This window comes from Pinus tabuliformis, chromosome 1_2 (assembly GCF_031772625.1).
Source record: "Pinus tabuliformis cultivar Carrire ecotype Pingquan chromosome 1_2, CPIR1, whole genome shotgun sequence".
NCBI classification, from domain to species: Eukaryota; Viridiplantae; Streptophyta; class Pinopsida; order Pinales; family Pinaceae; genus Pinus; species Pinus tabuliformis.
Genome location: NC_142298.1, coordinates 214,909,958 through 215,054,136, shown reverse-complemented (window position 1 = coordinate 215,054,136; position 144,179 = coordinate 214,909,958). Strand labels below are relative to the sequence as shown.

General features: G+C 38.5%; 1 pseudogene; it reads left to right on the top strand.

Annotated features, from left to right (window-relative positions):
- Window positions 1-71,827: 71,827 nt before the first annotated feature.
- Window positions 71,828-130,133, top strand: LOC149205198 (putative beta-D-xylosidase 7; annotated as a pseudogene).
- Window positions 130,134-144,179: the final 14,046 nt, after the last annotated feature.

Below are 144,179 nucleotides of genomic sequence, written 5' to 3'. Positions count from 1 at the left end.
ATAACCCTTCCCACTTAATCAATAAATCAATCATACACAAACTCCTTATGCATTAAATTTTACTTTCAGATCTAGGAAGACTTCATTGATAGACAGTAGTGAAATAGTAGCATTGATCAAATAGATCAGTCATTTCTGAACAACAGACTTTTATTTTTCATACGCTACTTGGAAGAGTCAAACCTGCGTGTATACGCGCCTTTACCAAGGTGAACCAACGTATAGATCTGAAAATATTAACTTACAACTTCACTGCTATTCTAGACTTCAGACATACCGAGATCATGACATTTAAAGAATAAAACACGCGTAAGCAACAAGATCTAACCCAACCAATATCTGATCATACAATGATAATTCATTTCAGGTCTCATGATCTTGATCCAACATTGTATCCAAGGTACAAAAAATATTTTAGATCATATCATAATCATAGCCCATGCAACATAAAATATGCTTCAGATAGAAGTATTCCTGAGAAACCTTTTCGCTTGCACACCTGGCCCTTTGATCTTCTCCTCCTTATATAGTTTTTGGCCTTCCTCAATACGTGGGACCAAAACAACACTTAGAACCTGTGGTATTCTTGGACAGGATCAAATAACCATTACTCCACTCAATATTGTGGGCTAATACCATGGTATTACCCTAAGTATTCTTTAATCCTATATTTCCTTGATTTTCCAACCCATAAGGCTTTTCCTCTTGCGAAAGTGCGTGCATACGTATACATCCTTTTTTTCTCTGAACCAGCATGTATACACTTTTTGTATAAGGTTAACCTACATATATAGATTAGATTGACTTAAAACATCCTTTTTCTTCAACTTCTTGATTCTGATTTATAGTCCTTTGTTCCAACTTCATGTTCTTTTGTACCATTTCCCTATTACCTCTTAATTGACCTATTGCAATGTGAGTTTCCCTTTATCAAATATGAATTGTCTTGAGTGTGTTTCCATCAAGGATGCCACCTTTATCATAATGCAAACATTATCCCCCTTGGGACTTGATGGAAACCATATTGTTGTTGATTACTACAAGCTGTAGAAACTGTAAGAGATATCTTCCCCTTTGACATCAAGGGAAAAAGGCGGACCAAGATCTCCCCTTGAGTCTGCAAAGATATGTTTCAAAAGAATAACATGACTCTATAGTTCGACTATGCGATTATGACATTCCTGTTACCAATGACTCATACATACGTCAATCACCCAATCAAGTGGGGATACACAAAATTTGACTCATCCACCCAACCAAGTGGGGATATACCTATTGTTTATACATGGCTGAAATATAACAATTATTACATCACCCTTCCCATGCATATTGGGAATACAAATTACATCATATGTCCAATAGGACTCATTCAAAAATAGGCTATGAAAGAAGACGATATATTACACCCTAGATCTCTACATGACCTATGCAACAATTGATATGAACATCTGAAGCCATGGATGAAATTAGCAATCATAATGTCAACAATACAGAATGTTTGATAAAGCTAATGCTCCCCTTGAACCTGTGCTACTATTTTTCTATCAGAAAAACATATATGCTCCTGTAGCCACAGAAACTCGTGTATATACGTGACTATCCTTCATGAAACTCGCGTATAGGAACCTTCTTCTGAAAACTGTATTTAACAACATGATGATGCAAAAACTACTCCAAACTTTTGTCTGAGATATTCAAATGTTTCTCTGGGAAGTGGTTTGGGAAATATATCAACAACCTATTCTTTGGAGGGAACATACTCCAATTTAACCTTTTTTTCAAGCACTTGTTATCGTAGAAAATGGTACTTAATGGGTATGTGCTTGGTCTTGGAGTGCATGACAAGATTTTTCGAAATACTAATGTGTTGAAGCCTCGAAAATCAGATCGACAACAAGGGGGATACCCACCCGGTCGGGAGCTTGGTTGGAAGCTCCTTATCCGTTTGGTATAGTGGGTCCGACTAGGGATAATGGGACCAGTTTCCCAATCTAAGGGTGTGTGTGTGTGCAGAGTTTGATGATGCTGATCTAAGGATTTTAATCTAAGCTACTTTAATCTAATTCTATGATATTGTAATCTAATGAAAACATCACATCTAATCTATGCTAACCCGAGATGTATTTCTTCTATTATGCGATCTAAAGAGATTTCAAATAATAACTGGTAATAAAGATCATTCAGCTATCATAAGAATGGAAATCAATTAAGATGAACCACTTTGCATAAAAAGTTAGGCAAAACAGTTGTGAAAAGCATATCACATAATAAGTTATTCATATATCAAGCATAAATAAATGACTCCACCATACAAAAGTGCCAAATGGTAACTCAAACATTCATGCAATAACATATAAACAACTAAAAATTGTATATCACTTTAAGAATATAAGCAGAAATGGCCAAGAGATAAAAGTACCATTTATGACTGGTCCTACTCATAAGCTTCAAGCAACAATGATTTATCTCCACTTGTTCTAATATCTACCAAGAGTACAGAAGTGCAACATCAGTAGCAGATATCAAATGCAAACATTAATAAACCTTGATCCATTCATTCATCAGAACCTCCTCTAAGGGTGCAAAAGTGCATGTTTTGAGGACAAGTTTTTGACAAATTTCTGGACCCTTCTCTAAATGCCTGAGAAGGGTTTAAATATTGCTAACTAAATAACTTACTTACACAAATTTCGGATACGGTTTAAATGACCGCCCTTTATCTAAGCAAACTTATTTCTAAAAATTGAATCTAATTCCTAACTATTTCTGTATTTGCTCCTTAGTGTTTGCGAGCATGCAACATTTGCCTGGGAAGAGTCGGCTGGTTGTCTTTTTCTTTTGCTTGAGCTACGCAAATAGAAATGGAAAGCACTAGCACCACTTTTTAGTAAACTAGAAGATATTTTTGGGAATCATCCTCTGGCTGGGTGAATTCACTGCGTATATACTTGGTAACAACCCAGATTCTTCGTAAATTGCTTCTGCCTTTGCTATCTCGATTTCTGGACTCGTGGATGACTAAGCAAGTTAGGGACTTTGCTTTCTAGAGAATTTTCTTAGCGATGCGCGATTAGCACTAGGCACTAATCGCGCATCAAAAAATTGCCTCCGTTCTTTGATCTGGGCCTTTTTGGTGCGTTTTCTGTCTTTGGCGCTTTTTCCTTTACCGGGCATAAGCTTCAGAATTTTGTAAACATGCTGCTTTTGTGAGCTTTTGACCTTGAGTGTCGAATTGCCTATTGATATCAACATCTATTCAGTAACACCCTGAAATCTACGTTTCAGTTGCGTGCGGTATCCGTTTATGAGGGCATCTCTTCTCTGTTCTCCGAGAATTGACGTTTTCCCTTTTTCCTTAGATGTTTCCTGCACATTGCTTCACGTTGTTTCCTGTTTTTTTATTCCTGCAGTTCACGCAAAGAAAAAAGAGTAATGATAATAATTTTGACACGAAAGCTCTAAGATCTATGAATGTATAAAATCATGACACCTCATAGTGAACTGACTTTTTGAAAGACACAAAACTTGTCCTTCATGAATATCTTGGCATACATTCATTAATTTTCTTTAAGTCGCGCGCCCAATTTTTGGTTTAGGGACAGGTTTTCTTGAATGCTGAGCCGAGGAAAATTTGTGATGGGTGATTTCTGCGACTTGCATCGCAGCATCGCACTTATCGCATTATCAAGATGTGTCATCGCAGAGTTTCCTGATCAGTTTAGTGCAGAATCACGCAAATTGCAGGATCGCAGCATCACAAGATCACAGATCGCAGCATCGCAAGATCGCAGATCGCATTTATCGCAGCATCGCAAGATCACAGATCGCATTTATCGCAGATCGCAGATCGTTGCAATTTGTTAAGTTATTTGTGTGCTGTTTATGCGACGTTGCGATATGCGATGTCGCATATCGGCCATTGGAGATTTCTTAAGATTTTCATTTATGGGCGCTTCTTAATGTATGCGATGCGATGAATTTCGCGTCACTTCTTCGCACTTTTTTTATTGTGCTCATAAAGAAATGTTTCACTCTTCTCCGTGCGATGTATTTTTTGAGGAGTATAATACAAAAAATTTTATAAATTTTTTTTGGATTTTTTACTAAGGGTCCCCACTTCTTTAGTGTTATTGCTAATACTAAAGAAGGAGGGGGGTTTTTGGTGGTCACAACAATGGCGATTCACTCGGAAGAACCAGTTATCTCTACTTTTCTATTGAATTCTTTAAACTTCCAAAACAGAAAATTTTTCATAAATCTAAACTTTGTTATGGATAGATAGAGTACATTATGCCTTATTCTATCAATGATATTTTGTTTCAACCTCTTTCTATTCTAATCGTTTGCTTCCTCAGGCTTTTCCTTGTATCTACATCAGCCATTACTTGGTCTTGTAAAGATAAAATAAAGTCTTCTCTGTGTGCTAGCTTTAAAATAGGCTCGTTTAGGTAGAGCCACTGCTGCCAGCGGGGGTCCATAGCCTCGACAGGGTTACCTGTTACTCAGCAATGATCCTTTATCCTATTTAAGGTTACTACAACCTTCAAAGAAAAATCCATATTGAAACTTTTTCCTTTTTTATTCTTAAAGAACAATGTCTTGGTTTGGTAGCCAAATTATGACATAGTCATTCACTTGATTTACACTTTTGCTGAACAAGATGGCTCGTGATGAGACCCCTTGTCTTTTGATTTCAACAATCTTGAGTCATTGCCCTGTTTTGATGAACATTTTTTGGCAAAGTCAGCAAATTTATAATATCTGTGATCATGATAAGCCGGCTCGTGATGAGACCTCTTATTCTTTGAGATATAGTGTTTCTTGGATTGTCCCTCTGAATGCTGTGATTTTCTTTAACAGGGAGGATATCATTGTTTTCCTTAAGAAAGCTCTGGACGACGATAATAGATTTTGAAAATAGCAGTTTTACAGAGAATCTTTATTTTGTTATTGATACCTTTCATTGTGCTAATATAAAACAATTCCTTTGCTAAAGGTTGCTTTCATCAAATTTTTTGAAGTTAAAACAAAATATCATATCTAGGCTAAAGCTTTTAACTGTATCTGTCAATAATAAAGATCAGATTTTCAAAAAATTTCTACTTGTACAAGCGAAAAGCTCAAAATCTGAAAGAGAATTGGTGTCTTTTCGTGAATACCAATAGTAACCATTAACAACTGGTTTTATTATGAAAAAGAAAAGAAAAAAACAAAACTATTCTACAAAATAGAAGAATAATCTTCTATGGAAAATATATTTTAAGGATTTGACCATTAACAAGCAAAGAATCCCTTCTACCTGCTAGATCCTATAAGACAAACGTTGATGGACCTATGACTTCAACAATCTGAAAAGGACCAAGCCACATTTTTTGAAATTTTGTATGTTTACCCTTTTCTTCATGAGCCTTATCCCATTTTAAAACTAAATCTCCCATCTGAAAAAAATTTCTGGTCATTATGTTTGAATCAAAAGAGGATTTTATTAGCGCTTGAATGAGCATGGGTTTTCTTAGCTTGTTCTCGTTGCTCTTCTAATTTGATTATTTCCATTTGTCTTAGTTGTATGGAGGAAGTAGGTACTTCATCAATGTATTGTATTAAAGACAAAGAGGGAATGACTAAGTGAGTTGGAAGAACCACTTCTTTCCCATAAACTAAATTAAAGGGGGAAGTGCCTATCGAAGCTTTTTTTGTTATTCTATCTGCCCATAAAGCATTTACCAAAGCTTTATGCCAACTCTTTTGGTTCTGGTCAACTGTTCTTTTAATAATCCTGATTAGGTTTTTATTTTTTGACTCAACTAACCCATTACCTTGCGGATAATAATTGGTTGAATATTTTAGTTTGATCCCTCTTTTAAGTGCGAACTCAGTCATTGCATTTCTAGAAAAGTATGATGCATTATCAAACATTAAAGCCGTTGGCAATCCAAACCTAGTGATTATAAATTGATTTATGAATTCGATAATACTTTCAGAATTAGCTGTCTTGAGAGGAACTGCCTCTACCCATTTAGTAAAATAATTTGTTGCCGTGAGGATGTATCTATGCTGCTTAGAAGAGTGAGGAACGATCTCACCTATTATGTCCAAGCCCCACTGGCTGAATGGTTGCTCGATGTTTACCGGTTGTAGTGGCAGGGACGACTTCTTTTGTCTTCCAGCAGTAGTTTGGAAGACTTGACATTTCCTCACGTAACTGTGTGAATCTTTGAACAACGTAGGCCAGTAATATCCTGCACATAAAATTTTATGTGCAGTAGCATCTCCAACATAGTTTCCGCCTGCTAGTCCATCGTGGAGTTCCTGCAAAACTTTTTTAGCTTCAGTTTTTTCAAGACATCTAAGAAGAACAAAATCATAATTCTTTCTAAAGAGAATATCATTTATGAGCTGATATTGTTTAGCTTTCAATCTCAGAGCTCTTTTCTTAGTGTGATCCAGGTGTGATGGAGCATACCCGTCCTTAAGATAATAAATGATATCAGCATACAATGATTCTACATCGTTTAGGCTTACCTCATACATTTGTATCTCTTCGGATGGAATTTCAGAGATTTGCGATGCTCCAACCAACATTTTGCAGAAGCCTTGACCTCTTACAATATTTGCTGGTTTAATCTCAAGGTTGTATTCCTGTAAAGCAGTGATCCAATTTGCTCTTTTCTCGCCCATGTCCTTCTGTACTAGAAGATTTCTTACCGCTGGAAACGGTACTATGATCTTAGTATGGGTTTTGAGTAAGAAAGGTCTGAAATATTTGACCGCTTTGAAAACAGCATAGTCCTATTTTTCTACGTCTGAATAATTGAGTTCAACACCTTGTAAATTTGAGCTAAAAAACGCAATTGCAGCTTCCGCTTTTTCTTGATTTGCTTGAATTAGGATTGCAGCATATGATTTCTCTGAGGCAAATGTGTATAAAACAAAAGATTCTGAAAAATTCGGGGTTGCTAAAGATGGAGCATTAATAATAGCTTGTTTGATCAGGTTGAATGCTTCATGTTCATCTTGACCCCATTTGAAATTTGAATTCTTTTTAATCATGGTTTGCAAAGGAGACACAATTCATGAAAAATCTGGGACAAATCTCTTTACAAAATTGATTTGACCAAGGAAAGATTGCATGGCTTTTTTATTATGAGGTAGAGATATTTCAGAGATTTCTTTGATTCTGTCAGGATCAATGTGAATACCAGATTTTGACACTATGAATCCTAGAAGTTTTCCTTCACTTAATGCGAAAAAAGATTTCTTTGGGTTAAGTGAAATCCCATACCTTAAACATCGTTGAAAAATTTGTTTTAAACCTTTGAGATGGTCGCTTCGCTTCTTGGAGTACACTGTTATATCATCTAAATAAATCACTACAGATTTATTGACTAAACCCTTAAATGTGATGTCCATGGCTCTTTGAAATGTAGCGCCGACATTAATCAAACCAAATGGCATCTTCCGATATGCATATGTGCCCCATTTAGTTCTGAATGTGGTTTTCAACTGATCATTGGGATGCACCAGCACTTGATTATATCCTGAAAATCCGTCCAAGAAAGACATTAGTTCTGAGCCTGCTACTGCCTGTAATATCTGTTCCATAGGTGGAAGAGGAAAATTGTCTTTTTGACAGGCTTTGTTAAGATTCCGAAAATCGATACAGATTCTAATATCTCTGTTTTTCTTTCTAATGGGTACCATATTGGAGACCCATTTGGAATGTCTGACGGGGAAAATTATTCTGGCTTTTAATAACTTATTTAGCTCAGATTTTATCTGATTTTCTAAATTGGGGTGGATCTTTCTCAGTTTCTGTTGAACAGGTTTTTCGTTGTCAATCATAGGAATAGTATGCTGAATGATAGAAGTGTCGTACGTCTTTAGCTCATCGTAATTCCAGGCAAAAACATTTTTATATTGTCTCAAAAGACGAATATATGCTAGTTTTTCTTCAGAGACTAGGCCGATGCCTAGATTAACGTTTTGTGGTTTATCATCGGTTCCTAGGTTTACTAATTCGTAGTTTAGAGTTGGACTATAGAGCTTTGAATTGGTAGACCTTTTAAACCGTTTTTTAAAATCGTATAAGTCTTCTAACTTAACCACCGATTTAGGTATAGCATTATCAGTGCTATTTCGTTGTATCTGTCGATCGTGATGGTCTTCGTCAATTACTTGATTAGAGTAGGATCCTTCAGAAGTGAGGAAATTTACAATATCAGGATCATCATTGAATACTCTCCAATTTGTAATGTTGTCAGGGATGGACGGTCTAAAGATTAATTCTATTGAGAATCTATCTGGACTAAAGTCTTCGGAGGGAATAATCCTAGAGGCTACATTAGCCAAAAGGTCTGCGCTCGTGTTTTGGAGTCTCGGGATTGAAGAAATATTAAATGCTATGAAATGCTCAGTCAGATCTTGTACTAAAGATTGATAGTGTTTTAAATGACCTGATAGGCAATGTATAGTGTTACGTACCTGTTTGACGATAATCTCAGAGTCTCCGAAGACTTGAAGATACTTGACGTTTAACTCGATTGCTTTGTATAGGCCTTGCACCAAGGCCTCATATTCTGCTGTATTGTTTGCGCAATTGAATTCGAGCCTACACGTAAGCATGGTCTTGTTTCCTTCTGGACTAATCAGAATGCATCCTGCTCCTGCTCCTTCACTAGATTTAGAGCCATCGAAATATAATTTCCAAAACAAAGATGTATTTATAGGTTCATCTACAAAATTAACAAACTTTGAACTATCAGTTTGGGAAAAATTTTCGACTTGGGACAAAACTGAATTTTCTAAGTAAGGTGATGTGTGAGCATTGAAATTACTGAGAAATAATCTACCGAGTAATTGCCTATGATACTACTATTATACGATACCACTTCGTTTTCTCCCTCTAATTCCGTTACTATGTACTTCTGGTGTAGCTCTCGTTCAACCTTTATTTGATTCGGTTTACCATTGTAGGGTAACCACATGTGCGACCAGTCGGTTGCAAAGTATCCATGGAGTTTCTCGGACCAATCCCTGCTAAGAATTAAGCCATAGAATTCTGGGATATCAGCCACAAGAATGTCAATAACTTGACATAACTTCGGGTTGGATGACAATCTTATGGCTACTTGATTAATTTCACCAACCACTTCGACTTGAGATCGATCAAGCTTAACTATGCGTACTGCGGATTTTTGTGGTTGAACATTTAACTTAGCACATATTGACCTGGGTAAAATATTCGATGAAGCACCAGAATCTACCAAACAATTGTGCACATTTTTGTTGAAAATCTCGTAAGTGAGAAGAAATGGGGGAGTGTGAGATCTTGATCTTCCTCCAATCAAGGCGATATCATTTGGATCAATCTTATTGATCATGTTAGTTGGAGGTCTTCCCATGTTGTGGGAAGCTTGAGAGAGTACAACGGCAGGCAAAGGTACAATAGGCATGGCATGTAATTGTTTCATCATTATCTTCTATTGATGCTTCAATTTGCTCAATTCATAAAGGGTAATATTAGCCCTAGTCTTTTTCATGTCATCAATAATATTGTACTCCATTTCATCTGACACTATCAGTGTTTTTGATGGGGTTGTTTGATCTGCTCGGACTGGGCTATATTGAGTCGCTTTAGTAGTTGTTTTATTTGTTGCAACTTTATCTTTTGTTGTAGGGCTTGTGCCCTTCTGCTTAGGGGTAGTTTGGGGAGGATCAAGCTGATTTTTGCTTCGTGTGCTAACCGGAAATACTTCTTGATCTTCTTCTTGTGGGAGGATGAAATCCCACATTCCTTGTAATTCCACAACTTCTTCGTCATCGGTCTGCCCTTCAGTGGCACTTTCTTCTTCTTCCTTTTCCTCAGTTTCAGCATTGGAGATGGCATTGGGTGGTTTTGCATCCGTTGAAAGACCTCTTTTAAAAGCTCTGTAGGGCTTTTTTAAAGAAGTTTATGCTACTTGTTTTTTTATGTCAACCATCTCATTAGACATGGTCTTTAATACTTTATGCAATCCTTCCAAATCGAAATGGTCTTTTGTTTGTTTTTCTTGGAGTCTTCCTTGAAGGTTACTTTTTTAGACTTTCGTTCCTCTATCGCGGATCTCTTTTCCAGGGCTATTACGCGTTTCTCTACTCCTAACGCCTCTATCATGTTTTCAACTAAAGTTGTTTTATTTGCTCTATCCACGAAGATAGTTATGTTTGATTGTAAAGCAGTAATATACCATTCACATCGTACTTCTTCGCTGGGTTGGGAAGTAGTGGGAATTTTTTTGAGAATTTTATTGAACCGTAAATCAAAATCTTTGATAGGTTCTTTAGCTTGGGCCTTAAGATTGGATAGGTCATTGATTAACGTTGCCATTGATCTGTCATCACCAAACTTGATAAGGAATTCATTCTGGAAGATATCCCAACTTGTGATAGACTCGGAAGGTAATGAAAAATACCGTGACTCGGCTGTCCCTTTCAGTGTATAGGGAAAAAGCCGAACAACAGCATCTTCGTTAGTAACTCCGTTGACATTGATAGAAAGCATGAAATTGTTTATGTGTTCTTCTACTAGCATGCCTACTTCTGGATTGAATTTGGGCAGCCATTTCTCAAGATGGGCCGGTATTTGACTCAAGGGCGCAGGCATTAAAACTGCCCCAGGGTTGTTCCATGGAGACTGGGCCATCGTTGAGCTGTTAGTAGAGAAAAGTGGAGAAGATGATCTTTGTGGCTGGGAAGATGACGATAATATGATCGTAGATGATTGAAAAGGGGTTGTGGGAGTCCCAGTAGACGGATGGATGATGGTTTGTAATGGAGGTATGGGTGGTTGACTTCACGGTGAGGTAGTTGAAATGGGTGATGTAAACGAAAGAGTCTCACTGTCAGACTCTTGTGGTTATTTCCTCACTCTTTTCCTGGTGGGAAGAGGAAACTCAGTTGGCTGGATGCCAAATTTTTCACTCTTTAACCTGGTTAGGGGATGAGTAGGATTGTACTGTGAAGTCACACTGCTTTGAGATTTATCAGATCTCTGAGGAGAAATGGAAAATCCCTGAAGTTTGTGAATCAGAGATTCAACTCCAGGAGGTTTAATGGTAGACTGGTATGAAATATCAGGGTGTGTAGCAGCGATTGATACTCAAGCGACTTCCGACTCTGGATTTAAATATACTGGAGAAGTCGGGGGAGATGATGAGGGCAATTTACTCTCAGAATGGTATTTTGATTTTGATTTAAGTGCCATTCATAGTTCAGGCCCTCCTTCTAGCACCAAATATGTTGAAACCCCGAAAATCGGGTCGACAACAAGGGGGATACCCACTCGGTCCGGAGCTTGGTTGGTAGCTCCTTATCCGTTTGGTATAGCGGGTCCGACTAGGGATAATGGGACCAGTTTCCCAATCTAAGGGTGTGTGTGTGTGCAGAGTTGGATGATGCTAATCTAAGGGTTTTAATCTAAGCTACTTTAATCTAATTCTATGATATTGTAATCTAATGAAAATAGCACATCTAATCTATGCTAACCTGAGATGTATTTCTTCTATTATGCGATCTAAAGAGATTTCAAATAATAACTAGTAATAAAGATCATTCAGCTATCATAAGAACGGAAATCAATTAAGATGAACCACTTTGCATAAAAAGTTAGGCAAAACAGTTGTGAAAAGCATATCGCATAATAAGTTATTCATATATCAAACATAAATAAATGACTCCACCGTACAAAAGTGCCAAATGGTAACTCAAACATTCATGCAATAACATATAAACAACTAAAAACTCTATATCACTTTAAGAATATAAGCAGAAATGGCCAAGAGATAAAAGTACCATTTATGACTGGTCCTACTCATAAGCTTCAAGCAACAATGATTTATCTCCACTTGTTCTAATATCTACCAAGAGTACAGAAGTGCAACATCAATAGCAGATATCAAATGCAAACATTAATAAACCTTGATCCATTCATTCATCAAAACCTCCTCTGAGGGTGAAAAAGTGCATGTTCTGAGTACAAGTTTTTGACAAATTTCTGGACCCTTCTCTAAATTCCTGAGAAGGGTTTAAATACTGCTAACTAAATAACTTAATTACACAAATTTCGGATACAGTTTAAATGACCGCCCTTTATCTAAGCAAACTTATTTCTAAAAATTGAATCTAATTCCTAACTATTTCTGTATTTGCTCCTTAGTGTTTGCGAGCATGCAACATTTGCCTGGGAAGAGTCGGTTGGTTGTCTTCTACTTTTGCTTGAGCTACGCAAATAGAAATGGCAAGCGCTGGCACCACTTTTTAGTAAACTAGAAGATATTTTTGGGAATCATCCTCTGGCTAGGAAAATTCACTGCGTATATAATTGGTAACAACCCAGATTCTTCTTAAATTGCTTCTGCCTTTGCTATCTCAGTTTTTGGACTCGTGGATGAGTAAGAAACTTAGGGACTTTGCTTTCTGGACAATTTTCTTAGCGATGCGCGATTAGCGCTAGGCGCTAATCACGCATCAAAAAATTGCCTCCGTTCTTTGATCTGGGCCTTTCTGGTGCGTTTTCCATCTTTGGCGCTTTTTCCTTTACCGGGCATAAGCTTCAGAATTTTGTAAACATGCTGCTTTTGTGAGATTTTGACCTTGAGTGTCGAATCGCCTATTGATATCAGCATCTATTCAGTAACACTCTGAAATCTGTGTTTCAATTGCATGCGGTATCTGTTTATGAGGGCATCTCTTCTCTGTTCTCCGAGCATTGACGTTTTCCCTTTTTCCTTAGATGTTTCCTGCACATTGCTTCACGTTGTTTCCTGTTTTTTTATTCCTACAATTCACGCAAAGAAAAAAGAGTAATGATAATAATTTTGACATGAAAGCTCTAAGCTCTACAAATGTATAAAATCATGAAACCTCATAGTGAACTGACTTTTTGAAAAACACAAAACTTGTCCTTCATGAATATCTTGGCATACATTCATTAATTTTCTTTAAGGCGTGCGCCCAATTTTTGGTTTAGGGACAAATTTTCTTGAATGCTGAGCCGAGGAAAATTTGTGATGGGTGATTTTTGGCACTCGCATCGTAGCATCACGTTTATCGCATTATCAAGATGTGTCATAGCAGAGTTTCTTGATCAGTTTAGCGTAGAATCACGCAAATCACAGGATCGCAACATCGCAAGATCGCAGATCGCATCTATCGCAGCATCGCAAGATCACAGATCAAATTTATCGCAGATCGCAGATCGTTGCAATTTGTTAAGTTATTTGTGTGCTATTTATGCGACGTTGCGATATGCGATGTCGCATATCGGCCATTGAAGATTTCTTAAGATTTTCATTTATGGTCACTTCTTAATGTATGTGATGCGATGAATTTCACGTCGCTTCTTCGCAGTTTTTTTATTGTGCTCATAAAGAAACATTTCACTCTTCTCCGTGCGATGTATTTTTTGAGGAGTATAATACAAAAAATTTTATAAAATTTTTTGGATTTTTTACTAAGGGTCCCCACTTCTTTAGTGTTATTGCTAATACTAAAGAAGGAGGGGGGTTGTTGGTGGTCACAACATAATGGCACTTGTATTATCACATAAAATGGAGATGGGTGGAGAACATGTGATTTAAATATCTTGCAATGTTTGCACCATCCATAGTAGTAGTGTGCAGCAAGATGCAGCGGTCACATATTTTGCTTCAGCTGTAGATAAGGCAATCAAACTTTGTTTCTTGCTGAACCAAGATACTAACCATGATCCCATATAAAATTCACCTCCACTGGTGCTTTTTTGATCATCATCATTTCCTGCCCAATCTACATTTGTATATGCATGAAGAGTAAGATTTGTATCTTTAGTATACCATAGACCAAAGTCCATAGTTCCTTGAAGATATTTGAATATTCTCTTTATAACCTGAAGATGTGATTCCTTTGGATTTGCTTGGAATCTTCCAACAATTCCTATTGCATGTGTGATATCAGGTTTGGTACCTATTAGATAGAGCAGACTTCCAATCATAGATCTGTATGCTGGTCTATTCACTGTAGGTGATTCATTGTTAGAAATGAGACTGTATCCTATTACTGTTGGAGTACATACCGGTTTAGAATCTTCCATTCCATACTTCTTTAGAATCTACTTGAGATATTTAGTTTGTGAAAGAAAAATACTATCTTTTGTTTGTTGTACTTGTAGACCAAGAAAATAAGTAAGTTCACCAAGTAAGGACATTTCAAATTCTTGTTGCATAACCGAAGCAAAGCTTTGACTCATAGATTCTTCATTGCTGCCACAGATGATATCATCAACATAAACAACAATAATTAGTAGTTTATCATTCTCAATCTTGGTGTATAAGTTGTTTTAGATATTTGTCAAGGCGATAATACCAAACGCGTGGAGCTTGTTTTAGTCCATAAAGAGACTTTTTGAGCTTGCATAAAAGCTTTGCATCATTTCCTACAATGAATCCTCCTGGTTGTCCAATAGAGACTTCTTCTGCTAATTCTCCATTACGAAATGCAGATTTTACATCCATTTGTTACACTTTGAATTTTTGAAAACTTGAAGGAACAAGAAACATTCTTGTGGCTTCATGTCTGGAAACAGGTGAAAATGTTTCTTCAAAGTCTATACCTTCTTGTTCAGCATACCCTTTATGTAAAAGTCTTGCTTTGTTTCTAATAACCTCTCCATTTTCATTCAATTTATTATTGAATATCCATTTTGTTCCTATAACATTTTTATCAAGAGGTCTAGGAACTAGTTCGCAGGTATCATTCTTTTCAATTTGGCTAAGTTCTTCATTCATTGCCTTAACCCAACATTCATCTTTGCTATATTCACTAACATTTTGTGGTTCTATGGTGGATAGTAATTATAGATAACTGGAAGTTCCTACAAAATTTCTTCTTGTCTGTACTCTAGACCCTTTTTCCCCTAGAATTTGAGATTCTAGATGATTCTTTTGAACATACCTAGATGGAGTATTTTCCCCGTCAGTTGTATCTTCTTCTGATGTTTCATTGGTTTCTTCCACTATATCATTTTGATTTGATACAGGAAAGAGTTCACCATCTTCCTCATTGTCATCATAATTTGTCTATTCTGTATTTCTGCATGCTTCATCAATTACTACATTAATGTATTCAACAATTTCCCGAAGTCACTTGTTATAACATTTGTATCCTTTAATTATAGATGAATAACCAAGAAAAATTCCTTCTTCTACTCTAAGTTCAAACTTACAAAGTTTTTCAATAGTCTTTTTGATGAAACATTTGCTTCCAAAAAATCTAAAGTGTTTTAGAGTAGGAGGCTTACCATACCAAAGTTCATATGGATTTTGATCACTATTTACCTAAACATTAGCTTTGTTGAGAATAGTTACGACAGTAAATGCAGCTTCACCCCAGAAGGTGGCAGGAGTTCCAGGTTCATCAAGCATAGCTCAAGCCATTTGTTGAATTGTTCTATTCATTCTTTCCACTACGCCATTTTGTTGAGGAGTTCTCGCAACAAAGAACTGCCTTTTTATTCCATTTTATTCACAAAAATAAAAAAAATCATCTGATATGAATTCTCCCCGTAGAACAGATCTGAGACATTTGATTTTTCGATCTGATTCATTTTCAACCAAAGCTTTGAAGGCTTTAAACTTTTCAAAGGCATCATCTTTATGCTTTAGTAGACCTATCGAACACATTCTAGAAAAATCATCAATGAATAAAATAAAGTATTCTTCTACACGAGGTGATTTTTTCCTTGTTCGTACACCCAAATCAGTGTAGATGAGTTCAAGAGGCCTACTTGTTGATCCTTCTTTTTCACTAAAATGAACTTTGGTTTTCTTACTGACTTGACATGGTTTGCATATGGTATTTTTTGGGATGCTGATGTCTAGAAGATCATGAACCACCTTGAGCCTAGATGCTTTTCTTATTTGAGAAAATCGTAGATGCCCCAATCTTTTGTGCCATAACCAGTTTCATATGTTTTTCTTAGATAGCATTGTTTTGGTCTTCCTTTCAGTATGTATAGATTGCTTGGAGTTATTGTACCTTTGATTACAGTCTTTCCTGTTTCAAGCTCACAAACCACACATCTATTTGATCGAAACACAACTTCATTTCCTTGATCACACATTTGACTGACACTCAACAATTTATGTTTTAAACCATCAACATACATGGCATTTCTAACTTTTACCTTTTCTTTCAAATAAATAGAACCTTTACCTTTAATGACAGCTGGTGTGTCACTTCCAAATGAGACATTATTTTCCTTTTCTAAAGCATTATATGAATGAAGTTTCTCTTTATCACCTGTCATGTGTTTAGAGCATCCGATGTCAATGTACCACTGATTTTCTTGTCCTTCTACAAACAAATTTATGCCACATCTTTCTTATTGAAAATCCTTCTTTCTCCATACCCTAGAATTTGATGATGTTTTCTCCTTCTGAAGTGTTGGCCAAAATTTTCTCCTACATTCATATTCTTCATGACAAAAGTTATTACAAAACGAACATTCAATTTCATCTTCAAGAGGAGAAAAGTTATTATAAGAACTTTTCTTGATTCCTGTTACGCTCCTTTGATTTCATGATTCTTTAGTCATGATAGTTTTGTAAGGAACACATTGAGAAACCTTACGCCCAAAGTTATGGCATGAAAACATTTTCCATTAAAGAAGTTTCTGTGATCATAGAATATTTTGGTATTGTTTACCTTTTTTTTGATGCTTCTATTGATGTTCATCCTTGGAGTAAATTGAGCATGACTTACCTAAAGAGTACTTTTATGCTTTTTGATGAGCCCCAATTTTGGTACAATTTGGGCTCATTTTGGCCTATTCTACTTGCTCAAACCATTCATTTTTTATTGCTTATGCATGCATTTCTTAGTTTGTTCATGTTGTTTGTAGGAAGAAGGGTAGGCACTCTATCTACGTGACTAATGCATTATGATTCCAGGTTTTGGCATTAAAAGGGAGCAAAAGACAACGAAAAAGGAGACAAGGAGACAACGAGGTGGCACTGCTGGTTTTTAGGAGAGGATGTCCACAGTCTTGGGGACATTCCTTGTGATTCCCACCAAGAACTCTGAGCTCCAATCCATCTCCCCTCCGAGCTTAGAAGCAGCCAGCTGTTCTACAGGAACAGCAGTTACAACGGTTCTACAGGAACAACACTTATGACTGTCCTACAGGATCAGCAGTTAAACTCTAGTTGGACAGCCGAGCTCCTAAAATCAAGGACACTTGTTGGATCACTGTTTTGCATAAGTATAGAGGCCGTAGCCTTTGATAGGTTGTTGAAACTTTCGCATTACTATTGTAATTTTGGAGCACAACTCGGTGTTAGTTCTTGTTGTAAGCCAGTTTTGGCATAACATCAGATTATGAATAAAGAAGGCAGATTTTGATCTAGCTCTGAGTTTTCTTAAGGAGACTATAACTCTCAGGTTAGGGCCCAACCTGAGAGCCATAGATCCCCTCTACTGTAGTGTTGTTTGCATTTCGTTTCAGCACTCTGAGTTTTCATTTTCACATGCAATTTGAATTACAGGTTGTTGAAATAGTCTTTTTCATGAGCATAGATAGGACTAGTTTATGGTTGAATTGCTTTCGGTTGTTTAGTTAGATTAGCAGGTTGATAATACATTGGAGCTCTAGCAAAAAAGGTTGAGGAAGTCTCCACTGCCATCTCCGTTTGGAGATTGGAGTGCAGCCTATACCAGCCACAAAAACACGCAGTTCTTCACTTCATACATGCTGCAACATAGTCTCGTTATGATAGATCTTTCAACATGATTCACACCTGCACACACGCCTTCATCACATCTTCATGCACATTCTCCTTCGCGTTTTGGATTGCTGTTCATTGAATTTATACGCACAGGTAGTTTAGGTTGATGCATTTTCGGTTTGGTGACAGTCATAAGCATTTGTTTCACTTACACTGCTCTCTCTCGTTCCAGTACCTCATTCTCCATCTTGATCACGCATGCAAATACATCGTTGACCCCTGCTCCGCTCTGTTATCTCCCAAAGTCTTTCACTCCTCACATAGCTTCACTCTCTAGCCCTTTCGTTGACCTAGTCCTCTATCTTCCAACCTACTCCCTACACTCACTCCCTATCCTATTCTTCCACTTCTGAGCCATCACCAGCCTTATTCCTACCTTACCCATCTCCCCCTACCATTCCATCACTCCTCCATCACTTCAAACACTCACGGTAGGTCATCCTGTAGCAATTTGTAGACATCCTGTAGAAATCTCTGCGTATCCTGTAGGATCCCCTGCAGACATCCTGTAGGAGGCCACTCACTCGGTTGCTGAGCATCTGAATGCGAGGAACCTCTGTGGATGGATGCTAAGGATCCCTAGGGACCTCTCCTAGCCTCCCCAACCTGTCCCACACTTTCCTTCCTTCTCCATCCCATCTGCACAACCAAACCCTAGTTAGCACAAAATCACAATCATTCCATCCACCTAAGGGAAAAATACAAAAACATGTCTTTTATGATGCAAGTAGCTTAGATCCATGCATTTCCACTTATTAGAGGTAACAGCAGCATTGGTAGAGGTTTCATTCACATTCTTTGCATTATAGAGGTTAGACTAGTTAAATTAGGGTTTCCTAGGTTTACATGCTTTGATTTGCTTTCAGTCCATTTTGTCAAGTAGAGTAGTTTTCCTTTGAGAATAGCTTTCGTCCATCAATTAGCAAGCTTCTTCTGAGAGCCTATAGAAGTTGGCTTGAGCCCTAGCGGACTTGTGCCAGCTGACCAAGTGACAGCTGCGACAAGAGCTAGTACTTGTGCATATAGCACCATCGCTTCCAAGTTTGTACGAACTACCGGGTTGATAAAATGAGAGACAGGAAGCCCCAGGAGTTGTAGCATTATTGCTAAATACTGGAGCTCACCATATTTTTGGCACCGTTGCCGGGGAAGCGGCAGAGTATTGGTGATTGTTGCTATTCTTCTATTTTCTACTACAACCTTATGCTCAGTAGTTTATTTCATTTTCATTCTGCAAAAGTAGCATAAGCATTTCCTGCTTTCATAGATTAGTATTTCCTGCTTTCATAGATTAGTATTTCCTGCTTTCATAGATTAGCATTTCCTGCTTTCATAGATTAGCATTTCCTGCTTTCCTAGATTAGCCTTTCAATTCCGCAATTTCAATTTTGCAAGCGTAGACTAGCCTTTCCATTCCTGCAAGCGTAGATTAGTATTTCAATTCTGCAAGCGTAGACTAGCCTTTCCATTCCTGCAATTTCATTTGAGCAAAATAGATTAGTCCTTTCCTGCTTTCATTTCAATTCCGCATTTTCATTTTAGAAAGACAGTTAGTTGCAGTTCAATCTATTTCAGTTTTGCAAGTAGAAGTAGAAAAAAAAGAAAAAAACAACCAAAAAGATTTCATTTCATGCTTTGTAGGAGTAGAGATAAGTTAGAAAAATGATTGCACAACACCCCCACTGCTTCACACATCCAACGTTCTTCTTTGATGGCTGTGATGAAAGAACCCCTAGGTGGACATCAAGGCATATTTAAAGAACCTCTAGGGGAGAAGAAGAAGAAAACATTCCTCTGGAGCAAATGGCTACAAACAGAAATGTTGGGAGCAGTCCCTTATCCAAAGATGAATTTGCAAATCAGATCGAAGATTTCAAGAGTGACATGAGGCAGTTTCTTGCCATGCAACTGGATACCTTGCGGATCCAAAAGAAGCAAGAAGAAGCCAAGAGGGCTTTGGTCATTTTTTGTCCTAGGTGCCTTAAAAAGCATCCTAGGAACGAATGTCCAATGCACTCCCTAGAAGTGTGTTTTGTATGTGAAGAATACCATCCTACAGATCAGTGCCCTTCCTTGCCCAGAATCAAAGCTGCATATCAAAGAGCCAAGGGAGCCACTGAATCACTCTATTATATGAACCAAAGGAGGCCACATGGACCTAGATCTTACCAGCAAGAGCTGCAAGGGATACCCGAGACCTATTATGACCCTTATCAAGCCACTTTCATGCCTTCTTGGGATCCCCCTGCTCATCCTTCCTAGTCTACACCTCCTCCTTGGTCATATTCTCCTTGTTCCTTCACAGATCCATATTATGCCCAACCAGTTGCTCATTCATTTCACTCTTATGCTCAGCCACAGCCTCAGTGGAATGCACCTTATCAGGAGTGGAGGCCCCAGTACAACTCTCATCCCGCTCATTTTCCTCCACCACCTGCTCATCCACAACCATCGCCTCCTCCTCCACCAAGGTAACCCCAAATGCCTACCCAATCACAATGCCATCCATCTCCATCTCAATTTCACACCTCCACTCAGCTACCCATACCATTTCCAAAGCCATGCAATGGAGTAGCTCAACCCCATTGCAAATATGAGGCACAACATATCCAAACAACTCCTCTTGAGCCCAATGATCTTCACCAGAGATCAGGAAGAGTGTTGCAAAGCAGAGATTATATTGACAACATTGAAGGACCAAAAGCAAAAGAAGATTCCAAAGAGGAGATCAAAGAACCATGGGCTGCACTTGATGAAGAGAAGAGATCAGAATCAGAGATCGAGAGAGTTCCTTCATGGTTACCATCAAATCTTCCATGTATTCAAGAGAAAGATCAACAAAAAGAGGAAGATCAGAAGGTCATGATAGAAGGTGACATGAAGAATGATCCAGATCAGCAAAAGAACCAAGCATATCAAAGCTATATTGAGATATGGTTTCAGAAGGTCACTAAGTTGCAGCAGTACTTTCTTCCTCAGCTATGTTTTGTACTTTCAAAGTCAGATCATTTTGTCTCTGAGATCTGGATACTTGTCCAAGCATGCATTTCGAGCCTTCACATCATTTTTTCTCTAATCTCAATGTGCACATGGCTCCATTGGAAGTATTCTTATACTTGAAAATGAGTTTGTTTTTCAAGTAGGGTAGGGGTAGAAAAAAGAAAAAGAAAAAAAAGGAAAAAAAGAAAAAAGAAATAAAGATCCTTGGGTGAAAACCTCTCCGAGGCACCCAAGGCAGGTAGTAGGGGTGAAAACCTCCTTGAGGCGCTCCTATTGCTTTTGTTTAAAAAAAAAATAAATAAATAAATAAAAATAAAAAAGGGAAAAAGTTGAAAAAGATCCTTGAGCGAAAACCTCTCTGAGGCGTTCAGGGCAGATGGCACGGGTGAAAACCTCCTTGAGGCGCCCCTGCTATCTTTCAAAAAAAAAGAAGGAAAAAACAAGATCCATAAGTTATTTGCATGCAGATTGCAGGTGTTCTATGGAGGAGAAGAAGCCTCTCAACTCAAGGTCAAAGGTCCTTATCATGCAGCCAGGACACCTCACCAGCACCTCCTCCAAGAATGCTTATGTTCTTCAAGGTATATGCACTTTCATTATAGATTGAGTCTCCTACAGGAAGACACAAATTTTCTACAGGAAGGTGCGAGTTTCTACAGGAAGGTGCAAATTTCTACAGGAAGAGTTGCCTGTCTACAGGAAGCTCTGTATTTCTACAGGAAACTTCCTGTAGAAGCTCAGAACGGCCCAGAATGCGTTTCATGAGCAGATCTGATGACTACAGGTTGGTGTGGACGCATGCAAGCCTCTTTTGGGCCCATGCACGACGCTGTTACCTTGCTCCACCACCCGTGTCGACATGCGGCCAAGTCCCTGCACCCACAAAGAAAATCGATGAGTTCTCGCGGGCAAGCCATTTCCAAAGGTAACAAATGACGAGATCTCATACCATATGCATCAAGAGCGCTAGGATCGTGATCGAGAAGCCAGAACCGCCAGCGTGCAGCATGCACCCAAGGAGAAAGGACTGTGACGAGACCCCTCGCGGGGATCCTGTAACAGTTCAACCTGCTCGAGTGAATACCCTCCACAGCACCGCCATCCGAGATGAAACGCGGGCGCATGAAAGCAAAACCATCCACTCCAGCGTCGGCAACCTGTAACCATGAGCCTCCGGGTCTGTGTAAGCCGCGTGCAGCAGGTAGATCCGTCGTCCAAAAACTGAAAATCGTGTGCAGACGCGCACAGGTAAGTGTCTCAACCTTCTCTCCATCAAATCGCATGAATATTACTTTGATTTGTTTGCATGGCGTAAGAGTGAATGGTTGAGCAGTCGTATGGCCAGTTGACTAGCCACGTCGGCTAGTTATGGTATAGTCGGATGATCGGGTGGCAGCCACGACAAAGAAAACACGCAGCACGCACATGAAGATAGTCCCGTCAATCGAGAAACGAGTTTAACCGAAAAGGGCGGCGGCAGATCTGTGGGAATGAATGCGGCAACGAGTGAATATGCAGGCGAATGATGGGTGACGTCGCCCAACGGTCCGGCGGGGACAGCTCACTCCCCGCGCCACGAGCTGCGCCGATTCAAAATCTAATCGGCTAGATTATGCGCATGTATTCATCAACCTCCACTTCAAAACTTGAGTGGCTCTTCTAATTTCCTCAGCATGTTGATACACCAAGCTTTCAGCTACCAGAACACCGGTGAAGCGCACCTCAACCGCAGTCCAATTGTAGTCCTCCCCGAAGTTTGCGTACTGCTCCTACAGGAATAGTTTCTACAGGAACGCAGTCCTACAGGAAGCAGTCTCTACAGGAACGCAGTCTTCTACAGGAACGCGGGTGTTCACGTAAAAAAAGGTGGCCGAGTAATGAGGTAACCCTGGACTCCTCATGCAATTGCTCATTTAAGGTGGTAGGATTGTCAGTTACTGTCTGGGTAAATGAGAAAGTAGACAAATTGTTGTCTGTGTGCCCATACTGCAATTCTACAGGATTGTTGCGTGGTTAGACTGTGTTGTAAAATTTTTGTGGGTTATACGCATTGTTCTGCACTCTGTCACCGAAACTAAACTCTCTTCCACCATCACCACCTCCAGTTAAGAAAATTGTGCCATCATGCCGGGTGGATTTATCAGGCGAGAGCCCACTGATTCAAATACACTAAGAAGAAATCAGGCAGTGGTAGAGCTCTTCACCAGAGCACAATGGATGCCTTTTTGTGATAAGTTGCAGGGGTACGATGAGGAAGTGGCCGAGGAATTCTTGCAGGCCCTGAGGCCAAAATCCAAGGTGCTGGCCACAGTCAATTTCAGAGGCCTAAGCCTCAAGATCACCCCGCAGTCTATCAGTAGAATCACTGAGCTTCCTATGGGTCTCCCGTGGGATAAAGAAGAACGAAAGCTAAGCCAGCAAGCCAAGAAGGAGTTCTTCCCACCTGAAGAAGAATTCACAGAGGATAAAAATGGGGTGAGAAGGACAAGCCTGTTGCCACCATGGAACGAAGCCAGCTTGTACATCATGAAATATATCACCTGTGAGGGTCGTTACAGCATCGTGTATGCATATCATTTCAGACTGCTCACCGGATCAATCTTCCTGTAGAGCAGAAATTAAGCATTCCTTATTTCCTGTTACAATCCTTGATTGAGTGCGCTACAAAGCTCAAAGATGGTATACCAGATCAAGTCGCACACCATGGGCTGATCAAATTGCTTGTGGAGGATGCACTGCACTCATATAAAGTTCCCCTCTCCTGGGAGTCATTTAGGAATCTAACACGAGATGGGGACATAAAAATGCTAGTCGAAGCTAGTGGCTCCTCCAGCGGTGAAGAACGAGAAGCAGAGGCCGAGGAAAAGAAGGAAACTAGCCCAAGTACCCCGACTACCATGCAGGAGAAGCAACACGAAGAAAAAGATGCTGAAGAAAAAGCTGACTCCCCCATCCTATCAGCGAGGGAAATAAGGTCAAAGAGCAGAAGGGACAAAGTTGGGGCAGGCCACGTCAGCCCAATTACCTCTCCAGCACTCACAAGCAAACAAAAAGATAAAACCCCTGCAGCAAAGCGAGCGAAAGTGAAGACACCTGTCACTACAGGAAAGGAGAAGCAGGCTTCTACAGGAAGCCTGAAAACAGCTTCTACAGGAAGCACAAAAGCACAGAAACAGGCTTCTACAGGAAGCCATGCAAAATCAAAATCAAAGGAGCAGAGGGTGGATGTTCTGGCCAGGGAGGCAGCGGCTGTATTAGCTGGCCTCAGTACGCCACCTAAGCCAAAAGGGAAGAGGAAGAGGGACCCTCCTCTCTACTTCAAAGCCCGGAGAAGTGTTCGGATAAAAACAGGGAAACCACAGACGCAGTCCAGCAGCCCAATTGTCATCGAAGACACCCCTGCTTCTCCCAAAGAGAAATCACCCTCAAAGATTACAGTTACCTACGAAAAGGGAAGTCCAAAGAAGAGCACATGGCAAGAAAGGGTAGATCTGTTGGATGAAAAAACCCGGCTACAGGAAGCCGAAAATGTCCTACAGGATACCTTGGCTCGGCTACAGGAAACCGAACAAAGAGAAGGGGAAGGACCCTCGTCACCAAAGAAGGGTGAGCTAGCACCTCCTGGAGAGGAAGAAAGAGAACATATCCCTGAACCTAGCCCTTCACCGAATCTGAACTCCTACTACACCTTCTTGGAGGCGGGAAAGATCATACCGCAAAAATTTACTGTACCTCTATTTTTTGAACTAGAGAAAGAAAGAGTTCGTTCCCACACATGGATGTAGATCGCTAAATCAAAGGGTGTGGCAGACATAGGCCCTTTACAAGATCAACTCAGGGAGGTCAGGAGTGAATTCACCATGGCAAAACATGTGGCTAGCTGCCAACATGCACTTCTACAGGAAGAAAACCAGAAGTTGAAATTGCAGCTACAGGAGCTAAGGGCAGGGGTAGGAACCTCCTCCAAGGACACCACAAATGAGCAGCAAGGGAAACAAGAGCTGACCACCCATCTTGAGGGGCCAATTACACTTCTACAGGAAACAAGACAGCAGGGCCAAATTGAAACACAAGCTCTGAAAGAGCAGCTGAAACAAAAGGAAACACAATTGGCCTGCATGGCCAGTTGGGCCATGGAAGCCCTGCAGTGCAGACATCCTGCAAAGTCTTATGGGTTGTACTTAAAGGATCAGTGGCTACAGTTCCAGATAAACACATTAGCACAAAGAGGTATTGCACAAATCCATAACCCACAGCAATTTGCCGAATTATGCAATACTAGCTCAGCAGAAGACAAAGCCAAGCTAGCAGAATTCTACATCCACAATCTGGTTTTGCCTAATGAAGTCTCTTGGGATCCCAATATCGCCTTGGGTGATATGCAGTTGATGGCCTTCGCTTCATGGTTAAATCATGAGGATCAGAGAGCAACCGAAGAAAAATCGGTTATGAGCCGAGAAGTGAGAGAGCCACTGTACATTCGAGCAGAACCAGAGAATCCGGTTGCCCTCATCTCAGCCCGCCAACAGTTGTCTAATGATCCCACAGCTTCCTTGAGATTTATGGACCAGCAGGCCCAAGCAATAGCCCACTTTGAAGATATGGACAGATTATTGGGAGAAACTGCTGCCCACGCATGTGCACGCAGGTGGCATACCTTGGCACATAGTTTGAAGATCCGGGAGTACCATACCCCGACCCAGATGAGGGAAGCATTGGCAAGAGTGGAAATTTACAAGAAATCCATGCAAAGACTTCAGGTCAGCTGGATTGGCCTTAAACTCAGCCCCCCATTGCTGCTAGGATTGGCTGAAGGAAGTACAGAGAAAGATGACAATGCACAATGGGAAAAGGTGGACCAAACAACCGGGTTTCATATCAACAAAGAGGACATCACCACAGAAGCTTGGGATGTAAGGGGAGCAGTGCAATCCATGAAGGATGAGGATCTTGACTGAGTTGCTCAAGGATGAGCAAATGGTTCAGCTGGGGGGTGATGATGAGCCCCAATTTTGGTACAATTTGGGCTCATTTTGGCCTATTCTACTTGCTCAAACCATTCATTTTTTATTGCTTATGCATGCATTTCTTAGTTTGTTCATGTTGTTTGTAGGAAGAAGGGTAGGCACTCTATCTACGTGACTAATGCATTATGATTCCAGGTTTTGGCATTAAAAGGGAGCAAAAGACAACGAAAAAGGAGACAAGGAGACAACGAGGTGGCACTGCTGGTTTTTAGGAGAGGATGTCCACGGTCTTGGGGACATTCCTCGTGATTCCCACCAAGAACTCCGAGCTCCAATCCATCTCCCCTCCGAGCTTAGAAGCAGCCAGCTGTTCTACAGGAACAACAGTTACAACGGTTCTACAGGAACAACACTTATGACTGTCCTACAGGATCAACAGTTAAACTCTAGTTGGACAGCCGAGCTCCTAAAATCAAGGACACTTGTTGGATCACTGTTTTGCATAAGTATAGAGGCCGTAGCCTTTGATAGGTTGTTGAAACTTTCGCATTACTATTGTAATTTTGGAGCACAGCTCAGTGTTAGTTCTTGTTGTAAGCCAGTTTTGGCATAACATCAGATTATGAATAAAGAAGGCAGATTTTGATCTAGCTCTGAGTTTTCTTAAGGAGACTATAGCTCTCAGGTTAGGGCCCAACCTGAGAGCCATAGATCCCCTCTGCTGTAGTGTTGTTTGCATTTCGTTTCAGCACTCTGAGTTTTCATTTTCACATGCAATTTGAATTACAGGTTGTTGAATTAGTCTTTTTCATGAGCATAGATAGGACTAGTTTATGGTTGAATTGCTTTCGGTTGTTTAGTTAGATTAGCAAGTTGATAATACATTGGAGCTCCAGCAAAAAAGGTTGAGGAAGTCTCCACTGCCATCTCCGTTTGGAGATTGGAGTGCAGCCTATACCAGCCACAAAAACACGCAATTCTTCACTTCATACATGCTGCAACATAGTCTCGTTATGATAGATCTTTCCACATGATTCACACCTGCACACACGCCTTCATCACAGCTTCATGCACATTCTCCTTCACATTTTGGATTGCTGTTCATTGAATTTATATGCACAGGTAGTTTAGGTTGATGCATTTTCGGTTTGGTGACAGTCATAAGCATTTGTTTCACTTACACTGCTCTCTCTCGTTCCAGTACCTCATTCTCCATCTTGATCACGCATGCAAATACATCGTTGACCCCTGCTCCGCTCTATTATCTCCCAAAGTCTTTCACTCCTCACATAGCTTCACTCTCTAGCCCTTTCGTTGACCTAGTCCTCTATCTTCCAACCTACTCCCTACACTCACTCCCTATCCTATTCTTCCACTTCTGAGCCATCACCAGCCTTATTCCTACCTTACCCATCTCCCCCTACCATTCCATCACTCCTCCATCACTTCAAACACTCACGGTAGGTCATCCTGTAGCAATTTGTAGACATCCTGTGGAAATCTTTGTGTATCCTGTAGGATCCCCTGCAGACATCCTGTAGGAGGCCACTCACTCGGTTGCTGAGCATCTGAATGCGAGGAACCTCTGTGGATGGATGCTAAGGATCCCTAGGGACCTCTCCTAGCCTCCCCAACCTGTCCCATGCTTTCCTTCCTTCTCCATCCCATCTGCACAACCAAACCCTAGTTAGCACAAAATCACAATCATTCCATCCACCTAAGGGAAAAATACAAAAACATGTCTTTTATGATGCAAGTAGCTTAGATCCATGCATTTCCACTTATTAGAGGTAACAGCAGCATTGGTAGAGGTTTCATTCACATTCTTTGCATTATAGAGGTTAGACTAGTTAAATTAGGGTTTCCTAGGTTTACATGCTTTGATTTGCTTTCAGTCCATTTTGTCAAGTAGAGTAGTTTTCCTTTGAGAATAGCTTTCGTCCATCAATTAGCAAGCTTCTTCTGAGAGCCTATAGAAGTTGGCTTGAGCCCTAGCAGACTTGTGCCAGCTGACCAAGTGACAGCTGTGACAAGAGCTAGTACTTGTGCATATAGCACCGTCGCTTCCAAGTTTGTACGAACTACCGGGTTGATAAAATGAGAGACAGGAAGTCCCAGGAGTTGTAGCATTATTGCTACAATACTGGAGCTCACCACTTTTGCTAACAATTGACATATTGTTAACTAGTCTTTGTTGCATCAAGTAGATTTTGGTGGAGGCTGATGGCTTTCGTGATTGGGATGATTCTTCAATATATCCAAGACCTGTCTTTATAAGAGGAAAATGTTGAAACTTCATGATTTCATTTAAATTTTCTGATCCTTTAGCAAATCTAACATTAAGAGATTGTGTCTTCTCAAGTTATTTTCTTAGACCCGCACCTTCACATTCTAGTTTTTCATTGTGATTTTCTCTTTTAGTGAGTTGATGTGTCAACGTTTCTATGATCATATTCTTTTCTTCCAAACAGATTTTGAGTTTAGTGATTTCTTCAAGAAAGTATTCCTCTTCTAAGGCATCCAAAAAATCATCATCGTCATAAGCCATGAGTATTTTGTAATATTGTTTAGTTTCATCTTCATCACTATTGGATAATCCATCACTATCTTCATCAGTATAATAATTTCTTATATTAGCAACCTATTTTCTATTTCCTTGTGCAGGTTCATTTTATTTTTCATGATTATGTTTATGAGGACATTTTTCAGCATAATGGCCAACTCTACCATAATAAAAGCATTTGAATCGTAGCTTACCTTTGAATCTTCTGGAGCCCCGTTGAAGCTTCTTGACAAAGTTTACCTCATCTTCTTCTTTTGAAATATATACTAATTCATTGTTCTCTTCCTTTTCTTTTCCTTTAGCTAAATCTTTGAAAGTGACTTCTCTCGTATCTAATGGACCTCCTTCCTCATTTCAAAGGAAGTTAGAATTCCATGAAGTTGAACCATAATAATAGATTGAAGATCCTGCTTTTCTTCTATGGTAGATACTTTTGACTCAAATTTAGAAGACAAAAATCTCAATATTTTCTCTACTAAATTAGCCTCCTTTATCTCTTCACCCAAATTCTTCTTACAATTAACAATCTCATCTACACGCAAAAAGTAACTAGCAATACTTTCATCACTATGCATCTTAAGAGTTTCATACTGAATTCTGAGAGTTTGGAGCTTAGCGTGTTTTACCTGTGAGTCTCCTTTGTAGCTCTGAATGATTTTGTCCCATATCTCTTTGGCTTTCTTGAGTTTCATGACTTTGACGAATTCTTATTCTAACAGAATTCACAATAAAGTATTGACTTCTTTGGCATTCATTTCATATAACTCCTTACATGTTGTATCTGTAGGTATTGTTGCTAGAAATTGGTATCCTCCTTCCACAATTTCTCAAACATCGGCTCCAAGCGACTAAAGATAGGCTCTGGCTCTTAGTTTCCAATATACCAAGTTATTCCCATTGAATATTGGTGGTCTGATAGATCCTATGCCTTCATGATTATTCATCTTGAAATATCTCCCTTCAAGCGATCAAGCTTCTTCTGAAGGACTTGCTCCAATACCCATTGTTGGAAATAATACTGAGAGGGGGAATGAATCAGTATTCACAATTCAATAATATTTCATTTCCCAATCAGATTTATATACACTACTTCAGTGAAGTGAACTTGAATGTGCACGCTACTATGATTAAAGAAACCAGCGTATACTGAGAAAACCTATAATTTCATTAATTTATCGTGTGTTCATCTTTAATCAGTGCATCAATATCTTATTATATAGTAACTATGTGTAGTAATAACATAATAAACCATCACACATAAGCAACACACATGAACACCAAGATTTAAGGTGGAAACCCAATGCAGGAGAAAAACCACCTACTACTGTCATCTTTTTCTTCTTAATATAAAAAAATATGTTTACAATCTTGTACTGGTGCAGACTCATACCAGTACGCAGGCACCCACTTGTAGAAGGCTACAGCCTTCCCTTGTTTTCCAACTTCTACTGGAAGGGAGCTACAACCCCCTAGCTCTTGTACTAACTGATATGTTTACTATTACATAGGCGCCGACCTACAAAGGGCTACGACCTTCTCTCTTCGTCTAGGGACCATGTTTCATTAATTTTCAGACTAGATTCTATAGTCAATCTGAACAGTCAGAGCACTATCACCAGAACACTGTGATGAAACCAGAAACATGCATCATCATTCAGAACCAGCTGCAACCTCAAAAATCATACATCAAAATGTATACACTACTTTAATGAACCAAACTTGTGTGTATATGCTACTTCCTGTAACAAAACTTGCATATACGTCCAAACTACTGAATCATAAAAACTTCTGATTCAAATCTGTACCAACGAGTAGTACTCTGAATATATACTGTCAATTTACAAAGGTCCATACAGTATGCAACAAAGATAACCCTTCTCGCTTAATCAATAAATCAATCAGACAGAAACTCCTTATGCATTCAATTTTACTTTCAGATCTAAGAAGACTTCATTATCAAAAAATTGTGAAACAACAACACTAATTAGATAGATCAGTCATTTCTTAACAATAGTATTTTCTTTTACATATGATACTTGGAAGAGTCGAACCTGCATATATACGCACCTTTACCAAGGCGAACCGATGTATAGATATGAAAATATTAACTTACAACTTTGTTGCTATTCCAGACTTCAAACATAATGAGATCATGACATTTAAAGAATAAAACATGTTTAAGTAATCAGATCTATCCCAACCAATATCAAAACATACAATGATAAGTCATTTCAGGTCTCATGATCCTGATCCAACATTGTATCAAAAGTACACAAAATATTTCAAATCATATCATAATCATAGCCCTTGCAACATAAAATATACTTTAGATAGAATTATTCCTAAGAAAAACTTTCACTTGCACACCTGGCCCTTTGACGTTCTCCTCCTTACATAGTTTTTGGCCTTCCTCAATACCTCGGATCAAAACAACACTTAGAGCTTCTGGTATTCTTGGACAAGATCAAATAAGCATTAATCTGCTCAATATTGTGGGCTAATACCATGGTATTGACCCTTGGTATGCTCTAATCCTAAATTTCCTTGATTTTCCAACCGATACGCGCTTTTCCTATTGTGAAAGTGCATGGATACGTATACACCCTTTTTGTTCTGTGAACCAGCGTGCATACGCTTCTTAGATAAGGTTAAACTATGTATACAACTTAAACTGACTTAAAACATCCTTTTTTTTCAACTTCTTGATTCTGATCTGTAGTCCATTTTTCCAACTTCATGTTCTTCTATACCATTTCCCTATTACCTCTGAATTGACCTGTTGCAGTGTGAGTTTCCCTTTATCAAATATGAACTGTCCTGAGTGAGTTTCCATAAAGGACAACACTTGTATCATAATGCCAACATTACTACCATATGTCATTCTTACTACCACATCATTAGTGTTACTGTTTTGTATCACACTAATTGTTACAAATATTGTCACATACTAGACTCATTGTCATATGCCAGTCAGTTATACCTCATATTGCTCAGAAGTAGTAACTTTTATTACCTCAATATATCAAGGTCAAATCTCTAATTACTCAGAAATAATTTGTATCACTGCCAAAATTTGGAGGAGATATCACATGTCATTGTTGTAACTCATATCATGCATATCATTTTTATATCAAGGAAGGTAAGCCATAGAAAAAGCAACCCATATCACTGTAGAGAACTAGTATTGAAGTCATAGTATAAATGTCTTGGATCACTATCCAGAAGGAGAGGTATCATAGTCCAATAGTAATTAACTCGCATTACTATTTAGGTATAGGCATCTCACAATATTTTTCTCTCATGCCTTCATATTACTGTGGAACAAACATGCATCAAATCATAGACCACAGATTCCATCAAACTTCCCATCACTGTTATACTAGGAGGATATAACTCAAATAAGTTGTTAACCCTTCACATCACTTTCATGATTTAGATGAATCAATTCAAGATATATTCCATAGGCATCTTGTATTATTCATTCAACAAACTATCTTAGAGATATGCCAACACGAGTGATGTTCAAACTACCTTTCCATCACCTTAGCTCTGATACCATGTTGAGAAATCAATAGGTAGGTAAAAGTGACTATTTCTCTTATTTGATAATTACCCATGAAATTACTATTGGCTTATTATTATTACATTTGTATTCTTCTTTTCATCAATAAATTACCTAAATGCAATAATATGAAGATCCCAGAAAACAAGAGATACAAGATATAGGCTCCAAGCTAGGGCAACAACCCCAAAAGGGGGAAAACACAGAAAAATGTCATTTTCTTCTAGAATTATATCAAAGTGATAAATCCAAGACCCAATACCAATACCAATACCTCTACAACTACCCCAATTCATCTCCCCATTCTCTATCATATTTATCCTCAAAATGACCAATTCAATTTGTCACAAGCTTGTCTTTTTGTCCCATAAACATACTCATGATTCTTTTAGCTCATATTTCATAGACATTATAGTCCTTCAATGGCTTACATATCACATTGATTACATTCATTCTTTAGCTTGCCACTTACCACAAAAATAACCTCAGTAATTCACATATCTTCACAAAATTCTAACCTCGGGAACTCACATCTTTTCAGCCTCAAGAATTTGCATCTTTTCCCGATTATATGTTTAAGAAGAACTTGCATCTTTTCTAGATTCTATGATACAAAAAGAAAAAACAATATCTTGCTCTGGGAAACTTGCATATCCTTGCAGTAGAGAACTCACATATCTTGCCACAGAACATCAACAAATTTCTTTCCAAAATGAAGGAGAATAGGTGCCAATATATAGTTATTTGTCTATGTGAAGGGTCATGTCTTTTAGCCATGCTAACTTGTCCATCTAGAGGGCCAACTTGGTCTTGTGTAGGACACAAATTATTTTTCCCTTTTTCTATACAATAAGTCCAAATAGTACTTTGAATCGATTAGAAAAATTTGACTCAACAAATCCTAGAAGCATGAAGAACATGCTTGACCAATGAAATAATAATATAAATTTATTTTTTTTGTTTTTTCTTTAGCATGAAATACATATTGATACAAGTACAATTACGAAGTCCAGACCTAGTTACAGTTTTTAGCACAATGAAGGGTATTCTCACATTATTTTAATTTTTTCAATTCTAGCCTAATCACACAAATAATTGGTCCTTTCCTCTCTCTCAGAACTATCTAGGTCTTTTAGCCTCCCTCCTCTATATCCTATTCTATTCTCCCCTCCTCTATTTGATTTACAAAGACAAATTATATATAATAAGGATGGTTTATTGAGATCCACTAAACATGGATATAATTATCCATACATAGAAAATATCAAATCTATCCTAAAATCTCTAACTTCTCAACTAATATCCTTAAATGGTGTACTACATGTCAATGAGGAAATAATCCCTCATTTCTTAAATAAATATCTATTGTAAGTAGAAAATGAAATCTTGGTCTTTAGTTACATTAACTTAAATTAAATTAAGGGAACCCACTCCCTTTAATAAATGTAGTACGACCTCCTAGGTCTGATTGGCTTGAAGAAATGCTCCTCCATCAATAATAAAAATGGTTGTTAGTGAAATGTATTTATATAAGCACCAACATATTTTATTTTTGAGATCACTGACACTTGCTTATAGTTTAGGCACACTGATATAAAACATCTTCGCAAAATCCTCTAGCTACTCACTTCCACTAGCAACCTATGCTAATAATAGAGAATGGATCAATTTTGGGCAGAGTTTTTGTAAACCCATATATTATAAGGTGTTCTCCTTGTAATTCTACAACATAGTTGTAAATGGAGGGGATGACAAATTTTCATATCAAAGAATTAACATTTTAGGAGCACCTCTTGAGACATATTAAGGTTCACTATGAAAATGATGTAAACATGACATAAATATTGAGAGTAACAAGAAATAAATGATTGAGAGTAAATTTAATAAGGAAACAAACTTTTGATAGATAATGAAGGGGACTTGGTTTAGTTAAGCAAACCAAGCCCATGGTTTATATATTTCCATTACATTGAATATTTATCTAATAATATTGGAAGCTTCCATTAAATTGAGGAAATTTAACAATATAAGAAGTCAAAGTTCCACTTAATTCAAAACTTAGACCATGACAACAATTTGTATCATTTTAATGCCAATCTTGTCATTCAAAATAGCGATTTTATTTCAACATTAACATACTATTCACAACAATAATTATAATTGTGGTAATGCTTTATGAAATTTAAATAAGAAATTTATTTAAATACTATCATTTCACACATGAATAATGTGTGAAATAATAGTATTTAAATACATTTCTCACACATACATATAGAGAGAGAGATTTTTGTATTTTATATAATGAACATATATATTTTGGTTCTCTAGTGATATTATAGATATCAAAGCTCGGTCATTACAAAAATTGTTAATTCTCACATGTTTGAGCTTATGAATATTTTTAGAATAGCTTCTAGTTGTATTTATTTAAAAAATCCATGAAAAATTGAAACATATATATTCTTTAAATAAAATATAAAAAAACTCCTAATGAAATATATATGTGGGATTTGTTATCACTCAGATTTTCCTAGAAGTTGTAAGAAGAGGAAAGGGGTCCGAGGTAACCACAATCCAACTTTTAAGTATAGAATCTAGCCAATCTGTACTCATAGAGGGCTCTTTCTTTAAGTTTGAGCTTTGTTTTATAAGGTTTTAGGCTAGTTATGAAAGCTTTTGGATTTTGATTGTGTTTGGTGGTGAAATTCAATAGCAGATGGGTAGAACTGAATATTTCAGGCCATTGGGCTAATGGAGTCAACAAAAGATGGCTCAAATGGATTTGGTTTTTCAACAAAGGATGGCTTCAATGGGAAAGATAGCTAAACAGGGAGCAAATGATAACTTGAAAGGATGGGATGGGCTCAAAAGGGAAGAAGGGAAATTAAGAATCCTTCCACATGTTTTGAGAAGAGGGAATTTAGATGATCACCAATAAAAAGCAATTAAGGATTTTTTACTAAATGATCTAAATGATAAAATAAGAAGCAGGAGCAATTAAGAATTCTTTTCCTATGATAGTTTAGAGGAAAACATTAAGAATAAAAACGATTGAAAACAGATTGCACTTAAGCACTTTCTGAATTATACTTTTTCATTTTAATATTCAGATATGGAACATAATTGAAATATTAAACAAGAAAACAATAACACATGGGATATAAAATACTTATTTGTCTGGTGTTTTGCACATGAATCCTGTGAAAATTCCTTTGTATTAATCCTTCCTCTAGCTAGCCATACAAGATTTTGTCCAACAACACTTTATTCCAAAGTAATCAGTTTTATAGAAATGTCTAAGAATCCACCCTCAATACTCCGAATGAGGGAGTATTTATACAAAAGTTTTACAATAAAATATCTCATAACAAAGAGAGATATATTCTAGGATGACTAACTATAAGTTACATGAAAGTAGAGACAGATGGTCTCAAAGATAGAAGATAAAGTAAACTGATGGCTTGCTGTCCCTGTTTTTGTGAATGAGCTGGAGGCAGGCCCTATGATGAGGCATCTTGCTGTCTTCCTCATAAATCAGTGTTGGTTGTTCTGCTTTTCATCTTCTTACTGATACACTTTGACCTGTTCTGATACTCTTTACCTGTTTGATCCTTGTTCATCCTCTTTTACCACCATTTACTGTAGTAAATAATGAAAAATTACTTTTTTACCAAGGATAAATTACAAAATTTCTAGCATTTCTATCCATCATTTTTCCTATGGTATTCTGGTCCTTTGAAGTTTCCTGAGGATTTCATTAGTCTTAGTGTACTTGAAAAAATTAGGTTGAACTAGAAACAAATGCTTTAACTCATGTTCAACATAGAAAAGGTTCTCTAGACTATCATAGAGAACTTTGCCCATAGGCAGTGCCTTTGGTGCTGATGTACTAGTCGATGAACTGGCCTGGTTATCTGCACATTGAGCCAATTTGTCAACATAATCTATATGTCTCATCAATTTATCATTAATAACTAAAGGACTAGGGAGTCCTTTGCTCTACAAAATACCAAATTTCTCCATAAAAACGTTAATTTCCTCTTGCATGTTTTGGCATCTCCTTTTCAAATTTTGCATTAGAGACCTTTTGGTCAAGACCTTCTTGACTTCCATAATAGTCCCTGTTATGTCTTCAATGGCCAGCTCTTTAAGCTAGTACTTATTTTATTTATTCAAAAAAATTATAAGCCTGGTGGCTCCCTCAGGCATCCTTCCTAATTCTTCCTTAGTTTTCTGGATTTCTTCAAGAGCTATCTTTACCAAATCAAACTGTTCAAAAATTATTTGTATTGATGGCCAAACATCATTTATTGACTGAGTGATGTTGGTCCAAAGAATCTTCCTAATGTCTGCTAAGGGCTTTTCAAAGGTGAAGTCTTTCTCTAATGATTTCACCTGTTGTGCTAACCCTTTATTTTCCCTCACTTTTTCAGCAAAATCAATTTTGGAAAGATCATATTTCTGTTCTAAGGTAAGAAATTGTTCTTTTACCTTTTGTAATTTTGAGGCTTGGAGCTTCATATCCTCCATTGGTTTTATCAATTCATCTGTGCTTAAACCTGAAGTTTCTGTTGGTGTCATTCCTATACTTGTACCTATGATTACTTCAGCTGTGGCCAAAGGGACATTAGGTGCCAGAATTGTTGCCAGTGTTGAAGGGACTGTAGTGGAGACCACTGGTATCACATTCGGAGGCTGAGAGGTTGACTCTCCCTACTTGCTCTTGAGTAATTTTTCTAACTCTTGCTCGGTCTCCTTCAACTGTTCATTAAGCTGTAGGACTAAGTCCATAAGCTCTTCTTCAGACTTCTTTTGAACAATTTTTGCAGTTTGTGGATGTCTTGATGGTGGTAACTTAGTTGCTTTCTCAAGGCAGCTATGTCTTCATATTTTTTCTTTTTTAAGGCTTCTACAGCCTTCACATCCTTTGGATTATGACCCAATCCAATTACTAACTCTTCCAAAGATTTAATTCTGTTGTCTTTAGCCTGTGAGGAGGCTCTCTCCAGCTATAATTGGGTAGTTGTATTATTTAAAGAATTTTCTAATCTTTGGGCCATCATGGCCTTACCAGTCAATGTTGAATATATCATTTCCCCTGTTTGCCTGTGTAACTCAATCTGATCCAAGGGATGAATATCTTTTGCCATGACCTCAAAATTTGTTTGAAGGTAGTCTACAGCTGTCTGAGGTTGTTGTACTTTATGCCTGAAGAGGCTCATTTGCATTTTTCCCTCCTTGATGTCGTAGGCTGACATAAACCATTTTTCATTGGTGGGAGACATTTTTAAATATTGATTATAGACTTGGATCCTTAATGGCTCATTAATAGCTTTTATTTCTTTAAATTTCCTTTTAAAATCCCGGTTATCATTTCCTGGAGGCTTAAAGGATGATACTTCAGCACTTTGTTGTCTCTCTAGCTCCTGTCTCTGTGAGCGAGAAGGTGTCCCACCTATTCGGAAAGTCTAGTGACTGTCTACACCTTTTTTTCTTTGGCTGTCTATAGTTTCTTAAAAACATTCCTCTTCTGAATGAGGATTTAGCCGGTGCCTCTTAGCACCAAGCTGATCTGATGGGCCACTGGTAGGGGTAGCTACTTCCTTGTCTCTCCTTTTGTTCTTTTCCTCATTCAGAGGAGTTTGCAAAATTGGGGGCTCTTCTACATTAACTTGAGTTGGGTGAGCCTATGTTTGAGTCTGCTCTTGAGAAGTTTTAGGTTGTTTAGACATGACTAATTATTCTATTGCTTGGGTGCTAGTCTCTGGTTTCTTTCCCTTGGATGTCCCTGCAAGTGGTGTACTGGTGTCCTGTGAGTGCCTCTGAGAGGTTTCAGCTGTAGAGGCACTGATCCCTGGTGCTGACCTTTGAGAAGTTTCAAACTGTACCTGTCCAAAAGAATCTAGGTCAAGTGTTTTTTCAAGATCCTTCACTACATTTTCTATATTGACCCACTCAGTATCAGTTTCTACTAGGGTACCTTCCCTCCGTTCATCCATATTAGAAAATTGTTTAATCTCTAGAATTTTGTGATGTATGTATGATGATAGTCTATTTTACATCCTTCTATCATAGATGAAACTATGGGGATCATAAGGAATCCAACTAAAACTTTTGTGTAGTTTCATATGATCTTCTAGGATTTGCTCTGCTTCTTTCCATGCTTCTCTAGTGTTGCATATGAAAGGGCCTAATTCATTCTTGATTCTGAGTTGTGCTTTCTTTTTGGCTTTGGTAAAATGAACCAAATCTGAATTTATCATTTGTCTATAATATTCCAATGAAAACAGTCTCATTGGAACATATCTAGGCAGCTTGAATGGGGAAAGATCACACCCATATACTCTAATTTCTGTATGGTTCTGGTATAAATACCAGTCACCCACTCTGTATTGTTTGGAGAGCTGAAGGATCCTCTTAATGTCATCACTGATTCTGGGAGGTGGAATCCCTGTCAGCAAGGTGGTCACTGGGTGGACAAACTGATCAATGAACTCATTATAGGAATAAGGGTTGGCAAAAGATTTATGGAAGATGGAAGTCCAAAAGATGACAGACCTTGGATTACCATTAGTATCAAGTTTCATGATAGAAAATGGGAATTTTTCTGATTGGTAGTAGAGGATGAGGTGATATATAAAGGTAGAAAACTTGAAAACCCTTTGATTCTTCAGTCTCATGAACTGGTCATGTATTTTGTTAGCAATGAATGAGGCATAATCATACTTGACAGCAGGGGGCTGTCCAGGAGTAAAGATAAACAACAACACTAGGGTTAGTTTATCAACAAACTCACTAGCGTTGAATCCCATGACTGCAGATATCATATCGACTATGATTTTACCCATATCTGTGAAGAAAACTTGCAAATAAGGAGGTGGGTACTTAGTTTGATATTGTTTTAATACGAAGGTCTGACGAAGGCGATCAAGTTTAGATTGGGACATTTTGGTTGATTTCTCAAGTAAATGTCCAATGGAAATGGGGGTGAGGGCTTGGCTAGAGTGAAATTGCAGCATCTCATTGATTGATTCAACACTTATTGTGAAAATTATTGTTTGGTTGGGAGACATGATTGCTCTATGGTTGGGGTCATAATTGGCATGGTACTGATGGATTATGTCCTGGAAAACATGAACAGAGAGGAGAAAGTATATCGAGATATTGGATTCCCACAGTCCTATGGAATCATATCCATTCAAGTAGTTATCTCTACATTGGCAAAAGACCTTGGGGTGATTTTTGTAAGTGGTTAAGTCTTTTATTTGGAATTCCTTATCTGCCAGAGGTAGATAGTCTAAATCTCGATGAGGAGTGTTAATGGGTGCAATGTTCAAAGCCACCGAGGTTTCTATTCTGGTTCTTGTGGATTCAGGAAGGAAACTGAGGTTTTCTTTACAAAAATGGGCAAGACAGAGGGTCTGGTGGACTTGAATGACGAAAATAATAACATAATTATGGTGAATTTGGGCTCTTTTAGTAAATTTACCGTGGAAAAGAAGTAGTTGCAGGGTTTTTTATTGGGAATTTGATAAATACCTGTTTTTGGGGGACGAGTGATGAAAGGCAGGTACTGGGTGTGGCTGGAGGGTTCTGGGTGGTGTCGGCTGCAAGGTTTGGAGCAAGTTGGTGACTAAAAGCTCGAGCTAGTTGACCTCAACGTTTGTCTGCATGAGCGTACAGGGTTACAGAATAAAAAAATGAAAATGACTTGTTTTGTTTTATGTACAAAGTCAAGAGCTGGTGGGTTTTGGGATTTGGGCAGGTGACGATAGGATGTTTTTTCATTTTGTTGGAAGGCGATAAGTGTTTATATCGCACTTCTTATGGGGAGGGGCGGTATTTATCCTTGAGCCAACGATTCCCTAGAAAGGTCGACATGTTGTAGGGGTACTGTATATGAAACCGCTTTGTGATCGCACGCTAACGTGCGGTCACAAAGGGTCGTGCGATATGCATAATAGCTGCTGGATCTCGGGGGCTTGATTGGACAACTGTCAGGAGATACGAAGTGACAGGGGTTGCGGGGCCGATATATTTAAGAATTATTTAATCATATTGGAGGTGACAGGATTGATCGAGGAGGCTGTTAATTAACCGTGAGGGTTAATTAATCCCTTTTTAGTGTGGCAGGGGTTAGGTCTGTTAATTAGTTATGGATTAACTAATTAATCCCTTATTTACAATGGATTATGGTTATATTTTAACCAAAGGGGCGGGATATTAATATTTTAGGGTTTTTTTAACATAGTTACAATAATACAAGAATGGGTAGATTTTATAAGGGATTTATAAATTAATACAAATTAGTAGTTAATATGACATAATGAACGGAAAAGCGTTAAGTATAAAAACATTTGATGTGTGTATTCAAACTTAATCTTAAAGTGAAAAAGGGTTTTTATAGAAAACATTGTAATTTTAATAAGTAAAATAGAATTTTACTTATGAAAAACTTATCAAAGGAATAAATGATTTATGAATGGGTATGATGATTTAACGAATGGTTTTAAGTACTTAGGCTTTATAAATTATTCCCAGGCTGAGGGTCTGGTCCCTCTAGAAGTCAGAGAAATGCTCCGAGCCCCTTTAATTTAATAAATACCTTGGTACTTAGGAGAAATTAGTAAAAATTTAGGGAAAATGAGTAGGCGAGTTAATTATTCTGACTTTTCTTGCTTGATATGTCTTTTATGTATTGCATGCCTTTGCCTTATGATGCAGATAAAATATTTTCATATTTGAACATCATTATTCACCACATGTTATTCTGCAACCATCAACTACCTACCCTACCTACTTTAACCTAGCATTTTTACTACTTTATTAGGGTGCACTTAGACTGGAAAACCCTTATCAATTTTTTTTTTTTACATGGCAATGCCTATCTAAGTCTACAATTATTACATCCAAGGGCTCATATTAAACTGTTGAGCTCCTTTTTCACTCTACCTGTCTACTTATCTGCCAAGATTACACTGTTTGGTCAGATCTTTATTCTCTATTTCTACAACATGAAATTGAAATATGAAGCAGTCAAGCTTAAATTGTTTCATTATTCATGAATTATGGCATAAGTGACAAGATGCACACAATTGTTTATACACAAAAGAGAAAAGTAGTTGCATTTAGACTTGCAGACTTTCCTAGTCTTTTTTTTGTTTGGGGTTCATTTTCTTTCATTTTTTGACCATCTTTTATTCTTTTTACCCTTTGATTTTTCTTTTAGGGCATACCCTCTTTACATTTTTTAAATTTTTTTTAATTTTTACAAATATGGAAAACCTTTGCAACAAGTAAAGGAATGAACATATTAAATACCTCATCAAGTCAATCATGATATATGACACTTATTGGTATAGGGGCATAGCAGTGGCTCCACTTGGGGATGACTTTTCCTGGTGGAAAGTCAAGAACAGTAGATTAGATGGCCTCTGAATGACTTTGATTATGTTCTGCAATCTTCTTCTACTTGCTGCTTTATTGCATATATGACAGTGATACATTTGGAGCTTAGGGCCTTCTCTTTTGGCTTCAACTTTGAAAGTTGTTGTCCAATCAAAACTATGACATTACAAAGGATATAGTATATACATGTTAAAATTCATGGTAGCATTAATAAGTAGGATCAAAGTAATTTTTTAACACCTGACTATTGACTGATCCCTATTTTACTTATGTGCCATCCATGTTTTTGAGAAAATATGTATTGTTTCCTTGTAGGGCATAGATAATGTATGGTCCTTTCCGTAGCAAGTCAAACTTCCCATGTTTCCCCTTATCTTCTCCTCTAGAATCCCATCTTAATACTTTATCTCCAAGGTGGAAATCTTCTGCCTTAGTTCTTTTATCAAAAATCTTCTTAAGCTTCTCCTGCAACACTTGGGATCTTTGGTACACCTCCTCTCTGGTCTGCTATAAATTGATGGTCTGGTTTATCCTTCTTTGAATATCATTAGGTTCCACTTGAGCTTCATGGAGTAGTTACATAACAATAACTCCTAATGATGAAGGAAATACAACCTCCATGCCATATACTAACTCATAAGGACTAGTGCCAATGGATTTTTTGGTTGTAAGCTTGTCTACCCATAGTGCATTTATCAGTTTCTTATGCCAAGTCTTCTTGTTTTCTTCCAACAGTTTTTTGATGATATTAATGAGACTCTTGTTGGAAGATTCAGCTATTCCATTCCCTTGTGGATAATAGGCTGTGGAATGGCCCAGGGTAATGTGGTACTTGTTGTAGAAACTGATCATCTTCTTCGATTTAAAAGCTGCAGCATTATCAGTAATGATTTTAGTAGGGCAGCCAAACCTATAGAATATATTGGTTTCTAGGAAACCTATGATCATTGTATCATTGGCTTGTCTGGAGGGGATGACCTCTATCCATTTAGTAAAATAGTTAGTGGCAGTGAGTATCCATTTATGTTGGCCAGAGGAGGAAGGACAGATTTCACCAATGAAGTCAAGACCCCATTGTTTGAAAGGTTTCTTGGTGGAAATGGGTTTCAGGGGTAAAGGTAACAATCTTATTTTGCCCTCAAAAATTTGACATTTATGGCAAGAACTGACAAATTTCTTCACATCAACAAACAAGGTTGGCCAGTAAAAACCAGCCCTTAATATTTTATCTGTAATTGATTTCCAATATAGGTGTCCACCACAGTCTCTTGCATGAAATTCTTAGAGAGCCTTGTTAGCTTCATTATTTAACAAACAATTCCACAAAATTCCTTCATGATTTTTCCAAAAAAGAGCATTATCTAGAATACAAAAATTTGAAGCTTTCATTTTTAAAAACCTATTTTTTGTTTTGGATAACCTTGGAGGAGCTTGCAAGTTTTGAAAAACATAAATTACATCAGCATACCAAGGTGAGTCTAAAAAGGCTTGGCTGATTTGTGGAGTCGTCATCTCTTGTTTGTCATCCAGTTCATTTATGTCCAGGGCTTAACAATTGGTTTCTTCCATGAGTTTGGCCAACCCCCGTCCTTTTATCAATTTTGTAGGTTTTATCTCTATATCATACTCTAAGATGGTAGCAATCCATTTACCCCTTTTTCCCTCAATTCCATCATGAGTCAGGATGTCCTTGACAATTGCATTTGGTACATAGGGTATCACATGAGAGTATAATATGTAGACTTTGAAGTCTTTAATGGCTTTAACAAGTGCAAAAGCTTGTTTTTCCATGATCTTGTATTTCAATGATGCATCTTTGAGTGCTTTACTTAAAAAGGCTATAGGTTTTTCACATCCTTGGTCATCCTTTTGTAATAAAACAACTGTTATAGTGTGCTCTAAGGCAAAAGAAAAAATTATGAAGTCTCTATCAAATTGAGGACTTGTAAGGATCAGTGTTCTAGTTAAATCCATTTTGATTTCTTCAAATGATTTTTTGGCTTCTACTGTCCATTTTATACTTGAATCCTTTTTTAACATATCATTAAGTAATCTAATGAGTTCTGCTAAGTTAGATATGAATCTTTTCAAAAAAATTATCTTCCCTAAGAAATCTTGAAGTTCTTTGATACTTCTTAGATGAGGTATCTATAGTATAGCTTCAATTCTGGCAGGATCAATTTGAAGGCCATCCTTGGATATGATGTGACCCCAGAGTTTATCTTCCTCCAGGCCAAACAAGGACTTCTTTGGATTTAAATAAATACCATATTTTCTACATTTTAGAAATACGTGTCTGAGATGGTCCAAATGCTGCTGATCTTATTTAGAAAAAGCAGTTAGATCATCTAGATATATAAGCAAGAAAATCATGAATCTCTTTAGCAAATGCAATGTCCATTGCCCTTTGGAAAGTAGCTCTTGCATTTTTAAGTCCAAATAGAATTTTGGTATACATAAATGTGCCCCATGATGTTGTAAAGGAAGTTTTTTCTTGGTCATCAGGATGAACTAGAATCTGGTTATATCTTGAAAACCCATCTAAAAGAGAAATTCTAGAAGAACCTACTACCCTTTGCAAAATATGGTCCATCTTACGTAAGGGATAGTTATCTTTAAGGGAGACCTTATTCACATTTCTCAGATCAACACATAATCTTATTTCCCCAGTTTTCTTCCTATTAGGTACTAAGTTAGATACCCACTCTAAAAATCTTATAGGTGCAATAATCCCTGCTTCATACATACGTTTAATTTCTTTTTCAATCAGCGGTAGTAATATGGGGTTGATTCTCCTGAGTTTTTGTTTGAAGGGCTTTTGATTTTCTTTCAGAGGTATAATATGCTGAATTATTGAGGTGTCATATGATTTCAAATCCTCATAACTCCAGGCAAAGACATCCTAGAATTCTCTCATAAGTTCAATGTATTTTATTTTCTGATCAGGAGGTAAAGACTTTGATAGTTTTATCATCTTTCGATTGTCTTCCGTTCCTAAATTATATTATTCAATGTCTACCTTTAATGGTTCCATCTTTGGTTTCTTAGGTATATCATTGGAATCAAAGAGGTCTTCTAGAGGAGTTAATCCTTTAGGCAGATGATTGTATTTTAGGTCAATAACCTTTGTTACTTCTTCAATTATCTCATCAAGGTCCATTTGTTTTAGGTCTTGAGCTTCTTTTTTAGTTAATTTTGTGGGATGAAGCATTTGAATTGAACTTGATTCTAAAATGTTAGTTTCTACCTCATCTATCTGATTTGAATTAATGACTATATCAACGTCTATGTAACTGTTAGAAAATTCTTTATCTAAATTTAAAAAGTTGTTAATCTGCTCGTCACTTTCAAAGACCTGCTAGTTCTTCAGATTGTCAGGGATGGCTGGTATATGCCTAATTTCAATAGTAAACTAATGATTAGGTTCGAAAGGTAATTTGCAGGTGCTGGCAAACATGGCCAGACTGTGAGCATGTAAGTTGTGTTTTCTAGGCACTACGACAAGCTTAGTTTCCAGAAAAGTATTAAGAATCTCTATGACTATTCCTCTATAATATCCTAATCTAGGATCCCTATTTAAATACTTCCCTTTGATTTGTTTAATGATTAATTTTGAATCTCCTATGACAGATACTCTAATTGCTCCTAATCTTTTGACAAGTTTAAGTCCTAGCAAAAGAGCTTCATACTCTGCCATATTATTGGTGCACTTAAAATTTAATCTGTAGGCATGGCCTTCAGCATGGTCATTTTCTAAATTGTACACCCAAACTCCTGCCCCTGCCCCTAATTTATTGACTGAGCCATCAAATTCTAAATGCCAAAGAATTTCATGCACATAATCAGTGTCAGGGGTGGTGGGAATTTGTTTAACAAGGGGATTTAGTTTTTCATTCTCATCTGGTTTTTCTTGTTGTCTAAATTATCATTGGTATCTGAGATTTCCTGAATCTGAACACTTGATTTTTCTTTTTTAATTTCTTTTGGTTCTACTACTAAAACTTCTATAGTGTTAACAGGATTGGTTTCAGCATTATAAAGAATGAATGAGTCCATATCGAAGTGTACTAAGTAGATGGGGAAATTTTGTGGTTTCTCCTGTCTACTTACTATGCATTTCATTAACGTTTCTTTGTATAGTTTCTTTGGTTAGCTGAAAATCGAGATAGTAGCATAAGACATGTCCAATTGAAGTGATCCCTGAAGCTTAGCACCCCAGGACCTAGATAATAACATGCCATATTTTGGTGGTATATCTGCTACTACTATATCCATTAGGATTGTTTTTGTAGGGTATTGAACTAAAGAAACACACAAGTCTTTTATCAATCCTAAACATCTCACTTGACTAGAATCAAAAGAAAAGAGGTCTTTGTATGGTCTAGTGATGTCTAGGTCTAGCTTTTCCATTATAGACTTGGGCATAAGGTTATGAGATTCCCTAGAGTTGAGGTGCCCCAGAGTCAAACATGGCATCGTGAAGGATTTTATCATGTATGTTTAAGCTCACATAGAAGGGAAGAATACTTCCTTCTAAATGTTTCCCATTTACTTCAGGGCCAAAGATTAATTCTAGCTAGTCATAAAAAACATTAACAGAGTCTTCAGTTCCAGTGATTTTAAGTGATCTGTTGATTTGACATCAGTAGACATCATGTTTAGTTAATTCAAACAATGGAATAAAAATCCTTAGTTTGCCTACTTCAGTTTCTAGATTAAAGGGTTTTTCTGTTTGGGCCTTTATGTTTCGAACAGTGGGATTTTCTCTGTTTTCTGTGTTTTCTATGTTTTTCTCCTTTTCAAGATTGGGGTTAAGATTTATAGTTTCTCATAAATCGACTTCTGGAAGTTCTTCCATGGTTCCCTTACAAAGAAAGGGGGTGTAATATTGTTTGTTGCTTGGTTTATTATTGGAGACATCTTCAATTATAGGGTTAGAGGGGTTATTGTTTGATCTAGACAAAATATGTATATGTGTAGTGACTGCTTTACCTTTGATGGGATATTTTGGAGCTTTCTGTTTGTTGGCTTCAAGAACATCAGTTCTTCTTCTCCTTAAGTTATACTGCTTATGCCCTTCGTAGATGGCTGTGTCATATCCCTCCCTAAAGTCAAATGATTCACCTGACTAAGTTTGAAATTGTTTAAGAATGTGGGCCTCTTAATCATCTTGAGTCAAGAAAATTTCTCCTTCATTGTTGAGTCCCATCATATTTGTTTGAGTATCTTCTTGTGGACCTTCAGAGCTGGAAGCTTCTACATAATTTTCCTTGAAAGGGGGTCTGATGATCTGGTCTGGACCAGTCTTGCCAGTATTTTGGTTTTGACTTTTTCAGAAATTAGGATTTCTTCCTGTGTTGGTTGGCTGACCATCCCAAGGGGCTTTTCTTTCAATTGTTTCCACTCTGTCTCCTAGTCTTTCCATCCCTTTAATTAGAGCATCCAGTTTCAAAAGGTGAGGCTTCTTCTTTCACTGGTATCCTTCTTTCACTCCTAACCTTGGCTCTTTTAGACATCGGTTGGCTTCAACACTGACAGCTATACTTTACATATCTTCCAAAGTTCTAGGGGCTCGTTCCCTTAGCTGAAAAGCCATATCCGAATCAAATCCATCTGGGAATTTGATTAAGGCCAAATCAGGTGGGGGTCTGAGGTTTTGAGGGATGGCATTGTAGACATTGTTGAATCTAGTGTAGTAATCCTGCACAGTTTCTTGTGTTCCTCTCTTGAGATTTTCATACTCAGATAGGATTTGAAGAGGATCTTTCTTTTTCTCCCAACGATTCAGGAATTTTCTATAAAGGGTTTCTAGGTTGTCTATGTTGTTTGCTGCTAGAGCCCTAAACCAGGTTCTGACTTCTCCAGTTAGACTCTGAAAAAATATTCTCATTCTTACATCATCAGCATCTATCTCATATATTTCAAAGTAGTCAGTCATTTTTTTGGTGTGTTGTTGGGCTGTATAGGTACCAGTACCATCAAATGGAGCGATTTTACTTTGGTAGTCCTGAGGCATGGCACCTAAGTTTGCTGGTAAAACTAGGGAGGTATACTTGTTTGCCATGGCTATAGGTAATGATGAAACAACAACTGAGATAGGGATAACAATGGGCGTTTGGGTTGTGGATGGTGAAGTAGAAGAGGTGGTCTGATGTGGAGTGGTTTGAGGTTGAGATGTATGAGGAAACGGTGAGGAACTTGCAGAAGAAGTAGTGGTTACAGACGGAGTGGGTGTCCCTTCAGAGGTAAGCTCAGATTGTATTGAATTCTGCAAATGTCTATCGATTGAGGAACTGATAGCTTCAAATTGTAAGTCTTCGATGAATACTGGGTCTGCGACCAAATCAATTAATTCAGAATCAGAAGATGTTCTAAACAAAGAGGTTTCAAATTGCTCATCAAAGGGTTCGTCTTCAAGATAAATCCACCTAACAGGATAGGATATTGATCTGTAGGTGGGCCGAGAACTGGTAGTACTTTCTTGAATTTCCTATCTCCTAAGAATTCTGGGCATCAGATAGGGGTTCTAAAACACTTGTGTTGGATTGGGATTATGATTTTCTCTAGTGTAACGAGTCATTTCTGAAGCCAGGTTTCTTGGTTTTAATTTTCTAAATTAATATCAACAAACAACTTCTGTGATTTCTTTAAGATGCTTTAGATTTAAATTTAAACTTTCTTAAAGATTTATTTGACTGAGGAATTGGTTCCCCAGTGGAGTCACCACTATATTACCACTCAGATTTTCCTAGAAGTTGTAGGAAGAGGAAAGGGATCCGAAGTAACCACAAACCAACTTTTAAGTACAGAATCTAGCCAATATGTACTCAGAGATGGCTCTCTCTTTAAGTTTTAGCTTTGTTTTATAAGTTTTTAGGCTAGTTATGAAAGCTTTGGGATTTTGATTGTGTTTGGTGGTGAAATTCAATAGCAGATGGGTAGAACTGAATATTTCAGGCCATTGAGCTAATGGAGTCAACAAAAGATGGCTCAACTAGATTTGGTTTTTCAACAAAGGCTGGCTTCACAGGGCAAGATAGCTAAACAGGGAGCAATTGATAACTTGAAAGGATGGGATGGGCTAAAAAGGGAAGAACGGCAATTAAGAATCCTTCCACATGTTTTCAGAAGAGGGAATTTAGATGATCACTAATAAAAAAAAATTAAGGATTTTTTACTAAATGATCTAAATGATACACTAATAAGTAGGAGCAATTAAGAATTCCTTGTCTATGATAGTTTAGAGGAAAACATTAAGAATAAAAATGATTGAAAACAGATTGCACTTAAGCACTTTCTGAATTGTACTTTTTCGTTTTAATATTCAAATATGGAACATAACTGAAATATTAAACAAGAAAACAATAACACATGGGATATAAAATAATTATTTGTCTAGTGTTTTGCACATGAATCCTGTGAAAATTCCTTTGTATTAATCCTTCCTCCAGCGAGCCATACAAGAATTTGTCCAACAAAACTTTATTCCAAAGTAATCAGTTTTATAGAAATGTCTAAGAATCCACCCTCAATACTCTAAATGAGGGAGTATTTATACAAAATTTTTATAATAAAATATCTCATAACAAAGAGATATATATTCTATGATGACTAACTATAAGTTACATGAAAGTAGAGATAGATGGTCTCGAAGATAGAAGATAAAGTAAAATAATGGCTTGTTGTCCCTGTTTTTGTGAATGAGCTGGAGACAGGCCCTATGATGAGGCATCTTGTTGTCTTCCTCGTAAATCATTGCTTGTTGTGGGGAAAAATGCCTATGCAGCACGATCCTATCCACCTAAGGTGTGACAGTGCCTTAGCAACAAATAGAGACAACTATTCTAGTATTCTTCCTTTATGAATTGAGAATGAAGAGAGATGGATGGACTAACCAGTGTCTTCTGTTTGTCCCTCGATCCGGTTTCTCTTCTCTTTGAGAGTTCCCAGCTACTTGCCTTCTCGCTCGCCCAGCTTCAACAGGTTCCTATAAGATCACAAGAAGAGAACACTACACAAAGACATAGATTCATATTCATAACTAGTTCAAGATTAGAAATAAACTAAGCATACTAATGCAATCATACATCAAAGACACATCAGCATGTAGGAGAAACCAAGATAGATTTATTGATGAATAACAAGGTTCAGGAAGAGATACAATCCAGAGGGCTCCAATCCAGCATCTCCTTCCCAACAAATGAAATTCCTATCTTCACCTTCCTTCAAAGCATTAAGCACCCAATGGTTCCAACCTCAAACCAACAACAATTCTTTGCAATAACAAAATTCCAGCCTCTAGATCTCATGGAGGAGAGATCCATATATAGATGTTTGGAGAGAGGATGAGTCAGCTTGAGATCTGACTAGTGTCCTCTCCCTCTGTCAGTTCTTGCTTCCACTTGGAGGTTCTTGCTTCCACTTGGAGATTGAGAACCTCTTACTCATCACTAGTCGAATTCACTGAGGCAAGTGTCATTGAGGAAGATTCTGGAAGCTTCCAGAGTCTTGACACCTTGTTGAATGAACTTTCCATTTGTCAATTCCCGCTCAACGCACCCTGGTAGTGCTTCTACCTGCGTTGTAGTGCAGGTAGCCAGTGCAGACTTTGCATTTCAGCGCAGGCAGCTAGTGGAGCCTCTGAATTGATCCTGAATTGACTTGTTTTTGAGCAGTTTCTGGTGGAAAACTTCTGTGAATTGCTTTGGTTTGTTAGCCTTGTTCCTCTAGGGGTAGGAACAACATGTTTAGGGACTTTGGATCCCTTGGATTATGGACATTTCATGCTCAATGCTGTAAGGCACAAAAATGTCTATAAAATTTGCCCCCTAAAGTATGAGGTCGTTTATCGGGTGAAATGATTTATTAGGAGGATCCGAAGTTCTTTCATTGCTGGGAGGAGACCTGTAATACAATACAATACAATACATTATTTTTCATACTGTTTTCATGATCTAGTTGAGGCGGGCATTCCCATGCTCAGCTTTATAAATTCATTTTTCTGTACATAGAACAGACAATCGTCTGATGGTAGATTGATAATTTTGATGAAATTATCATCCTTTGGGGTAGGATGATTATCTGCTGCAATGATGTACATGTCAATGTCTTTACCTTTCCTGAATATATATCGCAGCCCAGATGGATGAAACTAGATCCGGGGTCTTCAAACTCATTCGATCTTCATTCTAAGTACAAGTCGATCCATGTGAGAAATGTTCTGAAGTCGAACATGGAAAGAAATCGCTTGATTACCGGTCAATGAGGTAAACCGTTAACAAGCGCGAGAGGAATCACCGATAATGATAATGACCCTCAAGGTACTGCAGTACAGTTTACGTGGTGTGAATAAAGGACTTGGCGTCGAACACCACACAAAATCTTTCGGTCGAAGGTCATTGATGTATACCTGTCGCTGGAAGTGAGAAACTTGCCATTGAGGCATGCAAGCTTCAAAGTACTAAAGGGGTTGTTCCTAGATCAACTTCTCGGATAATGAGCTGATGTCGACAAGAAGTGATCCATCAAAGGAGGGCCTTAATGAATCCCACATCAGTGACACGGAACGGAGCAAATGATTTTGATGGAGGTGAAAACGATCTGATGATATATGATTCAGGGTGGCGGTCATGAAAGGATGAAGGATAATGTATGGCAGTGGATGGGACACGGTTGACTTCTCTGAACGACTTCTCTTGAACATATGGTGACACTTATGCGATGGATCAGTAGCATTACCCCAAATATGGATGGTATGGTGAGACCATGGTGATGTGACCGGTGAATGAAACAACCCAACCCAACTGTGGTACGGAGGAAAAGTGTCATGTTCAAGAGCGACTTGCTACCATCAAAGTTTTCTTGAGTTTCTCCCAATTTTTCCCCAGTCATTGCTGACCAGTACCTCTTTATTTTTGTCAAGCTTGAGGAGGATAACATATGCTTGTTCTATAACTGGCCCTTCGGGCAAGCCCATCGCTATGTTTTAACGATCCTAGCGATAGTGAAACTCGTTCTCGTCTAAAGACAAGTTTGTCGCTATTTAATGCTTTTAACGAGTCTAACGACAAAGATAACTCGGTCCATTTCATTTTTAGAGAGTCTGAAAAGGTACGTAAAGTCAACTCCGAAAGTCCTTTTTCGTCATCTAATCCCTTAAGTCCGAAAAAGTATAAAACAATACAGAAGGGATGAATTTTCGATAGTTTTTACGAGCCGAACAAAACAAACGCTCGATCTTTTTGTGCAATAATCCCTCAGGTCCAAAAAGATTAAAATCTAGAGGAGGGATAGCACTTCCGGTCGCTTTAACGAGCTGGAAGGCCAAAATTCGGCAATCTTTTCATATTTTATGAGTCATATGAAAAGAGCTTAAAGAAGACTCGTCTTTTGAGGAACGAGTGATAAAACGGGTTAGCAGTTGATTCCAGGTACGGGTTGGAATTTTCCAATCACGTCAGTGTCACAAGGATGGCTAGTGAAATCACTCTTCGCAGCTGTTCCTCAAAATGGGTAAACAATCATATGGAGGTGAATGATCGGCCAATGAAAAGTGGAGGTGACGGTGAAAATGCGACCAAGGCTTTAATGGTTGATGATATTACATTCACTGTGGTTATTTACCGGGATAGTTCATTTTTTAACGAGCTTAAACACGGGTTTAAACTTTTGCTCGATCTTATGTTTATTTTTTAACGAGCAGGAACTATGCGCTAAAACTGCTCGGATCTTGCATTTATTTTTTAACGAGCATGAACTGTGTGCTAAAACTGCTCGATTAATCCAGTCATATGATAAGAATGTCTCATTAAGATTCTATTTTTTATGGAGCTTCATCTCACAAAGCTTTGCTCCGGATCCTTTCGTTATGGAAGTTTGGAAACGACTAATCCTACGAGTTTAAAGGGTTAGACCTACAGGTTTAAAGGGAGGACCTAAAAATTTAAAAATAAAATAGTCGCCCCTTGCTTGCACTCCAAAAGGTTTGCATGCCCCCGGGTATGAAACAGAATTTCAAGGTTACCCCTACTTCATCTTCCGCCAAAACAAATGTTTTACCGAGAGAGGCCTACCTCTTTCAGGCTACCCGAAGATTTTTATGTTATTCTTTCAACAAAACACTTCTTCGGCGGTGTCTACCGAGATAGACAAAGGCGAATGGCCTTAGTGCCAAACACGTAGCTTTGACAAGAGAATCTTAGTCTAGAATAACCCCTTTTCCAACCACGGACGGGGTACAAACTAGTCATATTCTCCCGCGGAAACCTACCATATACCCAAAGTTTTCCTGCCAAAGCAGACCAGGACGCATGCTCCCCGGGTTCTAGTCATATCCCTCCGAATTACTCGCACTCATCGGGAGGACGGACCGTGGGTTGAGACATTTCTTGCGTGAAGAGACCATTTAGGGATGGTATGTGACTATTTGCGATGCGTGATCTGGGAAATGAAAGCTGGTCCACAAGCTTGACCACTCTTCCTTCGTGCGGAAAACAAATTACTCTAAAGAGTGAGGAGACGATGGCTCCCATGCAATATATATAGTCTCGTCCAAGGAGTAGGTTATAATCCAAGGGTCCTTGAACGACCATCACGTTCATTTGAACGGTCTTCCCTTTCAATGTGATAGGCACATTGGGGAGGATCCCTAAAGGTCGACTGGTTCCTTTATTGAAGCCTGTCAGATTTCTCATTTCAGGCAAAAGCGCTGGCGAACCAAGCGCTTTCCAAGCAATAGAGGAAAGGATACTCACAGATGCCCCCTCATCAATGATGGTGCCAGCCATTACCATTCTGTATATTTGGACGATAATTCTGAATGGTATGCTTGTTGGTAAACGGGGTCTGCCTAGTTGATTCCAGTCGAAGGAGACAACTAGGTTTCTCGGTGGTGGGACCAAATAGACGGCTGGGTATGACTCTGACGAAGTTCCTTCCTGCGATAAAGGAATGGGAAAATTTCCCCCTTGTTCGTCGGAGTCTGTGTTGATGAAGAGAATTTGGACGGTGTCGTCTCTATTCTCCTCTGTGATGGTATCATTCGAAGATAGAGCCTCTGAAGGCAAAACTGGGTCAACTGCCGCCTCAACCTTTTGACTTTCGTCAGGTATGGATTCAGACGGTTCATCCTCAATGATAGGTGCTTCGGCTGACCACCTGAGCAGGCCAGCTGGGTTCTCAACTAGTGAAGGACTTGGCAGGAGAATTTGATATCCAGGAGGAAGTTGCACTGGTAAAACCAGGCGATCTTCCAAAACTCATTTAGCCTCGTCTAAGAAGGTACAACGGTGGATGGCATGGTCGCCTTCACACAATTTGCAGGGAAATCTAGCTTTCCCTCTCTGTCCTGTGACTTCACTTTCACTAGTTGACGGTGAGCTGTCAACATGGCTGTCAGAGGTTGACGCCACCGAATTGTGCAAACGGGGAGACCAGTCCCTTAGTATCTGAGGGATGCAGGGACAATCTCTGTGGAAGTGGTCTCCCTTGCATATGACACATGGCGATTTAGGCCTAGTCAGTGCTGTGTGTGGATTTTTGTCAGACGCCACTTGTTTGCCCCCAGTCGCTTTTGGCTCCTTCTTCTTCTTCTCTTTCTTATTCTTTTCCTTCTTCTCCTTAGGAACTTGGTTTTTTGTTTTACCAGTTCCATCAAGCGAAGAGGAAGGAGGAGAGGAAGAATTAGATGAAGTAGAAGGCTGGTGGGTAACTCTGGTCTGGTCAAACTGTTGATTCGACTATTCAGGAATAGTGGTGTTCTGAACGACATTGGTTGAGAAGAGCCAGACAGGCAAGCCTATTGTCAGTCCTGGAAGCGACAATGTGGCCATATGGGGTGCTCCAACATCTCCCCAAGAGGAGAAGGGACTAGGACTTCCACCAAGGGGAATCCCTTGGTTGGTGTGCTCCATTTTCTCAACCTAAAGATCAACGCAGGAAGAAGGGGTGATTGTTCCGTTTAAAATAAATTTTAACGATGCTTTAGACACAACTTGCTTTTTCAATTTTAAAGAGTCGAGAAAAAGCTAAAGATGACTCTAGTCTCCTTCGATGTTTTAACGAGCCCGAATTGACAAATGCTCAGATGGACTTTTTCCGTTATAGAGTCTGAAAAAGGCCAAAAGGAACTGCTCTGGAGTTCTAGGCAGAGGGTGTGCCAAACTTTTCGCAAAACCGCAGAATACTTTTTAAGGTACGGGCGGTTGATCTTCCTGAATGCTGTGTTCAGTGCATTGCGATCAGTAGGGCGGCCGACACGGCTTCCTAAGGATAAAGGTTTTATGCCTATAGGGGTCTCCCAATATATACTCGACGGTACGTGGGAGCACAATCCGTACTGGTGCTATCGTCCCTCAGGAGGAATCACCCACCATCAGCGAGATCGACAGTCACCAGGCTTTACGACGCCGGAACACGTCTCTAGCCTAGACCTCTATGTTGTGCGTTAAGTTAAAAAGCGTTGTTAAGTTCATTCAATTTATTTTAGGTTGATCTTTTTAGAAGTTTGCCTTTTGAGGTTCACCACGAGATGTATGATACAATTCCTAAATGCAGTCTGAAGATGATAAGCAAGCTTTTTACATCTTTTCAACCATGAAAATCCTAGCTACAAAGGGAAAAGAAAGACACCATCTTTTCTCAAAGATCAATCAGCGCACTCTAATGCACTTTTCCTAAATCAAACATGCAAACTATCAAGATGCAAATGCACAATGTAGTTGTTTGTTTTCCGCTTTCTTAATATTGATGCCTAAAAAGAAAGCTTTTTGTACAACTTTGAATTTGCTTTTAAATGACAAATACAAACAAGTTTACTTTTTTGAAATCAGAAAGGGTAGAAGAGAATACAACACTTAACGATTTCTGAAATGAATAGTTGTTTTGACACTCAAAAGAGACAAATTCAAACCAAAAGCAAAAATGAATGTATAATCAACTGTAAACAACCAATGAACTCTCTCCTAAGATCACAATCAACAGATCTAAATCAAGGGCTACAGGATGACTATTTCACTCTTGCAAAGGAAAACTGTAAATGATGCCACAAACACATAAAAACACTCACAGTCTTTTTGTACAAAAGGAGGCGGAATTTAAGCAGAGAAAAGGAGTTATCAGACAGGTACCTATGTTGGTTACAGGCTGCAAAAATCAGAGATCAAAACAAGGCAAAACAGAGCAGAGAACCCCAGCTGCACAAGGCCTAACTGGATCAACACACCCTCAACACAGAGGTTTTGACATTCAGCGTAGGTAGCCTTCATGGGACCTGCGTTGAAATGTAGAACCTCTTCACAGGGTCTGCGCTGAAGGAGAAACGAGAGTTTCTCACTGGGTTCTGGGTCACAGTTTGCTATTTAATCTACAGTTTCAGGACAAATCAAAGCAACAAGAAAGGTACAATCAAAGGGATGCTTTGAGGAAGGGCTAAGATCTATCACAAAGGATCATCAAATCATTTGTGAGTCCATTATTCAGATCATAGACAAATCCAGTGATTGGATCAAAGCAGCAGCTCTCTACTTTGCATCTGAGAATAGCAGATGCAGTTCGATGGTTGCTGTTGAGTCTATGAAACAAACAATGATAGAGACACCAATAAAATGACTAAACAGATCTCCCCAGTGGAGTCGCAAATTTGTTGTGGGGAAAAATGCTTATGCAGGACGATGCTATCCACCTAAGGTGTCGCAGTGCCTTAGCAACAAACAGAGACAGCTATTCTAGTATTCTTCCTTTATGAATTGAGAATGAAGAGAGATGGATGGACTAACCGGTGTCTTCCGTTTGTCCCTCGATCCGGTTTCTCTTCTCTTTGAGAGTTCCCAGCTACTTGCCTTCTCGCTCGCCCAGCTTCAACAGGTTCCTGCAAGATCACAAGAAGAGAACACTACACAAAGACATAGGTTCATATTCATAACTAGTTCAGGATTAGAAATAAACTAAACATACTAATGCAATCATACATCAAAGACACATCAGCATGTAGGAGAAACCAAGATATCTTTATTGATGAATAACAAGGTTCAGGAAGAGATACAACCCAGAGGGCTCCAATCCAGCATCTCCTTCCCAGCAAATGAAATTCCTATCTTCACCTTCCTTCAAAGCATTAAGCACCCAATGATTCCAACCTCAAACCAACAACAATTCTTTGCAATAACAAAATTCCAGCCTCTAGATCTCATGGAGGAGAGATCCATATATAGATGTTTGGAGAGAGGATGAATCAGCTTGAGATCTGACTAGTGTCCTCTCCCTCTGTCAGTTCTTGCTTCCACTTGGAGGTTCTTGCTTCCACTTGGAGATTGAGAACCTCTTACTCATCACTAGTCGAATTCACTGAGGCAAGTGTCATTGAGGAAGATTCTGGAAGCTTCCAGAGTCTTGACACCTTGTTGAATGAACTTGCCATTTGTCAATTCCCGCTCAGCACACCCTGGTAGTGCTTCTACCTACGTTGCAGTGCAGGTAGCCAGTGCAGACTTTGCATTTCAGCGCAGACAGCTAGTGGAGCCTCTGAATTGATCCTGAATTGACTTGTTTTTGAGCAGTTTCTGGTGGAGAACTTCTGTGAATTGTTGTGGTTTGTTAGCCTTGTTCCTCTAGGGGTAGGAACAACATGTTTAGGGACTTTGGATCCCTTGGATTATGGACATTTCATGCTCAATGTTGTAAGGCACAAAAATGTCTATAACAGTGCTGGATGTTCTACTTTTCATATTATTACTAATACACTTTGACCTGTTCTGATACTCTTTACCTGTTTGATCCTTGTTCATCCTCTTTTACCACCATTGACTGTAATAAATAATGAAAATTTACTTTTTTACCAAGGATAAATTACAAAATTTCTAGCATTTATGTCCACCATTTTTCCTGTGGTATTCTGGTCCTTTGAAGTTTTCTGAGGATTTCATCAGTCTCGGTGTACTTGAAAAAAGTAGGCTGAACTGGAAACAAATGCTTTAACTCATGTTCAACATAGAAAAGGTTCTCTAGACTATCATAGAGAACTCTGCCCGTAGGCAGTGCCTTTGGTGCTGATGTACTAGTTGATGAACTGGCCTGGTTATCTGCATATTGAGCCAATTTGTCAACATAATCTATATGCCTCATCAATTTATCATTAATAACTAAAGGACTAGGGAGTCCTTTGCTCTGCAAAATACCAAATTTCTCCATAAAAACATTAATTTCCTCTTGCATGTTTTGGCATCTCCTTTCCAAATTCTGCATTAGAGACCTTTTGGTCAATACCTTCTTGACTTCCAGAATAGTCCCTGTTCTGTCTTCAATGCCCATTTCTTCAAGCTGGTACTTATTTTTGTTATTCAAAAAATTTATAAGCCTAGTGGCTTCCTCAGGCATCCTTCCTAATTCTTCCTTAGTTTTCTGGATTTCTTCAAGAGCTATCTTTACCAAATCAATCTGTTCAAAAATTATTTGTATTGATGGCCAAACATCATTTATTGACTGAGTGATGTTGGTCCAAAGAATCTTCCTAATGTCTGCTAAGGGCTTGTCAAAGGTGAGGTCTTTCTCTAATGATTTCACCTGTTGTGCTAACCCTTTATTTTCCCTCACTTTTTCAGCAAAATCAATTTGGGAAAGATCATATTTTTGTTCTAAGGTAACAAATTTTTCTTTTACCTTTTTTAATTCTGAGACTTTGAGCTTCATCTCCTCCATTGATTTTATCGATTCATATGTGCTCAAACCTGAATTTTTTGTTGGTGCCATTCCTGTACATATACCTATGATTATTTGACTCTGGCCAAAGGGACATTGGGTGCCAGAGCTGTTGCCAGTGTTGAAGGGACTGCAGTGGAGACCACTGGTATTACATTCGGAGACTGAGAGGTCGACTCTCCCTACTTTCTCTTGAGTGATTTTTCTAACTCTTGCTCAATCTCCTTCAACTGTTAATTAAGCTGTAGGATTAAATCCATAAGTTCTTCTTCAGACTTATTCTGAACAATTTCTGCAGTTTGTGGATGTCTTGATGGTGGTAACTTTAGTTGCTTTCTCAAGGCAGCTATGTCTTCATCTTTTTTCTTTATTAAGGCTTCTGTGGCCTTCACATCCTTTGGATTATGACCCAATCTAATTACTAACTCTTCCAAAGATTTAATTCTATTGTCTTTAGCCTGTGAGGAGGCTCTCTCCAACTATAATTGGGCAGTTGCATTATTTAAAGAATTTCCTAATCTTTGGGCCATCATGGACTTACCAGTCAATGTTGAATATATCATTTCCCCTGTTTTCCTGTGTAACTCAATCTGATCCAAGGGATGAATATCTTTTTCCATGACCTCAAAATTTGTTTGAAGGTAATTTGTAGCTGTCTGAGGTTGTTGTACTTTAGGCTTGAAGAGGCTCATTTGCATTTTTCCCTCCTTGATGTCATAGGCTGACATCAACCTATTCTGATTGGTGGGAGCCATTTTTAAATATTGATTATAGACTTGGATCCTTAATGGCTCATTCCTAGCTTTTATTTCCTTAAATTTCTTTTTAAAATCTAGGTTCTCATTTCTTGGAGGCTTAAAGGATGATACTTTAGCTCTCTGTTGTCTCTCCAGTTCCTGTCTCTGTGAGCTAGAAGGTGTCCCACTTGCTGGGAAAGTTTGGTGACTGTCTAAACCTTCTTTTCTTTGGATTTTTGTAGTTTCTTCAAAAAATTCCTCTTCTGAATGAGGATTTACTCTATTCCTCTTAGCACTAGGCCGATCTTATGGGCCACTAGCAGGGGTAGCTACTTCCTTGTCTCTCTTTTTGTTCTTTTCCTCATTCAGAGAAGTCTGCAAAATTGGGGGCTCTTCTACATTAACTTGAGTTGGGTGAGCCTATGTTTGAGCCTACTCTTGAGAAGTTTCACGCTGTTTAGACATGATTGATTGTTCTGTTGCTTGGGCTCTAGTATTTGGTTTCTTTCCCTTGGATGTCCCTGCAAGTGGTGTACTGGTGTCCTGTGAGTGCCTCTGAGAGGTTTCAGCTGTAGAGGCACTGATCCCTGATGCTGACCTTTGAGAAGTTTCAAACTGTACCTGTCCAAAAGAATCCAGGTCAAGTGTTTTTTCAAGATCCTTCATTACATTTTCTATATTGACCTGCTCAGTATCAGTTTCTACTAGGGTACCTTCCCTCCATTCATCCATATTAGCAAATTGTTCAATCTCTGGAATTTTGTGATGTATGTATGATGATAGTCTATTTTTCATCCTTCTATCACAGATGAAACTATGGGGATCATAAGGAATCCAACTAAAAATTTTGTGTAGTTTTAGATGATCTTCTAGGATTTTCTCTGCTTCTTTCCATGCTTCTGTAGTGTTGCAGATGAAAGGACCTAATTCATTCTTGATTATGAGTTGTGCTTTCTTTTTGGCTTTGGTGAAATGAACCAAATCTGAATTTATCATTTGTTTGTAATATTTCAATACAAACAGTCTCATTGGAACATATCTACACAGCTTGAATGGGGAAAGCTCACACCCATATACTCAGATTTTCATATGATTTTGGTATAAATACCAGTCACCCATTCTGTATTGTTTGGAGAGCTAAAGGATCCTCTTAATATCATCATTGATTCTGGGAGGTGGAATCCCTTTTAGCAAGGTGGTCACTAGGTGGACAAACTGATCAATGAACTCATTATAGGAATAAGGGTTGGAAAAATATTTATGTAAGATGGAAGTCCAAAAGACAATAGCCCTTTTATTACCCTTAGTATCAAGTTTCATGATGGAAAATGGGAATTTTTCAGATTGGTAGTAGAGGATGAGGTGATATATAAAGGTAGAAAACTTGAAAACCCTTTCATTCTTCAGTCTCATGAACTGGTCATGAATTTTGTCAACAATGAATGAGGCATAATCATACTTGATAGTAGCGGGCTGTCCAGGAGTAAAGATAGACAACAACACTAGGGTCAGTTCATCTACATACTCACTAGTGTTGAATCCCATGACTGCAGATATCATATCGACTATGATTTTACCCATATCTATGAAGAAAACTTGCAAATAAGGAGGTGGGTCCTTAGTTTGATATTGTTTTAATATGAAGGTCTGGCGAAGGTGATCAAGTTCAGATTGGGACATTTTGGTTGATTTCTCAAGTAAATGTCAAATGGAAATGGGCGTGAGGGCCTAGGTAGAGTGAAATTGTAGCATCTTATTGATTGATTCAGTAGTTAATTTGAAAAGGACTGTTTGGTTAGGAGACATGATTGTTCTGCGGTTGGGATCATAATTGGCATGGCACTCATGGATTATGTTAGGGAAAACATGAACAGAGAGGAGAAAGTATATCGGGAGATTGGATTCCCACAGTCCTATGGCATCATAGCCATTCAAGTAGTTATCTCTACATTGGCAAAAGACTTTGAGGTGATTTTTATCAGTGGTTAAGTCTTTTATTTGGAAGTCCTTATCTGCCAGAGGCAGATAGCCTAAATCTCGATGAGGAGCATTAATGTGCGCAATGTTCAAAGCCACCGGGGTTTCCATTTCTAGTTCTTATGGATTCAGAAAGGAAACTGAGGTTTTCTTTACAAAAATGGGGAAGATAGAGTGTCTGGAGGACTTGAATGACAGAAATAATAACAGAATTATGGTGAATTTTGGATCTTTTAGTAAATTTACCGTGGAAAAGAAGTAGTTGCAGGGTTTTTTATTGGGAATTTGATAAATACCTATTTTTTTGGGGGACAAGCGATGAAAGGCAGGTACTGGGTGTGGCTGGAGGGTTCTAGGTAGCGTCGGCTGCAAGGTTTGGAGTAGGTTGGCTACTAAAAACTCAAGCTAGTTGACGTTGACATTCATCTGCATGGGCGTACAGGTTTACAGAATAAAACAATGAAAATGACTTGTTTTGTTTTATGTACAAAGTCAAGGGTTGGTGGGTTTTGGGATTTGGGTGGGTGACGACAGCAGGGAACGACAGGATGTTTTGTCGTTTTTTTGGAAGGCGGTAAGCGGTTTATATCACACTTCTTATGGTGAGGGGAGGTATCTAGCCTTGAACCAGCGATTCCATAGAAAGGTCGATGCGTGGCAGGGGTACTGTATATGAAACCGCTTTGTGATCGCACGCTAACGTGCGGTCACAAAGGGTCGTGCGATATTCATAATAGCCACTGGATCTCAGGGGATTGATTGGACGACTGTCGGGAGATACGAAGTGACGGGGGTTTAACAAAGGTAGGCCCGATATATTTAAGAATTATTTAATCATATCGAAGGTGACAGGATTGGTCGGGGAGGCTGTTAATTAATTGTGAGGGTTAATTAGTCCCTTTTTAGTGTGGCGGGGGTTAGGGCTATTAATTAGTTACGGATTAACTAATTAATCCCTTATTTACAATGGATTATGGTTATATTTAAACCAAAGGGGCGAGATATTAATATTTCAGGGTTTTTAACATAGTTACAATAATACGAGAATGGGTATATTTTATAAGGGATTTATAAATTAATACAAATTAGTAGTTAATATGACATAATGAACGGAAAAGTGCTAAGTATAAAAACATTTGATGTGTGTATTGAAACTTAGGCTTAAAGTGAAAAAGGGTTTTTATAGAAAACATTGTAATTTTCCGAGGGTCTGGTCCCTCCAGAAGTCAGAGAAATGCTCTGAGCCCCTTTAATTTAATAAATACCTTGGTACTTAGGGGAAATTAGTAAAAACATTACTGAAAATGAGTAGGGGAGTTAATTATTCTGACTTTGCTTGCTTGATATGTCTTTTATGTATTGCATGCCTTTGCCTTATGATGAAAATAAAATATTTTCACATTTGAACATCATTATTCACCACATGTTATTCTACAACCATCAACTACCTACCCTACCTACTTTAACCTAGCATTTTTACTACTTTATTAGGGTGCACTTAGACTGGCAAACCCTTATCAATTTTTATTTTTTTTACATGGCAATGCCTATCTAAGTCTACACTTATTACATCCAAGGGCTCAGATTAAACTATTGAGCTCCTTTTTCACTCTACCTATCTACTTATCTTCCAAGATTACACTGTTTGGTCAGATCTTTATTCTCTATTTCTACAACATGAAATTGAAATATGAACTAGTCAAGCTTAAATAGTTTGACTATTCATGAATTGTGGCATAAGTGGAAAGCTACACACAATTGTTTATTACACAAAAGTAAAAAGTAGTGGCATTTAGACTTGCACACTTTCCTTGGATTTTTTTTGTTTGGGGTTCATTTTCTTTCATTTTTTGACCATCTTTTATTCCTTTTACCATTTGATTTTTCTTTTAGGGCATACCCTTTTTACATTTTTTTAATTTTTTGATTTTTTACAAATATGGAAAACCTTGGAAACAAGTAAAGGAATGAACATATTACATAGCTCATCACGTCAATCATGATATATGACACCTATTGGTATAAGGGCATAACAGGATTGATTTAAGTTTGGGAACTTATAAACAGTTAGCCTTCCATGGAATATTGAAAGTTTCATATGTAAAATCTTATATGACATGGACTAGCTAACATTAAAATGATTAAGATATATATTTGGAAAACTATATGAAAAAGTTGTCGGGATCAACTCCACTACACTATATGTTTTTTTCTTTAGATTAAATTAAAATATTATAATTTTAGCTTTAACTTACTATGCTTATAGTTTTAAAAATGGATTTTAGTCATTTATAAATGGTAATGTGATAAAGTAAGATAGGATTAACATTATTTTTTTCTCTTCTTTATTCATATATGTTAAATTTTTAAACCATTCAACCCAATTACTCACTCTTCTATATATATATATATATATAATTAACATGCTTTTTTAAATGCGTGAATGGGAATGCTAAAGTAATTTTTGAAAAAAATTGATATTAATGTTATTAATTAAAATTATAAAAATATTATACTTAAAATAATTTTATTTGAAATTAATTTACTATTTCAATGATAACATCTTATAAAACTTAAAACTTTTAAGGGATTTTGGGTGTTAGGGGAGCTCCTAGGGTTTTAAGTGATTGTTCATGGTGGTGGGTTGGTGCGACTTGGGGTATGAATATTGTACTTTTTATTATTTTAACAACCTACATGTGATCCCTCTTTTATCTCCTACATCCCCTCCTTAATATGCTTGGGTATGACTTTGGTTTCATTGTTTTCACATATTTTCTATGACTTTCTTGTTTATATCTGCAAGATTTGTCTTGTTCAGAATAGGTGGATACCTCTTGGAGATCTTATATTTGACTTGTTTGTGACTCTTCCCTGTGACAATGAGGGATGAGGAATATCTTTATTATGAATAGAAATGTCGGATTCTCAAGGAATATCAGCCCAGTTGTCTCAGTGTGCTCACATATTTCATGGAGGGTCTGCCATTTTCTTGGAAGGTGTGTTTATTTTTTCCTTGTCTATTTCCTCTGAGCCTAATTTTCTAGGATTATTTTCATCTCATGGAAATGTTGCTCTTTCTCATTCTAGGGCTTCGGTTGTTAGGTAATGCTCCTTTGCTTTTGATAATTTCTAGGGTTTCCCCTCTTCCCCCTAGTGTTTGAGTTTCTCTAATATTTTCGTGATGCCCCTTGCTTTCTTCTGAGTCTTGGGAGTTAGGGTTTGCTCCTCATCTCCTTGCTACTGAAAGTATTTCCTCTAGGGGCCAAGGTTTATGTGAGGGCATTTTTTTCCTTACGATTTCCTCCTTTGTTTCTCTTCCTTTCATTACCCCAAATTTTCTCTCGACAAATTATATGCTGTGGGATTTGGTTTTCCAAGCAGTGGACAAGAAATATTTCTTCAAGGGTGAGGAAGCGAGGTCTATTGGCAGGGAAGAATTTGAAGGTCATAAGATGGTCCATATATCAAAGGAAATGGTTTCACCCAAGGAAATAAGAAGAAATACCACTTCATTGAATTGTCAAAGAACATGAAGGTGTCTTTAGCCTTGGGTTTAGATGTGGCCATTTGATAAGAAGAAGAACTATGCCACTCATTGTTGGTTGGTATGATACGTGGTCAGAAATTTGGATTTCCATCTCTTTCAAAATAGATGGATTCTATGTTGCAACCTATGTTAAAAGACCCTTGTTATGTTAGGTTTCTGGCCAAGTGTTGGGTGCACTTAATCTTCCAAAATGAAGCAGATGCAAAGCATATTGTGGGGAAGGCTCTACAAATTGACTCATATTCTGTTGTATTCAAACAATAGTCTCCTATTTTTAATCTTAGGCTAGAGTGGATGAATATTGTCCCTCTTTGGGTCTTAATTCTTGATATTCCTACAAAAATATGGAACAAGTTTATTTCTTGAGATATTTGCAATTTATGAGGGTTTATGGAACATGTCTCCTCTCATGTTTCATCCCGTGATATGTCCATGGTTCGCATTCTTATCAGTGTGGACCTTCACAATGAGCTCCTAGGTGCTATTGAAATGGGTCCAAGGATGGCCCCACTTGAGTTTGACTATGAGGGAATCCCTTTCAGATGTCAAAGGTGTCATAGACATAGGCACCTAATGAAATATTGTGTGCTTCCAATGCACAAGAAGACACATAGATCCTATGGTGCAACTTTGGTGGGTCGAAAGGCATTGGAGTTCCATTCTAAGGAGATTTTGATTTATACATATTGTTTAGTTTCCATGGGATTTGACTTTTTAGACCAATATGCACATCAGTCGACAAAAGGTTCTCAATCAGAAGTCCATCCTACTACTCTGGCTCCAGTTTGTTAAGGTATCAATTCTTTTCCTCCCCTTTCCTCCTTAAATCCATGTACTAATGATGCTTGAATTTATTTTTATCAACTTCCTTTTGATCTTATCTAGTATCTGAAGGATTATGTTAAGATGATTCTTACAGTCGTCAATATTCTTATCCTCCCATTTGGTCCCTACTATTTGTCCCATTCCACTTGCCTTGGGTGACATGTCCTCATTGTCATCCTATTATACATTTATGTCATATGAGCTCCAAGTTTCTGATGATATTTTATACAACCTTCACTCTTAGCTTGTGGTTCCTCATAGGGGCGGCATAACCTGGGGCTTGGGAATTATCTCTTTGTCTCCCATGGAGGGATGGAGCCATGGTAAAAATATGTATAATTTCCAAATCCAAGGAAACATCTCTAGTAGGTCTTGCTGCTGGAAATAAATTTTCCATTAAATGGGCCCTTAGAGCAAACCCAACCCTTACGGATTCCCCTAAATAAAATTAATGTCATTCAATTGTAGGGGTCTATCTTGTGCCTCTAAAAACAATCTTTAAAGAGAATTATTTAAGTAAATGAACCAGATATTATCTACCTTTAGGAAACCCTTGGAAACAATGTGATTATTTCCTTGTGTCTAAAATCCCTCATGAAGGGATGGTCTTTTTCAGTAATGGATTCCCTCGTACATTTTGAGGGGATTACAGTAGGTTGGAGTCCATGCCATGTTATTGTTTCTAATATATGGAGCATCAACTTTATTATGGGGATTGATGTTTCATCTCTGATCCTATGTTGAACTCTTCTATTAATCAATATTTATAGTCCCTCTCAAAATCGTATATAATTCTGGGAATTCTCTTAATAAATACGTTTTTTGATCAAATAATGTTATCAATGGTGGTGTCTAATGTTATCATTGGGTCCTTCTGAATCATGGGGCCCTTAGGATAGGCTAGATCTACAAGCAGATTTCTTTAGAAGTAGGCTTTCCCACAGTCTATTGGTGGATGCAGAACCTATCAAGATATCTCCCACTTCGAGGAATGAACATTTGGGGTGAAATTGGATTGCTAAGAGAATAGAAAGGTTCCTCCTTGCTGAAGCTCTTCTGAACTCTCTCCCCTTTGTTAGAAAATGGATTGGCGAGGGACGTATCTCATAACATTCCCAAACCTTCTTGGGCATTAAATGGGTCCCCAAGGGACATGCTAATACTTTCAAATTGAATTTGGAATTGGTTGAAAGATGTGGACTTTTTTTATATTTGGTTAAGTCCAATTGGATTCCCTATTCTCCCATGGTGGATGTGTCGATATGACCCATTTTGAAGCTAATATAGAAAGGATCAAACAAAATACAAAGTTGTGGGCTAAAAGGAAGAAATTTTTGGTGCTCAAGAAGATGGAAGTGATAGAAAAGAAACTATTTCCTATCTCATCCTATGAAGGGGAAGGTTTCTCTTCCTAGGAGTCTAGTGATTCTTGTATAAGCCTGGAAAACAAAAATATTTTCGTCTTGATTGTCATGGAGGAAGAGTGGTGACAAAAAACAGAACAATTTGGTTTAAAAGTGGTGAAGAGAATGCAACATTTTTTTAGGCTTATGCAAAAGGAAGAAAAATTATGAATGCTATATGGAGTTTGGGATGAAAATGGTTTTGAGGTTTCCTCTTTCAATGGATTGAAACATCTACGAAAAGGTATTTTCAAAACTCCTTCAGAAACATCAATTGCTGAAGTCGTCCAAATTGCATAGTTTTTACTTAGAATGGTTGATGAAGAGAAGTGTAGGGCCTTAATGTTGGAGGTTTATGTGGAGGATATCAATGCAGTGCTACATAGTTTTCAGAGAGACAAAATTCCTAGACGAAATGGATGGGAGTAGAAATTTTCTTGGAGCTCTTTGATATTCTAGCTCATGATATGTTAGTTGTTATTGAAGAATATAGGAAGGAAGATTGTATTTATCCAACATTCAATTCCACTTTCATTTCTCTTATTCCTAAAGCTATTCATCCTCTCTCTTTCTCTGATGTTCATCCTCTTTCCTTTTATCATTCCATATATGAGGTTACTATCAAGATTATTGCTTCTAGACTAAATCCCATTCTTTCCATATTCATCTCCTCAGAGTAGTTTTCTTTTTTGGTTGGAAGGAAAATCCATGAAGCCATCGATGTGGCCCAGAAATTTTACACAACATCAAAAAAAAAAATATGAAAGGGGAAATTATCAAATATGATTTATACAAGACCTATGACAAAGTAAGATGGATTTACATTAGGCTCCTATTTACTCATTTGGGTTTTATCCTTGATTTTATAAACCCAGTAATGGGTTGTATTAAATTTGTTTCTTTCACAGTGTTGATAAATGGGTTAACCTCTCCTTTCTTTTATGCCCAAAGAGGGTTGCACCAGGGTTTCCATATTTCTCCTATACTCTTTTTGTTGGTGGTGGAGGGATTGAGCCAAATTTTATTAGATGCTAAGAGATGAGGGGTTTTCTATGGCTCTCTTATTGTTTAGAAATTCGCCATCACCCATCTGTTATTTGTTGATGATATCCTCATTTTTTGCAACGATGATGACAAGGATTTATTGGTGTTGGTGGAAAATCTTTCTCTTTTCAGGCATGCCATCGAAATGTCTATTAATTCCCATAAATTTTCCATCACTTACCAAAATATTTCCAATGTTGAGACCTTTCATATGACTTACCTATGAATTTGAGCTACTGGAGCATGGTTTGAAATATTTCATTTTTCAACTAAAACCCAATTGTTACAACAAAGTGGATTGGGCTTGGCTAATTGCTAAGGTGGATGTGTTGTAGCACTTTTATTTTTGATTAGTTAGCCATTAGTTGAAAAAATCAAAATTCTATAAAAGAAATGATAAGTTAGGATATGGACCAAAAAACAAAATTCAAAATAAAAAACGTTAGGATTTATTATTATTTCAAGTCCATATCATAAAAAAAGATAGGTAGTTTCTCTAAAAAAGGAAGGCAAATAAAAATGTTAGATAAGCAATAAAAGAAAATATTTGCTTTAGAAAAATTAATTAAGGCAGCTAGTTCAAACACGCCTTTAAAATTTCTGTTTAGTTTTAAAATAATGTTTAAATCCTTAATTAGGGTTTAAATTATTATAATAAACATGATTGTTTTGCAAATAGTAAATAAATATGATGTTGTCAAAAATAGTGGAAACAAAAAAAATTCAAATCAAGCACCGAATAACTGTCAGACACCTTTCAATGGATAGGATTCACTCCACCCAAATCAATGGCAGAGGAAGCTTTTCGGCCCCCTTTCGGACGTTTCTCGTTAACGCGGGGGGGGGGGGGTTGCGGTTCTGAAAAGAAGTTTTAATGGCTGCCATTTTTTACTATGTGGCATTCCAATTTCCAATAGTGTTTCAGGCCCCCAAAGCTCAAAACCGAAAGCGACTACACCCCCCCGAAATCCTGTCGGCGATTTTCCTCCATCCAACTGTTGACCTTGTTCCAGCGCCATGTCATAGACCCATTATCCCTTCTTCCATTCACAACCCTCCATGTCACTAGTCCATTGTATGTCACCCATTCGCCACCCGCCATGTCGTAAAGTCATTGTTCCCTACACTCCAAAGTCGTTACCAGCCTTAGTTAACCGTTTAATATCCCGTTAGACATTAATTCTCGCTCCTCTGTAAATTAATTTCCTACGGCTAGATTTAAATGGAAAATTAAGCCCAATTTCATTTATAAATGCCTCATGGCTCTACATTTTACCACTTTTCCACTTCCATCCATACACCAAAAGCTTTATTCGCCACTCTATGTATATTTCCCCCATCACTTTTCTTTTAGATAAAATAGTTTTCAAATTTCCCCCTGTAGCAAGATGGCTCCTAAATCTAAAACACATAAGGTTTTCAAAGGGGGGAATCCATCCACAACATTGCTTGATTTAGATAACCTTCCCCTTGTAGACTCCCTATTCAAAGCTACTGATTTTGAATGTGAATTTGATTTCCATGAATTGCATTTATGGTTAAAGCAAAAATATGTTGATAAAGAGGATCCCATTCGTTTCTGGGAGACACTATTTCCATTGTACTCCTTTCCCAAGACTCATCACTTCCCTGATTTAATGACTTGGTGTCAAGCTAGGTATGATCTTGTACAAAAAACAGTGATGACTCAGGATGGAAAAATCCTGATCAGCATTACTACTCAAAGAATAAACCAAATGTTAATGATACCTCCATCTGACTCCCTTAGCCTTTTCTCACCAGCAGTTCTCATGGACCTTTACAATAAACTCACTTTCCCACAGAGAGCCCTTATCTTTGAACTTTTTCTACCAGAAGATGCTGAATTACCCAAGAGAAATCCACCTTATCCATCTTCTATGTTCCCTGAAGCCACTAGACATATTATCTCCATGCTATCATACCTTGTAGGCTATGAAAATGATTAATTTGTTGATGAATCCACCCTTGGATTCTTTTCCATTTTCAGCAAAGGATATCAACCTGCTTTCATGTATAATTATAGCCAAATCTGGTTGATAATATACATGAACAATTTATGAATTTTACCACTCAAGGCGTTTTGAGATATAGCTCAGTCATAAGCCATTTGATTTGTTTCAGCAGGGAGATTCATTGCCATTGAGCTTAACGAACAAGATGAGCAGGGATTGAATCAATCGGTGGTTCACTAGACACAGTTACTGAAAGCAGCATCATCAAAGTTTACATTCTCTCAGTTTATAGATTATTTTGTACATCCAGTTCTTCAATTACTCAATAGCCAGACAATGCCCAGAATTGAAGAAGAGATTAAGAAGACATTGCACTTATAAGAGCAGACCAAGACTGGTGACTGATACCTCTACCAGAAATACACTCAGATTAGGATATATGGCAATGAGTTGGCCCCATACAAACTACCTAAGTATGTGCTAATGAGGATATTCTCACTGGAATACATCAGGCAGATGATAAATATGGATGAATTCCATTTTGTCTCAAACAAGAAAAAGTCACAGTTCAAGCTCAAGGCCAAGGTAGGAACATTTACCTATCATACTAGGTATGCAAGTATAGAGGCAGACAAATTATTGAAGAGTATTAATCTCCATCCAAGATTCACCTATTCTTGTGATCCTTTTTGGATCATTTCATCCCTAAGATTTTATTTGAAGGCATCACCTTACAACCATACCCCCAGGCCAAAATTGAAGAATTTTATGAGCCATGAGTAGTGGTCTGAAGGAACTCTCACAGAAGTAGATTAACAGGTTATATCGACTCCCTAGGTAAAGAATCCAGTCACTCAAAGTACTCAACATAGAAGATTCCGAGAGGAAACTGAGTTAGCTACAGAATCAATTAAAGAATACTATATACTACAAAAGAAATTGAATACATGATTTCCACTGTCAACAGGGAGAGAGCCACCATAAATAATTGATCTTGGAGAATTGGAAGATGTTTCATCAGCAAGGACCATTGATCCTAGACCTCCTTCTACTTCTTCAACTCCTTCTTCAATTGAACCATTGGATATTATTCAGTGAACTGAGACTAGCTCAACAGAAGATACTAATATCTTCTAAACATTTTTGGAAATCAAACAAAAAATTGAAAGTATTAAATCACAAGTGTACATTCAATTTCGGAAGCAGACATCCACTTCTCAGTATAGACTTGTCTCTGCCTTTGATAGTGAAAGAGGAAGGATGAAAATGGCATTTTGCAAGCTCAAATTCCATTTCCCAAATCTACAATAGATTATAAGAAGACCATATTTTCGTTTGATGTAAAGCAGATATATCCTATTGACCAAATGGATTTGCATAGGCAATCATGGGAATGTTATTTTCAACGATGACTACAACTTCCATGTCTCTTTCAAAGCTCATATCTTCCTTGTCAAATGTGCAGTCACAGCTTAAGATTCAGAAACTATCATCTTCATCTAAAGATAAAAAATTACAATCTTTAGAAGATATTATTATTAAGATTGGATATGATCCCCAGGACTGTAAAGCGATTGAAGAAATTATCAAGAAGAAGAATACAGAGATAGCAGCCTCGAAGAAACAGTTGAAACTTCCATCAACCGAGGATCTACAAACCAAAGAGATGGTAGAAAATGAACAGTACAGGGAGGATATGTTGAAGCTCATTATTGAGCAAAACATACAGATAAAGAAAATGGAAAAGCAAATAGAAAAACTGCTCAAGGAAAAATGGGCACCACATCTTGTTGTGACCTTAGTGACAACAATTCCCATAATAGGTACAAATCTAAGCTCATCTCGTACTAACATTGCTTCATCTTTAGCAACAATTGGAACAACAATATTATCACAAGAGTTACAGGTACAAAAACAGAAAAATGAAAAGCTACTCCAGAAGTTCCAAGCCCTGGAGTCAAATAAGGTAAAGAACGATGCCTTGTATGCAGAGTAAATGCAGAAATCACATAGGTTAGAACAAAGGGTCAAAAAATTAGAGAGTAAGACTCTAATGGCAAACACTTTCACCCAAGCTAAAGAAGACATTTGGTTAGATATCAACCACTCCATAATAGAAGGATGGCCATCCATACAAATCATTTTTGAGCAGCAAGAATTGATTGCTAGATGCAAGATAGAGATAGATAATCAAAAGGCAGCATTGGGCACAAAACCCAAAGAAGTAGCAGGGATGATCAAAGTACTAAACTCTAAGACTAGGCAATAGTTAGAAGAGATGAATATTCTAGATAGGACAACTACTATTTTGAGATTAAGAAAGTCCTAATGAATAAAAATTTATTAACTCAGCTGAAAACAAAGTGTGAAGCTTTGAAGACTACAGTCAGAAGGTTTCATTCTAAATTCATTGTATTGCATAAGAAAGGTTTACCAGAGTTAGTGTCATCAAAGGATCAGCTTGTAAAATTGGAGGATTACCATGAAATATTATATACTATTGCAACAGATAGCAGCCAATTTGCAGGGATAAAAAGACAAAATACTTGCAAAGAGTTTTTGGAAGCTTTGAGCCCTGACCTCACAATTAAATATGAAGTTGGACATCTTTTTCTCACTAAACCCAATTCTGAAAGATATACCGAAGTTGATGAGATACTTAGAAGGATGGTAAATCTAGAGATACCGAGTGAGAAGAGGTGGGATCAATTGTGTTAAACAATTTATTAACTTTCCATTCCAACAAGAAGACAGCACAACATAATTTGAAGGAACAATCATCAACAACTTCCTACAAAATAGGGACACATCGTTCAATAGTTTCCTTCTACTATTTTCTTTCAGCCTATTTTTTAATCAGTTTAGGGTATTTTGTTTACTATCTAAACTAGTATAAATAACTCTCTTCTATGAGTTATTAAAGGTGGTACCTTTCCATAAGCAATTTTTTAAAGCATTGATGTTCAAGCTTTTTCTAGATCACAGATAATAAAGCAAAGGATTCTGAATTTGGTATTATACAGTTTCATTTTCTTCTGTAAGTTTATCATGTGTTTCATTGATTCTGTTAATCTGCATATGCTTAATTTTTACAGAGATATCAGGTGAGAATAAATGTGTTACAATTATTCTTAAAATTCCTTCCGAAGTTATTATTATAAAGAGATTGAGATATTGGACTATTTGTCTGAAAGGCTCCCTCTGAATCATAAAATTGTCAGTATCTTATGTAATTTTAAGCATATTTTGTTTAACTTCTAAACATTGGTCAAAGGTTTTCCCACTTATGATGATTTATATTTCTATCTGAAGTTTAAAGTAATCATATCTTCTTATTATTCTTTTTCACATTTTATCAACTTATATCACTTTGTGAAGTTAAATAAAAACCCTTTGGTTATTTATTAGTACTATCTAAAAAGCTTAAATACATCATTATTATAGTTTGTTTTATGTATTGGTCCTCCATAAAAACCAAAACTAAAACCCCCAAAAAAATATCTTAGATGCTCTGGTATGATCAATTGACCATTATCATCTCAGAGGTACAACAAGATGAACAATTGAACTATTGGTTCCATAGATGGATTTCCTATAGAGGACGTCTGGTTCTAATCAAAATCAGTGTTAGAGGCTATTCTGGTTTATTGGGTCTCGTTAGCATGGATTCCCAAATGTGTCTTGGACAATATTAGAAGGTTGCATTTTTTCATTCTTTGGGTAGGAAATCAAGAGAATGGTGCACTTCCGTGGGTAATATGGGGCTCCATTACCAAACCTAAAGCTTTGGGAGGCTGAGGCTTAAAGAATTTATTACATTTTTCAAAATATTTGGTTTCTAAATGTGGTTTTTGTCTACTTTCAACGAAAAGTCTCTGGATGTTGGTATTATTTCAAAACTACATTACTCCCATTTCGTTAGAAGAATGGCTAGGGAGATTGTTATATGGAATCTATGACTACGGACAGAAGTATCTTCCCTAAGCCTGGTGGACTGACCTAGAACAACAGAAAGACAAGGAGAAGAATAATGTTTTCCTTAAAGTAAACAGATAACGTGATTAATCCTACCTGGAATATGGTGTATGCTTCGCTCCTTCCTTGGCTTGTATGCTCCAATCCTAGAACCAATCACTATAATTAGAACCTACACAGTCAGATAACACAAACCAGTGATCTAAGAAATATATGTAGCATCATATAATCACTTTATTCAATATATCAACATGGTATTGAAATACATGAAACAATAACATCATATATAGGAAAACAAAGAACTTTTTGCATTAATAGAACTGGAGCGAGTTACAACCAAAAATAGGTGTTGATCTTGTAGAAGGGCTCCTCCAAGTTGACTTGTCCTTTCCTTGTCACAAAGTGTACCTCTAATCACCCTAATGCATGGAAATATATCTCTCACATCAACAGCGTAAGGGTAGAATCACTCTCCAAAATCCAACCCCTTGCCTATGGATGGCAATAAATATATAGGTGGAGGAGGTAGTTCATGAATTATTATCCTTTTACCAATCTAGGATTGACATCCACTCTTGATGGGAGGATGAGCTCAAGGGATAAGGCATGAAAAATCCAATGTAGGATAGGATAGGATTCGATAATTTTATTTGAGGTAAATAGTTACAACATATCTTGGAAGCTTCTGGAAGAGGAAGCTTCAGGATTCTTGTTTTTTCCCAAATTTCAGAATCAACACACCCTCACATAGAGCAACTTGCTACTGATCAGCTAAGGTATAGAGTAGTGCAAATTGGTAGTTAACTTTGGCCAAGGAGGGGTCAGGGTGCATTGGTCCTTAAAATGACCGAAATAAGGTACATTCTGGTAGAAACTCAGGGATTAGTAAGAGTCATGCATACGGATTTGTGCAAGGATGATGAAAAGGGGTCAAAGGATGTTTATTGATCTAGTTTGCAGGCCTATTAACCAAATGTAGCAAAATGGACTATCCCAAATTGCCCCCTAAAGTGAAAAGTTAGAAATGATAGTTGATGACTAAAATTCCTTATCTTGTGAAAAGTCAGGATCAAGAATAACCGATGAGATTATCATCTGTTATAGTACATTTACATCATGACATCTTTGCTGAGGCAGGTATACCCATACTCAGAATATAAGCTAACGTTAGATGTATAATGATCAAAATACACATCCATAGATGACTAATGGTGGACCCATGATTGGATGGATGCCTATACGATCATAACCATCATACGTTGTGATCTTGTATTACTCCCAAACTCACAACTTGAATGGATGAAACTAGATTCGAGGTCTTATATCTCATTCACATGACGAACCAATGTATGAGTCTAACCATGTGAATCAATGAGCTAGAGTCTAACATGGTAGAAACCATCCGATTATCGGTCAATGATGTAAGTTGTTAATAGATGCAAGATAAACCTTCGATGATGTTAATGGCTCTCAAGGAACTCTAGTACAATTTGTATAGTGTGAGTAGATGAGTTGATGTCGAACACCACACAAAATGTTTTAGTTGAAGGCCAATGATAAATACTTATTTCCAAGAGTGAGGAAACTTTCCATTTATGTATGCAAGAACCAAGGTACCAAGGGGTGTTCTTAAGTCATCTTCCTAGATAATGAGCTAAGGTCGATAGGAAACTACCCATGATAGCAGGGTCTTGATGTATCCCCCATCAACGACACCAAACAGGATGATGATTTGAGAGAGAATGATCAAAATGATATTGATACGGAACTGGATTAGGAGAGGCATACTAAAATCAAGGCTTAAGAGCATTGTAGCACTGAATGAAATCTCTTAAACACAAGGGCGACACTAAAATGGAGTTGGAAGCATTAACCAAGAACAAAAAATGGAGGCTTTGAAAAGGCATGATAAAGCAAAATACTAGCAGATTTCCCAACCCAACACCCATGGAGATGAAGTGGAAGAGTTTCATGTTCAAGAGCAAATCGCTACCATTAATGAATGGAGTACCATGTTTTCCCAATTTTCCCAACCATATTGGTCAATACCTCTTGATTTTTTAACAATCTTGAGGAGGATGACAAATGCTTGATCTGTAAGTTCATCCTTCAAATGAATCTCTCTAATAATATTTAATGAACCCAAAGGAGTGGTTTGGTCCCATCATGAATGATGAGTCCATTGTTTTTTGACTTTTTAACGAGTCCTACGAAGGTATAACTCAACATATTTCTCATGTTTAGAGAGTTTGAAAAACAGGTGAAAAGACAAACCTTGATGTTCCTTTTCATGGATAGTCCCTTAGGTTCGGAAAGGTAGAAAATAATACCTAAGAGAACCTCTTAGCCATACTTGACTAAGGTATTCCTTTTTCATAAGTAGTTTATCTCAGTCCAGAAAAAGAGTTAAACTTATATTAAGGACATCTTTTCACTTAATTTAACAATTTCAAAAAGACAACTGCTCGACAATCTTTTAATATTTTGGGAGTCTGAAAAGTGCTAAAAGAGGTCTCTAGGAGGTTCTTGTTTTGTAATTTTACGGAGTGTGAAAAAGTGAAAAAGTGTTATCCTTGGCAAAAACATCTGTTCAAAACACGACAAAATCTATCAAACAATTGTCGACCTACTCAGAACATCACAAAAAGGATTAAAAATACCTATTTCATGGTAAAAATGGGTTGTAACTAGGTCAAATCATTAAATACGAATAAGATAATGGAAGAAAGAACCATAAATATTCAAAATGACTATTCAAAATGGCTATTTATCTTTACCATTTCACATTTTCATTCAAAAATAGGATTTCTAAGTATTTTTTTCACTCGATCTTCTGTGGTTGATTGCACTCAATCCAATGGATCGTTCAAGCATTGTTACTTATAGGTAAGAGCTAAGACCTTTATCTTTCAATTCATGGTCCCATTTTATGTTGTCATGCAAGTTTTAATTATTTGTGAGGACCCTGGGGTTTAAAGAACTCACCCTATAACCAACGAAGGCCCAAATGGTCGAAAGGTGTGTCGAACCTAAGTGAACATACATTGCAAGGAAGGGGTGCAACACAATTTCTCTCGTGATAAGGGTGTGTTGGGTGCAAATCTAAAATATGTTTTCTAGTTTCCATTCAAATGTTTTCAATTTTATTAAATGGAATGGATCCTAATGAGTCTCTTCTTGATGTTTCAAGTCTTAATTAACACAAAATGACCTTTATATGGAAAGAAACAAAACATGAAGAACATGATTTGAATGTAGCTAATGATCCCACTACCATCCAGGCACTGAAAACTATGGATCTTTGAAATTCTTTTGGCTTCTTGGTATGAGGCAACAGATGGAATTACTAGCATATCTTGTTCATTCATCAGATGTCCAAGCACAAGCATTCAAATTTGGGGAAAATCTTCTTAAGACAATGATAGAGGACATATATTTTTCTGACAATTTTATCCATGTGAGTGCCCCCTATGTCTCCTAGGTGGGAGAAGGGGTGGAGAAATGGTGAAAGATTATATTTCCACTTATTTCAGACCTCAATCCAAACCAACTAGAGATGGAAATATTAGCATAAGTGATATAACCCACTTCCTTTAAGAACGATCTTATTCATCATTATCAGATTGGTGGGTAGCTAAAGAATTCATGTGGCTAGAAGATCATACATTCAATATGGTGTGGAGTGTTTGGAGCCAACAATATTCAACTGGAGTGAGGAAGTGTTGGTTAATATAAAAGAACAATTTTCTAAAGCAAGAGAGGGAAAGTTGAAAAACTTTAGCTATAGTTCCATTTTGGTCTCTTTTTCTCTAGTGAAGGTTCCATTACTATAGGCTCAGCATATTATGCTCGAGCCCATTTATCTAATGTTTCTACAGATGAGGAGGTGGATAGATCATATGTCCCGACATGCAAGTCTATTAGCGATCAATTTCTCACCAACCTTATTTTAATGGTTGCATAGACAATTCATTATGATAAATGATTATTCATATGAAGGGATGGAATTTTGTGACAACCCTAAGCTCATGCCTCTTGAGGGTGAGAGATGGGGTGTTAGAGGTAAGATATTTCAACAATTTGAATTTTTGGAAGTTTTACAATTTTTATTTTTATTTTTGATGTTTTCAAGTCTAAACTATTGATTTTTCATGCAAATATTGGGCTTGTTCGACGGTAGGTGCTTCATATCTCCATCGTGTAGGAGAAAAACTATAGGAATTAGTGGAACCAATATAGGTTGATGCAGTAGGATGGGATGCACTACGGGATCTTAATGTAGTCGAGATCCTAACAGAGGTGGAGCGCCATCGAGAGGGGTTGACACACATCAACCAGATTACGATGTGACTTCTACAACACACTATCAGAGTGCTTAGGAATATTGGTCAGCTACTATGCAATATATCTCATACAGTGGCATGTTATCATGAGCACCTTGATTAGTCTACTTAGATATTTTCATGTAGTTTTTTATATGGGCCATGTGGCCATATGTGCCTCGAGCACAAATTTTGTAAAAACAACATATATATATATATATAGATATCACTACAAAAAAAAAGTCATTGGTGAGGGTCATGCCTATGACGGAGCTTTAAGGCCTGTCACCAATGTTACATATGGTGACGGTCCTTAAAAAATCATTGTTGTAAGTGCATATAGTTATGGTCCTTTAAGGCTTGTCACTAAATCCATTTGAAACTTTTCGTGAGGGTTGTTAAAGGCCCATCACTAATTGTCTCTTTGGTGACACTTCTAGTGATGATCTTTTATTGACCCTCACCAATGCTCTTTTTGGTTACTTTTGGTGACGGTCAAAAAACGTTCGTCATCATTGATCATTCCAATGAGTTTTTGATGATGCTATGTGCATGTTACTATATTTTTTGTCAAAAGATAATGATTTAATAACAATGTTGTGGATTCCTTTTCATTATGTGTCCAATTCCATAGTGGTTAGAGTAATTCAATTTGTTAATAAGTAATTAGTGTGTATAATTTCCCTCAAGTAATGAGAATATAGGTTTCCTATGGGTCAATACATGACTCATCTATTTTAGGTTTATTATATAGCAAATTACCTTTATATAAAGCTCCACTAGAGTGTGTAGGAACCATATTATTTAATACATAATCAAGCTCTGTCAATTCTATTAATGAGAGAGACTTAGCACTCCTCAACATTGTTGGCACACCTTAACATGCTTTGGAACACACTAGCATTCCTTAGCACCTCGAATGTATTGGAACATCTTATACATAGAACATATTTCTATGACTAGGACACCCAAGCACATGTTGGAAGGCCCTAGCATAGCAGAGCCGTCTCCTAGCAGGTGTTAGCATGCCCTATAGTCCCTACCATGCACTGGAACACTTCGCAATGCATCAACACACATTAGCATTTTGCATGTATTGGAACCTGTTATTAGTGTGCCTAGCATGCCCCTTTAAGATAAAGTCATGACTTATTAACCCTCTTATGTGTTCATTTCCTTGAATTTTAGCTTGGTTCTTTCATTTACTGCCTTGAAACTCCACACATATTGGCATACCCTGACACCCTGCACATACTAGCATGCCTTAGCATCTGGAATGACTTGGCATGCCTTGACACTATTTGGAACATGTTAACACACACTGTAACTCCCTAAAACACTCTTTCACTTCTTGACATGCCCTGGTATTCCTTAGCATGCTTTACCAGTGCTTAACATAACTTGTCACTCCCTCCTTGGCATGTTAGCTAGCACTCATTGACACTTCATGGGATACCCTCATATTCATTCACTTCCATAAATTTTGACTTATTGATCCCTTGAGTTTCCCTAGTACTCCCTAACACTCCTCAACATGCATTCATACTCTCTGGCACACCTTAACACTCTTAGACATTCCCTTCCACTTGATAATATGTGCATCGCTCCCTGACACACATTGGCACTTGGCACGTGTTGGTGCTTTGCAAGTCTTAGAATGTCTAACATTGATTAAGATGCCTTTGTAAGATTTGGAATGGTTTAATATTAAATTTATTGGAGATCAATTATTGGAAAGTAGATGAGAAGTAACAAAGGAAGATTTGGCACTTGGCAACTATTGGCATCTAGTGTTGGTGTGCCTAGCATGCCCCTCTTGGAAAAGGTAAATTGACGACTTATTAACTCTCTTATGTGTTCATTTCCTTGAAGTTTAACTTGTTTCTCTTTTTTGTTGCCTTGATAGTCCCTGGCATGTATTTTCACATCCTTGACACATATTGCCATGCCTTAGCACTTGGCACATGTTATCATTCCCTAGGATGCCTTGGCACTCATACCCTCACAACTAGCCTTACATTTTTTCACGACATGGGAACCTAATCAAGTCCTTAGCTACTGCATTTGAAGTGACATTGGTGTACTTTAGCCACAACAACTTGACCAATTGTACCGACTACAAGTAGATTGTGCCTTGTTCACCTAAGAACTGCCTATAACTTGTCCCACTTATGAAATTACCAAGACAGGGATCACACCTAGCCATGTCCATAAAACAACTAAGCAACATAGCTTACACAAGCTATATTTCACATGTATGTGTAGTTCATATAAACAATAGAGCATTAAATAAGTGTTTTCAAGAACCACAAGACAAACAAGACAAACAAGACATAAGTCAACACAAGTCAAGTGCCCCAAAATGTATACACAACAATGTACAATATGCAATTGTCTAAAATAGTTTAAAATATGAGCATTCGGCCAAAGTGTACCACATGTCATATAAAAATAATAGATAAAGGAAAAGCAGTATTGTGTCAAGCACAAAGTGTTCCTTTGTCTAAAATTGCTCTATCGAGCCCCTTATCGCAACCCTAGGCTTGTCTCCAACAATCCTATTATGAACTTCTTCTAACACACTTCGTCCTTGGAAAACTTGAATTCACTAACACTCCTTAGAACACACTCTTATTTGTTCATTTCCATGCATTTTGACCTAGTTCTCCCTTGTGATGCCTCAGCACTCCCTAACACTCCTCATCATGCATTGACATTGTTGGCATGTGTTAGCACACCTTTTCATTCCTTGGCATGCCCTGCCCTCCTTGGCTATTAAGCCCTCACAACTACCCTTAATTAATTTGCAACTTGGGAACCTAACCAAGTCCTCGCTTGACTACAAGAGCTTGAACAAGTTATGGTTACCACAACTAGACTATGTAGTAGCTTGCGAGGTACTCCACAAGCCTAGTGAGATGGGTTTGTGATTTTGGTCACAAAAGGCTTTGTGGGAAAAGAACCCAAGCGAATGAGTTTTGGACAAAGATGGGGTTTAAAATATAAAAACAAATAAAAAGGAAAATTAATATCTCCTAAGGTCTAAGTGGATAAAACACATAAGTTCTAGAGGGTTCCTAAGAGGCCTAGCTAGAAAAAGATATTTAAGGAGGCCTTAATATGAACATCAAGTGAGAAGGAAATCATTTTATTGAGGCCAGGAGAGATGTATTCCTAAAGTAGGTCAAGTTAAAGGGCTGATTAAGGGTTGCTAAAGGGAGGCCATGATCATCCACCAAGAGCAAGATCATCATGTGAGGGTTCAAATGAATTTCACATTCCTTAATGAGTTCAAGCTAGGAAGTAGGATGGCATACTATTGGTTCTCTTTTGGCAAATCGAGCTCAAGTGAGGCGTCTCATGAGAATTTGGACATGTGATTTCAGTGGTATTTCTATGTAAAGTTTGCATCAAATTATGAAATAGGAGAGAGGGTTGAGACCCTTTCGTATGATGGTTATTAGGCTACAAGTTCTATGATAAAGACCAACACAAATGGAGGAGGGCATGCACTGGAATTTAGGGCCAGAATAGAAGTAGATGCAAGTGTAATATTGACTAAGGTAATCATAGTTTAAGGGTCATAGAGATCTAAATTTCAAGTAAATATTTAGTCAAAGAAATGCCTAGAATATATGGATCCATATGAGCTAGGCTAAGTCTCTTATGGAGGGAAGAGTTGTTGTTTTTGCTATGGGTGGATAGGGCTTGTTATAAAGTAATTAGAACAAAATTATAATTCCCTAGTTAGGTTGGGTTCCTAGCATGTTCAGTCCATAAGCTATGCCCTTAAGACTATGACAAATCTACATAGAATAAAAGGGGTCATGACCCTTAGAGAGAGGTTTATATTTGCAATATAGATGGTTTGCAGAAGTATGTGTGGAGATAGCAGACCCAAAGGAGGGTGAAACCTAAGTAGAAGATTGAGCAGAAGAAATGTGCCATATGAGGAATGGATTGACATGAAGAAGAGTTGATTTTGGTGGAATTTCCATAAAGTTTTGGACAAATAAATGAAGCAACCTATAAACAGTTAATCAATGGACTATTAGTGGATGATTTGTGACCCTAGTTCAATGATTTATAGATTTTTAGAAGGATGATAAGTGGAGTAGTTTAGATTTTTCATAGATTGGACAACAAATAAATGTTTACACAAGAATAGTGATTTTGAGAGGATTCAAATCACTATTAGGTGGCATATTTGAAGAGCCCTAGATGAGGGTTGTGTTGTGGGCCCTAGATTAGTAAAATAATTGACTGTGGTTGGAAAAATTGATGGTAGTCCAAGTTCAGTTGAATGGTTGTTAGGTGATTGTCAAAGAAAAGCCCTAATTCCTATACTTGTGAAGGACAACAGCGTTGGAAGAAGGGTAGGTGTATTGGGCCTAAGGACATGTAGACTTGGAAGGACTAAAGTAGTAGTCAAGTAGGCTAGCAAACCATCCCTAGTTGAGTGTATTGTAGAGGATTGAGTCAGTGAGAAGAAGGAAACCTTCATAGTGCTAGACTTCTCATCTTGGAGCAATAGTATGGAAAAAGTGGGTAGACCAAAGACTTGTTCACAAACGGATTTGTGAAAAGTTGTTCAAAGACTTTTTGCATACCTTGAAGGAAAAAGGAGGTAGATAGATGGAAACATTTGTTGAGTTGAGTTCAGTAACCTAAAGGATTTGAGTTCATTGATAGAGGCATATTGAGGACTTACAACATGGGAGGTAAGAGGACTTTCCAGATGTGTTGAAGACATGTGGACTGAAAGGGTTGTATGTGGCCACCATCAGCAGGTAGGTCAAGTGTTGTCTTTTTCAAGGTATATTGGTTGTCAAAGGACTAACACCAAGTCCTAGTTGTATTCCTTGTATCAGTGTGATTGTAAAGGGCCATGATCCCTGGTATGGGAGCTCTAGCCTATTCTATTATAGTTTGTAATATAATGAAGAAGGGTTTGAAAATGTTAAAAAATATCATGTGCACTAGTTGATTCCCTATGTGTATGTATTTTGTTATGCAAAGTAGATGTGTTGTGGCACTTGAGTGTGTTCACATCAAAGATTCTAACACCAAACCTAGATTCTCATGTGTCATGGAAATTCAACATATGTCTTGTTCACCTAAGAACTACCTATAACACATCTTAGACTACTCATTTCCAATATCAACTCATCCCAATTAAAAAGTTACCAAGGCAAGGCTCATCACATCCAACCGTGGTCGTAAAACAACTAAGGAACACAGTTTACATCTTGGCATGACATGGCACTTGGAACGTCTTAGCATTCCTTGGAACTATGTGGCATGTGTTAACACCCCCTACATTCCTTGGCATTCTTTGACACACCCTAGCACACTGCAGCACTTCCTGACATGCCTTGGTAGTTTAGCATACCTTCGTACTACCTAGCATATAACCTTGTCACTCCCTCCTTAACATAGCTAGAACTTGTTGAAATTCCCTATCACACACTCTTATTCATTCATTTCCATGTATTTTAACCTATTGCTTCCTTATGATTCCTTGACACTCCCTTACAACAATCCCTATCACACATTGGAACACCCTAACAACTGACACATCTTCACCTGCCACCCTAGAACTCTAGCATTTCTTGGCACTACCTAACATACCTTGTCACTCTCTCCTTAGCACACCTAGAAATTGTTGACACTCCCGATCACAGACTCTTATTCATTCATTTCCATGTATTTTGACCTAGTGCTCCCTTGTGTTTCCCTAGCACTCGTTAGCACTCCTTGGCACATGTTGGTACACCCTAGCACCTATGACATCCTGGCATGTCACCCTGGACTCTAGCATGCTTTAACACTACCTAGCATACCTAGTCACTCCCTCCTTAGCACACTTGGAACTCACTGAAACTTCTAACAAAAAACTCTTATTTGTTCATTTCCATGCATTTTTATGCAACGCTCCCTTATGTTTCCCTAGCACTCCCAGCTAACACTTCCTTGCATGTGTTGGCACATATTAGTTGCATGCTTCCCTAGCACTCTAACATTCCTTAATATTTCTAGGAATCCCTTGTCACTCCTTGTTATGAAACCAGCTCAAGAAAAGATAGAAAAGATATATCAACGCCTTAGAATTAAGCCTCTTCGAGGGGGCAACCTCCTTTACATTACATAAATGAACAATTCTTGGATGATTCAAATGACAAAACCTCCTTTCTATATATAGGAGTCTAAGGAGTCACAATATAATCCATCCAACCTAACAATAATAATATAAAGCCACAAAAATAACAATAGAGGAATTCTATGGGGCACAGTAATAAAAATATGGGGGCAATAGGGGCACAACAATATTAATAAGGGGTACAACTACAATAGTAATGGGGTAATCACTAGTATTATAGGGACCCAACATGCCCCTCACCTTCAAAAAAGTTTTGTCCTCAACGCTTGAGTAGTTCTGGACACTTCTGCATAAAATTCTTATCCTCCCATGTGGAATCTTCATCGGATAAGTTCTTCCACTTGATAAGATACTCTGAAATTGATCGATTTCATAACTGTCGAGTTCTTGTTTCTATGACTGCTTCCGATTCCAATATAATTTTTCCTTCCTCGTCAAGTTCTGGAAATATTGTTTGAACTGGGAGCTTGTTGCCTATAACCTTCTTTAAACATGAAACATGGAAAACTGGGTGCAATCGAGAAGCTGCAGGAAGCCCCAATTTGTATGCCATAGTACCAATCTTTTGCAACACCTTGTATGGACCATAATACTTTGGTGATAATTTATTATCCTTCTTAGCTTGCTTGAGGGAAATTTGCTTATATGGTTGTAGCCATAGGAATACCCAATCACCTACATAAAACTTCCTTCACTGCGATGTTGATCTGCCTGTTGTTTCATTCTATTCTCTGCCAACACGAGGTTATCCTTTAAGAGTTGGAGGACTTGTTGTTGATGTTCGATGTGATGTTCCACTGCTTGAACCTTAGAATTTTCTCTTAAATATGATGTGATGGATGGTGGTTGATACCCATAAAGTGCCATAAATGGGGTCATTTTTGTTGTTGTATGGAACAAAGTGTTGTACCACCATTCAGCCAGAGGCAACCATTTGACCCATTGTGTCTGTTTATCATATACAAAGCAACGAAGATATCCTTCCAAACATTTGTTTACTATCTCAGTTTTCCCATCAGATTGAGGATGATAAGATGAGCTATGAGCTAACTGAGTACCAAGACAAGAAAATAATTGTGTCCAAAAATTTCCAGTGAAAATGGGATCTCTGTCACTTACAATAATCTTTGGGTTTCCATGTAGCTTTTGAATTGTTTCCATAAATGCAGTAGAAACCGTACTGGCTTTAAATGGATGTGATAATGCACAAAAGTGTGCATACTTGGTAAGTCTGTTAACTACCACCATGATGACACTCTTTCCCTCAGACTTGGGTAAACCTATGATAAAATCCATTGAAACCTCCTCCCAACGTTGGCTTGGAATGGATAATGGTTGTAATAGACCCGGTGTCTTAATTGTTTCCAATTTATTTTGTTGGCAAACCAAACATTCCGCCACAAACTTTTGAATATCTGATTTAAGGCCAGCCCAAAAAAATTCCTTCTTAACCTTGTGGTAAGTTTTTAGAAATCCTGAGTGCCCTCCTAAGGGAGAAGTGTGCAATTCCATAAGAATCTTTTGTTTTAGCTGGGAATTCTTACAGAGGTATAAGCGATCTTTGTACCAAAAAAAATCATTTTGCCAGCTAAATGTATCAGACGTACTGGAATCTTGTTGTAGCTTTCGAATAAGTGCCCACACTTCTTTGTCATTCTTCCATTCCTCCCTTGCTTCGTTTATCCAATTTGGTTGGATAATAGAAATGGTGCACAACAATGCTTCCACATCCTCATCCTTTCTTGAGAGTGCATCTGCCACCACATTTTGCTTCCCTTTTTTGTAGATGATTTCAAAGTCATAACCCAACTTTTTTGTGACCCACTTTTGTTGCTCTTCAGAGGATAATCTTTGTTCTAAAAAGTATTTAAGGCTATCATGATCCGCTTTTACCTTGAAGTGTCTTCCCATTAGGTAGGGTCGCCATTTCTTAAGTGCATGGAGTATTGCCAACATATCCTTCTCATAAAGAGCTTTGCTTAAAAACTTTCCCTTTATTGGACGACTTTCAAAAGCAATGGGTCTTTCATCTTGCATTAGAACAACACCAATCCCATTTCTTGAAGCATCACATTCCACAATAAAGTTTTTTGTGAAGTCCGGTGTAGCTAAGACTAGTGCTCGGCACATTGCCTCTTTCAGATGTTCAAAGGCCTTTGTTGCTTCCAGAGTCCATGAGAATGCATCTTTCTTCAATAATGTTGTTAGAGGTGCTGCTATTCTCCCATAATTCTTAACAAACTTGCGATAATACCCTATCAACCCAAGAAATCCTCGCAGATGCTTTATGGATGTGGGGATTTTCCATTCCTTAATGGCTTTAATTTTGCTAGGGTCTACCTTAACTCCTTCATGAGATACAATATGACCCAAATATTCCACCTCCTGGACTCCAAAGAAACATTTGGATCTTTTTGCATATAATTGTTTCTCCTCCAATAGTTGTAGCACCCTATCAACATGTTAAACATGATCCTTCCAAGACTTGCTGTATATTAGTATATCATCAAAAAATACTAACACAAATTTTCTAAGGAATGGTTTGAAAATTGAATTCATCAAACCTTGAAATGTTGAAGGTGCATTGGTAAGGCCAAAAGGCATGACCAAAAATTCATAATGACCCTCATGAGTTCTAAATGTTGTTTTCGGAATGTCTTCAATCTTCATTCTAATTTGACGATATCCTCAACGAAGATCCAACTTGGTGAAGTAAATTGATCCATGCAATTCATCCAGTAATTCATCAATGACAGGAATGGGGAACTTATCTTTAATAGTGAGCTTGTTGAGCTCCCTATAATCCGGACACATGCGCCATGATCCATCCTTTTTTTTCACCAATACTACTGGAGCAGAGAAAGAACTTTGACTCGGTTGAATTATACCAGCCTCTAGCATTTCTGCAACCATACGTTCAATTTCACTCTTTTGGAAATAGGGATATCTGTACGGCCTGATGTTTGGAGGAACACTTCCTGGAATTAGATGAATAGCATGATCATGATCACGCATAGGTGGGAGATCTTTGGGAGTCTCAAATACCTTGGAATGATTGTCCGAGACTTTTTGGAGATCTGGAGAAATAGATGATTCCGATGTGGAAACATCTAGCGAACATAATTGTGCAATTACACCTATTTGCTCCTTTTTTAGAAGCTTTGTCATACCATTAGAGCTGATTATCTTTCCTGGTTTCCCTACAATACCCCTTAATTCAACTTCCTTTCCTTCCGCAGAAAATTTGATGAAAAGTTCTTGAAAATTAAAAGCTATTGTACCCAAGGATTGTAGCCATTGGACTCCTAGTACAACATCAACACCTCCCATTGGAATGGAAAGCATTGAGCTAGTAAATACATATTCTACCATGGATAACTTGATATCATGGCACTTTCCAGAGCAATTTATTGTTCCTCCATTTGCAATCATCACTTGACACTCTGGTGCTGGATATAGGAAGCAATTCAATTCTTTTGCTACACTACAATGAATAAAATTGTGGGTGCTTCCTGAATCAATCAACACTATTACCTTTTTCTTCTTGATTTGTCCTTTTATCTTGATGGTTTGAGGAGTGGTAATTCCCGCCAATGCATTACAAGATATGGTCGTATTTATTTGTTCTTCATCTAGGCTTTGTTCCTGGAGTATATCCTCTTCCTTTGACCTTTCTTTCTCCTTTTCTTCTTTCTCTTCACAATCTATGTAGAATAATTTCTTCTCAGCACACTTATGACCTTTAATGTATTTGCTATCACAACTGTAACAAAGCCCTTTTTCTCTTTTTTCTTCCAATTGTTGTGGTGTCAACCTTATAGGTTGTGGAAGACTAGGGGCAACAACACTTCCCTCTTTATAGTTGTGAGTGGTATGCTTCCTGGTTGCCATAATTTTGCTTTCCATTTTTCTTTCTAACCTGAATGCCTTCTCTAATGAATCAGGTTCCCAAAGGAGAACATCATGTTGGATATTATCATTTAAAGACCCTATGAACACATTAATCCTATGCTCCTCTGGAATATCTTTTACCCTTATGTTCAATTTTTGGAACTCCTCAATGTGCTCCATTATTGAACATTTTTGTTTGAGACTTATCAATTGGCTAAAAAAAGTGTTTCTTTTTGTATCCTCATAATGTGCTATCAATTCTTCTGTAAAAATTCCCCAAGTGATAAATTATTTACGAGAGAAAAGCCATTGATACCATACAAACTGATTTGGTTCCAAATATAAAGTTGCCATACATACCTTTTGTGTGTTTTGCACATTATTGAGATCGAAAAATTGCTCCATCTGTAATATCCATGTTGCAAGATCCTTACCATCAAACTTCCTCATATTGATTTTTGGAATATGGTGGGGCTTCGATCCAACATTAGAGTCTATGATATCACGATTAACATTTCTTTTGTTCGCATCATGAGTTTCCTTTACTACCTTTTCACCATTAGTAAGTATTTCTTGTAGAAAATTTGTCAAATCTGTCTTCATATCTGTCATGCCTGTCTTCAAGTTTGTGTTCAAATCTATCTTCAATTCTTCCATGTCTATCTTCAAATCTATCTTCCAATCATCCATCTTAGCTTCCACGCCCTTTATCTTAGATTCCATGCCATTTATCTTAGCTTTTGTGAGCGTGACATTTGTTGCACTTGTTCTTGTAATTTTGATATATCATGTAGCATTTCTTCCTCTTCTTCATGAGTCATGCTAGAGCTTTCAGGTTCCTTACTAGGTGTTTGAATTTTCTTTCCTCGGGGCATCAGTCATCGATAATAATGCTTTACTATGCCCTTTGAATTCCTTCAAACCAAGCTTACGCAAAAATTTGAAAAAAAAACTACACACCTTTTTTCACTTTGTAGAAGCCTGATATTGAATCTGATGCATCTCTGTAATTTCAGATCCTCCAATTCTAAAATTGTGACCTATAGTAGCCTTCTGCGTCCTCTTTCCAATGCCATAAGTCTGACCCAAATTGGATTTTCCAAGGAAGAGTTATGTGAAATCTTCCACAGTGACTTGATTATAGACTAGTTCAGTAGAGCGAACTTGTATGACGTGTCACAAGTCACTCTTTCGACCTTTGGATCTGAAAAATGCATGCAAGAAACTACAATCCGTCTTCTTTCTGTAACTTCTTACGAAATTTCAATCTGATCCCGAGAGAGAAAGTTATGACGATTTTCCCCAGGTCACTTGTTTGGAATGTAATTAAGGAGTCTGCAAAAAGACCAACTTCCTCAGATCATATCTCCGCAAATATAGTGCGAAAAGCTCTGAAATTTGAAATCAAGTTTTAGCACGATTTCTTCGCAAATGGGTTTTTTTTGCAACTTCTGAAACATCGCAGAAAAAAGTTATATCGAAAATGCCACGATGACCCGTTTGGAACAGCGAAACCCTAGAATCCAAAGCTCTGATACCAAATGTTATGAAACCAGCTCAAGAAAAGATAGAAAAGATATATCAACGCCTTAGAATTCAACCTCTTCGAGGAGGAAACCTCCTTTACATTACATAAATGAACAATTCTTGGATGATTCAAATGACAAAACCTCCTTTTTATATATAGGAGTCTAAGGAGTCACAATATAATCCAGCCGACCTAACAATAATAATATAAAGCCACAAAAATAACAATAGAGGAATTCTATGGGGCACAGTAATAACAATATGGGGGCAATAGGGGCACAACAATATTAATAAGGGGTATAACTACAATAGTAATGGGGTAATCACTAGTATTATAGGGACCCAACACTCCTCCTTAGAACACTTGGAAATCACTGACACTCCCTGTCATGCACTCTTATTCATTCATTTCCATGCATTATGACCTATTGCTCCCTTATGTTTCCCTAGCACTCGCTAACATTCCTTGGCATGCAATGGCACACCCTGGCACTTGGCACATATTATCATGCTTTCCTAGCACTCTTTCATGCCTTGGAACTGACTAACATACCCTTTCACTCCTTCCTTAGTAGACCTATAACTTGCTAACACTCCCTTTCACACACTCGTATTCATTCATTTCCATGCAATTGAAACTAGTCCTCCATTATGTTTCCCTGGAAATCCCTAATGTGTTGGCGCCACATCCTATAACCTAGCACATCTTGGAATTCCTTAGCACTTTGCATGTCTTGGCATGCCTAACATGCCTTGGAACTTTCTAGCATGTGTTAGAACTTCCTGGAATTCCATGCACACCTTGGCACTCCCTAGTTGTCATACCCTCATAGATAGCGTTACTTTTTTTGCAACTTGGGAACCCAACCAAGTCATTGAAAAAATAGTGTGGTGCCTAGCCCAAAGTCTCCCTTTGTCTCGAACTGCGTTTTCCATCCCCTTATCACAATCATAGGATTTCCTCCTACAAGTCTTGTTCCTAAATTCTCCTAATATACTTCATCCATGGGGAACCTAGAATTCACTAACACTCCCTCGCAGAATCTCCTATTCGTTCATTTCCATGCACATTGACCTAGTTATCCCTTCTGATTCCTTGACATCCCAAACACTCCTAGAAATGCATTGACACTATATGGCATGTGTTAGCACAGATTTTCATTCCTTGGCACGCCCTAGCACTCCTTAGATTTCATTCCCTCATAACTACCCTTATTTTATTTTAGACTTGGGAACCCGATGAAGTCCTGCCTCAACTACACCCACTTGACCAAGTTACATTTACTATGACTAAAATATGGCTTGTCCACCTAAGAATGGCCTATAACTCATCTTAGGCTTCTCATATCCAATTTTAACTCATCCTGCTTAACAAGTTACCAAGTCAAGGCTCACATCCAACCATGCCCATAAAAAAACTAAGCAACATAGTTTGCATCCTGACATTCCATAGCACCTAGCATGTCTAACAACCTATTGGAGCTATGTGGCACATGTTACCATCCCCTGCATTTCTTGGCATGCTTTGGCACTCCCTAGCACACCCTACCACTCCCTAACATGTCCTGTCACTCTAGCATGCTTTGGCAATGCCTATCCTATAACCTTGACACTCCCTCCTTAGCACAATTGGAACTCGCTAACACTCCCTATCACACACCCTTATCTATTAATTTCCATGCATTTTAACTAGTTCTCCCTTATATTTCTGTGGCACTCCCTAACACTCCTTGACACATATCGCACACCATGGGACTTGGTATATCTTAGCATGTCACCTTGGCACTCTAGAATTCCTTAGCACTACCTAGCATACCTTTTCACTCTCTCATTAGCACACCCAGAACTTGTTGACAATCCCTATCACACACTCTTATTCATTTATTTCCATGCATTTGAAACTAGTTCTCCCTTGTTTTTCCCTATCACTCCATAACTCTCCCTAGCTTGCATTGGCACACCCTAGCACCTAACACATCTTGGCATGTTTACCTAGCCTCTAGCATGCCTTAGCACTACCTACCATACCTTGGGTCAATCCCTCCTTAACACACCTGGAACTCACTGACATGTCATGTCACAAACTCTTAATCATTCATTTGCATGAATTATTTTTGCTTTGTGCTCCCTTGTGTTTCCCTTGCACTCCGTAACACTTCCTCGCACATGTTGACACACCCTAGCACCTTGCACATATTGGTCACATTCTACTCTGGTACGCTAGCATGACTTAGCACTTCCTAGAATACCATGTCACTCCCCCATTACCATACCTGTAATTGGCTGACACTCCCTATCACACACTCTTATTCATTCATTTCCATGCATTTTGACAGCCTAGTGCTACCTTGTGTTTCCCTAACATTCACTAACAGTCAAGACGCATTGGGAGACTGTGGCACTTGGCACATCTTGGTATGCTTCCCTAGCACTCTAGCATGCCTTGGAATTGCATAACGTATCTTTTCACTCCCTCCTTAGTACATGTGGAGCACTGGAAAGGTATGTTTTTGACGAACAATTTAGTGACTTTTCAGTAACAATTGTAACCCTTTCTGCATAATGAACTTAAATAAATAAATAATTTTAATAGAATGTGTGAGAATTAGTATGGAAAGCTTAATCGCTAATAATTTTCATTTTTCTATGCAGGAAAAGGTGGAAACGAAGAGCTGTCGTCCAAAAAGGAAAGACAAAGGAGGAATAAATGTTGTCCCTCTAGAAGGAAACCAGATGCAAACAAGATCGAACAGATCGAAGCATAATGACCCAGGGAAGAAAGAAGGGTTACCAATCTGGCGGAACAAGGAAAGAAAAGTAAAGGATTAACGACTTGGCGAATCCCTCAGGATCTTTGATCCTGAGGGATTGCTGTTTTGCTTATTTTTGTTACCTAGATACCTCCGTCGTTACCTTCATAAAAAGGAACAACATCGTTAAGCAAAGGGACTTTTGTTTATGTAATATTAAGTTTAAAACTAAACTTTGATCATCGACTCTCACTGAGACTTGGTTGGTTGTACGTTTGTTGATGCGTTAATATAAAAGACTTGGTGTTTATTTCATCTCTGCGTCTGGAGTAATCTAAGGCAGTGTACTGTTGGAAGCTAAGGGCCCGGCTTCGAAGGACACTTGCTTTTGTATCATTATAATTTGATTTCTGCGTGATTTGCTTATCTTTATTGCTCAGCAATCTGACATGCTTTTTATATGCTATTCCATGCTCTGTTCCGACTAATTCATTAATGGTTTCTTCAGGAGATTTATGTAGTGACTCTGTATCATATGAGTGAATCCTTTCAGAGTTGATTGCATGTTATCAGTCTAAGCCAGCTATTTCTGTTACAGAGCATTTGTACTGAATATTACTGTTATTGGATTCGTGTGAAATCCCAATCATTGGAATCCGGAAGTAATGTTGTTCTATTTGGAAACATAGTCATATCTTCTTTAACCATCAGATTGCTATATTAGCGTGGTGTGTGTATATATGGTTGATGCTTGCTGTTCCATAATTTATCAGTAAAGTACATTCCATCCAATTTGCTTTAAGAGAGAAGATTGCTATTTTATTGCAGAATGTGAGTTTGGCTCAATAGAGCAAGTTTAGTTCTGACTCGCGAGACTTAGTTTATTTGATTGTTGTTCCATTTACTGCTGTTCTATTTCAGACTTGCTGTTCCATTTCCTGTTTGTTGTTCCATTTTACTTTCTATCATTCTATTTACTTGCAATTGCTGCTTTGGTGTGAGAGAAGGTCTAAGGCTGTAGAGAGCCTCAGCTATCGCTGCCTATCTCCCAGACCTATGGTCCATGCTCTAATTTCCTTTCCATCAGTTTCTAGAGGGATGGGTTATCGCTTCCGCACCCTTGACTGATAAGCTGCCTTGTGTGATTTTATGCCTTTAAAGTAATCTAGTCTAGCATCCATTTACCCTTGTATTTTCTGAACATTGTACTACTAAGCATTACTCTAATGAATAGCCTCGGATTGAGATACTCTTTGCAATAACAAAGCGTTCTCGGATTGACTTATTAATGCGGCATAACTAAAGGTGAAAGAGACCCTTGTTATAGCTCTACATTTTGGTGCCGTTACCGGGGAAAGAGTATAGCCATTTGTCTTTTAAAGAGTAGTGTACGAATCTGCTAGGGGAGAGTTGGATTTTAAAAACGGAAGGTAAGAACCTGCGTACGGAGCATGTAAAAGCCCTGCTCCACCGTCCGCTTTCCTGGCAGAATTGTGGGTTGAATAGGATCTGGTAGTTTATAGAGTGCATGACTAAGCAGAAAAAGCCAGAAAAAATTATCAAACCTCCATTCAAACCCGAAAAAGCCAAAGGGCCGGTGACCCTTGGCCGAACAACCTTCATAGACGAAATCTATAAGAAAACTGAATCTCAGCCATCAGTAGGGCCCAGGAAAACCAATTCTAAACAGCCTACTAGTTCCCTTCAGGCCGCAGGATCACCATCTGTAGCCTTCGCTGAGGTGCATAGTCAGACTGATGAACAGGACTTTCAAGAAATTGAAAATTCTATTCCAGAACGACTGCAAGAAGATAATCTGAGCAATCTTTGTGAAGGAGAAGGGGAAACAGGGGAAGTTGAAGAGCCAAGATCTCCTCCTAGGATAATTCAGCCATTAAATAGCCCAGATAAAGGGAGCGCTGCAAAAATCATTGTTGGGGGGATTCAATCTCCTCAAACAGCAGGGACTTCTATTATTCCAGACAAAGGAAGTGCTATTAAAACAATCCCTGTCAAGGCCGTTCCTTCTCAGCCTAGGAATACCCTCCTAGAAATTCCGGAAGGTTATTGGCACATATTCGACCCTATGGCGCAGAATCAGCCAAATACTCAAACTTCTACATTACAATATCCTATAGTGGATTCCGCAGCAAATGCTCCTATGAAAGCAATTCCCCTTCAACACATTCCTACATTTCACGGACTTACATCAGAGGACCCTGATGCATTCTTATTTGAATTTGATGTGTTATGCAGGGGATATGATTACACCACTAACCCCCAGAAATTAAAACTATTCCCATACCTTGAAAGGGGCAGCTTTAAGATGGTTTATGGGTTTAGGTGGTGGAGTTATAAATAACTGGGAGCAAATGAAGGAATCTTTCCTAAAGAAATATCAAGATTACTGTAGGTCTAGAGAACTGAAAGATGAAATATTTCAGATGATAGCTAGACCAAATGAAACATTAGAAGAATATGTAGAACGTTTTCAGTATAATTTACAAAGATCTCCATATGCATCACTACCTCTGCCTGATAATGTGTTAAAAACAACATTGATCAGAGGCATGAAGGAACAATGGATTGAAACATTAAATATCATGGGAAAAGGGGATATTTATCAAGAGAATTTTGCTGACATCATCGACTTATGTATCAGGAGCTCGAGAGGTAGCACAAGGATAAAGCCAGTAGAATATGATCGGTTTGTCAGAGATAACAAAATATCAACAGAAGGAGTAACACGTGTAGAACTTGGGAATTTATTAGAAAATTTTAAAACTGATATTCTGGGGACATTAACTACACAACTTGATATTGTGTAGGCTAAACAGAAGCAGATGGAGGCAGAACAGAATTTGGCGATCTTCTGCCCCCGATGTAGAAGAAAACATAGTCATAAGGAATGTCCACTGGATGCAGTTCAAACATGTGCTATCTGTACAAAAGACCACTTTATTGAGAGCTTCCCCTCACTTCCTGGATTGAAGGCAGTATATAAGGAAGCGGAAGAAGAGCCAGAATCAGCATACTTCATTAACCAGCGTCGCCAATGGCAACCAAGGAAATCTGGTATGTTTTCAGACCCAACTTCTTCTTTCCAGCCTCCGCAGTATAATACTCAGCAATATAGTATGTGGCAAAACCAATCTCAACCCCCATTTCCGAACTGGTCATCGCAACCCTTTCCTTCTCCAAATCCGTGGATGAATCAGACAAGCCAATTTGGTTGGCCGAATTTTCCCTACGCTCCACCATATTGGCAGAATAACCCATATCCTCCACAATGGACCCCCCCTACTTCACAAGGTTCACCCTGGCAGACAAACTGGCCAAAATCGACATATCAGCCAACAGGAACTATTCCGCTCCCTCAACCGACTCTGCCAGCTTTACAACAAAATCCCCAGTCTAATCTGAGACCGCAACTCCCAGCCCAACCCAATCCCAATCCAAATAATAGACCGGTCCAATCCCTCCAAATCATAGAATCATCAGAAATCGGACCTGATCTGAGGGAGTGCAATGATGTTCAGTTAACATCTGGACGTATAATAGAAACAGAGGGAGATAAAATAGTTCACATTGAAGATCAATTACTAACAGAACAGCCGTTACAACAAGAGGGTGTAAATAAGGAGCAGACTCATCAGCATGCAAGTACATCCTCCCCTCCCTTCCCAGAACGATTAGTCATACCACGACCTGTACAATATCCAGACTTTGATATTCTGGGAGAGTTACAAAATCTGTACATAAGAATTCCTTTCCTCCAAGCCATTCAAGACATCCCTATATATGCAAAAACTATAAAAAATTGTGCATAAAAAAATCAAGGAGGAATGCAACCACTAACCCAAGAGTCCAAGTAGTCGGCACTTTATCTAACCTGTTATCGGGAACACCCATTAAATATGAAGATCCGGGAAATCCAATCGTAACTGTTCAAATCTATGGTCAGACCCTGACTAATGCTTTAGTTGATCTAGGAGCTGCAATTAATATTTTGACAACTTCTACTTGCCAAAAGCTCGGCATTACATCGGGAGAACCCACTTCTACTTTGTTAGAATTGGCTGACCGATCTGTAGCTCGACCAGAAGGTACTCTATACGATGTCATGGTCTCTATAGATTCCTGGGAATACCCAACCGATTTCCTGGTAATTAATCCAAAAACCCGACTGGATGGACACCCACTAATTTTAGGTAGACCTTGGCTTGCTACCGCCGATGCTTACATTGGTTGCCGGCAGGGAAACATGACCATAACCAGAGGACCAAATATTAAAAATCTAGTTCTATACCCTCCAGCATAGCCAAGTCTGTCAATGATAAAAACTAACCATCACCCTGTATCATATCTTACTGACAATATCAGATCACCATTGACCATACAGAAGGCCCTGGACTTTAAAGACCAAACAGAAGACGATGCTATCAATAACTTCATTAGTCAAACTGAATCTAGACCTCATACACACTGTTTCATGATAGAAGCTGCATTCGATAGCGAACTAGAAGAAGATCCCTTGAAAGACGCGCATGACCAAATGATACCTGTGACTTCTGTTGCCAATAGTAAAGTAGTGGAAATTGAACCAGGAAAAACTCTAAAAATCAATGCCAACCTTACACCGGACCAAGAAATAAAACTCATCCATATGTTACGGAAGTATCAAGAAGCATTTGCGTGGGATTACCCTGATATGAAAGGGATTGATCCCCAATTGTGCACCCACCATATTTATATAGAAAAAGATGCAAGACCTGTCCGTCAACCGCAAAGAAGACTCAACCCTCATCTAAAAGATGTTGTAAAAGCTGAACTTCAGAAACTTTTAGATGTTAATTTTATTTACCCTATTTCTGATAGTAAATGGGTCTCTCCGCTTGTGGTTGTACCCAAGAAGAATGGGAAATGGAGGATTTGTGTGGATTATAGGGAGTTAAACAAAGCCACACAAAAATATCACTTCCCTCTCCCATTCATAGACCAAGTATTGGACACTTTAGCAGGAAAGAAATTCTTTTCTTTCCTGGATGGCTTCAGTGGATACAATCAGATTCAGATTGCCCCTGAGGACCAGGATAAGACTACCTTTACTTGTCCTTGGGGAACGTTTGCCTATAGAGTTCTACCCTTTGGCCTATGTAATGCTCCTGCCACATTCCAAAGGGTTGTTCTTAGCATCTTTGCAGATTTAATAAATGATGGACTTGAAGTGTACATGGATGACTTTACACCATATGGAGATGATTTTGACCCAGCTTTAGATACTCTAGAAAAAGTCCTACAGCGTTGCATTGCTACCAGGCTTTGCTTAAGCCATGAAAAATGTTATATGATGATGACTGAAGGGCTTATTCTAGGACACTTTGTCTCAGCAGCTGGCATTCAGGTAGATCCGGCCAAAATTTAAATACTTTTGCTTATCCCCACCCCCACTACTCAAACAGAGGTACGCAATTTTCTTGGATTTTCTGGGTATTATAGACGATTTATAGAACATTATTCACACATTGCCGCACCTCTATATGCACTAACTGGTAATCTTGATTTCATGTGGACAGAAAAATGTGACCGCGCTTTCCAGGAATTAAAGAAGCTTGTATCAACAGCTCCAGTCCTTCGAGGACCAGACTGGAATTTACCATTCCAAATCTCGTCTGATGCCTCAGATACAGCAATCGGTGCAGTCCTTGGGCAAGAAGAGGATAAAAAACCATATGCTATTTATTATATCAGCAAAAATTTATCCCCTGCTGAATTGAATTACACTGTCACTAAGAAAGAATTCCTTGCTGTGATACATGCTGCCAATAAGTTTAGACATTATATTACAGGCTATCCCGTTATTTTATATACAGATCATTCTGCTATTAAATATTTAGCAAATAAGCCTATTACAAATGCTAGAATAACTAGATGGTTGATCTTATTGCAGGAGTTCGATATCACAATCAGGGATCGACCCAGCAAGGAAAACCCTGTAGCTGATTTTCTCTCACGAATACCAAAATCAATTGAGGCAGCAGCAGTGGAAGACCAATTTCCGGATGAGCACCTGTTTGCCATTGCTGTTCAAACACCCTGGTATGCTGATGTTGCAAATTACCTTGCAATAGGTAAGCTACCAAAACACTTAACCCCTAATGAACGTAAGTAGATTGTTCAGAAGAGTACTCGATTTTCATGGATTGGGGGCCATTTGTTCCACACAGGGGCAGACATGCAAATTAGGAGATGTATTCGAGAAGATGAAATTTTCAACATCTTAAAAGCCTGTCATGACGGACCATGTGGGGGACACTTTGCTGAAAAAAGAACAACACATAAAGTATTGCAGACAGGATACTACTGGTCTACAATTTTTAAGGATGCAAAGAAATTTGTCCAAGCCTGTGACAACTGCCAGCGAGTAGGACAACCTGGTCAAGCCGACAAAATGCCTCTGAGGCCACAATTAGTCATTGAACCATTCGAACAATGGGCTCTTGATTTCGTTGGACCCATCAACCCATCATCAAATCAGAGAACATATATCTTTGTAGCCACAGAATATGTCACTAAATGGGTTGAGGCTGAAGCGTTGCCTAGAGCTACAGAAGATTCTGTAATACAGTTCCTGTTCCATTTGTTTGTACGTTATGGCCTTCCGAGAGAAATAATTACAGATGGAGGACCACAATTTGCTGGAAACAAATTAGCTGCAACACTTAACAATTATCACGTCCAGCATAAAATTACTACCCCATATCACCCGCAGGCGAATGGGCAAGTAGAAAGTAGCAATAAGGTAATAGAATCAATTTTAACAAAAACCATTGCTTCACATAGGCGTGATTGGGCCGCCCGACTACCTGAAGCACTCTCGGCTTATAGAACCACATGGAGAAGTACCACCAGTTATTCACCCTATGAATTAGTGTTTGGAAAACAACCTATTTTCCCCATAGAATTCGAAATCCAAATGTTACGAACTGCACAGGAAGTTGGCCTAGATTTAAGTGAGGCACAAATTAATCGATTGCAGCAGATTAATGAATTGGACGAAATAAGGCTCTCTGTATTACAGAATACAGCACTTATTCAACAACAGCGAGCTAAATGGCATGATTCACTTCTCAAGAACAAAGTCTTTCACGAAGGGGACTGGGCTCTGCTATATGAATCTCGGTTTCAGGACTTCTCGGGGAAACTGTAGACTCATTGGTTGGGACCATACGAAATCCAGAAAGTACATGATAATGGGACCCTTACTCTGATCACAATCGACGGTTCTGGATATGCATTCAAGGTAAATGGCCACCGAGTTCGTCTCTATCGCAGGCCACTCACTCGGGAATCCTTCTGTCAGCAGCTACGTCAAGACACTGATATGGAAATTTTAGGAGAGGAAGTAAAATCTTCCTCACCTGTAATTCAGTAAGGAATGCATTTTTTTCCTATGACTTGTACATAAGTTCTTGTATATACGTTTTCTTAACATTTCTTTGATCTTTCTTTTTTAATTTTGATTTTTGCATTCAGCGTGTCTTTGTTGTTCCTTTTTCAAAAGGAACAGCATTTGCTTGTTTTTGTGTTTCTGCTGTTCCTTTTCAAAAGGAACAACATTTCTCAGTTTTTGTTGTTCCTTTTCAAAAGGAACAACATTTGTAATTTCTGTTGTTCCTTTTCAAAAGGAACAGCTTTTGTGAAGTTTTTGTCGTTCCTTTTCAAAAGGAACAGAATTTGTGCGTTTTTGCTGTTCCCGTTCAAAAGGAACAACATTTGGGAGTTTTTGCTGTTCCTTTTCAAAAGGAACAACATTTGGGAGTTTTTTCTGTTCCTTTTCAAAAGGAACAACATTTGTGAGTTTTTGCTGTTCCTTTTCAAAAGGAACAACATTTGTGAGTTTTTGTTGTTCCTTTTCAAAAGGAACAACATTTGTGAGTTTTTGTTGTTCCTTTTCAAAAGGAACAAAATTTGTGAGTTTTTGCTGTTCCTTTTCAAAAGGAACAGCATTTGTGAGTTTTTGTTGTTCCTTTTCAAAAGGAACAACATTTGTGAGTTTTTGCTGTTCCTTTTCAAAAGGAACAACATTTGTGAGATTTTGCTGTTCCTTTTCAAAAGGAACAACATTTGTGAGTTTTTGTTGTTCCTTTTCAAAAGGAACAACATTTGAGAGTTTTTGTTGTTCCTTTTCAAAAGGAGACAACATTCATGATCTTCGGTTGTTCCTTCTCAAAGAACGACATCTCAACTATTTGTTTTGCATGGATTCTTCTCTCCTGTTCCTTTTTCAAAAAAAGAACACCATAGCCATGTTTTTGCTCTCTATGATGATTTATATTGAGGATGCTTTTAGCCATGTTCTCTCTAGTCTTTAAGATACAACTATGCACTTATGCAATGAACATAAATTACGACATACCGAAGTCAGCAGACCATACGATCGCTATCTTTATAGAGCCTAGTATTGATAAGAGGACAAGAGGAGGGACATACTTACCTCTCATCTCCGTTGTCATTGACTTATTCCCATTTTTTTGATTGGTTATCTTTATCATGGCGATTTCCTTAAAAAATTTCTTTGATTATTACTTAGGGATAAGAGCAGAGGATTCATATCTTCCTGTTGGGATGATAAGACTTCTTCCACCATTCCCACTCTTAAGGAGTGCTGAACCACCCTTATGTGTAAATAAATAAGAAAAAAGTGTTTTGCAAAAAGAAAAAATGAATATGGATTGTCAAATGTAGGATAGGGGGTCTCATCACGAGCCAGCCTACCATGATCATCAAGATGGAAGCGAAGTGGCATTCCCAGTATGGCCACCACACCAGGGATATGGTCCAAAAGGTACACTAAATAAACAGACCTTGGAACAGGGGGTCTCATCACGAGCCGGCCTGTCCACGTTTCGCACCTTCCTTATGAATGGCATTATGGCTACCTGGTTACCAAGCCAGCATAATGACCTGCATTTCGACAAAATATTTTTCAAAATACACACAAAGGATCATGGTTCCGAGGGTGAAATAAACAACTCTGCCAAGGTTATGAACACCTGTCGGCAGCAGAGCTCTGTTAATGGTATCGAAGTCATAATGGCTACACCAATAGGTATGATATTAATACCTCTTTGTCTCTTATATCCTATAAATAATTCATATTTTATGTCCCAATGAATATATCGCATGAACACTCATTACCACCAATCATGGCAAAGGAACTGACAATGACCTCTGGAGACTTCGTACGATTGACAGACGTCCCATCCCCCGGCCTCGCATCATATTACGCAGGCTCTTATGTAAAACGCAATCCACCTTTTTGCCTCGATTTCGGTATTTCGTTGTCCATCTAAAACATGGCGTACTTTTATATGTTGTTCCTTTATGACTGGTTAGACGATGGCTGCTGCTCCTCTAATTGACGGCTGGGGCAGCCTATCACATTGCGGGGGGGAAGGTAATCTCATTACTCCACGAGTTACGTGTCAGCACACCATTCGGGGTAGATAGTGTACGAAGGTATGGCATGGTTTAACGGTATGATAATTCTATTTTACGCAAAGTTGCCATACACAATCCATTTTTGTTGCATACTCTATTTTTTTGCGACGATCACCCTCTCTGCGTCTCAAAACAACACAGGCAGTTGCTGTTCCATTGGAAATTCTTAGTGGAACCATGGGAGGAAAGGCAATCCTAAGAGAACCTCAGGAATTGACAGTCTCTGCTGCTGCCCGGGAGATCCTGGAAAAGGCTGGATGACTGAATTATTTCAGTTGCCTACAAGAATCAAACGAGACAGTGGCGTTGGAATTTCTGCAAAACTTGCAAGAGGACTACTCCATAGTAAGAGAAAGGCGGATAGCGGTCACTGATGATGTAATTGCAGAAGTCTCAGGACTACCAGCCACCGGACCTGTATGGACACTGAGGAAAGAAAGACTACAAAAGATTATGGAGATTTTCCAGGATGAAGGCCAAAGCTTGACAGTGAAGGGGAAGGGAGTTCTGCCAGCAACGTTAGGAGAACCCTGGACCGAATTAGCAAAGATAGTACAGAGCTACATTACTTGCGAAGGAAGGAAAGACGTGGTAAGACCACATCATCTTAAACTCTTAGTTGTTTTGAAAGAAAAATGTTCTGTAAATTTGCCTGCACTTTTAAATTCACTATTGCATGATGCGGCCCGAAGCCTGAAAAAGGAACAGCACGTAGAAGCAATTGTTAGCCACCATGGATTGATTCGATTGATAGTGAGCCATAGTCTCACTCAACAGCAGAGCAGCTGGGAGGAGCTCATTGCATTGATTGAGGGGGGATTGGCTGCACCATCCCCAAAACCTAAACATTCCTCTAGCACACCGGAACGATCAGAGAAACGCAGAGAATTGGCAGCAGAAAAACATGTTGCTCCAAAACGTAAACATTCTTCAAGTACACCGGAGCGACCAGAAAAACACAGAGAATTGGTAGCAGAAAAACCTGTTGCTTGTACACCTGAACAACCTGAGAAACCAAGAAAATCAGCCCGGCTATCTCGAATACGAGGGAGGCTGGAAAAGATTCAGGAAAGCACCAGCCAGCCAATCGAGATTACAGACGAACCTACAGAACCAGAAGGAGGACCTTCCAAAGAAAATGTTGGACAATCTGGGGGCAAGGCTGAGCAAGTCGGAGAAGGAGGCGAGGAGGGAGAAGTGCACTCCAAAACAGAAATAGAAGCTGAACACTCCAAGGCAGTCACTGAGCAGGACAATCATGAGGAGGAAGTAGTACAGCCAGAGAGCAGCCCGCTGCGAGACCCTGTGGGCGAAGATGAATTGGCCGAAATCTTGGCCAATATGGGGGAATATGGCCAACCCTCCAGCCCAGCAGGTCCTCCCGATGGACCTCCAGAGGAAGACATACCTGAGAAATCACATGCAGAAAAGGAAGGAGAAGAAAACCCGCCCGTTCATGAGGAAGAAATAAGGGACACCAATCGGGAACAATCTGTTCCCAAGGCACCAGAAGAAATTCTAGACGGAGTAGGAGCAGAATTAAGGGCCAGTCATAAGCCCTCTGTCGAGGCAAGGGAAATTAAGAAATTAAGGAGAAAATAGCAGAGGCTGCTAAACACTATAGCCCAGCTTCGACAACAAATTCGGATTCTGAAATCCAATCTGAGGATACAAAGGACCACAAGGAAAAGAAAAAGGGCCACTACAGCAAAATCTCGTAGAACAAGAAGACGAAGGACTTACAACCGCCTTGTTGGTCAAAACCCTGCTGGAAGACCTACTGCTGTTCCAAATGACGTTGAAGAACATATTGATGTTCCAAATGATGTTGAAGAACAGACTGTTGTTCCAATTGACACTGAAGAACAGACGGTCGTTCCAAACAACGTTGAGGAACAGACTGCTGTTCCAATTGACACTGAAGAACGGACTGCCATTCCAATTGAGGCAGAGGGACAGGATGATGTTCCATTGACAGGGGAACCACAACAACCTTTCATTCATGTTAAGAAAGAAAAAGAGAATAAAGAGATCCAAACAGAGGCACCACCGTCAAGGGTAATTCGGGTTCTGAACTCCAAACAGTATAACAAAAAGGTTCAGGTAAAACTCCCGGCCTCTACGGCTCTTTGGAAAAAGGATCTGAAAACAAGAACCTTGCACAAGATGATGAAGCAAGCTCAGCAAGAAACTGAACAGCTGAGAGAACAAACAGTCCCTCGAGAGAAATATGAAGAGATGCAACAGCAACTTCGGGATATGAGTCAGTCCAAGAGCCAGGCCTTCGAAGGCTGGCGAAAGGAGCAAGAAAAGGTTGCCAAGGTAACTCGTCAATTAGATATTGTTGTTACATAGATGGACACTGTGTGTTCTTTGTATAATGACGTTCTAGCCTGTAGGGCCCCTGCTAAAAACTATGCTTTATTTTTTCTTGAACGATATTTACGATTAAAGATAAAAGCTGTCAGGGCGGGTGCCCCTATACAAATCAATACTGTTAATGATTTTATAGATTGTTGCAAGCATTATGGAATTAAGGTTCAAAGATTATTGTGTGAATTTTACTTGCATAACCTCGTGCTAGACCATGAAACTGATTTAAATCCTGGCCCTTTTGTTGGGGACATACAATTGCAAGCCTTCGTTTCATTCGGGGTTAATCAGCTAAAATGGCTCAGGGCTTATAACACTTTTCAGAGATAGGAAAATAGCCTAGACTTGTGGGTAAGAGCTGAGCCTAGAGACCCAGTGCTGTTATGGAGAGCACATAGGAACCTTATGAGAACCCCGGGTGTTATGGAGACATTAGGACCCATGCACGAGGACCTAATCCGACACAGTCTGGAATATTTTCTGACTATTAAAGACCTCGCCATCGATGCTGCAAAATTCCGATACCGGACTTCTAACCCAAACATCCAGCTCAGGGATCCGTTGAAATATGAAAATTTTGAGCTAGCTGCCAGCTGATTGAACCTTTATGGTGAGCGTATTTTGCAAGCAGGGCCATCCTGGTTAGGGTATCGATTTCGTAGTCCAATCATTTGGCACCCTGCACCCGGATATCATGCCTTGCATGAAATGCCTGAAGATCAAACAAATCAGTTCTTTGATGATCTAGTTGCTCATCACGGTTGTAGGCCTCCACACGAGGTTCCCTCTCCAGCCTATTCTCTTACCGCCTTGCATGTCAACTATAATGTTTTCATGAGGGCATGAAACAGGGTAAGCAGGGGGGTGTGTGGAGCACTGGAAAGGTATGTTTTTGACGAACAATTTAGTGACTTTTCAGTAAAAATTGTAACCCTTTCTGCATAATGAACTTAAAGAAATAAGGAATTTTAATAGAATGTGTGAGAATTAGTATGGAAAGCTTAATCACTGATAATTGTCATTTTTCTATGCAGGAAAAGGTGGAAACAAAGAGCTGTCGTCCAAAAAGAAAAGACAAAGGAGGAATAACTACTGTCCCTCTAGAAGGAAACCTGATGCAAACGAGATTGAACAGATCGAAGCAGAATGACCCAGGGAAGAAAGAAGGGTTACCGATCCGGCGGAACAAGCAAAGAAAAGTAAAGGATTAACGGCTTGGCGAATCCCTCAGGATCTTTGATCCTGAGGGGTCACTGTTTTGCTTATTTTTGTTACCTAGATACCTCCGCCATTACCTTTATAAAAAGGAACAGCACCGTTAAGCAAAGGGACTTTTTTTTATGTAATCTTAAGTTTAAAACTAAACTTTGATCATCGACTCTCACTGAGACTTGGTTAGCTGTACGTTTGTTGATGCGTTAATATAAAAGACTTGGTGTTTATTTCATCTCTGCGTCTGGAGTAATCTAAGGCAGTGTACCGTTGGAAGATAAGGGCCCAGCTCTGAAGGAAACTTGCTTTTATATCATTATAATTTGATTTTTGCGTGATTTGCTTATCTTTATTGCTCAGCAATCTCACATGATTTTTATATGCTATTCCATGCTCTGTTCCGACTAATTCATTAATAGTTTCTTCAGGAGATTTATGTAGTGACTCTGTATCATATGAGTGAATCCTTTCAGAGTTGATTGCATGTTATCAGTCTAAGCCGGCTATTTCTGTTACAGAGCATTTGTACTGAATATTACTGTTATTGGATTCGTGTGAAATCCCAATCATTGGAATCCGGAAGTAATGTTGTTCTATTTGGAAACATAGTCATATCTTCTTTAACCATCAGATTGCTATATTAGCATGGTGTGTGTATGTATGGTTGATGCTTGCTGTTCCATAATTTATTAGTAAAGTACATTCCATCCAATTTGCTTTAAGAGAGAAGATTGCTATTTTATTGCAGAATGTGAGTTTGGCTCAATAGAGCAAGTTTAGTTCTAACTCGCGAGACTTAGTTTATTTGATTCTTGTTCCATTTACTACTGTTCTATTTCAGACTTGTTGTTCCATTTCCTGTTTGCTGTTCCATTTTACTTTCTGCCGTTCTATTTACTTGCAATTGCTGCTTTGGTGTGAGAGAAGGTCTAAGGCTGTAGAGAGCCTCAGCTGTCGCTGCCTAGCTCCCAGACCTATGGTCCATGCTCTAATTTCCTTTCCATCAGTTTCTAGAGGGATGGGTTATCGCTTCCGCACCCTTGACTGATAAGCTGCCTTGTGTGATTTTATGCCTTTAAAGTAATCTAGTCTAGCATCCATTTACCCTTGTATTTTCTGAACACTGTACTACTAAGCATTACTCTGACGAATAGCCTCGGATTGAGATACTCTTTGCAATAACAAAGCGTTCCCGGATTGACTTATTAATGTGGCATAACTAGAGGTGAAAGAGACCCTTGTTACAGCTCTACAGTACACTTGGAACTCATTTACACTTCTTTTCCATCAATTTGAAACTAGTGCTCCCTTGTGTTTCCCTAACACCTGGCCATAACACTCCCTAGCATGTGTTCACGCCACACCTTGGCACTTGGCACATCTTGGTAGGCCTTAACACTTAGCATGTCTTGGCATGCCTAACATGCCTTGTATGTATCTAGCATGTGCTTTTACTTCCTAGCATTCCATGACACACCATGGCACTCCATAACTGTCATGCCCCCATCAATAACCTTACTTTTGTTTCAACTTGGTAACCCAACCAAGGCATTGGAAAAACAATTTTGTGCCCAACCAAAAGTCTCCCTTTGTTTGAAACTACTTTCTCTAGCCCCTTATCACAACCATAGTCTTGCCTCATGTAATTCCTATTATGAACATCTCCTAGCACATTTCGTCCTTGGGACACCTACAATTTGCTGACACTCCTTGGCACACACTCTTATTCGTTCATTTCCATGAATTTTGACCTAGTTCTCCCTTGTGATTCCCCGACACTCCCTAACACTCCTTAATATGAATTGAGATTGTTTGTCATGTGTTAGCATGTCTTTTCATTCCTTGGCATGCTCTAACACTGCTTAGTTATCATGCCCACACAACTACCCTTGCTTTTTTTTGGACTTGGGAACCCAACAAATTCCTTCCTTGACTACAACAACTTAACCAAGTTATAGTTACTACAACTATATTATGCCTTGTTTACCTAATAACTAACTATAACTCATCTTAGACTACTCATGTACAATTTCAACTTATCCCACTTAACAAGTTATTAGTTTCCAAGTCACGACCCACATCCAAATGTGGCCATAAAACAACTAAGAACCATAGTTTCCATCTTCATCCCTTGGAACTATGTGGCATGTGTTAACACCCCCTGTATTCCTTAACATGCTTTAGCATTCCCTATCACACCATACCACTCCTTGACCTGCCCTAAGAAGTACAATCCCCCATCTCCCAAAGTGAAAGAGAAATATTTTGTCCAACGGTGACGACTCCTCCCATCATTTCTGCAACCATCTCGACGGCCCCTACTAGCTTGATGAATCCGGTGCTAGACCTCACTATTACTACTTCTATGATCATTGATGGGGATTCCATAGAGTATAGATCAGATCAATCACAACTCCAGTTAGACACTACTCGATGATGCTGCCCTTAGGTATTTTCTCTTCATTTGTTTCTTTATCTTCTATTGTTAGCTTCATTTGGATTTGGGGAAAGATTGGAATACAACAGAACATGCAATCCATGTATATATGTTATTGAAATAAATTATAAGTTTGTGTGGCGAGGGTCATGTGTTAGATTCAACTTCTTCAATGAGTCCTAGAAGTCACTTCCCTTGGGTAGGTGACTTCAAGAACAAACAAAATATACTTTCCATTACAACAAATAATTGTCCATGGTTAGCTTGATAGGAAAAAGGGTATTGTAGGAAAGTCTTATGCATTTTTTATAGAATAATTAGATCCATAGATCAAATTCCATTTGTACATGTTGATGTAGAACTTTGATGGTGATGATAAAAATGTCTTGAAGTAAAAACTTAAAAAGTGTATTGAGCTTAGTTAACCCAATATGGGAGTGCCATAATTTTGCTAAAGTTCATGATTCTAAAAAATAAAAGACAACATATGAATATCCAAGATGAATGTTGAATCCATAATTTGAAGATGTATATGAATACACAAAGTATGTTCATGAATTTGAAAATAAGATTGCAAAAGTTTACAATTCTAAATGGATTGTAGGATAACCATTTTTTAGATTGAATATTGCATTTATAAGTAGTGAAATCATCATAAGTTTCCCCAGGAGTGCTAATATTTTCCATGGTAATCTGCTGAAGCTTCTCATCAATATTGAATGTTGTATATGTTGAAAATGGAAATAACAAATGCTAAAAATAGAAGTGCTAGAAATAACACTGCTATAAATAGTAGTTCAGGTACCAGTGCTAGACTAAGCAACAAGGAATGAAAAATGGAAGTGCTAAAAATAACATTGCTATTTTTAGCAGTTTGGATAAATTCCTATTTTAGTCAATCCTTAAACTAAAATAGTGAAGTAAAATTCAAATTTGATCTTAGCAGCTGTTTGCAAAAAATTTAATTAATTCATCTTAAGTTAATTAGTTAAGGAAAATCAAACATGAACTCTATGTGGGGACATGCAATAGTTTCTCCATTAATTAAGGAATATATCCATTAGTTAAAGAGACAAGTATGAGTTGTAATATTGAGTTGTAATTAGTTAGCTCAGTTAACTGAGTTAAGTCCAATTAGATTAATTCTAATAGTTTGTATAATTAATTGTGAGTTTAGTTTGTTAATGCTTGCATGCATGTAACTGCTACTCTCCAGATAAATGAATATTCTCTCATAAATAACTCATGCATGTCCATTCAGTCAGAGACCCAGTTGAGATCAGAGGAAGGGACAATGTACTATCCGTTGGAGGAATTTTTCTTATAAAGGAATCTCATCCATGTAGAAGGATTTATCTCCTTTAGGTTTATGCAGTAATTTCAGAGGTCAGAGTAGTGTGTGAGGGATTATTACAAACAGGTGGCATCTTGAGGACCCGGGAGAAACTGCACAAGGAAATAGGATTCTTGAAGGGTAGAGGAGAAGGTTTGTGAGAAGCCTTTGATTGTCTATGAGCAGCATAGGGATTGTACTAAGAGCTGGATAGCTTGTGAGCTAAAGCTTTATGTAATCTAGACAAATTTCCACTTATATGATAATACAGAGATTGGGGTTTTAGGCTGAGGCTTTCCCCAGGTTATTTCTTCTGTGTTATGTGTGATTGATTTCTCATTCTCAGTTATATGTTTTCTCTTGATCTTGCTCAATTCGATTAAGCTTCCACAAAGTGTTGTAGAACTAGATCTTGTATTGTATTTTAGTATATTGCATAATCTGTTGATCTACAGTGGGAATTTCTACATGGTATTAGAGTAAAGGTGATCAAGGTGAAGAACAATATACAAGAAAGAGAAGTTCGAATTTTGTGGTTCCTGAATATAGAAATTGAGTTCTTATCACATCTCAATTTCACCTATGGCATTCAGTGGTTTAAGACTCGAGTATGCCCTTGATGGCACCTCAAATTATATAGCCTGGAAGGATTGCATGGAGGTAGTATTAGAGGATAATGGTCTAAAGGACTTCATTGATCAAGAAGTATCCAAGATGACTAATGCTACTCAATTGGATGAATGGAAGAAATGTGTGGCTAGAGCAAGGAGAATCCTCCTGGAGGGAGTTCTATACCACATTGTCTCGAGCCTTCATGGGAAGGAGACACCATTTTTGATGTGGAGAACATTGAAAGATCTATATCAGAACATCAACGATCAAAGGAAGTTGGAGCTGAAAGACAAGCTTCATAAGATCAAGTGTGAAAAGGGCAACACGATCTCTACATATCTGAACAAGCTCACCACCTGCAAGGATGAGCTTGGAAGTGTAGGGAGCACGACCGCTGATGATGACATGGTGAGTCTTGCACTCGTCGATCTTCCTAAGAGCTGGCATAGCTACCAAGGCTCAGTAAATGGAAGAGAGAAACTACCAGATTGGGAACGACTTTGGTCAGATCTGATGCAGGAGGAGATACAGAGAAGCACTAGAGATGGATCTTCTTCATCCAAGGAAGATGAAGAAAATTGTGCCTTAGCGAGTAAGGCAAAGAAAAGAAAGGATAAGGATTCTCATCCCAAGTCCAATTCTTTCCATGGTGGGAAGAAGTTTGACAAATCGAAAGTGCGATGGTTTCGGTGTCATGAGGTGGGCCATTTTGCTACAAATTGTCCACTGAGGAAATCCAAGAAGGGATTCATGGAAGGATCAAAAGGTGAGGCACTGGCCTCATATTTCGAGTTGGATTTCACAATTTTTGCATGCATGGTTTCATCAATGGTGGGAAGTGGTTTGTTTCTTGATAGTGGAACTTCTTTCCACATGACCGATGATAAGATTTTGTTCAGTACCTTGGAGGAGAAAGATCTCCACATACTCATAGTGATGGGTAATGATGAAAAGTATAGTGTCTCAGGTGTAAGCAGGTTGTTTTTTAGAGGGATCATGGAGCTCGCATTACCTTCACTGATGTCAAGTATGTACCAGGACTGAAGAAAAATTTGGTGTCAATCACCATGCTAGAAGATAAGGGCTATGATGTAGTCTTCAGTAAGGGAAAGGTTTTCCTTTGACACATCACCACGAGACAGGTGAAGTAGATTGGTTCATGGTTCAAGATGCATGCAAAGCCTTGAGGACAAGGAAACTGATGGAGACTTGGTGGTTGAGAGGGAGAGTAAATTACCTCTCAACATGTAGTGTTAGAAGAAGTCTCAGAAAATTGTGGAGGAGCCACAGTTGGTGAAGCAGCTTCAGGAGCTTATGGAGCAGTCATAACTAGAGAAGTCGAGAGGAGACCAAGTGGAGGCATCCACTCATGTAGAGACCTTCAGTAGAAAGAAATTTTGAGCCAAGTGGGCAGAGGGATCACATGCATCCATACCTCTAGGTCAGAGGTGGGGTGATGTGGAGTGACAGTCCCAAGAAGGCTAGAATAGGGGCAAGATCATTGAGGTACCCAACCTCTTTGATTAGACCTTGCTATGAGAGCCCCAACGAGGAGTAGCAGTACTGGATGAGTGGGTAGAGATAGATGTGGGTGGAGCGACAGAGGAAGCTTCAACACCAGAGGATGTTTCTAGCCCAACAGGGAGGTCACTTGGGAGATCAGTTACTTACTTCTCAGTAACTGTGATGCAGTGTTGGGAGATAGGACCAACAGAAACACAGATGTAGCAGTAGGAATCAGTGTGATTGATGCAGTCAGAGATCAAAGTGATAGAGGCTAGAGCAATCAGATACTCAAGAGCACAGAGGTGCAGAGTTTTCAGTTGACAGAGGAAATAGCAGTCAGATACTGAAAAGCACGGAGGTGCAGAGTTTTCAGTCGACAGAGGCAATAGCAGTCAGAGACTTTGATGACAGAGGCATCATTCTGATTCAGGTTGGATATTTTTTTTTCTAGAGTTGTTGTAGCAATAACACTTGGGAGAAGTGTTGCATGCAGAACATTCCAAAGGTTCAGAATCGGGTTCGAGTTGAATGCCTTTCTTGTTGAGAGGGAGTGTTGAAAATGGAAAAAAGAAATTCTAAAAATAGAAGTGTTAAAAATAGCACTGCTATAAATAGCAGTTCAGGTACCAATGCTGGACTAAGCAACAAGGAATGAAAAATAGAAGTGCTAAAAATAGCGTTGCTATTTTTAGCAGTTTGGGATAGATTCCTATTTTAGTCAGTCCCTAAACTAAATAGTGAAGTAAAATTTGAATTTGATCTTAGCAGCTATTTGTAAAATAATTAATTAATTCATCTTGAGTTACTTAGTTAAGGAAAATCAAACATGAACTCTATGTGGGGACATGCAACATTTTCTCCATTAATTGAGGAATTTATCCATTAGTTAAAGAGATAAGGATGAGTTGTAATTAGTTAGCTCAGTTAACCGAGTTAAGTCCAGTTAGATTAATTCTAATAGTTTGTAGAATTAATTATGAGTTCAGTTATTTAATGCTTGCATGCATGTAACTGCTGCTCTCCAGATAACTGAATATTCTCTCATAAATAACTCATGCATGTTAATTCAGTCAGAGACCCAGTCGAGATAAGAGGAAGGGACAATGTACTATCAGTTGGAGGATTTTTTCCTATAAAGGAATCTCATCCATGCAGAATGATTTATCTCCTTCAGGTTTGTGCAGTTATTTCAGAGGTCAGAGCAGTGTGTGAGGGATTATTACACACAGGTGGCAGCTTGAGGACCCAGGAGAAACTGTCCAAGGAAATAGGAGGCTTGGAGGGCATAGGAGAAGGTTTGTGAGAAGCCTTTGATTGTCTATGAGAAACAAAGGGATTGTATTGAGAGTTGGATAGCTTGTGAGCTAAAGATTTGTGTAATCCGGACATATTTCCACTTGTATGGTAATACAGAGATTGGGGTTTTAGGCTAAGGCTTTCCCTGGGTTATTTCTTCTGTGTTATGTGTGATTGATTTCTCATTCTCAGTTATATGTGTTCTCTTGATCTTGCTCAATTCAATTAAGCTTCCGCAAAGTGTTCTAGAAGTAGATCTTGTATCGTGTTTTAGTATATTGCATAATCTATTGATCTACAGTGGGAATTTCTACAATATAATGATGGAATCTCTTGCTCTTCAGCTCCAAAAATGCACTATTGTTCAATTTTTATAGTTAGGTTGATGTCAAACCCTATAGTACAATAAGCCCCTGATTATTTGTGTGGACCCAATGTTTGGTCAAAATGTTTGATTGGTCTCCAATTCGTATGTTCTTTGATATGAAAATCCTATAATTAAATCATCATGGAGGAGCATATATGAAGAATTTGTTGTAGAGATGCTAGAATGTTTCTACAATGAATAACTAGTGGTTGGTTATTATAGTGGTGAAATATTAATTGAAGCAATATTATTTTATGCCCAATGTTAATGGTAGATATTCCTTAGTTGGAATTATGAGTTTTCAACATGGAGGACATTATGATGTTGTAGACATAATAGAGAGTTTTGGACTTTCATCCAAAAACATGGTAATGATATTCCTTGTGGTAGAAATGGTGATTGATTGGAGATGGATAAACAAGGTACACCTTTTATTATATTGAATCAAAACCAATACCATGTGGAAAGATGAATTGCATCTTATATTTGGAGGAAATATAACATGTTGTGTGTAGATTATGTATATTGTTCATTGATGTTTTTGAGCTTGATCTTAGCTAGAGTTGCTACTTAGGAAGAGTATTGTAATAACATGCGACATTATAAAAGCTTGTACTTATTCCCTGCATGATATGAATCATGTAAATAGTATGTAACCATATCTAACTATGTATTATGTAAAGGGAATATCATTGTATGACTCTTGTAATAAGGCATACCCATTATCCATGTGTCCCTGATGATCGAGATAACTTGTTTAATATAGTATAAAACCTTTGATAGAGTATGGACCATGTTTCAGTTGAATTCTCTATGAGTGAATTATGTTGGTTATAAACTCTATGGGGCATGATAGGTATAAAATATTGAAGATTCTTGTACATTTAGGTGGAGTTCATCGAGAATATGAACTAACCATGTACTTGAAGGAATTCTTAGTGGGTTAGTAGCTACAATAGTTAGGTACCCATGTGTTTTGGTGAATTGCGACTCCACCAAGTATTGTGGTCCTGTAAACTTTCTGGAAAACATTGTGTTTATTTACTCCCCAAGAGTATGATTGTAAAACACAAGCTTGAATTGATGTGGGATGGAAATAAGATAATAATGAGAACAGTTAGAGGTTGTAGGATATAATGTCCTTTAAATTTATTGTAAAACTATATAGATGGCAAATCTATATTGTTGTTGTTGTATTAATACAATTCAAGTGCCTAATAAATATATTAGTTGGCTGCGCTGAGGTAATAAGGATGTTTTGAATCTCTTAAATCCTTTTTCCTGAAGGAGAAAAGGTACCCACTCGCTCGTATCTCCAAACACATACCTCTAAACTATTTCTATTTATTTCTTGTATGATTTATCTTATCAGTAAAGTTAGAAATTACCACTTGAACAAAACGCCTACTTCATATACCAATGCGAGATATTTTGATTTTATTCTTCTACTTTTGACATGACAGTGAATTTGGTAGAAAATAAGTTTTAGGGCAATTAAACTTTATCTGTTTGCAATGTCGTGACAACTGACACATCTCCATGGGTTGTTTGATAGATTGGAATGAGAATAAAGTCATAAGCACAATTATTGGGAGTTAGATTCTGATAAACCATAATAAGTAACAAAGGTGTATTCATAAATAAGCATGATATGAGCTTGAAAGTGTTCTCTGTTAGCACCTAGATCTACCTCAGGTTGAAGGAAGGTAGGTCTAGGGTAACATCAAACCACGCTTAACCTGGTAGCTAGCCCTACCAGGTCGGGAGAGGGGTCTCTCCTTGTCAATCTCAATTGAGATGAGTGAAATGAATATGGATTTAAGGCTAGGTATAGTAGCTCGAAGGATTTGATTGGATTTGTTTTGGGACGAAAACAACAAGAGAAAGGGTGATTGGACTATGGAATCGATGTCAGTTTCTGCTAGCAAACCTAGAGAAAATTAAGTACCATGTTCAGAAAGATAAAGATTGTGAATGTGAATAGCACAAGGTAGAAAGATCGCTGCCCTGCAAGCATCAAAAAAGAATGGATCTGCAGCAGCAAATTTAGATGAAAGAGAATAATGATGTTGCTCAACAGAGCATCTAGCAAAGGATGAATTCTGCTAAGACAACCATTACAACTAACAGCAAAATCATCATGAAAGGAGCATCATTACAGATGAATTCCTAACATATCATTTAGAAAATGCTGAAACATAGCCCAAAAAACATTAGGTGTAAGTGAATTACATGACAAAGATACAAAACAATAATATCGTGATGGATCCCAGGTCCAAATGGCAGAAAACTGCTTTATTAAAATGATATGCAGGAAAATTTTACATAATTCCAAGCAACCTCTTTGCTACCAAAATTGAACCTCTACACTATGAAAATCATAAAATATATACATTTTCTCATCCTTGTACTAATGGAATTGAGCTCAACCATCTTCTTCAAAATAGAATCAGTTACATTAAACTTGGACCAAATTTCTGAAAATAGGTGTTGAAGATGAACTCGTATCTCCTAAACCATAGCACCTGTTACCAAATTGAAAGAGGTTTTTGTAAATACGATCATGTTTGAGAAAATCCTCTCTCAAATTTTGGAATTTCATTTCCAGTTGCTCACAATCTATGCCACAAAATCATATCTAAAACAGAAAATCATTAAAAATTTAAATCTGTGAAAATGAGCTATAAAGATCTAGTCACATATCCAAATTCACGACACCTATGAATACAATGAAAGAATTTCTTGTTATATGGCTCGTGGTTAACAAAAACCTTCTTGGGATTTTTAAAATTAATTTCCATCTGTTGTAAAATGGCACCACACTATAATGACTAAAACAGTAAAATAAATAAAAAATTTGCTTTGTTTTAATGTAGGCTCCAAATATCACTATATATCTCCCACAGAGTAGCACCTGTGCATAAACTGAAGGAGGCTTTTGTTATTTGGTATGTGATGGACAAAAACCTCTTTCACTTTTGAAAAATTCCTTACCATTATTTCAGAAATTGATCTTGTACTAAATTTGTCATTGTTTGCAGCAATTGACCTCAAAACATGCATAACTAAGAATCACATATTCATTTCGATCATATCTTCTAATCCGGGAGCCAGTTACGGGAGTGTGATATACCATTGGAAATATCTTTCTGAGATGCTCCTGATGAACACACTTGTGACATGTTTTTTTTTGCTGAATATCATGTGCAAAATATCTAACCAAAACCAGAAATAGTAAGAGCTCATATTGATCCCTGTGACAGGCTGCGAAGAGTGGAACTAACACTCTCTATGCTATGATCACAATATGGAAGTGTTGCACCTTTCCACATGGCCTTGCAAGGAGTGGATCTTGCTTTCGTCTATAGGCTTAATTATGTTTTCAAGAAGTGTTGGGTTCTCTCGTTTTCTAGGTTGGTTTTTTCTTCCTTGGATGAAATTGAAAATTAATTTGTTTTCATTGCTTCCACTTTTAGAAAACAGTAAAATAAATAAAAAATTTGCTTTGTTTTAATGTAGGCTCCAAATATCACTATATATCTCCCACATAGTAGCACCTGTGCATAAATTGAAGGAGGATTTTGTTATTTGGTATGTGATGGACAAAAACCTCTTTCACTTTTGAAAAATTCCTTACCATTATTTCAGAAATTGATCTTGTACTAAATTTTTTATTGTTTGCAGCAATTGACCTCAAAACATGCATAACCAAGAATCACATATTCATTTCGATCATATCTTCTAATCCGGGAGCCAGTTACGGGAGTGTGATATACCGTTGGAAAGATCTTTCTGAGATGCTTCTGATGAACACACTTGTGACATGTTTTTTTTTGCTGAATATCATGTGCAAAATATCTGACCAAAACCAAAAATAGTAAGAGCTCATATTGATCCCTGGTGACAGGCTGCGAAGACTGGAACTAACACTCTCTACGCTATGATCACAATATGGAAGTGTTGCACCTTTCCACATGGCCTTGCAAGGAGTGGATCTTGTTTTCATCTATAGGCTTAATTATGTTTTCAAGAAGTGTTGGGTTCTCTCGTTTTCTAGGTTGGTTTTTTCTTCCTTGGATGAAATGGAAAATTAATTTGTTTTCATTGCTTCCACTTTTAGAAAATGCAAGGACTGAGTGAAGTTAAAAATTTACTAAACCCATTATCCCCACCTAACTATGTCTTACTACTAATTGTGTCTTCAAATTAGTGGCAGTCTAGTTTGAAACTTATTGACATCCTACTCTGCACTTTAGTAACAAACAATTTGCAATAATATTCATTTTACAAGCTATACGTTGTTGTATATGATAAGAGGTTAAGTATATTCAGAAGTGCAATGTTAATGTAAGTCTTCAATGTTGTCAACAATGGATCTTGTAAGATAAGTGGCAGGGTTAGTGATATTTTCCCACCGAGGTTGGAATCCCCTCACACATATTTTACCTTCGTAGATTGCATCGCTATGGTAGTGGGTCCTCTTAAGAGTTTGTAGACATAGGCATAAATCCTTGGTAACTTTGGAAGAAGTGATACCCTCATTCAAGGTTTACCGTTTAGCAGTCACCAATGTTGTTCATGATTTAGTTGTAGAAATAAGAGGGGAAACAATGTTTAATTTGATAGGTGATGTTGTCTCTGTAGCGATGTGGGTCACACAGTTCTCCATATGTGATTCGGATTTAAACAAGAACGCAACAAATTACAGAGATAACCATATACACAAAGATGCAGCGGAAATAATACTTCATTCCATTAATGGAAAATACTGAAATATGCTTACAACCAGAAATGGAAATAAACCAGCTAGGGCGATGGTAGCTTATCTCTGAGAAGAGATGTGATGGCTACATGCCTCTGAACTGTATTACAATGAGGCTCGAAGGCCTATTTATTGTTGAGAAACAATGGAAACCCCTTAACATTCCAAAACCTAACCCTAGGAGATGAAACGCCAAACTGTGGGCCCCGTTTGGGGTAAATTGGTACATCAACTTCCTGGGGTCGTAACTTTGGCATATGATCTCCGTTTGACGCGTACAATAGCTCATTAGAAAGATCTATTCGAGCACTATCATTGTTGGAACAGGCAACATCGATCCATTCCATGGACCCATGTTGCCCTTGGATTCCCCAAAAAACGTCGTTTAGGGCCTCAAAATGGCTCCGGAAGTTCAGGACCTGAAAAACTGCTAAAAATAGTAAGTTGTGCTACAATTAAGGAAACTGAAAATGCTGAGAAAGACAATGGTGGGGGTCCAGGTGGACTTGGCAGGTGGCCACCAATATCCACCTGGATCATTCCTCCCCCCTTAGGAAGCAATGGTCCCCATTGCGTTGAGCTCCTCCATGAGATGAGGAAACTTCTGCTGAACTTGTTCCCTGGTGAGACACTTGCCTTGCTGAAGGAGTTGGCCTGCTTTGACAACTCGATACAGTTGGATATTCTGTTGGCGAGTGTTCTTGATCTGTGTGTCCATGATCCGATCAGTTGCTGCTTGTTCCATGCAGTCGGGATTTAATTCTGTGGGTTTGAGCTGTTCTGCAATGTCAGATGTGTCTAGCAATGGTGGAAAGTATGGCCGAAGGCGGTCCACATTGAACACTGGGTGCAGGCCAAGGAATGGGGGAATGCTGAGCTCAAATGCATTGTCTCCCATAGCCTTAGTAATGGTGTAAGGACCATATCGGAGTGGTCTCAATTTCCGATAGGCTCTAGTAAGGCGTTCATTTTGCAAATGCAACCAGACTTTGTCGCCCACCTGAAACTTGTGTGGCGCCTGGTGTTGATCATGTCGCTGCTTGTACTTGGCATCTGATTTCTCAAGAATGTCATGGACCTGCTGGCGAATATGTTGGATGCGCTCAATGAAGCTGGTGGCCTTATCTGTTTCGGACTGGACATGAGTTGAATTCATGTGAGTAGCTGCAAGTGGCATGGCCACATCAATGGGGCATAGTGGCTGGAATCCCAAACCCACCTGAAAAGGGCTATGGCCAGTGGAGCTGTGAAGAGCTCGGTTGTAGCTGCGCTAAACATAGGGGAGGCTCTCGTCCCATGTGCGTGGATGCTTTGAGTTATACATGCGCAGAATGTGCACAATCATCCTGTTGACAACCTCTGTCTGGCCATCAGTTTGAGGATGGAAGGCTGTGGACTTCGTGAGTTTGGTGTCCAGCATTGACCAGAGACTGGACCAAAATGTGTTGAGAAACCGACTGTCCCGATCTAAGATGATAGACTGTGGGATCCCAAAGTGCACCCACACTCGTTCAAAGAAGAGTTTAGCAGTGGCTTCTGCTGTGATATTCTTCTTGCAAGCCACCATAATGGCCATCTTCGAGAACCTGTCGACGACCACAAAAACATAGTTATGCTTAGTGGAAGGAAGGCCTGACATGTAATCCATGGAGATGGATTCCCAAGGTCGACTAGGGGTAGGCAACGGGGTATAGAGGTCGTGCTTCTTAATGGTCGGTTTGGCAATGGCACAGGCAGTACATGATCGGATGTACTTCCCAACATCCTGTCGAAGATTCGGCCAATAGAAATAATTTTGCAGTACTGCCACTGTTTTCTCGACCCCAAAATGCCCAGCAGCCTGACTGTAGTGTGCTTCCCAAATCATCTTGGCACGCTCGCTTGAAGGAACACAAAGGTTACCGAGGTGGCATAATAGGGCATCCTGGAAGTGAAAATCTGCAACATGTCGACCCTCCAAGAGTGTCTGGTATGTGTGGCCGAATTCTGGGTCGCTTTTGTAGAGAAGTGGCCAATCAGAAGTCTCGTGCCCACAAGAGTTGAGCACGGTGGTTAGTGCCATGATCGGTGGCCGACTGAGGCAATCTACAACATTATTGGTGCTGCCCTTTTTATACTTGATATTCAAGTGAAACTGTTGCAGGTATGTAGACCACTTCTGATGGCGATCATTCTGCAATTTCCCTTGGGTCTGTATGAACTGCAGAGGTCGGTGGTCTGTGTGGATGATCGTTTCCTTCCCCAACATGTAATGCTTCCATTGTCGGCAGGCCTGTACAATGGAATACATCTCTTTATCATAAGTGGGGTACTTCCGGACTGTGTCTGAAAGTGTTTCACTGTGATATGCCACTGGATGTCCATGTTCAGTAAGGACTGCCCCAATAGCATAGTCAGAGGCATCTGTCTCGACCTCAAATGGTTGTTGTAAATCTGGTAACGCGAGCACTGGTGTCGTGCAGAGGCGATCCTTCAACTCCCTGAATGCCTTCTTTTAAGATTCAGACCAAAAGAATTTTGCTTTCGCCCCGCCCTTGGTGACTTGACTCAAGGGCCAAGAAATATGAGAAAACCCCAACACAAACCTGCGGTAGAAGTTGGCAAGGCCTAGAAAGCTGCGAAGCTCTGTTAGAGTGGTTGGAGAGGGCCAATCCCGAATGACTTGGATCTTGGCTGGATCGACATGCAACCCCTGTTCATCAATGATGTATCCCAGATACTGAACCTGGGTCATGCCAAAAGTGAATTTCTCCAAATTGGCACATAGCTTGTGTTGCCGCAGTGTTTGGAGAACCTGTCGGATGTGGTGGAGGTGCTCTTCCCAACTCTGGCTAAAGATCAGAATGTCATCCAAGTATACTACTACAAAGGAGTTGGTGAATGGCCGCAAGATGTCATCCATTAGCCTCATAAAGGTTGCAGGAGCATTCGTCAATCCGAAAGGCATGACCAACCATTCGAAGAGGCCCTCCTTGGATTTGAAGGCAGTCTTCCACACATCGGAGGGTTCGATTGGTACTTGGTGATATCCTGACTTCAGATCGATCTTGCTGAAATATTTCGTCCCCTTTAGTTGGTCTAGGAGGTCATCAATCCGCGGGATCGGGTGCCTATTACGGACAGTGATCTTGTTCAGCGCCCGATAGTCAATACAGAGTCTCCACATCCCATCCTTCTTCTGTACCAACAGGGCGATGAACTCGGACGGATGTGACCTTTCTGCAGGAGCTCCTGAATCTGCCTCTTGATTTCATCGTTCTCCAAAATGGAGCGCCGATAAATTGGTCCATTAGGTAGCGGCGCACCTGGGGTCAGATCGATGGAGTGCTTGACTTGACAGTGCAGAGGAACCCCTGCCGGGGAGGTGAAGATGTCCTCGTACTCCTCCACAACCTTGTCCATCTGTAGTTGTCGTGTAGAGGGACCCCGTTTGGAGGCCGCGGCCACTGTCTTCTTCTTTCCTTGAGGGCGTATCATCAGGAAAACAAATTTCCTGGTTTTGGAAATGATCTTACTGCATTGTTTTGCAGTAATCAAAGAGATGGCGGCAGGTGGTGCTACCTCTGGTATCCTGAACAACTTATTTCCCAATGTAATAATAACAGCACGGGGCCTTGATTCATACACAGCATGTCGCTTCCACAAGTATGGTTTTCCTAGTAATACATCACAAACTTCAAGGGGAGCAATGTCACACAATACCTCATCCGTGAAGGGCTTGATGTTGTACGGAAGGCGACACTGCTGGCTCACGCGAAGATCTCGTCCTTGGTGGAGCCACCCGATGGTGTATGGTTGTGGATGTGCTGTGGTCGGTAAGCCCAACCGCTTCACGACCTCTACCGAAATGAGGTTCTTTTGACTCCCTCTATCAACAATGAACTGTATTGGGGAGACCTTTACCCACATCTGGGAGTGGAAGAGACGCTCCTCCTCCTCTGGATCTTCAGGTTCATTTTTCTGGATCTTCGTGGTAGTAGCAGTGGCGCTGGGATCCGCATCAATGATCTGCTTCCCTTTTTCATACCCCTTATCGGGTTCTGACTCAGAGTCAGAACATGCATCTGATTCTGAAACCTTTAGCTCAGCCACCAGTGACTGCTTGGCCCGACACTCACTTGTGTTGTGAGTGGAGCTCTTATGGAACTCGCACCATTTTCCAGTGTCCTTTCTCGGCTTCACGGGGCTGTTCTTTGCTTGCAGCTTCGGCTGGTTGTCTTGGGCTGTCCCGCCTTGGCTTTGTCCTTTGTTCTGTGGTTTAGGGGCACCTTTCCCCTGCTTTGGATTCGCAGATCCAAAGTCTCGCTTCTTTTGTTTAAACTTCTGCTCAACCTTGACGGCATATCGGTATGCTGCACCGAGCGAGGGGATGTTTAGGAATTGTATTTCTTCCTGGATGTACTTGTGCAGGCAGCCACGGTATTTGAGTATCAAATGTTGCTCTGAATCCTTGATACCCAACTTTGTGCGAAGGGTATGGAAAAGATTGGTGAACTCCAGCACATCTTGGTCCCTTCCCTGCCGCAGCATGGTCCACTTTATGTATTCATCCTCATAGCTTCCGACAGGGTAGTACTGCTCCTTGATGGCATCCCGGAACGAATCCCAGGTGGGTGTGGCTGAAAATAGTGAGCCAGTACTTTCATCCTTCTGCTCGCAGTAGGTTTCCCACCAGTCCTTGACGTGGGGGGCTGCTTTGAGAAGAGCAAAAACAATCTTTTCCTGACTCGAAAATTCATGAACAGAAAAATAACCCTCTAGCAGATTTAACCATTTATCTATGGCATCTGCGTCTATCTGACCCTTGAATATGGGGATTTCAAAATTAACTTGTACCTTAAAGGGTGTGGCGTTTCCAAAGTAGCTGCTGGAAGCCGATGCGTTGCTTCTAGGTAGCCGTTGAAGGATCTGGGCAAAGCTGTCCATCATCGCGTTCCGTTGTCGCTCGAGGGCTTCTTCGAGCAAGATTTTGATGGGATCTCCTGCCCCCTCGTCTTTCTTCTCGTCAGCCATGGGAGGCCGTCGGGATTTGCGAGGCTGGTCTTGCAAAGGTTCAACCAGTTCAAGCCCTAACTCCTTATATTCCGACCTTGTTGGGGACATGCAAAGAAAAACAAAGAAAAAGCAGACCGCTCTGATACCACTGATCCGGATTTAAACAGGAACGCAACAAATTACAGAGATAACCATATACACAAAGATGCAGCGGAAATAATACTTCATTCCATTAATGGAAAATACTGAAATATGCTTACAACCAGAAATGGAAATAAACCAGCTAGGGCGATGGTAGCTTATCTCTGAGAAGAGATGTGATGGCTACATGCCTCTGAACTGTATTACAATGAAGGTCGAAGACCTATTTATTGTTGAGAAACAATGGAAACCCCTTAACATTCCAAAACCTAACCCTAGGAGATGAAACGCCAAACTATGGGCCCTGTTTGGGGTAAATTGGCACATCAACTTCCCGGGGTCGTAACTTTGGCATATGATCTCCTTTTGACGCGTACAATAGCTCATTAGAAATATATATCCGAGCACTATCATTGTTGGAACGGGCAACATCGGTCCATTCCATGGACCGATGTTGCCCCCGGATTCCCCAAAAAACGTCGTTTAGGGCCTCAAAACGGCTCCGGAAGTTCAGGACTCGAAAAACTGCTAAAAATAGTAAGTTGTGCTACAATTAAGGAAACTGAAAATGCTGAGAAAGACAATGGTGGGGGTCCAGGTGGACTTGGTAGGTGGCCACCAATATCCACCTGGATCAATATGTGTTGTTGGTTTTATCCATAATTACTTACCACCAATTTCGCTTTCCGGCTATTGTATTAGAATTTATAAACATATAAACACATAATATGAATTTATAAGGACATTTTGATGGTCAAAGGAAATTCCAGACTTCTACAGTAAGTTTTTAGCATGATATTCTCCTCTCTCCCATGGTTTGAATCCCCTAAGGACATATTTCACCCCTTGTGGGTTGCCTCGTTGTCTTGTTTGTGGTAGAGGCCATCTCAAGACATTGGGGACACGTGCAAGCCTTTGGTTACTTTGGTAGAGTACATAGCTCCATCCATGCCTGAAATTTGGTGGGTACCCTAGCTTTACTTGGTCAAATACATGAGTGATTTGTCCATATTTGTTTTAAATGGTGTTCTTATCATGTCACTTATTTTATTGTGTCACATTTCCTTCTTTTCCCCAAGCCAATTTTAAGGATAGGGTAATTTATATGGTGGTTAATATTGACTTAATGCTACATTAATGTCATTTATAGGTGATTATTTAGTTTAATATGTTGGTGGTTATTGTTAGTGCTATGAAAATTTCAAGCCCTAGGTGATTAATGTCATTATGATCTCAAGCAAACACATATGTTAACTTAGGAAAAAATAAGGCACTCTCACAAAGAGATTAATGAAAGTTGAGATGAAAAAATAGTTTAAAGAGAGTTTCCACATTAGAGGAGGTTATATGAGGTTGAAAATTAACAATTTAGGTATAACATATAACGAAAGGCATGAAAAATAAAAAACTTCATCAAATTTTCACTTGATGGGCAGAGCGAATTTGAAATTCTAGACCTGGTCGGAAGCTCTGCATGGAGTTTCCCAGATGGGTCATGCCATTCAATTCAATGGTCCCATTCATAAGACTACCGGTTTTCCTCAAGTCATACTAACCATTGCACCCTTTTATGTCAAACTCTAGTATCGCATTGCCCAGTTTTGAATATTTCCATTTTATTTCTATAATGTAATGGTTGCCTATATCTCATCTCAATTACCAGTAAAGGAAGGAACCCTTTCCATTTCAATTGTATTATATAATGCTATGAATACCTATAACTCATATCACTTAAAGAATGACATATATTTTGTGGTTGTGTAGGTGATTAACATTAAATCTAGAGCGATATAGAATGTAGTTCAGGCGTTAGGGTTTACACTTTGGGCGCCCCATATCAATATATTAAGAGATCCTCGATGGGGATGGGTTCAAGAAACTTCGGCAGAAGATCCCCTGATATATAGTAGGTACTATGTTGCCTATGTTAAGGGATTATAGGGTGATCCCCTTTCTTCCTCTTCTAAGACAAATGTTTTCTCTGCTACTCATTTCAGAGCTTCTGCTTGCTGCAAGCATTTCACAGCTTACGACATGGATAACTAAGAGGGCCATACTCGATTCTCTTTCGATGCTCTGGTAAAACTCTATTACCAACTCTACATTTCTATATTTTCTCTTTTTTTTCATGTAATGATGTATTAGCCTTTAGGGCAAGGATAGATATAGTCTCTGATGGCCTCCAAGCTACAGGGTTTTATGTTGGTCAATACACCTAGTGTGCACCATTACCCACTTAGGTCAGTCATACTGTGATCAGGCATTACAGTCCGCCAGACGTAAGAATACATCTCTCTCACTATGGAATACACCTCCATTGTTTACATGTCCACATGTTCAGTGGTATGGAGGACTATATTTATCCTCCTTAAACTTTTACCAACATAATGGTTTATTTGTTATAGTTTTCAAATTTAGTGCATCCACTAGGGAACACCATCATCATTCCCTCTAAATTTAGCATATATTAAGGATCTAACTACCTTGTTTTCTAGCCTTGGAACTACAACAATCAAAACCCTTTATAGTATCCTTAACAGATGATTTCATACAGTCCATTGGAATTGTTTTTACCACTATAAAATACTCCTATTAAGTGACAATGTCGATTAAAATATACATTGTAAACTACAATGTTTAGCTTTACCTAGTGTTGAAAATCTCCCCAAATACTTGCTTCTCTATATGCAACCAGGTTTAATGGTAAAGTTCCACTATGCATATCTGGGTTCACACAAATTGCTAAGGTTAGCAACTAGAAGTTGGATTTGAATGGGTTTGTGCTAATTCAAGAGAGTTTTTTAATTTAATGTTTTTGAGCAGGTGAGAAAACAAGACTTGTTGGATACATATCAACCGTCATTCAAGAGCTGTGTGGAGCAAGGGTGTGCCAGTGTTATCATGTGCTCTTTCAACAACCTTAATGGAGTCCCAACGTGTGGTGATTCCAACCCTCTCACTAGCACTGCCAGACATGACAGGGGATTTTAGGGGTAATGTTTCCTCAGATGTGTTAGATGTAGAGTATAATTGTTTGGAGTGAATGACACTTCTTTGATATGAATTTTCTCCTTTAGTTACATCACAACATACTCTAATGTTTTTGCCAGTATTTACACTTCTCATCAGTATACACTGACTGCAGAAGATGTTGTAGCAGACGTTTTGAAAGAAGGTAAATACCTATATAAACATTTAAGCATACAAATGCTTATAAAATAACATACTCATTTTTATTCTGAAAGCAAGAAAATGCATAAAAGTTAGTTTAATAGACACCCATCTTATATTCTGAAACCATCAAGACAGATATATCTTAACTTAGGAGTTAGATTTGATATACACTTGGAGATTCTGAAGTTAGAGGTTGCATATTGTCAATCCCAATCTACGACCACTTTGTTTTAAAGAGATGTTTCTCTAACTCAAGGTATGCACCCTTGAGCTTCACAACCTCCAACAATATACATAAAATTATAGAAAATAGGTAAGTGCATATACATCAGGATAGACCCATTTTAACTTAGGTTTGATATACATTTCGAGGTTGTGAAGCTAAATCTTACATATATACAACCCCAGGGGCCACTGAATTAATAATAATTTTTTGTCAACTCAAGATACGCATCTTTGATCTTCCAAACCTCATGTTGCATATCGCACTTGGGTCTGTGTGGTGGCCATATTTCAATACATCCAATAAACATTTAAAACAATGCACCTTTATAAGCCAAAACAAAGTGGTAAAGAACCTATCTCTAGTTTCAATCATCCATCAATTTTATTTTAGAAATCCTTACCTTCAGTTGAATTTTTTCTCTATAATAGGAGTACCACATGGTTATTGATAAGATGATGGCTTCTTCTTCTGATAGTAGTATTAACACATTTCTTTTGTCATGAATGGATGTCGAATGTGGAAGTTATTTGCGAAAATACACAATGTCAGCAATAACAAAAGGAAAAGTGAATGAATCAGATGTTGACAGAGCCCTTCACAATTTTTTCTCTGTGTGCATGTGTCTTGGGATTTTTGATATTGATCTCAACCATCAACTGGAGGGAAAACTTAAAATGCAGGTTGCGAACTCTACTGAACATAAAATATTGCCATTTCAAGCTGCAAGGTAGGGTATTATGCTTCTTAAGAACAACAAAAATGTCTTCCCTTGTTGAAAACATGAACCAAGTAATTGGATGTCATTGGGAATAGTGCCAACAATGCAACTACTCTCCTAGGAAACTACTATGGTTAGTCTCCCTAGACAAAAAAAATTCATAAATACTTGTTTCATTATGCAATCTACACACGTGAATCATTCATAAATAGTTATTTCATTCTGCAATCTAAATACATGTGACCATATTTGTAGGTAGTGAAAAGTACATAGGCTCTCTCCTACTATTTGTGAATGTCTAGATCCTCCACGTCACACCATAACACCGTTTGACGACCTGTAGGGATATGTTGGGGACACTTTGTATTACTCCGAGTATGAGGACCTAGCATGCATTTCTAACAATTTGTTCAGTGAAGTTGTAGAGATTTCAAAGAAAGTGGATGAAGTGGTTGTACTTATTGGCTTAGACCAAACCCAAGAAAATGAGGAACGAGACTGAATAAAATTGACTCTACTAGGCCAACAAGAGAAATTAGTGTATCAAGTTTCCTATGCTGCCAAAATACATGTGGTGCTTGTCATCCTCTCTAGCGGGCCAGTGAATGTGTCGTTTATAGTAAATGATCATCAAATATCCATCATTATTTGGGTAGGCTAACCTAGTCTGGTTGGTAGTGAGGCACTTGCAGAGATTATTTTTGGTGACTACAATCCAGGTATTTTATCATCCCATCCATTTATTGTTGTTTCAAAGCATACTATTGTGATTTTATACTTCAACACTATTCCTTTTCCCATCATTCACATGGTTCAACTATTATTTTATGTTATATCTTTGGTTTGATAAGTGAAATTTGTTATGAGAGACATCATCATACATAAACAAAGAAGGCCATGGTAGCAATGAAAGTGTTTGGTTTTCATTTCTATCAGAAAGGTAGCTCTCCAAAGGGTCTCTAAGTTCTTAAATTTAGTCCTCCCCATTTGTTGCAATTTTAATTAGAGTGGTTTGCTGATCTATGTGCTAAGGGATGCTATTTTTACAAAACAATGCTACATGTACTCATAGGATCCTGCCAGTGGAAATTAGAGTTCTCTTAAAAATAGGGGAAACATATTATTTTTGGAAACCCATCTATTCACACACGGTATTCCAATTTTCTAAATAGTAGCCATCCCCTTTACCATGAGCAATCCAGGTTTTCCATAAAATTTGATGAGACTATAACCTTATGTTAAATTGTCTAAATTTCTTGGCAAGAAGAGTCGATAAACTTTAAAAACATAGATTTAGGCCCTCATGGGCTTTGTTACAGTAGCCATTATACTATTTTTTCGTATGGTCTTATTGGCCAAACCTTGTTCTTTTTCTGAAATTTAAACAAAAAGAGAACCAAAATGCTAGTGACATCTTGTCATGGTTAACAATTGCAACAAAAAATTCCAATCCAATATCTTACATTTGGAATTAGAAAAGAGGAATGTAACAAAAAATTATGACCCAATATCCTACAATTGGTAATTCAATTTTCTTTATCATGGATTACTTCTTCTTTTGCTTTATGCTCTTCTTCAATAGGACCAAGGCCTGACCGGATCTTCCAACAAAAAGACTGAACTATCGGTTCCATTTTACCTCCACATTGATGATGGCTGCACTATTTCTGAAAATGTCATTCAGAGTGATTATGAGTTGTTCCTTAATTTTCGAAAACATCATTTTGGAATCCATCAGATCTTCTAGGAGTTAAGCAACGATTATGTTGTGGCCTTTTGGCCATCTAGAGATTGATGCTAGAATTGGAAGGCTCTCGAAGGCTATAATTTTATCCCTTCTCTCCTTGTCCTTGACCAGTTTCTGGTACCACCTTTCTCCTTGTGGATTTTCCCCTTTGAAATTGTCCAGGTATAACCCATCTTGGAATCTCTCTAATGTAGGTTGTTTCATGTAGGATTTTCATTCTTGACATGATGTTTTCTTCTATTTAGTAGTGCTTATCCAATTTTGTTTTAAAATTTGAGTGTGATTTATTTTACTTAGTTTACAGGGAATGACAATGATTATACTTCATTTACAGGAAATTGTAGTGATTTTTTTGCTTAGTTTATAGGCAATGTTAGTGATTTTTTTAATGATTTTAAGAATTGTTTAGTTCATGTAAGTAGCAATTGTCAGCTATATTAGAATTTGTTTGGTTTCCTTGTGAATACAATATATGGAGAAGGTGGACTACTCAAACATTTAAAGTGATTAATTCGATATTAATTCTAAATTCAGAGTCAAATGCATCTTTTACAACAAAATTATGAGTTGTTGCAGCAATTGAAAGAAGTTTATACTAGGATATTTTAGTGTTATTGCAACAATCTGTAAGAAAATATCTAGAAAAATTGTTTGAATAATAACTATTTTCTATATCTCTAATGTCCTTGAAATCCAGGGACACCTCATGACTGCACATCTCCTTGTTGGCATGCTGATTTTTTTTATCAGTTTATTTTGTTGATTATTTTTTAGTTCCAAAGCTGAGTAAAGAAAAAACTAGTGTAAAATGAAATATACTACCAATGGTAATATGGAACAAAGCATCAGAATTCTCTTGTCCCTTTGGCACTGGCCTGTATTTTTGTTGTTATATTTTTGTGAATTTGGGATTTGTATATTGTCAGTTTCTTTTGATGAAAGGCAAAACATACTGCAGAAAAATTGAAGTACTTGGATGAGATGTGTATGTTTGTACTGTTTAGGTGGGAGATTTCCTGTGACATGGTACCCTCAAGACTTCGTGAAGATACCAATGACAGACATGAACATGCGTCCAAATCATCATACAGGCTATCCAGGTTGTACATACAGATTTTACACAGGGAAGAAAGTGTTTGACTTTGGTCAAGGACTGAGTTACTCAGCATACTCATATGAGTTCTCTTCCACAACCATCAAGAAGATTGATCTGAATGTGACAATGGAGCATGTTGAAGCCCTTGGTGACACAGGAAAAGCTCATGTTAGAGTGGAGAACACCCCTTGCAGTAAGTTAAAATTTATATCCTCCATACTTGTGTGGAACCATGATAACATGGATGGGAGGCATGCAATGTTGTTGTATTCCAAGTCCCTTGCAACCCATAAACAAGCCCCATAAAAGTAGCTAATTAGATTTCTTATTGCTCATGTTCCGGGTAAATAGACAACCAAAATTATGTACGTGGTTAAACCTTGTGATCACTTCAGTATTATTGAAGAGAATGGGAAAAGAATTTTGGCCATTGGTTCCCATTCCCTAATTGTTGGTGATACCCAGTATCCAGTTTCACTTGTTACCAAACACTTGAACATAAATCCATAGTACTACCACCTATAATGATAATCTAGTTGGCTTCAGGACAATACTCGCATTGTCTTCCATCTTTGGGAAGTAAAATGGCTTCATGACAATATTCACATTGTCCTCTAGGAAGTAAAATAACAATGGAATTTATGGTTTTGAGTAGGCTCGATCCTTGTGTAATATTGAGACATCTGCAGGTTGTGTAACTGTTATTTTTGTGAAATTTTCTCCACACTTGGGACTTGCACACCCTTCCCATAAATGTTATAAGTAGGAAGCAAAAAATCCTTTACCACACCAACTGACATCTCCTCCAGTCAGTACATGCCTAATCTTCAAAGAAAGGCATTGAATCTGGTAGTCTTTTCATCATCTTATTCTTGAACATAGAAAATCAGTAAACATATGATACTCAACACTTGTTTGTTTCATAAAACTTATTGATGAAGTGTCCTATCTTATCATCATCACTATTCTCGTCAGCGATTATTTCTTCCATAATTATATCTCAGTTACTTTTTTTTCCATGATTTTTTTTATGAAAAGGCTGGAAGGATCTAGGCTAAACCACACCCCAAATCAATATGGGAAACAAGTAGAGTATACTAGAGAGAGCGCTTATTTCAAGAGGAAATCAAAATAGACATTGTCATAGTCTTTTGGCCAAAATAGGTGTTGAACTTGTCTAAAAACTGCCCTATAATATACCTTTTACAGTCTTCCATAAGGATTTATCTTGGAATTTCATTCATAACATCAAAAATGTATCTTGGAATCTTGGATATACACGTCCCTAAGTATCATGGCTATCATGTTCAAGAACTAAACATGAATTTTATCATCTTTTTGAAAAATTTAAAAAGGATTTTTCTAATTCTGAGACAAGAGTTCCTTCTCTAAATTGTTTCTCTATCAGGACTCCCACCTCCAAAAACAAAGAATCTTTTGAGAGCTGGTCTGCTTTTATATCACTCCCTATAAATGTTGGTAAGAAAAATTTCTTGAAATTTTATTTTTATCTATAAAACCCTGATCATGATTGTATTCAATACCAGATTTGTGATCATCTAATGTCCATTGGCCCAATCAATCATCAGTTTTGGATCCCTCGGAATTTGAACTATTTATCACCTCTTTGTACATCTGCTCTCAGTAATAGCCACAAGACATACAAATCCGTTTTTTGGTTAGTCACTTGCCCAGCTCCAAATTTTATAGAAAAATAATGAGTTATTTAAAAACCTAAATTAATTTAACCTAAATTAAATTAATTTAGGTTAAATTAATTTCATTTAGGTTAAAATTAAAGTAATTTAATTTAATTTAGGTCATATTAATTTAATTTAGGTTAAAGTAAAGTTTGTTAGGTTAAATTAATTTAGGTTAAATCAATTTAGGTTAAAATTAATTTAATTTAAGTTAATTTAGGTTAAATTAATTTAGGTTAAATTAATTTTTATTTTTATTTTTAATTTAGGTCAGATTAATTTTATTTTTAATTTAGTTTTAAGTTGATCAATTAAAGTAAAATAAAATTTAAAACAAAATTAAAATTAATTTAATTAATTTTTCTATAAACATATGAAAATCTAGCCGACCTCACAAGCCCAAAGTTATCTCTCTATCCTCTCTATCCTTCTATTAATAGGTTCACAATTTCTTGACTCTCTCTTCTCAAAATATAGATCTCATTACCCTGATGATGGACTCACCTAGCTAGTCTGAAACGTCGGTTTCAAAAATTGCTCACAAGTTTTTTCCATTGATTAAAATTCTCTACCAGCCTGTATGGAATCTCTCTTCAAATCCAAAGCCACACTTACCTGAGGGTTTCTTGACATGCACCATCAAAGTAATCATAGGTTATAGAATGATCTATGTTGGATCTTTCAGAACTCTCTGAGATTTTAGATATTTTGCCTTCCAGCATCCCCCATAGCCAATTCTTATTTAATGAGCCACCAATCTTGGATGAGGTTCTTTACCTTGAAATAATGCATTGTTTCTAGCTAACCACAATCCCCCACAAAACAAAGCATGGAAAATATCTATGAATGGAAATATGTTTATCAAGATGTAAATGCTCAAAACAGCTCACTAAAGAGTCTTTGTCCCACTTGTTCTTTCCATTTGTTATTTGAAAAATTTATTTCCACACTAGCTTTGAGAAAGGACAAACGAGTGATTCACTGATTCACTTTCTACCTTATATAAAACATACCATCTAGTCCATTCCAATTCTTTTTTCCCTATTGTCCCATGTAAGAATTTTGTTTTCCAATGCTAAATAAATAATTTTTCTTGTTTTAAGTGGATTTTCAAGTTTCCAAACTTCCTTCCACCACTTTTGTCTTCAAGAATGCTTGCCTCATTTCCAAATTTTAATGTGTAAAACAGATGCTTTATTTTCTGACCACTTAAGCCCATCTTCCTGATCTGACAGAGTTATGGTGCTGTGATTTAGACTATTGACAAATTGATTCCATTCAACAACCTTTTCCCCTTTATGTGTAACTCCTCTTCTATCTTCCACCTTTGAAACCATCCTTCTACCAAATTTGAAGCTATATCCCTAATCTTAAATACCCTTAAGTCATGAAGATCTGATAGCAAAGGGTCTGACAACCTGAAATCACCACTGCACCCTTTCCATGGATCCTTCCCAACTCTTACTTTATTTCCTTTACCTATTTTTCATGCAATCCATCTTTCATCTTAAGGGAAAGATTTAACTAATGTTTTTCAAACAATTAATGCTCTATAACATATTTTTTGTGTACCCTTATTCATTCTTCAGTGGACCCTTCCTTCGTGTATATCCACTTCATGACTTTGCCTCCTAGTCCTTCATTAGAGAACAACCTCCAAAGGCTCTTTTCTACCAAGGCTTGGCTAAAAACATAGATTTCTTGAGACCCCATCCCTCTTTGTTCTTTTAAGTTAGCTATCTTTGACCACTTCATCAGGGGAGTGCCTTCAGTTTCCTTCTTTTCAGTCCACTGAAAGCTAAAACATATTTTCTTGATCTTGTCCATATGAGAATACAAGATTGGTTCAACAGAAAGAATGGTGTAATTTCAGTGATAACTTAGCCATATGCATAGGTTAGAGAAGCTCAGGTCAGACAGATCTAGAGAAGTGAAGTTGTTGATGATGTTGCTTTTGAAACAAATCCAAATCAGCAAAGAAGAAAAGACAAATAATGGGTATATTATGCATTATTTGTTGTAACTTATGAGAAGAAGATCACATGGAGGGTGAAGATGAAGTTGTTACATGAGATGGTTCTTCCTTAGAGAATAAAACACAAAATTATGTTGTGTTGTATAGGCAAGATATGGAGGAAATGAGTTTAGTGAACAAGCCAAGTCCTATGTGCACAATAGAAAAGATAAATATTCAACTAAAGTGGATATTATATGGATGGCGAGTCAGTGGTAAGATATAAGGATGGTGATGTGATGTGTACTTTGTCAACTTCATCGGATACAATGCAGTTCCAATTGTTGTTTGAAGAGATTATTTTGGAGCGTATTGCAAAACATCTATCTTGTCTAAACGTATTATTTTCTCAGTGTTTGAACAAACATGTAAAATGACCGTTATGGAAGTGTTATTTATAATGGTAATAATTAGAACTTAGACTTTTAATTAGAACTTGGGCCTAATAAAGGCTTCCTGAGAAGCAAGGTCATCACCATCAAATAGTGCTAAACCAACAGAACTTGACTTTGTTATAGAGTCAAGATTTTCATCAAATACTTCATCATGGGTTTGATCCAATGTGCCACCTTGACAAAATTCAAGGCTCCCTTCTTGATCTGGAATATTAGTGCAGTCATATTTAGATATTTGTTCCTTTCCCTCTTCTGGGAAAGCATGCACATCATCATAGTTTAGAAGAACCTCAAGGTTCTCTTTCAAATTTGGCATATTGTTATCTTCAAGATGGGCCAAAACTTCTGAAAATGCATCATCTTCTTCAATGTTAGCTTCATCATTTTCTAAAAGGCCTTGAATACCTTCCTCTTGCAAGTTTGTTAATAGGTCTTCATAATTTTCTTCAAAACTCTTAAATCTTAGACTCCAACAATTGATAAATTCTGGAATGAAAAGCTTGAGAGAGGATATGCATTTTGGATTGCAGGAGTACCTAATGCAGTATATTTTATTTTTCCCTAAAGAGTATCAAAATAATATTAGTAAAATATCCTCATGTCTTTCATTGAATGTGATAACCCGGTCACTTTTCACCCTTTGTAAAATATTCTTGAAAAAAAAAAAAAAAAAAAAATCTTTTACCCCATTATGGTAACTACATAGGAGAGTTTAGTAACCCAGTGACCACCTCCAATTAGTTAAGGGGGTGTGTTACAGATGACTTCAACTCAGTCAAAACCCTTTCTATATCTTTCTTGAATGCATTTCTCTGCAAATTATGACACATAGAATTTTTTTCGATGAAGAAGGCCAGGTACACTTTGTGGGAAGAATCATCTAATCCCTTGAGACAGTTGAGCATAAGAGTTGAAGTGGCACACTATGAAAGTGGGCTCTTACCAGATTTTCTCTAAAATTGGTCAGACATACCATGCAAGTCTTCATCTCTTCTCCTCATCATGGATGATATGTTTGCAACTAGGAAACAATTCCCTTAATTGCATGGATATGGATTTTTTTCATGATCTCCAGGAAAGTATTCCCTTAATTGATAGAATAATACATAATTCCATCCATTTCCCTTCCTAACTGGTACATAAATACATAAAAGCTTAGTTAAATTGAAATACTTTTATGTATTTGTTTTCGCATATACATAAGCTTCCAAGGAACAAGTTCAATGTAGGCATTTTTATGTTCGAGAAGGTGATTATGTCCTTAATACTTTAATAATTTAATGTTCTCATGGTCTCTGTTTTTGAGGCTATAGAATGTATTGGGCCAATGAAATGGAAATTTTTTCTCCCCAAATGGTCTGATTATGAATATTTACTATCATGTTCTAGAATTATCAGGTCTCGAGTGTTCCTTCTTGGCCCCTCACACTACTATTACACTCCAAGGTGTGCTCTCTCAAAGGCTACAGTCTACAAGACACCTCCAGGAGACCTAGTAATTGACTTAGAAGGTAAGAAAAACAATCTTCCACCACTCATTTTACAACACACAAATATGTTTTACCTTAGCTAAAGAGTCTTTCCCAACCACCATTTAAAAGACATCAGGTTCTTTGAGCTCGGTTATCATTTCATTAATTTTTTTGCAGACTTTCACAGTGATATTCTCATTGAACTATTTGGAAAGGGAATCTTCTAAGTTGTGACCATGGAAAGTACTTCATTTTATTTGATTCTGTTAGCTACCTATACCAATAGGTTTCATATTTCATGATTGGCAAAGAAAGTTCCAAATATGCTCTGCTTTGGTGATGCAAAGATCCCATATTTTCAAGGGAAGACAATGTGTGTACATAGCTTGATGTTGACTCAATTTTGATGGATGGTCCTACAGCCTAATCTGGATCATGCCATGTTTCAATTTTCTGTTGTAGAATAGAGAAGGAAGTCTGTCCAAATGGTTTAATCTTGGCAGACCAGAATTTAGGTAGAGAATTAAGTTTCCCAACTGCTTAATCTGGGACCTTGGAAGCAATAAGGGTAGTTCTAGATAGAAAATCAAAAGAAAAAGCCAAAAGAAAAGAAAAGGCACATAAGGGTCTGCAAGTCTAAGTGCACCCTCCATGAAGAAACAAAAAATGCTAGGCAAGTAGATGGGTAGGTAGAGGGGGTTGCAGAAATGTCATTCCTTTCAACTGAATTTTGCTGGTCTAACATAAAGGAAGCATCAATGGATAAGGGGAAGCTCCTCTTCCCCATCACTTTGCAGCAAAACAAAGGAGCATGTCTAACTTCCTATTTCCCTCCTTCACTATTCATTACTAACATCCCTTCACCAGTTGTCTTCATGAAAGAATTCAAGGTCTTATGGTGGTTCTTGTTCCTTTAAAAGCCACATTTCTTGTGTGAAATTCTTTTCATTTTGATCTACTCCCTAAGCTAAGCTGTTTTCATATCAACTTAGTGTTATCATTCCTCATTCACCTTTTCCACTTATATTAACCCCTAACTTCTTATTATCTAAATCCCCTATATTCCCCTTTTCCCCTACTATTATAAACACTATGGTGTATAAACCCCAAGAATTCTATAAATATTCCCTTCCCCTTGGCATTATAGCCATATGTCCAAAGTCAGGGATTAAATTGACCTCCAGTCAGTTTAACAGCCTAAGCATTACCCCTCTTTTCCCTTCAGAAATCATTTAAACCATTTACCCCTTCATTTGCAAAAGAACCTTGTAAAAAACCCCCATTTCCACCCCTAACCCGCTTTATTTGCAAAAATACATCAAAACCCACTTTTCGGCTTTATCCAAAGTTTGGCGCAAATGCGCGTTTTTATAAAAAATACATTGAAAACCCATATTATCCGCCGAAGTCCTAAGTCCCGCTGGACACACATTTCAAAGACAAATATTATTTTATTCCCGGCCCCCTTCCGTATTGTCCTGGCACTTTAGCGATCCGTCGACCGTCGGATCCGGGTCTTTTCATCGGACGGCCCACATGCATATCGGGTCGGGCCCGACGTCCGTAAGATAGCACCCGAGAAACTGTCAGAGGGTGACGTCAGGCCTCTGCCACGCGTCGCCCCCACAATTTCTCGGGTCGCCTTCTGACAAAACCGCGGCCGTATCTAAGGCGGTCCGAGAAAATCCACTTACCGCTTATGGTTTTCTGCTGCTCACGTCACCTCCTCATCACTGCCACGTCGTGCTCGCGTCATGCCACATCGCCGCCGCGTCAGCGCCCCTGTCCGCCACTGCTCCGACCTGTCCGCCACCTCATCATCCCCGTGGACCACTCACAGGCCGCCACGTCACTCGATGACGTCATGCTGACGTCATCCGACCTTGACCCCACCTGATGACGTCATGCTGACGTCATCCATAAAAAGCGCCAAAATCCCAAAAGTCCATATTTTTGTCGAAAAACGCGGTTTTTCTCACTTTTTGCAAAAACAAGAACTATTCTGCTCTGCATGCAAATTACGTTCATTCGTTGCCAACCTGCAGAAATCGACCCAGAGACCGCCGGTGCTTCCATTCCACCTGCACTTGTAGCCATTGCCGACAGTTTACCAGGTATTTATCCAAAGCATTCCTCTGCGCCTGGTTTTGTATCCATAAATTTTCCGAAGCTAGCTTAAAAAGAGTGAAAAACACAGTACCTACTAGCAAATCCCGGTGGCTAGCCTCCATTTTAAATTTTTAAGTCGAAAACTCCACTGCAGAACCTGCATTTAGCTAAATTTACCTAAAAACACAGTCTGCCCGCGCATTCGTGGACTTAAAACCCGAACCGCTCTAATTCACCGTAAAGAGAGTTTTCCAGGCCTGACATTTACTCTGGCAGTCCTCGGTGCAGTATTTCAATTGCTGCTATTACAATTTACCCTATGTTCCTTTGCAATATACCTCTCTGCTTTGAAGATACCCCTCTGTGCTGCTCTCTTCAGTAAAACCCCTTCACATACAAATCAGAGGCCTTATTAGCCATGGAAACACCAATAGCATTGAATATTCAACCTCTGAATGCCCCACAAAGAGAATTAGAATGGAAGGCCCTAGGGGATAAGGATTATCAGATGATAGACTCATTTTCAATGAATTCCAAATTTAACATCCATCTGTTGAATGAGTTAAAGGCCCAATACCTCAGTGGAGCTGATATTTTAGGGATTTGGGACTCCAACTTGCCCATTTACAACCTCCCTCAATTCAATGCCCTTCTAGACTTGATCCATAGATGTTGTGAATGCTATGATCCATGTCATAGAGCTGTTCTCAATCCCTCAGGTGTAGTCTTGTTCCATATCACCCCTAAGGCCATAAATCAAATGCTCAACTTTCATTCTGCAAGACCATTGACTCCTCTCTCCATGCTAGATTTATTAAAGAAGGGGGGCAACCTGTCCAGTGCCCAGATCATCAAAATCAATCAGTTATTCATACAGCCAGGCTCTGAAGCTATGAGAACGCCTCCTATTGGAAATCCATACCTCAATGACTTGGGCAAAATGCTTGTAGATTTGATCAGCTATGTCTTGGGCTACAAGGGAACTGAGGATGTTGATGACACCATTATGGCTATGCTGTCCATATTTTCTCCTGGAAAGCAACTGTTGAATCTAGAAAGGGAAAAGGTGTTTAGATACACCAGATACATATATCATCTGTTCTTATTTTATCAACCTGACAGTTTCCCTATTCCTCTCAAGAAACTTGATGCCCAGGGAAATCCAAGGTCAGTTGTGTTTTGGACCTCAGTTTTCATCACACCTCTTGCTCACCATACACATACTCTGAATTCATAGACCTTTTCATTCATCCAGCTTTGACCTTGTTGTATGGTGTTCCTCCTCCAATATTAACAGATGAAATGCAAAGAATTCTCCATCTTTCTAAGTCCTACGGCACTGGTGATTGGTACTTTTACCAACACCACACAGTAATCAGAATATATGGTTGTGAGTTGGACCCTTATAGGCTGCCAAGATATGTCCCCATGAGACTATTTGCCTTGGAGTATTTTAGGCAGTTTGGAAATGCAGACATGATCCATTTCCATAGTAAAAACAAGAAAGTGCAATTGAAGGTCAGGAACCAACTAGGCCCTTTCCTTTACAACATAAGGGAGGAGGGATGGAAGGAAGCAGATGGCATGCTAGAGGCCCTCCGATTTGAAAGTAGTTTCAAACGGATACCTTATGACCCTAATCATTTCATTTCTCTCAGAAGGGTAAAACATAAACTAGGTGGCTATCCTCATGTCAGATTGCCTCATATTGAGAAATATGCCAATCAACTAAGTTGGAAAGAGGGCACCCTGGAAGAGCCAATGACTGGAGAGCAAATACTACAAAGAGAAGAAAAAAATATTGAGAAAGAGGCTGACTTGGAAACTTGTGGACAAGTTTCCTCTTCATATCAAAGGCAGCTTGGAGCAGCTGCATCATCTTCCACAACACATCAGCAAGCAGCCATAACTACTCATCAAACTTCCAGCAAAGGCAAAGAGAAACTGATGGAGCCAGAACAGCTAGCTCCTACAGAACAACAGCAGGAAGTACAACAGCAAGAGGTACAGCAGAAAAAACAGCAAGAACAAACATTAGAGGCCCCAATATCCATAGGGCAGCAAGCACAGGACACTCTGCCTCCTAGGCAGGAGACTACAGTGGAGGCCTCGGTCCTCCAAACTCCACAAAATGAGGACAGAAATTGGAAGAGGGACAGAGAGACTCCCCTCACCACCTCCACAACTCACGGGGAGAAAAGGCATAAAATGAATCCCCTCTCTGAGGAAGAAATGCCCATTGGGAAATCTTTAGGCATGGGCCCACCAAGTATGGAGGCATCTGCAAGTTCCTTTCAGCAGGAACATGAAAGGACAGTTGGAGGAGAAGTCAGCTCCTCAAGCCACCAAAAGGGAGCTGAAGTAGGCATCAAACAGCAATTTATTGATATCAAAAAGAGGAACGAGCCAATCAAGATACAACTCTACAATCACTTGTTAAAGATGGCTCCTACAAACCAGCAAAGATTGATGTCTGCCTATGATGTACATGAGGGAAAAATGGTAATGAGTCATTTCATGCCAACCATGTTGCAGCCCTAGTCAGCTACAGACTACATAAGGACCAACCTTGAGGTCCTAGCCCAAGACATCCACCCTATGGGTCAAATAGAATTGCACAAGCAAACAGGGGAGATGGTGTATGACACTCTTGCAGACAAAACATTGGTAAATCTTAGGCTGGAAAATAGCCTAAATAACACAGCTGCCCAACTTGAGTTGGAAAAGGCTTCCTCCCAAGCAAAGGACAACCGAATCAAAGCGTTGGAGGATATCATCATAGAGCTTGGGCATGATCCCAAGGACATTAAGGCTGTACAAGCGCTGCTGAAGCTAAGAGATGCAGATATGGCAGCACTAAGAAAAATGGTTAAGATCCCAGCAACTATTCACGCACAAACAGAAGAGGTTGCTCAGCTGAGACATGACCAAGATGCAGCAGCTATGCTGGTATCGTTATACAAACAGCTGATCCAGACACAGGAGAAATTGGGAGAATCAGAGGCTGCACTGCAGGCAGCATTACAATAGAAGGAAGGAGGCCAAACTTCTCAGCCCCCTCCAGAGATAATCAATCTTGAGGAACCTCCTCAAACTACTGCTCCTCCCACAGAACAGACAGCACCCTCTACATCAACACCAACACCAACAACAGAGCAGGCTCCAAGCCTGGACATGCAGAAGCTGAAGAGTGAAATCCAAGCCCTGGAAGCCCAAATGGCAGAACTAAATGAGGCCAGGGAGAGTCTAGCTAAGCTAAATGAGAAATATGACAAGTCAAAGCAAAGCATAGCTGAGAAAGGAAGAGAGATAAAGCCTCTCAAAGAGAAGATAAAGGAGCTAGAAAAAGAGCTCACCCTGGACAAAGTGGTGGCTCAGCTCAAGACGGTTTTATGGGCCAACATTGGCCAATCAACCACAGATCAGTGGCAATACATTGAGACCATTCATGAGCAAATAGAACTCATAGGAAAAGCACACAGAGAAATCCAGAGAGCAAGGGTATCTCTAGGCAACATGCCTGAGGTAGCCAATAGAATGATTAATGTGCTCAATAACCGTACAGGTCCTCAGCTGGCAGCAATGGGAATTACCAGCAGAACTGAAACCATTTTGCTAATAAAGAGGGTCCTTACATTAAGAAGCCTGGTACAAACACTGGAAAGAAGAAGCCAGGACATGCAGACAGAAGTAAACAGGTTCATGGACAAATTTGCAGTACTACAAGGCAGAGGTCTTCCTGGCTTACTGAACAACGCAGGTAGGCTACTTTCACATGAGAACTATGCAAAGAGGGTCAACACATTTGCTTCAAATCAGATCACTGTAACACCAAGTACTTCAGAAGAAGCAGGGCCAGCATATGGGCAAAATCTCTATGATAGAGTAGAGAATTTATTTTTTATTATGAATGAGATCAAGCATTTGTTTGAAGTGCCTCCAAACTTCTACAAATATACAGAGGCAGATGAGACCTTGGATGTAATTTTGAGATATCAATTGCCCACAAAAGAATGGTGGGCCAAAATGATACAGATGATATTGTAATCAAAAGCCTTTCATCAAATTTTTTCATCAAAAGACATAAGTCATCACCTTCAGAAAAAGTGATGCACACAGTATAATTATAGAAGAATGGGCTGAGCCAACTAAGCAAACCCACTAGGCCACCAAGGCAGCACTGACAGTTACAGATGACAAGGCCGAAAAGGCTACAGTAGGACAAAGACATAAAGACACATCATTCAGCATTTATAACAGAACGTTCAACCGACTCAGTGGCCTCCAAAGGTCAAAAAGTCTTCTGATAGTATTAAAGAGCATTCATTTTGTATTCATAGCAGTAATAACTTCTTTATCTGCTATTTTGTAAAGTTGGTGAACGTATTTATTTCGCAGATGACTCAATGGTTCAGATATTTTGCATGACCGATTGTATATATTCCCCCTCGCATAAGCCTTCAGGGGGGTTGTTGAATTCTCTTCTAGAGTTCTTATGCTGTAAATTTTCAGAGTTTAATACAAAGGCTGATGGAATTTCCAAAGTTTGTGTTGTCTGAGGCGTTGTAACGCGACTGCTGAATGCTACAGGATTCCTGCGTGTTTTCATGGCTCAATAAGTTTCCTTTAAACTTTCTTTATGTTCTTTTATTATTTCGTCATAACTCATCCATGTCCTATATTTCACAGTTAATGGCAGAGAAAAAGACTAATTCCAGGATTTATTCATAGAATACCCTGAATTCAATCTGTGCTATTATAAATGTTTTCTTCAGTTATGGTTACAAAGGTGTAATTCTTAATTGCTGCACCTCTACACTATATCTTTCACAGTGACTATTGTTTAGGAATTCAAATCTTCTCCTTTACAATATATCTCTTTCTCGCACCCCAGCTTAGTGGAAAATTCTTAATTGCTTTTCACTGGTTAAACACACTTCATCCTCATAATTTCAAGTTTGTTTCATGAGATATTCAAATGGCCCTGCAGTTTCAGCAATCCCAACCTACCTCTCAAACAACCTGTAGCCACAGACTCCATTGCCCAATGGACTAATACTGTCTAAAGATTTCCACCTTAAGCACTGAAAGACATCACTCAACCAAAATATAAAACCAAACCCTGAACTCATAACTAGCCTAAAATCTTCACAAAACAGAGACAAACCTTAAAGAGAGAGCCCTCTCTGATTATAGTTGGGCTAGAAACTGTAATCCAAAGATTGGTTAGTGGTTACCCCGACTGTATTCCCTTGGGAGTCAAAGGGAACAACCTGGGTGTTAACATAATTGGCGACTCCGCTGGGGAACTCCTCAGGATTTTCTAATTTCTGTATATTTCTTAAAGCTGCTTCAGTCAATCTTCATGCTAGCTTTAAGATATACACAGCCATTCCAAAATCTTGTCTGGCCCTTGTAGACACAAAAATATTCCAAAAACATACTCAAAAAACAAGTTCAGAAGCTGGCTCCCAAGAAGAATCCGCGATATACGAGGTCAAATCCTGACCCCAATCCACCAACTGTTTTCGAAAATCCTAATACAATCCATAAAATCATTAGGAAGTAGCAAGGACAGGATACTCTTGCTGATTTGAGTCCTGAGACAGCTTACCCAAACCCTGTTCCAACTCCAATCAAGGTTCTATTTCGTTCTACCCCTGATTCCCCCAGTTCACCATCTACATCTCAAAGCCCTCCTTTCACACCTTCATCCACTGCACATATTCCCTTGACCAACACTCTAGTTTCTACCGTTCCCATTACCCCTATTGTACCAGTCGTTCATGTTATCCCAGTTATCCCTGTCAATCCTATAAATCCTGCAAATATGGCTAATAGATATTCACCCCTGCAGTTGCCTGCAAATGTTGCAGCTCTACCTCAGGACTACCAATCCAAGATCTCATATTTTGACTCCACTGGCCCTTTCACAGCAATTCAGCATGCCAAAAGGATGCAAGACCATTTTGAGAACTATGAAATAGATGATGACAGTGTGAGAATGAGAATCTTTGTTCAGAGCCTGACAGGGGATGTAAGAACTTGGTTTAGATCTCTGGCTGTAAATACCATCACAACTCCTGATGAACTTTATCAATCCTTTACTAACAGATGGGAGAAAAAGAAAGATCCCCTGCACATACTTGGTGAATATGATACAATCAAACGAGGTCCTCAAGAGACCGTTTTGGAGTATTGTGCAAGATTCAACAATGTATATAACGCAATACCACAAAATTTAAGACCTCCTCCCGATTTAGCCTTGTACAAATTTCCTGATGGTTTTGACCCTGATATGGCATATCAGTTGAAGGAAAGAGCCCCTGAAACCCTTGAAGATGCCCAAAAGGTTGCTGTCACAGTAGAGGCTAACCTGATTGCCAAAAGAAATAGGGAAAGATTGGAAAAGAGAACCACCTTCAAAGAAGAACCCTCAGCCTTTGATCAAAAACTGGATGCAATACTCACTGGTATGAAGAGATTGGGTGATAGAGTAGAATCAGTTGAGAGAAAGTCATCATGGGAAGCACCACAAAATAACCCTATCAGGAATCCCAATTTTAGGAGAAATCAAAACCTAAACGTTGGCAAGGCCGGTTATGATCCAGACATAAGACCTCCTTTCCAGGAAAATTATACTGAGGCATCCACTTCGAATGAACAAACAGATGACACCCACATTAACCTGATGGGCCTGAATGATGAGTAGCAAGTTTTTTTGAGTCAAGAAGATCATAAGGATGATGACATTCAGCAATTCCAAACCAGGTTAGGTGAGTCATTTGACTTTAAACAAGGCTATGACACAGCTGTTTATGAAGTTCATAAGCAATACAAGCTAAGAAGCAGAACTATAAATGTAA